General features: G+C 42.9%; 4 protein-coding genes across 7 annotated transcripts; all 4 read right to left on the bottom strand.

Moving 5' to 3' along the window:
* Nucleotides 1-7,963: 7,963 nt before the first annotated feature.
* LOC118796206 (serine/threonine-protein kinase pim-3-like) lies at nt 7,964-11,242 on the bottom strand. Its single transcript, XM_036555016.1, has 6 exons — nt 11,224-11,242; nt 9,774-9,868; nt 9,451-9,501; nt 8,902-9,280; nt 8,320-8,496; nt 7,964-8,058 (listed from the first exon to the last, which is right to left on the bottom strand). Exons 1-6 carry the CDS (start codon nt 11,240-11,242, stop codon nt 7,964-7,966), a joined length of 816 nt encoding a protein of 271 aa, XP_036410909.1.
* A 5,796-nt stretch (nt 11,243-17,038) lies between these two features.
* On the bottom strand, nt 17,039-20,947 carry LOC118796164 (glycogen synthase kinase 1-like). Its single transcript, XM_036555013.1, has 6 exons — nt 20,909-20,947; nt 19,637-20,015; nt 18,185-18,352; nt 17,707-17,910; nt 17,484-17,548; nt 17,039-17,143 (listed from the first exon to the last, which is right to left on the bottom strand). Exons 1-6 carry the CDS (start codon nt 20,945-20,947, stop codon nt 17,039-17,041), a joined length of 960 nt encoding a protein of 319 aa, XP_036410906.1.
* Nucleotides 20,948-34,740: 13,793 nt separating this feature from the next.
* si:ch211-276f18.2 (glucose-fructose oxidoreductase domain-containing protein 1) lies at nt 34,741-70,924 on the bottom strand. Its single transcript, XM_036521307.1, has 2 exons — nt 70,167-70,924; nt 34,741-42,206 (listed from the first exon to the last, which is right to left on the bottom strand). Exons 1-2 carry the CDS (start codon nt 70,417-70,419, stop codon nt 41,287-41,289), a joined length of 1,173 nt encoding a protein of 390 aa, XP_036377200.1. The 5' UTR covers nt 70,420-70,924; the 3' UTR covers nt 34,741-41,286.
* A 6,560-nt stretch (nt 70,925-77,484) lies between these two features.
* slc12a7b (solute carrier family 12 member 7b) lies at nt 77,485-143,705 on the bottom strand. Of its 4 annotated transcripts, XM_036522790.1 has the most exons (26): nt 143,435-143,705; nt 103,728-103,822; nt 102,695-102,826; nt 101,020-101,166; nt 99,123-99,177; nt 98,568-98,698; nt 97,963-98,204; nt 97,194-97,405; nt 95,843-96,010; nt 95,306-95,404; nt 94,964-95,021; nt 94,079-94,253; nt 93,880-93,998; nt 93,248-93,346; nt 92,098-92,217; nt 91,464-91,568; nt 89,936-90,104; nt 88,156-88,351; nt 87,448-87,617; nt 86,943-87,074; nt 86,530-86,637; nt 85,695-85,811; nt 84,212-84,381; nt 83,076-83,090; nt 81,452-81,585; nt 77,485-81,242 (listed from the first exon to the last, which is right to left on the bottom strand). In XM_036522790.1, exons 1-26 carry the CDS (start codon nt 143,598-143,600, stop codon nt 81,151-81,153), a joined length of 3,426 nt encoding a protein of 1,141 aa, XP_036378683.1. In that variant the 5' UTR covers nt 143,601-143,705; the 3' UTR covers nt 77,485-81,150. The 4 variants fall into 4 exon arrangements, with proteins under 4 accessions (XP_036378683.1, XP_036378680.1, XP_036378682.1 ...); XM_036522787.1 differs by lacking the exon at nt 85,695-85,811; XM_036522789.1 differs by lacking the exons at nt 85,695-85,811; nt 143,435-143,705 and adding an exon at nt 130,882-131,092.
* Nucleotides 143,706-144,179: the final 474 nt, after the last annotated feature.

The raw sequence follows: 144,179 nt of genomic DNA, 5'->3' as shown, positions 1-144,179 counted from the left end.
ACTGAACACATGGTACATGAAAACTGCTAAGCCTTTGCAAATATAAAAGTTGTACTGACTCTAATACTGTATTTCTTTGGTTTCAAATGGTGGTTACTTTAGGTAAAGCCCCACTAGCTACAGCTTCCTTCCTGAGGCCGGGTTGTTACAGTTTAAAACAGACCTCCCATTTACAAATCTGTGAGGTACCTCAGCTCTCTAAGAAAGGCCTACTTGATAAAACAGTCAGGCAGAAACAGCATGTCGCTCTCCTGCCTTCACAATTATCCCCTTAAACAAGAGGTCAGCTTCAGCCTTCTCTCTTCATTCCAGGTTGGCAGTGATTGGCTTTGTAGTAATGTAATGTATGATGTGGTCTTCTTGGAGAATTTCACGCGTAATAAGATCCAACAGTTTGACAGACTGATTTATGAAAGAGACAGACATCAAATTACTCATGTCCATGTGGTGGAAAACAAAAAATGAAAAAATGATCATTAGGTATAAGACCAGACATTTTATTAGCAAAGATGTCTTTCATGCTTTTGAAAACATGCCATTTTCAGAAACATGAATCGTAAATTGGCATTCAAAAAAAAGTTAAGATGCAAAAATTCATGAAATAGCTGACGTGTCCATAAGTAAATTGTTTTTGTTTATTTTTATTATTTATCCATTTATTTTATTATTTATCTTGTATATTGAACTGTTTCTATTGATTGAAACTATTTTCCCTTGATAAATGTCTAAATGTATTTCATACATGTTACATACCTGATTCTTTGAATTTTGGTTTTTGTTTAATTAAAGCCAATTGATGACCAATCCTAAGATGTGGTTTTTCTACACAGTGGCTTCATTTAATTTAAACTGGTATTTACATACAGTATTATGATTTGAAGAAGTTAAAAAATGGAGTGCTTTTATGTGCTTTGAAACAAAATGAAAAAAATGAAAAAAAAAAACATTTTAATAGCCTGCTTTGTAGAAACTGTGCCTTTACAATGTAATGAGGCAAAATATGACACACAACACTTTTTAAGTTAGTACCCTCACTGACATTTTATCTTGTTTTGTTCTCATGAGTTCTCATCAAATCTCTGAAACCACTTGCACCTTCACATTGTGGCAGTGTGCCATCATTGTAGCCAATGTACACAAAAGCAATGTCCTGCTCTTCCTGGACAGCAAGCAGGTAGGTTGGTAGCTGGGCTTGTGCAGGAAAGATGTTGGAAGCAAATTTTCTAGGACCAAGCAGGGGAGCAGGTCATAATGCGATTCTCATGAGGAGGAATTGAGGACATTGCAGAAATTAGAGAAATACTTCATGCATTTTGCAACAGAATCACAAATTGATGAGCAATGGGAACTCAAAACGTCACCCTCTTACAATTTCTTCAGGAACTGGCATTGAATTGAAATCCATAAAAATGTAATTTCAGCCAGAATTAGAGCAGCTGGTGTTCATTGGTTGAATTTTGATCTTTACTTGTGTTGTGCAGTGATTTCATGACTTTATTCTGCTGTTCCATCCGTACAACCACATTTAATTACATTATCTTGACAGAGTAAGAAATTATGATGGATTGGTAATGAATTTTGCAGTTTGGGCTTAGTTCCTGATATAATGCTGTCATAATTGATGGCATGATACTCTTAGGCTAAGGGATCTAGTGTAGTTGAAATTACTGGCAGACTGTGGAAGTACCATAAATATTTCATGTGTAAAGACATTTAACGCTGATACAAAAAGCAAGCTAAAGGGTAACAAGTTAATACACAAAACTATCATGTACAGTACACATTGGTGTATATATATATATATAGTATATATTAATGTCAACAGTCAATGTGTGGCTTTGAGTGTTATTATGATGGTTTGTGGGAAAAATAGGCATTGTTTTAAAGGCAAGTCACAAGGGGGGTTTGCTTAAGCTTTGAGGCATGTGTTCCGAGACTCATTTCAAAGTGCCATTCCAATGTTAGGAACATTGAAATGGTCATGATATAACCAAAAGAGAAGTTCTAGATGACTCTTGTGAAAACCTAAACTAGTCCCATTCCCTAGAGGGGAAGAAGCTAATATAAGTTAATCTAAGAGAAATTAGTCAGGATAAGAGGGGTGGAAGGGAATGGACTACCAAACATAAGACAGAGATCTGAGAGACACAAACCACTGGCACACTGTCTGGGGCTATTCGGGTTAAATTCCAACCTGGAACACTCTGCCACTGCCATGGCAACAAAAGAAGCAAAAAACAGGAGAGCTAGGGGAATTTAATTAAAGTATTTGGGAGAAATTGCCACGAATCTGGTGGTCCATAATCAGTCTTCATTGTGATGCATCTTGATGAGTTCCGATCCCCGAAGCTCCCAGTTCAATGGAAATAAATGATCCAAATTTTTTCCCTTATCAGCTGAGCCCTTCAAAGCAGACCATGTCAGTTTCAAATAATATGCACATAAATTGAATTATTTATGTATTTATTAATATGAGGGAATTACTTTCAGCGTATACAATCAGTAAAATTATCATGTTTGAACAAGACAGTAGCTGCTAATTACAGCATGGCCAGGATGGCCTTAACAGTGTTGACATACTCTTTCCTCTGCTGATACTCATTATTTGGCTGACCAGTGTAATACAACATTTACGATTTCAGGTTTTTCCTTCATTGTGCATCTGAGGAAGATCTTTAAATCTTTTAATTAGAAGAACATTTTCCAGGGATCAGACCAAGATATCACTCATGATGCATGAAATAGGAATTGAGTTAAAACAGAACTTTAAATTGAATCAAGTATTAAGTCTGATAAGGCTCTCTCTATAACGTGAAACATATGAAGGGTAATCTCTTTCCGTTATGAAAACATGCACGGGAGTGAAACCTCCATTTACTTTGCAGCAACTACATCACCCTTCAGGGATATGAGGGGGGTTTCTTGGCCACAGGTTCCCACCAGTGGCCGGTGCATCCATTGGAGAGAGCTGCTCCACGGGGGGTTGAGGGTGGGGTCCTCACGCCTGGTGGGCGGTAGAATGTTCCAGGGAAGTGAAGAGGCACTCTGGCGTTTCCCACACTGTCTCCCAGCACACGCTGGGGCCTCGAGGGTATGAGCAGAGCCTGCACATCCGCTGTGTGGCCCACCTTCGGCTCTGACCTCTGATAAACCTCCCCCTACTGGACACATCAACAATCAATCATCCATCCCCAGGGGGTGCGCACATCTGGTTTCAAACATATGTTGCCCGGGACACGATGAGTCATGCTTTATTTCAAGTGCATTGTGGCTACCCCTCTCAGACCTTACGGGCTGACGGGAAGTTCGGTCCGAGCTTCTCTGATTGCTTACTTACTCCTCAAAGAAACTCTCTTGTTTTAATGAGGATGAAGGGAGCGAAATCCAGCGCGGAGGGATTAATATGTCTAAGCTGACTAAACAGCGGTGTGGACGTGCTGCTAACAGGGAGAGGGTGACGTTATAGGCCCTGGCTGTCTGTGCGCTGCGCAAGTCTCGGCCCCCTCGACGTTGTTCATTCTAGTTCATTCTCCAGTCTGGGCAGGAGCCCATGGGAAAGCGTACACAGATGTGGGAAAGAGTTTGTCCCTGACCAGGATTGAGGTCAGTCGGATCTTAGAGGAGACTGTTTATTTCTAATATCGCAACAATAAAGAGAAGCTTTTCGTCCTTAGCGAAAAGAGAGGCCGAGTGTAGGTAGCAGCGAATTCATTTATTAGCATGGCAAAAATTTGTTAGGTAGGTCTCACAATGAGAAAGTGCCACTGGCAGGTATTCACATTGGTAGCTTGAAAAGCATCTGAAAAATGTCAATGCGAATGCAACTAGTTTCTTTTCAGAAAAATCCAGTACTGGTGCAAATATCTGCCAACATTTGCAACTGATTGCCTCCCTGTTTTTTGACCCCAATTCTTCCCCCCCCATAATGAGCCTGATCCATGAAAAGCCTTTCTACTTCAAGACCTGACAACATTGGGCATTAAGCTTCACACCAACAGTAGCTTGCAGAAATACAACATTCATGATAGCATCTACACCAACATAGCAGCAGGCATGCAAGGGAGATCAGACTAGCCCTTCGTCCAAAAGAAAATAAATCCCTATTGTGTGGAAGGGGTGAAACCTTAAGTCTTCCACTATAAACAAATAATATTTGATTACCCTTGATCGTTTGTGTCAAAAGATCTACCATAGTTTCAGTAGCTAACAAAACAATGCTAGCAGTGAAAATGTGCCCCCTTTTTTGTCTTGTGTTTATTTTTGTCATAAATTGCTTTTTAGATGAAGGGAAATTGAAAAGCGTTTAATGTTCAGTACAAAGGAAAGAAATGTCACTGTATTGACCACAAAGAATGATGAGCCATGAGAATGCTATGTCTCTTGATTCTAAAGGGACTTAAGAGGAAAGTAAGAGTAAACATCTAGCCTAATCTCACTAAGAATGAGAGATATATAGTTGTTCTACGAGAAAATGGACGTCTGCATTCTTTAGCTTAAGATTCACCTTTAAAGTGGGCTGATAATTATTTCAGACACTCTCATTACAAAAAAAAAATCCAGGCACAGGATATAACCAAGGCTCACGCAAGTTCATTTAGACCCATAATGTTCAGGACACACCAACAATGCCACAGGGCTACAGTCTACAACCTTCGCCATTTCCTAAACTGCACTAATTCCAGTTTTATTAATGCAAAGTCCAGATGCATTCACTTATTTGTTAGACGGTTACATAAGCCACCATCAGTGAAAGGAACATTTTAGTAGCTATACAGAAGACATCCACTTATTTTAATGAGGAGGGGAAAATGCCAAACCACTCAGACCATCTCAGACAAATCTGAGATCAGAGTATAAAAACCCAGTGATAAATACAGGAGAGAGAGAGAGAAAGAGAGAGAGAGAGAGAGAGAGAGGGAGGGAGAAGGAGAGGGAGAGGGAGAGAGAGAGAGAGAGAGAGGGAGGGAGAAGGAGAGAGAGAGAGAGAGAGAAATTAACAGATATTCTGGTATTCCAGAATCACATACAAAATTTAGACTTTTGTAATGATGCAGGAATGTGTTTCAGTAGCTACACAGAATAGATCCATTTCCACTCATTGTAACAATTTTGGAAAGCATCAAATTCACTAATGGTTAGATAGAGGGACGGACGGACGGACAGACAGACAGAGCATGTGGTAGCACTCTTTGCATTGCCTGGCCTTAATAATTGTGGAAACTGTGAGCTGCAGTGATCAGTGATTCCAAACCACATGAAGAGACACTGCCAATGGAAATGAACTGAAATACCACCTCACGTGAGACATTGAGGGGCTGTCCATTTTAAAAGTGATAAAGAACTCTTATGACTCTTCTGTGTAGCTCTGCATGTTTCAGGAACAGTGGCTATGTGCCTTTGCCTTTGCAGAGAGACAACTTGCAAAAATATAGACACAGGAAATAACTAACTGAATGATTGAAAGAGTGCACAGATAGGAAGCTAAAAACTTTTGTAACCGTTCCAACAGTTAATTGAATAACCAGACCGAACACTCACAGAACCAAATATTTAAAAGCAAAGATTTATAAGGCTAACTCTTTCATCAAAGACCTCTGCTGTAGTCGACCTTGAGTAATATGACTGCATGTAGAGGCATTTTGTAACTGGATTTTTAAAGAAAAAATTTTAAGATAACCCTGTGCGCCAAGTTATGAATTTATCCAAGAACATTTTTCATTTTTTGAAAGAGGACACACGTTCCAGTACAAAAAGTCCCTCCTCACACGTCAAAGGCATCCAAACATCTACAGTTACATCACATCTTTCCACGCAAAACACCCTCTTAAGTGTACAAATTAATCTACAGCTCTTAACCTTTTTCAATGAGGACAACAGTGTGGCCTGACTCTACATCTGTAACATCAGGTGTCTGGGGAGCTGTGCAGGGGAGGGGTCCCCGGGAAAAGCCTGCAGAGGGATCCCGCTGGAGCGCCGCACCTGGACCCTCTCCGGCGTGATGAGAAAAGCCGAGCATAGACGGGGTCGTTTCAGGACGGTCCCGCTCAGGCAGCCCAAATCCGAGAAGCGCTCCTGCAGAGTCACGTTACAGAAGCGGGACCTCGCCACAGGGGCCAGAGGGGTCCCCTCTCGCCACAGCGTGTGCTACAGACATTACCCAAGCCTCAGAGCTCAGCCTGGCTCCCGGCACCGGGTCAGCAGGGGGGAAAACACGGAGCACAGCGCAAGGACGCACACACTAGTCATTATCACAGAATTACACCACAGCGGGGATAATCCCCGGGTCGACTCTGAAATACCGGCAGTGAATGGAGGAGCCATTTGAGCGTTTTGTGAGGGTAATCCATCAGCAGACTCCACACAATTTTGATTGACTGGCACGTATTACACTGAAGGTGCACATTTTACTTTGTTTCGTGTAACTCATTTGAAATAGGTTGGAGCGGTTTTATGTTTTTTTTTTGAGCAGAGTGAAAAAAATGACCAAGCAAAGCCTGAAAAGCGTATAAGAAAAACACTCATTGAATTTAAGGCACTTTATTACTAAACATAAACAATAGAATGCTGATGTGTGACTTAGACAGTACCACTAATTTCATCAGTTTATCTATGCTGAGTGTGTGCTTAATTTGAGTTAGAATGCATAATCTACCAACTAATGTTTCGCTGTAATGTAAAAAGATCATGATGATAATCCCAAACATTTCTTTGAATAAAAACTGGCTGACTCAATTAACTGGTGCCAAAAACTAGAACTCCTTCCTTCTAACCGATCAAGAGCCTCTCTGTTAGGAAAATGTAAACATGGGTGTCTGCTCCCTCTGTTGGACAATTTAGAAATGACTTTTCAGAAAAAACCTAAAAGATTCCTTTCAAATGTGGTACACAATAAAAGATTTTTTTCTTTAACTAATCTGTAACTTCTCATTCATATCCATGGTTGTGCATTCAGTGGTGACTTTCTTGAACCAAAACCCTGCTACCTGCATTGATGACCACAGTGAGGACACCACTGGACTGTCAAAATAAGCAAATGAAAATGCATACAAGTGGTCACATGTACTTTTACGTTTTTGTTTTTTTAGTAAGCATGTACATGACTGCAGATCTGTTTGCATATAATATAATTGACATATGCTAAGCTTATAGAACAATACAATATTGACAACTTAACCAGATAATAAAACTGTTGATAAGGTAGGCTAAGAACAATGATACTCTATTGATACACAAATGACTGGAATGTTTCAAAGTTACTTATATCTACAATGATATCTTATAGCTTATATCTTGCTTTTATGTGGTCCTGTTGGCTGAGTAAAGGTAGAGATGGAGAAGATATAGTAGCTTTTGAAGACCCCCTGCAATTCCTTTCAATCTGAAGCACTGTAAAAAACAAAAATCAGCACAGTTATGGACTAATACACATATATAAACTGGGACCAGAAGATGACTTCTTTCTTATCTCTCAACAGTTTCCCTATTAACAATACTGAAGCAGTCAAAGATAAGTGATGTCTCAGCCAGAATGTACAGCTATTGCAAACTAATGTCTATTGTTAACTGATATACTCCCTAGCTGGCCAACTACAGCCAGCTTGGGTCATGAGGTGAAGTATGATTGTTGTTTTAGAAATGTTTAATGTTACATGTACTTTTCATTCTGGATAAGTAGCTGTCTGTAGGCAGCTACCTACGTGTAATGGCATTGATTGATCCCACTGTAGATTCAAGCACAGTATGACAAGAGACTTAAAGCTTTAAAGTATTGAGGCTAGTCACCCTATTTGTGATTATGGGCATCTACACAGTCTAAATACATAACTTTAGAAGATAATAAATCCATTTCAGACCTGCCTGAGACATGGCGAATGAGAGTTGCTTAGGAACATTTTTAGAATATAAATTCAATTTATGAACAGTGCTCTACACACTGACCTTATTTAGTCCACTCCAACCTCCTCTATGACCTCATCCAATCGTGTTGGAGTATCTGCTCCAGGGCTGGCCGTTTGCTGGGATCCTTTTGCAGGCACCACCGGATCAGATTCCTGCAATCTGCAGCATGACATGAAACAGAAGAGGATTGAAGTCTCAGAATCAGTGCATATTTTTTTTTCTCCCAGCACATGCTCTCTTAAACACTTTACCCTTCTTCATTGTTCTCATCCACTCGTCCTAACTACCACCCTCATGTGATGACTCATTGTTCAATGAAATCAAAGCAGGGTCAGTGGAGTTGGCTACCGTAGTCCTAACCTCTAACATACACTGCAGGTAGGTCAGTTCTAGATGGCCAAATGTTTCCCAGTTACTCACCTGTGGACAGTCCTGGTTTAAATTGCAGATCTGCAGCAATGATGTCCTCCTCTCGTCTGAATGGGTGAGCACCACACACCAGAACGTACAGGAGTACCCCCAGGGACCAGATGGTAGCAGGGCGCCCGTGGTACTCCCCATCCCTCACCCACTCAGGAGGGCGGAACGGCCTCGTTCCTGAGAGAAATACAGGGGATTTACTTCTGAACAGACAGACATATAACTGTGTAAAATAACAATCATTCATTTATATTTCTTACTTTTCTGTGTAAAAAACTGAGTGAATGCAGATTTCTACACATTAATTCCTTATTTACAGAAAATGTCCCGGAAAACGTTTTGAATAGATTAATCAACTGTTCAACTGTCTTTAGATCCATAGAATGTTGGAATATGAACAAATTAATCAGAATGTACATATATAAACATGTAAAACTGTAAGAAGGTATGAGAGCTAGACCATGAAATGCTTTTAAACAACCACAGCCTGTAGATTCTTTAACATCAGCAGGTGAAGTACTCAAAGCAGGGCAAGCTGAGAACTTGTTGACAGTCCTCTCCCTTATTGATATAGGTGCTAACCTGCAAACTGCCTGTAGGGGTCTTCTTTAAGGAGATCTCCACATCCAAAATCGATGAGTTTCACGTGGAAATCATCGGTCTGGATGAGGAGGTTCTTTGACTTAATGTCCCTGTGCAGGACACCCCTCTCACGGCAGTGCAATGCCGCCTGCACCACCTGCTGCATGATGACCTGGGCCAGGCTCTCCTCCATGTAGCCCCCCAGCTGCTTGGTGAACGTGGACACGTCCAGGCAGGGGGATGGCAGCTCCAGAACCAGAATCACATACTCTGGCTCCTCAAACCAGTCCAGCAGCTGGATAACATGGGAGCAGGCAGGAGGGCGGCACACCAGCTCCATCAGGGCCACCTCCAGGGGGAGGGACTGGGACTCTCCAGGCTGTACATGACAGAGAGGGGGTTAAGATGGAGATCAATTGAGAGGGAATAAACTGGAAATAGAATACACATAGAAAAAAGGATTCTCTTGCTCCATCACGCATAACATTAATTTCCAAGTTAACTATGAAACTTCTAATCGTGTAGCAAATGTATAGGATGCATACTTACAATTGTCAGATGTCTCTTCGAAAAGCTTGAAGTCACGTATTTGATGGCCACCTATACAGAAAGAAAGATATGGTAAATCACAGAATTATATAATTATTACCTTCTGAGTTAAACTGGAAATTGTTTTGTTCTGTTCTCCTATGCATGGGAATATATTGTGAATTCTTTTCTCAGACAAATTCAATCAATTTTACAATCAGTGGAATAGAATGTTAATTGTAACTTTGGCATAATGGAATTGTTATTAACCACCAGAGCAGTGTTGGGTGGAAAGTTAGCTAGCAGTGAGAGAAATATGGGCAGGAGATACTGAGGAAGCTCACCTGTTTCCCATCAGCTTTGCGGGTCCCTGCGTATACGGAACCACACCCTCCTTCTCCCAGCAACTTTCCCACAGTATAAAGGGAGGTGAAGCTGGCTGCAATACACAAGCTTGGGTTAGAATGTCTTCATCTCCCACTGAACCGTTCCCAAGGGTGAGTGAAGGAACAACAGCAATGTATAATTAAGAGTACAAACAAATTCAACCCTGAAAAATCCTTTGTCCTTTTCAATTTTCTATCTTGTAGACTAAACCAAAGTTAAACACAAATGAATAATTATGTCCTGCTTAAATTCATAAGAAAGATGAGTTGCAATGTTTTAACAAAGCATTTGCTGCTAAACCTCCTATGGAATTAAATAACTTTGGAGTATGTTTATGACTGTTAGCTAACCTCATAAGAAGATAAAATTCAAAGTAATATTGATTTACATCAATAATCTCATTGCCTCACCATTGTTATGTATATGTATATACAGAGTCCAGTTATGACAGTTATGACTGAGTGATTGTTATGATGAGTGATTTCTGACCTTTGCAGTGGGCAGAGGAGTGGGAGGGGCCTGGGCCATGGTTGGCTGAAAGAGAGGTGCCCTGCTTCTTCCTCTCCGCTGTATCCTCCTCCTCCTCACCACTCCTCCTGCGCTTGAGAGAGGGCTTTCCCCTCTCCGAGTTGATAATTCCGCCCTCTCCGTGTGACCGAAGGGATCTCTTCCTGCCTTGCTTCTGAGGGCTCTGCAGTTGTCCTTTCTCATTTTCCTCGGTCTTAACGGGCTGTTCAGCTTGCTGCCCTGCCTGTCCAGTTCTGCCTGATGTTCTTTCCTCCCTGGCAGTACTCTTTATTTCTCTCTGTCCTAAGATGTGAGAAATGTATTTACAGATTTCAAAAGCTACGGTTAAGCCCAAACTTCAAGTAAATGAATAGTTCATTACAGGCAGAAAACCCTTTACCTGATGTTCAATTCACTACAAATGTTTGTAATATTGCACTAGATTTCATATGATTGATTAGTCTGCATGTGTGGCATGCAGAGTATTTTTATTTGGTGGATCTCTGACCTCTGCTGGGGATCCTGCTGCTTTGGGCAGAGGGAGTGGAAAGGCCTTCGACAGGGTTGGCCAAACGGGAGGAGACCTGCCTCTTCCTCTCTACATCATCCTCCTCATCACAACTTCTCCTACACCTTACACTTGGCCTTTCCCTCTCTTCCTCAGTACCACTCCCTGCCTCTCCATATGACTCTCTCGCTCTCTTCCTTCCTCTCCTCTGAGAGCTCTGCTGTTGTCTTTCCCTGTCTTCCTCCACCTTACTGGGTCGTTTTCCACACCCGGTCTGACTGATTCTGCTAAATGATTTTTCTTTCCTTGAAGTGTTCTCCATTTTCTCTTACCTGAGATGCCAGAAATGTATAAATGGTCCCACTAAGGGGTTAAGGACAAGGGTTTCTAACCCTTGTCCTTAACATCCATGACTGCACATTAATGTCTCTGTGGTGAAGGGTTGGGCAGCTAGCTGTCCAAATCCCTGCTCACCAATTCTGCTAGCTACCCTGCTAGATAATTCTGTGTTCTGCCACTTCACTCAAAGTTAAACTATTGGCTAGGTAGCTAACCGCTTCTTTTGTTTTCAGCCTTGCTTTGCTTGTTGGCCATTCTTGTGGGTTTCAATCTAACTCACTGGCTAGGTTGTTAAATCAATAGCTAACCAATTAGCAATCTAGTTCCCCAGTTAGTTTGAGTGCTTTCTCACCAGAAAAGCAAGATATCTTGGAGTAATAAACTATAATTGTTGTTAGTATTATTACTGTGATTATTATTTTACAATAACCATATCAATCTTAACCTTATTGCTATTATCACTATCATATCATATTATTTCTTTTTTTTCCCCATATATGCAGGAAAACATTTTCTTGTTAATATTAATATTTCTTTCAATACTTCTGTCATTGTAAGAATAATAATCAATAGTACACATAATTCATAATCTATACAGTGAGTACTGAATCAGAGTGATAATACTGAAATTATATCTTACCAGAAGTTGATGTCTGACCAGATGATGATTGTCAGAAAGCATACAAATTCTGCTCAGATCTTTGGAGAACTCACTTAGAATAAGTCGTTTTCGCAAATGAATATGATAGCTTTAATCACAAATAAAAGGCCTTTATATATGAAAAAATAATTTAAAAAAAACAACTGCGTCACAATAATAAAGTGTAACATTATGATTTCGCGATTTTTCTGACGTCACAGGAGGTCACCTGCACTACCTTACTGGAATGCTTTGATTTTCATTTCTGAAAAAGGCCACGTGTTGAAAACATAGCTTTACATTACATGATATGGATTAACATTGATTTCATTTACATTCATGTATGCAAAGAACAAACGCCTGCACTGTTATATTCACAGCATACATTTTTAATACTTTTGCATTATTAATAGCTGCTTAGTGCAGGCACGGAGCGACTGCACTTGCTAGCCAATAGGTCTTGTATACTTGATCTGATCATGTTTAAAGGTAGATAAAAATTCGCAATGTTCTGGCTGGCTATAAAGGAACTTGGGCAGTAAGCAAGTTTTCTGGGAAGCGTCGGCAATCCAGAACCAACTCATTAATAATCAACGGAGCCATCTTTCTGTGACGTTGTATACCTTATGATTGCAATTCTCAGTTATCGGCAGTAGGCGAGTACCGGCCGTCTCAACATCGCAGGTGCGCCGTAGGCTACATTACTGTGGTTGTTATAGCTTAGATTTAAATGGGGCCTGTTAATAACGCACAGAGTGTAATTTTGAATAACTGCTGTTTTTATTAACACTTAACATTGAACGAAAATACAAAAGTGACAGAACAATCGTTTGCATATACAACGATCCTCACCAAAACCTTATAAAAAATATACCAAATTGTTTAAATTTGTTGTTTCGTGTTTGTTCCATTTCATTTCCAGTGTTTTAAATTGAAGATCTGGCCAAAACCCACCCACACACTGTGATAGGTTTTAACGATAGCCGCAGGCATGCTTAGCTCACGGAAGCAGGCGAGAGTATATCAGTGAATCCTGTGCGACATGGTCGGGTACCTCGCCCGGTATTAAAGATCATAGTTTAGACATCGCAGATGTGACAAATTAAGCTAGGTCAATTACTGTTTCAAACCATTTTATGCCCTTGCAAGTTACACGTGATTCCTTTGCGCTACATTTAAAGCTGACGCCGCAGCGGTGCAGCAGGTCACTAAGGCCAGGTTCACACTAAATGACTTTCAAAGTGGTCAGATCGCTGTACTGTTCACACTACACAACTTGCTGTCTTGTAATCGGGAATTTTGAAATCGTTGTGGTTTGCACAGTCAGTCATGTAGTATGCAAACCACAACGACTTCAGGATTCCCGATTACAAGACAGCAAATTGTGTAGTGTGAACAGTACAGCGATCTGACGACTTTGAAAGTCATGTAGTGTGAACCTGGCCTAAGATAACGGCTGTTAAACAAATCGATTGATGATATTATGACAATGAGACTTTACACTGAGATTTTTGTCGTTAAGGTTCTTAAATTGTACAACATGTAGGTAATACTGTGACAGTTTTGTGACCACGTAAAAATTGTTTGAACCTCAGGGACGTTGTATTGAATTTTGGAGTAGGTCCTGTAATTCATTTTCAGAATGTCAGTGGGCTATTACGTTGCCGTTTAACTGTTCATAAACAAATAGTCCATGATTCTTTAATCCCTGCGATATCAAGTAAGACTCATAATGACACTGACACTGTGATAAAATCCTACAAGTAGGATACATGCTATGCATAGGCCTACATCTCAGGAGCAGATTTTGCATCAGAGATGATAACATGGTGCCAACTTTAGGACATGGCACAATATGTAGGTTTTGACAGGACCAGGACCTCTGGACTCACCTCCATCCTACTCATTTTTTCAGAAACATTAGTTGCCTGAGGTGATTTTTATTTATTTTTTTCAAACTTTGTGTAACGGTTGTGGAATAGGTCTGTCTGGGAGTGAATTTCAAAACAAGGACATGCACAGGGTTAGCTTAAAGGTGCTTGCTTTTTTTTTGGTTGTAAAAGTTGGTTCTCCAAAGAATGTTCTTTGAAATTGTTTAGAACATATAAACGTACATTGTTGCTATGTGCATATGGTGGCTAGTCCTTGCCATGAAACAGTGCATCTCTTTTGGCCTTTTGGTGGTCTCCCTGATGAGTTTCCTCCTTGGATGGACAACCATCTTGGAGGGATGGCCTGATCTACGTAAGGTCCTGGTGGTGCCATATTCAATCCATTTCTCAATTATAGCTTTTACTGTGTTCCACGATTACATTTAAGGCCCTAGATATCTTTTTATAACCCTCTCCTGATCTGTACCTTTCAACAATTCGATCACGGAGATGTTTTGGTAGCTCCTTGTTGCCCATTGCTTACACTGGCATTCACTAAGAAACAAAGAATCCCGCTATGAAAACCTGCTGGTGCAGCTGATTTTATCATTAACTAAACAGAATTACTTCGTTTGGTCCCAGGTGAAGTAAATTAGCTTTGGGCGTGTTTTGGGTGGTGAATTGCTAGACCTGAGCACAATTACAAGTGCCATTATAAAATGATGGTAAACTTATGCAACCAAGGTGTTTTTAGTTTTTCTATTTTAAATTAAATATTCAGGAATGGGTTGCCTTTTCTTTGATGTTGTGGGGTAACTGTGTTTAAATGAAAATGTAATAAATAAATAAATAATGAAAAAATAAATTAAAAAAATCTTAATCTTAAATCTTTCATGTCAGGCCTCAAGGCAATAAAAATAAGCAATTTTTAAACGATGTGTAGTAGATCCTAGGTATACCGACGAATGATAGAACCTGTAAAGTGGGAATTAATCTTAAATTACAATTATTATTATTAATTTTATTAATAATAATAATATTATTATTATTATTATGGGTAACTAGCTAGGTAGTCATGCACCATGAAAAGCCATTTATTTAATAGCGAAGTAGCCAGCCAGTTATTTACACAAGTCGGAAAATAAATTTAATTTTCGATGTCCTATATGAAATTTGTTCCAATAAATGTACTCATCCACTTTAATTGTTCGGTTAGGTATTTTTTAGCTAACTAGCCTAACGTACATCCATATCAACTATATCATTTGATTCAGAGATTAGCAAAATGGAATTTCTTTCATGCACAATTAATGGAAATGTCTAAATAATCATAAATAATTCATTTTAATTAGCCAGCTTTATACTGTTGGAGTAACGTTGCCGTAACCTGAGTTCACCCGTGACGTGGCCAACGATAGCTAGCCATCTTTAACCGTCGCTGTGTTTAAATGCAAACGAACATTTCCATCACAACATCGTTATCAGTGTCAAGAGAGATGGCAGTTTAAAACAGTTTATTAATCTTATAAAGTTGCCTCGAAGTAGTAAACGTATTGCTCTTCTAAGTTCGTTTGAAAAACCAAGCTTGGCGTTCTTCGTGTTATTTGAATTATCTTGAATATTATTAACATAATGTAAAATTCAAAAATGTATAAAACATTCAACATTCTCATCTCAACAGGAGTTCGTGATGAAGATTAAGGAAGTTGGGGACGAAACCGTGACACATTTTTATTATTTATTTATTGATTGACATCATTGCCTTTTATACATTAAAATGTTTTACAATGAAGAATTATCTACTTAACCTTTTAAAACGCCTGTCTGCTATTTGTCCTATATAAAGTTTGATACCTCGCATACCCATAACAAAGTTAAAATCAGGCTCCCTTTTAATAGTTGAGAATCAAAGTTCTGCTCCAAATGCCTGAGGAAACCTGTGGAAGAAAATGGTTGCGGTGAGATTAGAAACATAATAATTTAACGTAGTCTCACTTAATAACCAACAACTCGTGAAGTTATCCCGATATGACAAGTTGCCTAGGGAGATTCGGCAACCAGTGGGCCTACACTGCGCACCATACAAGAAATTTTCATTAAATAATTGTAATTTTTTTTGAACAGTCACATACTATTATAATGTTAATAACATTAGTCTTGGTATGCTAACTAGCCAAAAGTTCAGTCTCAAATGTGATACGAGTGTGTCCTGTTCTGTATAGCCTAGCCGGCTGGCATGCTGTTTAGTTTGCTAGGAAGCCCACATAGACTGTCATACACATTTCTACTGTTAAATTTACAATATTGTAGAACAAGTACGATGATAAATTACAGCAACACACGCTCGCCATGCGTTGGAGCTGGGCTGGAGCTTCTATACACTCTAGCATGCTAATCTAATTATGACCAAGGAAAGCAGCAGTGTCAATACATGTAGCTAAGGTCTCCCTTACTAGCTAGCGGGTAAACAGCCCACGTACGCTACTTCAACTCAATTAGAAACCATAACATTATCTCTGTCCTTTTATCGTTTAGCTAAATAACCTAATTTAAGACAAACAGTTTAGTTCGCTGAACAGTGTTAACAAGGTTTTCCTAATCTGCCAGAGATTGGATTCCATGAGTTTGTTGCTATTGACGTTAATTACTCGGTTGTATGGCACACCGCTGGTTTCTACTCTCATTTGTGCGAGCTTGAATCAGACCCTGAATGAGAATTGTTATGAACACTAACTAGGTGGTAACTAGTTATGACACAGAAACACTACAACCAAAGCTTCACATTGAAGGAATGGTTTAACCAGTTAACGTTAGGTGGTGTAACTACTCTCATAAGCTAGCACGACTGTAGATACCATCTCCTGTTGCTACCCAGACACAAACTGGGATTCTCTTGCACAGTTACTATTCTCTCCTCACCGCTCCATTTTACCATTTTAACGCTAGCCAGCGATGAATTCCAGTCACTCATTCCATTCATTCATGCCAAGGCCAAATGACGTGCAAGATCTACAGTACCGTTATGCCTTAGAAATAGATTTCTGAATAAAGTATAGCTTCATTAAGATGGTGAATACTTGACATTAGCTGCTTAGTAATCCATGCTGTTGCTCTAAAACAACTTAGGTTAGTTATGAAGCACACAAAGATAGATGGCAAAACTGTCAGAAGGATTTATATGTGTATATATGAGTATTTCATACACTAAAAGAAAGTAATAATGGGATTCAAACTAAAATCTAATCAAATGAACAATGTAATGCTTCAAAAGGGAGAGATGCTGTTAGATCAAAGAGCAATTCACAAGTGATGACTTTATATAGAAACAGGGTAAGCGTGTTTAAAAGCTTACATCTGTTATGCTTCCACCACCTCTATTAAACTCATACAATCGTGCTGGAGTATCTTCTCCAGGACTGGTCTCTTGCTAGGATCCCTCTGCAAGCACCAGCAAATCAGGTTCTTACAACATACACCATGACAGGATTGGACAAGAGAGGACCGAAGGCTCAGAATCTGAGCCTTTTTTTTTTTTCTTTTAACACATGCTGTCTTCAACACTTCACCCTTCAACACTTTTTCCATTCTATTCTTCTTCATTCATCCTAACACCCACCCTCATGTGATAACCACTCCTTGGTTGTCAATGCTAATAGGATCAATAGAGTTGGCTGTCATAGTCTTAACCTCTAAACCACACTGTAGTGGTTGCACTGTGGACAGCCCTGCTTTGAATTGCAGATCAGCTGCAGTGATGTCCTCCTCTCTTTGGAATGGGGGAGTACCATGTACTAGGACATACAGCAGTACCCCTACGGACCACATGGTCACGGGACGACCCATAGTACTCCCCATCCTTCACCCACTCTGGGGTAGAATGGCCTCATGTCTGAGACAAAGACAGTGGATTTACATTTACAACTACTCATGATCTGCTACATTCAGTTACTGATTATTTTATTTTTAGTGAATTAAAATTCTAATGGAAAAAGGGCTTATGTGAACAGTGCATTGATGGCCCTAACCTGCACACTGCCTGTAGGCAGCTTCCTTGAGGAGATCTCCGCATCCAAAATCACTGAGTTTCACGTGGAAATCATCGGTCAGGATGAGGAGGTTCTTTGATGATTTAATGTCCCTGTGCAGGACACCCCTCTCGCGTGCCCTGTAGACCAGCAGCTTCTCCGTCTCCAGCCGATGGTATGGGCATCCTGGTGGTGCTCGCGGTCCTCCTCAGGAAGTTATGTAGGACACAGGTAGCCTTCACACAGGCATCCACGGTGGCAGGGCTGATCCCAGTGACTCCTCTGTACATACGCCACTGAGCTGTGAGAATACCAAAGGTATTTTCAACAATCAGCCTTGCCTGTGACAGCCTGTAGTTGAAAACTCTCTGCCTGCAAGAGAGGTTGGGTCCTGGAAAAGGCTGCATGAGGTCTCGACGGAGCGGAAATGCCTCATCTGCCACAAACACGTGTGGCTGTGGTCCCAAATGCTCTGCACCTGGCAGCAGAGCATCCTGTGGCAGGCCAAGGGTCCCATCTCGGAGTGCCTGGCCGAAGGTGGAGTTAGCCAGTGCACCACCAGTGCTTGTTCTCCCGTAGCTGCCCACATCTACCACTGCCAGGAGCACAACCGAGAAAGTCCCCTTGCAGTTGTAGAACAGGGACCCTGGGTTGTCAGGGGCCCTGTTCACCACGTTTCCCATCGATGGACCCAAGACAGTTGGGGAAGTTCCACCGATGGAGAAAGTCAGTGGTGGGGACTGGCATGAACTCAGACACCAAGGTGTCCCATATGACCCTGGCGACCTCACCAACAATTCCTGCCACGGTGCTAACTCCCACACGGTAGCTGAAAGTTATGGTACGGTAAGAATCACCAGTGGTCAAGAATCTGCAAAAAAAAAAAAAATTATAGTTAGGCAAAATGAACGAGCAAAAAACACAGCATTAAGCTATATTACCAAGTAAATAGCCATTAAACAAAGTAAATAGCCATTAAACACTTAAATAAATTTCCAGACCATTGAAAACACAAAACAAAATTTAAAGACCATTTAAAACACAGCAAAAAAAAAAAAAAAAATCATAAACTCACTAGACAAATTGCGAGGCACTCAGCCAGACAAACCGCGCCAATAGTTGGTATCCAACTATCTGGGCCCCACTTTTGACAGCGGGCTGTGAAACTGGCCCCTGTCCAGCCTGAAGTATGCCTGAAACTTGCCGTCATCCAGCGGCAACCCCTGCACCAGCCAGTGATATTCCCCGAGCTGTTGACGGGCCTGAAGAATCCGGTGAACCCACTGTGATGTCCGACGTCTTCGCCGCAGGTAAATCAATGCTGCACCAAATGCAACTAGGGTCCATAAGAAATTGGGCCCTACCTCCAACCGAGTGCAGTGAGTCGCAGGCCAGATGTGCAAACATCTAAGAGGATAGCAATTGCACTGTAGAAGTTGGGCAGCTGCTGTACATCCATTTCATTAAGTAAACTTAAAAAGAAACAGGTCTCCTCTCTTGACCAATGTTGCTGATTTAAACTGGCCATTATATGTCTAGCTGGGTTTGCGGTTTTTGTCTTCACAAAATTTTGACTTATATCGCTTCAAGGTTTTTCCATCATATAAAGTCGAATCAACCTCCCCCTTAATCCACCTCTAGTGAATGAATTAATTTAACGTGACGTTCGTTCTACATCGCTTTAATTCGTTTTCCACCAGCCTTGTCACAGTAACTTTGTGATGCGCATCAATTTCTAGCGAATTAAAATTCTAATGGAAAAAGGGCTTATATGAACAGTGCATTGATGGCCCTAAATGAGTGCTTTTAAACAGCCACAGCCTGTGGATTCTTTAACATTCTAGAGCAAGCAGATGAAGTACTCAAAGCATCGGAAGCTGAGAACTTGTTGACAGTCCTCACTCTCCCCCTTACTGATATAGATGCTAACCTGCAAACTGCCTGTAGGGGTCTTCTTTGAGGAGATCTCCACATCCAAAATCGATGAGTTTCACATGGAAATCATCGGTCTGGATGAGGAGGTTCTTTGATTTAATGTCCCGGTGCAGGACACCCCTCTCACGGCAGTGCAACGCCGCCTGCACCACCTGCCGCATGATGACCTGGGCCAGGCTCTCCTCCATGTAGCCCCCCAGCTGCTTGGTGAACTTGGACACGTCCAGGCAGGGGGATGGCAGCTCCAGAACCAGAATCACATACTCTGGCTCCTCAAACCAGTCCAGCAGCTGGATAACATGGGAGCAGGCAGGAGGGCGGCACACCAGCTCCATCAGGGCCACCTCCAGGGGGAGGGACTGGGACTCTCCAGGCTGTACATGACAGAGAGGGGGTTAAGATGGAGATCAGCTGAGAGGGAGTAAGCACAAAACTGAACTAAGAAAACAGGGTTTCCTTGCTCTATCATATAAAATCTTAATGTCTACAATAATTTGCAAGCTGATGATGAATCTTCCAATTCTATAGCAAATTTACAATATGTGTACTTACAATTGTCAGATGTCTTAGAACAGCTGGAGGTGACATAATTAAAGGCAGAAAGACACAAGGTAGAATTATGCAATAATTACCTGCAGAGAATATATCAGTTAATTGGTTCTAAAATAGAATCTCTGAACTTTAATAGAAATTCTTTTGTTCTTTCTATTTTCCTATATGTGGAAAGTTAGCCTGTAGTGTGTGAGAGGTACAGACAGGAGAGACGAAGCTCACCTTTTTCCCATCAGCTTTGCAGATTCCTGCATATACTGACCTACACCCTCCTTTTCCCAGCAAGCTTCCCACCGTATAAAGAGAGGCGAAGCTGGCTGCAGTACATAACTCAGGATTAAAAAGTCCTCTTCTTCTAAGGAACTGCTCCCAAAGGAGGGTCAAGGAACAACAAGTTCACATAAATTAACCTGAGGCCTGTTATTTTCAGTTACCAGTTTTCTGCAATCGATGAAGTTATTTTATTATACTGTGTATTAAACGTGTGATATATTCAGAACACATCAAAGAAATACGTTCTTGTTAAATTCAGAAAACGAGAAGTTGAGTTCAGAGTGATATTTTAACAAAAATATTATTCTTAAAATTTCTACCGAAATAACGACTGTCAAATTTAGCATTTTTCATATTACCAATAATCCCATTGACCCCTCAAGGAAATTCCATTGTTCTGTATTATATTGTATTTCCAACTATGACTGCAGTGATTTCTGACCTTTGCAGTGGGCAGAGGAGTGGGAGGGGCCTGGGCCATGGTTGGCTGAAAGAGAGGTGCCCTGCTTCTTCCTCTTCGCTGTATCCTCCTCCTCCTCACCACTCCTCCTGTGTTTGAGAGAGGGCTTTTCCCTCTCCGAGTTGATATTATTTACTCCCTCTCCGTGTGACCGAAGGGATCTCTTCCTGCCTTGCTTCTGAGGGCTCTGCAGTTGTCCTTTGCTATTTTCCTCAGTCTTAACGGGCTGTTCAGCTTGCTGCCCTGCCTGTCCAGTTCTGCCTGATGTTCTTTCCTCCCTGGCAGTACTCTTTATTTCTCTCTGTCCTAAGATGTGAGAAATGTATTTACAGGTTTCAAAAGCTACAGTTAAGCCCAAACTTCAAGTAAATGAATAGCTCATTACAGGCAGAAAACCCTTTTACTGATGTTCAATTCACTACAAAAGTTTGTAATATGGCACTAGATTTCATATGATTGATTAGTCTGCATGTGTGGCATGCAGAGTATTTTTATTTGGTGGATCTCTGACCTCTGCTGGGGATCCTGCTGCTTTGGGCAGAGGGAGTGGAAGGGCCTTCGACAGGGTTGGCCAAATGGGAGGAGACCTGCCTCTTCCTCTCTACATCATCCTCCTCATCACAACTTCTCCTACACCTTACACTTGGCCTTTCCCTCTCTTCCTCAGTACCACTCCCTGCCTCTCCATATGACTCTCTCGCTCTCTTCCTTCCTCTCCTCTGAGAGCTCTGCTGTTGTCTTTCCCTGTCTTTCTCCATCTTACTGGGTTGTTTTCCACACCCGGTCTGACTGATTCTGCTAAATGATTTTTCTTTCCTTTAAGTGTTCTCCATTTTCTCTTAATAAATAGTCCCACTCCGTTTCTAACCCTTGTCCTTAACATCCACAACTGCACATTATTGTCTCTATGGTGAAGGGTTGGGCAGCTAGCTGTCCAAATCCCTGCTCACCAATTCTGCTAGCTACCCTGCTAGATAATTCTGTGTTCTGCCAGTTCACTCAAAGGTAAACTGATGATTAGAGGTAGAAGTGAAATTCACTTAACCTGGAGTTCTTCAATGTAGCAGACTGTGTGGTCTACTAGGGTTACTTCACTAGAATTCTTTAACATACTATGAATAGCCAGTGTCTCTACCTTAGAACTGCAGCTCAATTTCTTTCTCACACACACTGTACTGTACTCGCATACAGGGGAGACTAGGGTCACTCTGTTATCATGAATATATAATCTGGGTCTATAAGTATTGAACATCCAAAGTATTTTCAGATAATAAAGCTCAATCGCCAAGGATATAAGATAGCATTTGTGTGTGAGATAATTTGCATAGTTTATTTATGGAAGTAAATTTGCAAAAAAAAAACACTGAAATTTGACATACCAGCCTCAGGTAGGGAGCTGCTCTGGGGTCCGGTGGTGATGCAAGGCTGTTTTCACCTGATCTGCCTGTTTGTTCTTTTTAAAAAAAAAAAAAAAAAAAGCCTGATATTTCTCCCTTTCTTATCATGATTGTTTTAATTGACCCTATGCAAAAATAAGACAGTCTATGGTTACATCTAAGCATCCAGTTACCCACATTTTAGTCCAATCTCAATCTTAATTACAAATCCCCATTATCACAACTGTGCCTTAACCAACTACCAGCCTAAGTTAGTTAGATCATGGCTAGCCCTACTCTGTAGTAAGTAGCTATAATTTCTTACACCTTTACGATAGCAAACAGGCTATCTGCAAATCTTTTGAGTAACGTTAAGACTGATAATAACAATTGTTCGTTTTCACTTCAAGTATGAAAATCTAACTGAGTTAATGGATTTCAAATTACTAAATGTTAACTTGCTCAACACTGACAGCTGTACTAGTTACCCCACATTAGCTAAACACTCGTATACTGTAATTTATAACTTGCCACCTGTCCCGGTTTTCCCGGGATTATCCTCTTTTTTGAGAGACTGTCCCGGAAAATTAATATTCTTTTCCGGGACACGAACTGTCCCGGTTTTTGTGAAAATGTACTTCTAATATACAATGTCATAGTTTCAAATAAAACCTCATTTGGTTTCCATCTACTGCTATTCTGTTTTTTCCTGGTTATGTTTATACATCCAATCCTGTGTCCGTAAACGGGTAAACCACAGCGACGATTGGCCATGTCTATACTTTTCTTTGATTGGTAGCAGAAATACGAAATCTTACCTTATTGCCTAGCAACTGCCCGGGCTGTCGGTCTGCCGCGCGCATCCACATCCACGACCCCACAGTGAGTTCAGTTGCTAGCTGGAGGTAACGTTAGTTTTTTTTTTTTTTACTTTTTATTTTGTCGGTTTTGTAAAATGGGGGGAAGAGACGGACGAGGAGGACGACAAAACAAAATCGGACGAGCCACCAGCGTCAAAAAAAAAAAACGATTTATACAACGTACAACTCAGACTGGGCGAAAAGAGAAAACTTTTCTGAATGGGTAAGGCCCACCCAAGGGGACCACCTGTGTTTTGAGTCCAGCCAAAGTTTCAGGTGAAAATAAAGGGAAAAATCGCTGGAAAATCATGCAAAAACAAAGAAGCACCAGGGTTTTGTATTAAGCAAACGCAAAAAAAAATCCAGTCATTGCAACTTTTATGACAAAAAAATGTTCACCAGAGGAAGACAGGAGCTTAGCACTGTATACCACGGAGTGCTTCACGGCCTCAGCTACTTATCTACGGATTGTGGCAATAAAGTAAGTGCGGAAAAGGTGAGAAATATCACTGTTAGGTTGCCCAAATTCATTAAGCTAAATAGTTGTTTATAGCCTATTATAATACATGTATTCATGCATTCATTGCTAAAGGGAGTATACCTTTTGACATATGATTAGATTTTATAGTAGATTATAATTAGACAGTATATGTTTACACGTAAGTAAAAAATCTGTATTTAATGTAGAAAGGGACAGCAGCAGACAAAGGAGTCCAAAGTGAGTGCGTCTGCGTCAGGACAAAATATAGGCAAGAGCGGCAATAGGCAGTATGGTTTAATCCCCTGTCTGCCAAATGTTTCATCAATATCCTGACTGGGACCTACCTGTGTTTGAGACACTTTCTTTAAAATGGCAACCTTCTCAATTTCAAGATCATCAGATCCCCTGTCTTTTGACTTTTGTTTGGCGTTATGTGCCCTGCCAGGTTTATTAGCTGCCACCGGACTAGGAGAGGATGATGCACTTTCAGGTGAGCTCCACTAAGTTGATGGTCTAGATCACATATGTCAAATTCAAGGCCCGCGGTGGAATTATATTTGGCCCGCAAGATAATATCTAATGTCTATCAGAGCTGGCCCGCCGGTATATCGCACGCACCACTAATACTGCAAATCCCACAATGCACTGCCAGTGCGTTGGCACGTCAATCGAGGCCCGCAATTGCGAGCACTCGTCCCAATATCTGTTAACACTCATCAGCAGCCTCATGCAGTTAGTCACCTGAGGTCAAATTTTATCTATCCCTCTCCCCAAAAAATGGCCGAAATGAAAGGTGGACTTTGAAAACAGGGGTTTTCAAAGCAGGTGGGAGGCAGAGTATACGTTCACAGATATAAAGGGCAAACCTGTTTGTCTTGTGTGCGGAGCTGATGTGGCTGTAATGAAAGAATATAACATAAGACGACACTATGAAACGAAACACCACGACAAGTACGAGCATCTGGACATGAAACAGAGGCTCCAGAAGGTAGAAGAGTGTAAAAGAAGTCTGGTGTCACAGCAGACTATGCTCACAAAAGCCAAATCGCAAAGTGAGGCTGCTGTAAATGCTAGTTTTATTGTGGCAGCAGAGATCACTAAATCGGTCCGGCCCTTTACCGAGGGAGAATTTGTGAAAAACTGCATGATAAAAGTTTTCGACGTCGTGTGCCCAGATAAAAGGCAAGCATTTTTTAAATGTGAGCCTGAGCGGAAACACCGTTGCTGATCGTGTATGTGAGCTTGCCACCAATCTACAACAGCAGCTGGTGGGAAAGTGAAAAGATTTCATTGCATACTCCCTTGCTGTAGATGAGAGCAGCGACACTTCTGATACTGCCCAGCTGTCAATCTTCATCTGTGGAGTGGGCTCAAGTCTGAACGTTACAGAGGAACTTTTGGGATTAAAATCAATGCATGGCACAACTACGGGAAATGATCTCTTTGAAGACGTATCCAGATGTGTAAATGAAATGGGGCTGCCTTGGGATAAACTTTTGGGACTGACGAGAGATGGAGCGCCCGCGATGTGTGGTCAAAAGAGTGGATTGGCGGGCAGGATTTGGGAGAAGACGCGGGAGGAAAACGGCGCAGGTGAGCTGACAGTTTATCAGGAAAGTATGTCCATGACTAGATAGTGGGAGAAATGGCATTGTTTGCCTGCAATCTGTTGCTTGAACCTAGGCACGAAAGGTGTGCCCACATGAAATTAGGAATAGTAACAGTATATTATTGTTAAATGTCGGTAATATTGTACTGTGGTTACACATAAAGTGTTACAGTAACTGTCAGTTGCATGGTGTTACGGTAATAACAGTAATCAGTATTATTATTATCATATTTGTTAAACTTACAACTACATTTACACTAGTTGTAGAAATCGTGTACTAGAGACAATGAGACACATTAAGAAAATGTTAAAAAGTATGTAGACAACATTTCCACTCTTCCCTTTGAGTACATTTACCTGATATGTCCGTTAACTGCTACTGTAGATACCTATGCTGAAGCGAGGCAGTACTTGTCCAGGGCAGAGCACTCGGGCCTCTAATCAGACATAGAGGAAGGGGGCAAGAGGAAGCGACGGTAGACTCATATTATATTTCAGTTATTTTATTGTATACATGTTATGTATGAACAAACATATTTTCCCCCAAAATCAATGACTATTAACTGTCTCAACTAAAGGGCAAAGCTGCATCATGAGGACGCACTACAGCACTACAATGGGAATGTTGTTCCACACAGTATGGAGTGCCAGACCTAATCCTTTTTTAATAAAGCATATTAAAGTATTGTAAAGTATTCTAGTGAAAATGAAATGAAAGAATTCTAATGAAAATGAAATGAAAATATTCCCATCTCCAGCTTTCAAGACTGTACTTCAATGTGTAGAGGAGGTCAAAGGCCAAATTGCTGACCTTCACAGAAAGGTAGACCTGCTCCTCCTCCAAAACAGCCCTACCAATCACGAGGAGCATGAAGTGCAGCCTCCAATTTGGACCATGGAGGAGCTAATTATCATAGAGGAAAAGCTGCAGGATGACACATTCAAAAAATTTCTGGTAAGTTATATTAATGTATCCTTATGTTTACATAAGCAAGTCTCACTTTGTGGCAATAACCCTAAGTTCAAAAAAAAAAAAAACTAACTACCATTGTGCATTTTTATTTATTTTTTACAGCCAGCTTTCAAAATGATCTTTTTTCAGTGACAATGATTTTATTTTGACCCTTCTTTATATCAAACCTGATTACAGTTTCACCCATTGGACTTTTTGTGTGCATGGTTTCTAATTTGGGCAGAATAGATCATCATTATAAAATACTATACACTCACACACTCCATTTCACTGTGTGAATTATATTTTAATTCTGGCACTCAACCTTATAGACTCTAGAGAAACAGTGGTCTAATTTTTGATAGGGTCTTAAATTCATCTCATCTCTACTTCAGTGTAGGAAGCGATCCCTAATCGGCTGCCACAAACAGCTGGATCGAGTACAGCTCAGACCACCAGGTCTCTGGGAGACCAGAGAAGGAGAGGCTGCAGTATTTTGACTTCAAGCTGCTGCTGGCTGAAGAAATGATTTCTCAGGCACAAGGTGGTCGAGGTCAACAGGTTGACAAGGTGGCCAGTGATGATGATGAGATGAGCACTGATGATGAAGAGTAAAAATTCTAAATATCAAAACATTTTTTCTGGGTCTTGGGAGATTAAACAAATCGATTAATATGACATAACATTATGACAACAAGACTTTACACTGAGATTTTTGTCGTTAAGGTCCTTAAATTGGACAACATGTGATACCATGACAGTTTTGCGACCACGTAAAAATAGTCTGATCCTCAGGAACCGTTGTATTGAATTATTGAACCTATTGAGTAGGTCCAGTGAATTGATTGATTTTCAGATTGTCAGTATTACGTTGCCGTTTAACTATTCCTAAACAAATAGCCCTTAATCCCCGCGAAGTCCAGTAAGACTCATAATGACACTGGCCCTGTGCTAAAATCCTACAAGTTCGCTATGCATAGGCCTACATGTCAGGAGTAGATTTTGCATCAAATTATAAATGTCTTACACAAAGCCATTATCCACCTGTTTTACTTCAACATCAAGCATTTGTGTTAAAAACGAGATGGTGATATGTAGGTTTTGACAGGACCAGGACCTCTGGGCTCACCTCCATCCTACTCATTTTTTCAGAGACATTAGGGTGGAATAGGTCTGTCTGCCGAGTGAGTTTCTAAACAAGCACATTGTGTTGTTCTCTGTATGTATTTAGTTATCCATGTTAGAGTTCTTTTTCCCCGCGAATACAATTGTTGCCATTGGTAACAATTCAAGAAAACTCAGTCACTTTCATCTAATTCGTTCGAAACATCGGTTAATTCGCCCACATTCAAGCTTAATACGAGCATCGTTGGTAATACATAATTACATAATTTATATTTTACATAAGTATATTTTCGGTTATTTTATGTATAACATAATATTCGAGTTAAGTTACAGTTCGTTTGTATAACTGAAAGTCAGGCACAGACGCACTGGTTGCTAATGTTATTTACTGAGGTGTGTTAATAGTCATTATGGCTGTGTTTGTGTGTTTAGTTTCACCCTGTCTGCGATCGTCATTAAAGGAAGACGAAGCCAGTCCAGTGTCTTCTGCGTGATGATTGTAGAGGGAGTTACACTGCCCGGCAATTTACATAAAGGGTTGTAGAGAGGACGGAACAGACATTCACAGGGTAGTGAGCTTAAAAGTGCTTGCTTTTTTGGTTGTAAAAGTTGGTTCTCCAAAAAATGTTCTAAAATAAATTTTGTTCTTCAAAATTGTTCAGAACATATAAAATTGTTGCTATGTGCATATGGTGGCTAGTCCTTGCCATGAAACCGTCCATCTCTTAATGTTGGTGCCATAGTAAATCCATTTTTCAATTATGGCTTTTACTGTGTTTCGTGATATATTTAAGCCCTTTGATGTGTTTTTATAACCCTCCCCTGATCTGTACCTTTCAACAGTTCGATCATGGAGATGTTTTGGTAGCTCCTTGTTGCCCATTGCTTACACTGGCATTCACTAAGAAACAAAGAATCCCGCTATGAAAACCTGCTGGTGCAGCTGATTTTATCATTAACTAAACAGAATTACTTCGTTTGGTCCCAGGTGAAGTAAATTAGCTTTGGGCGTGTTTTGGGTGGTGAATTGCTAGACCTGAGCACAATTACAAGTGCCATTATAAAAGGTGTTTAAACTTATGCAACCAAGGTGTTTTTAGTTTTTCTATTTTAAATTAATATTCAAGAATGTGTTGATGTTTGATGTTGTGGGATAAACCTGTTTAAATGAAGGAAATAAAACTTAAGGGGTTTTCATTTCAGGCCTCAAAGCAATAAAAATAAGCATTTTTTAAAGGATGTGTAGTCTTTCCTCGGTATACCGACAAATGATAGAACCTGTAAAGTGGGAATTTTAAATTACAATTATTATATGTTAGAAGATTGAGCTTTTTAGTTAGTAGATTAACTTTTCCCGCCCTTGCCATCATTAGATCGGAGCTAGTGAGGGCTACAGTTAAAAACTATCAGAAGGGAAGGGAATCGTTTAATATAATCAATAAGATTTAAAGTCAGTGAATATGGATTTACACATTTGAAGTACCCGCCCCATTATGAGAGATTGTAAATACAATAAGTGTAAAATACACAATATAGGCTACAGTTGTTCGATGGAGCCTCTGTTTTGTTTATAGTAGCCTATGTACCCTAGGAATTTAATTCAGTCAAAACTTGGGATAAACGGTTCTAACGATTCTACTGAACCAAAAAAAGGGACACCGTTGAAATTGGAAAGTAAATGTTGCCACTAGGAAAAATGCAACTGATTAACTAGCTAGTTAGTACGTAGTCATGCGCCATGAAAAAGCCAATGACATGTATTTAATAGCGAAGTGGCCAGCTAGTTTACACAAGTCAGAAAATAAATTTAAATTTCGATGCCCTATGAAATTTGTCCCAATAAATGTACTCATCCACTTTGATTGTTCGGTTAGATACTGTAATAAATGTTAGCGAGCCAGCTAAACCGCTGCCACCACCTTTGATAACCCGGTCTGGTCCGGAGCTAGAGGCTTCGAGCAATCACAAATATTGTACAATAAAAACAATCTTTATTTGTACATCATAATTCATGCATAGGCAAAACAGTTGGCATCTTAGTAGTAGTTAGTACCAGATCACAATAATTAGCCCGTCGTGCGAGTAACCTAGAAGCGGTGTAGTTGCCCGAAACAATTTGTAGAGAGGTGACCGTCCCTATCTAGCTAAAGGAGGCAATCTCCCCCCCCCCCCCCCCCCCCCCCCCCCCCCCCCCCCCACTGGAACGTCTGCCCCCTGCTATCTAGCTTCATCGCCGGTAGCTCTAACAGCTACGAACGACCGATCCCGACGACAACGCAGCCACCGTCTCACCGCAGGCAAAAAGAGACCCACCAAACACACAGCTCTCATTTTTACCTTCCCAGGCTGCGCGCATCACACGCTAATCACCTGCACCTGATCAATCCATCAATCCCAGGTACAACCATTAACCCACTCCCAAAGAGGCAGGTTAACCTGCCGCCACAGTATTATTAACTAACTAGTTAAGCTAACGTACATCCATATCAACTATATCATTTAATTCAGAGAGGAGCAAAATTGAATTTCTTTCATGCACAATTAATAGACATGTCTAAATAATCATAAATAAATAACGTAGCCATCAGCCAGGTTTATATTGTTGGAGTAACGTTGCCGTAACCTGAGCTCATCCGTGACGTGGCAACGTTAACTAGCTAGCTTTAACCGTCGCCGTGTTTAAATACAAACAAACATTTCCATCACATTTTAAGTGTCAAGAGAGATGACAATGTAAAACAGCTTATTAATCTTATAAAGTTGCCTCGAAGAAGTAAACATTTTGCTCTTCTAAGTTCGTTTGAAAAACAAATCTTAGCGTTCTTCGTGGTATTTAAATTATCTTGAATATTATTAAAATATGTAAAATTCAAAAATGTATATAACATTCAACACTTTCCTCTCAGAACAGTTCGCGATGAAGATTAAGGAAGTTGAGGACGAAATCATGACATTTTTATTATTTATTTATTGATTGACATCATTGCATTTTATACATTAAAATGTTTTACAATGAAGAATTATCTACTTAACCTTTTAAAACGCCTGTCTGCTATTTGTCCTATATAAAGTTTGATACCTCGCATACCCATAAAAAAGTTAAAATCAGGCTCCCTTTTAATAGTTGAGAATCAAAGTCCCTGATTTGTCAGGGTACCAATTTTGTATATCAGTATTTTGCAGTATATATATATATATATATATATATATATATATATATATATTAGTATTTTGTGTTTCAGCCAAGTATTTTAAGGAACTCACACCTGAGTTTGTAAGTACAATTTCAATTTAGTCATTTAGCAGACACTGATACTGAGCAACTTGCAGAGTACCCTAAAGTTAGCCCCATTGCATGTTAATGCTGAAAAGTACCACAATCAAATTCAAACAGTCCAGGGCACTGCTAGAGTTTTGCTACAAATGGCTGAAACCTGTGGAATAAAATGGTTACGGTGAGATTAGAAACATCATCACTGAACATCAAGTATCACTTAATAAACCAACAACTTGTGACGTTTTCCCGATATGATAAGTTGGCTGGGGAGATTCAACAATCAGTGGGCCTACACTGCGCACCATACAAGAAATTTTCATGAAAGAACTGTAATTTTTCAGACAGTCACCTACTAGTGAATTCCTTGTCAGACCATGGAAATTGGTTGTTGGTGGGGTAACTGGAAGAGGAGGTAGTACAGGAGCACTAGGAACACTGTCACTTTTTTTGTTGATGTTCTTCACTTTCTTCGTCTGTGCCCTCAAACTCGTGCAGTCTGTTGAAAAAGAAAGGTATTTATACTTGCGAGGTTTTGGACCCCAATCTGAAAACTACATAGTGAATAGCCTGGGGGGCTAGTTGAAAATGAAAGGTGTGTTTATCTGTCCTTCACATAACCATATGCTATCAAAAATTAATTTTAGGATTTTATAAAAACTAGTTACCTACAAAAACATACCTCCAAAATGGTAAAAACCTGCATAATGTGTCTTTAAGCTGCATTGATGACAAAAGTTATCATTAATCAGTGTCAAAACTACTATTTCACTCTTGATCAGGTATGTAAGACTTTTTTGCCTCTTCCTTTTTTTTAAAAAAAAGGAAGAGGCAGTTAGGTATTTGCATATAAAAGTCAAAAGGGATCTCCACTTGCAAAGTTGAAACTTTACCATTCTTATATTAATGTTAATAAATAATATTTATCCTATTTCAATATCATAATTGATAGTACACAGTTTTATGCTACACAGTATTCTGTACAGCAAATTATATATTACCAGAAGATGATGTCTCACTGGATGATAGTCAGAATGGCAATATCCAAATTCTGTTGAAAATATGTCTATAACTCACTTAAATTCTTTTTGCAAATGCATATGCTTGCCTGTGATCACAAGTCACACTTATATACAAAAGACTAACGGCCTTAGATGGAAATTTGTTGTTTTTCATAGATGTTATCCATGATAACAGGTGCTTTTATCTCTGCTCCATCATAGATTCCCGATAGAGCATTCCATCATGGTTCGGTGATGCTGTACCTAGTGACTGCATCACTGTAGTGTTAATAATTACAATGAAGCACACCCTCTGGTGTATTATTTAAAAAGGCATGTAGTCAAAAACACTGCTATATATGATGTGCTAGCTATCTAATAGGTTTAGCAGCAATTAAACAGATTTGTTCATTTCAAAAGGTGGACACCAATGCACAATGTCCTGGCTGGCTAGGATCTTATTCCTGAGATTTATTAATCTGGCTCTTAAGTCTCAGGAATGAACTTTTTTGTGATGAATGTGTCCATTATGATTTTATTTACTTCTTTAGATGTTTTTCATTTTTTAAATTTACTTTTTCATTATGCACCGTTTAAGACTGTGTCCAAAATCTGCTTGTAAAAATGAGGGTAAATGGTACAGAAGAAAATATTTGTCAGATATCAGAATCATTGTGGTTATTTCTGCTAATGGTAAAACTCTCAATGCTGTCTAGGTAGGACTTCCATAAACCTAGAGATGAGCAGATGGCATACTTGCTCTATCAATAACAGACTGCTGCATGTGACAGTGCTTAATGTAAAAATTTCAGATAAAAACCCTCTCTGGTATAAATCCAACTCATATCTATAAGTTATCACAGTCTGATGAGTTGTGGAATAGTACAAGCATCTTGACACGGATGACATTATCATTGTTCAGCAGTAGGCCTGTGGAGGGTGTCATCTCTCATGGAAATATCTCTTCTCTTCAAGACTGTGCAGAAAAGTCATATTTCAAGCAGGTGTGAGACGCTTGGAAGCAACCTCAGTAAAATGGTGTAGCATAGCACAACTAAAGGCAAATAGTATCTGCCTTTTCTCTCTCTCCTGCACCTCTCAAAATGTTTCATGACAGCATGAAACCAGGTTAATCTCAAAATGTCATCTCACGAGAGGATTGGTGTGAGATAATACAGGGGTGACATTTTGTGAGCGAGAGAGGGAGAGAGAGGATCAGAAGTAACACTCACAGACAGCAGTACTGCAATATACCCTAGCCTCTATACTTTTTCTCTTTTGTTAGGGTTCAGTAAAGAATTTCATTCATACTGTATGGAGGTTAACCATTCAGTTCATAAAATTCAACATATCTGTACTGGGAAAAATCTTAATTTGATCTAAATGAGTGTCTGTTCAATCTGTGAGCTCGGCAGTAACTCCTGTGCAGGAATGATTAATGCACAGTGCCCTCCTGCACTTGTGGAAACGGTGCCATTTTGTACGTAAGAGCTGTATTCAGTGGCCCCATGGAGATGAAAGAGAAGAGCATCTCTCCACACCGCAGTGGAAAATGAGCCAGGGAGGCGGCAGATCTCTCAGGGAGATGAAGGACTCTGATTAACAGTCATCTCTTCATCAAGCCGATTAGCAGCCTCGGTGTCTTTGAAGAACTGGAGCTTTGACATTCAGCCGAGCGTGCATAATATACAGCTCATTAGAAAAAAAGGTGTAAAATAGTATTGTGTCAAAACAAAGGGGAGAATCAGATATGCCTCTGTATGAAAGGATGACTGTTTTTGTGAACATGGATATTGTCACTGCAACAATACTACGAGTGCAAGGTTGTTAAATGATGAATACTTAAGCTTTTGTATCCACCACTAGGTGGCGGCAGACACCTTTTATCTATTGGCCGAATGGAGTGGAATACCAGGTATTTAAATGTCAGTCAGTACCACAACAACATAAACAATACGAAACAACTGTAAATGTGTCAATTTCTGTTCAGGGTGTCTCATGACGTTTGGTCAAGGTTTTCTTTGCGTCACTGCTTAAAGTAACCACTGATCACATCATGCCAGTGTCATGCTGTTTGGAGCAACCCGACAGAGCATGCCTAATGAATCAAAAGACCTACATACCCATTCCTATTTTAGAAATATGGTGCAAAATTAAACATGTAGCTGTTATCCTGTGCTTGGTCAGGAATTGTTGGAGATGGAGCTGATGTGACATGTAAACCTACATATACATGTATTTCTATAGTAGTATCTATACTGTATGCACTTTTGTAAGTCGCTTTGGATAAAAGCGTCTGCTAAATAAATAAATGTAAATGTACATTAACAGTAGTATAAAATAGCTTAGTAGTACTTAACTATAGCTTTTAGTCTAGCCCTGCGTACATATAAACTGCTAATAGTTAGTGTTTTAATGAGGTTTAATTGAGCTTTTTGCTTTTGAATTTAAAATATTGTTGACATTATTTTCTATTACGAATGCAATCAAAATTTTTTGCACACCAATGTCCCTGCAATTCCCTGTAAACCCTCCAAGGGGGGCATGCCTGACAGTTTGAATGCCACAGCCACACTTTACCCATCAGTCCTTTCAGTTGAAATGGTTTTACAATGTAGTTTATTCAGTGAAAATAATGTCCTCATAGCCAAAATGTCCAACAGACATGTTGCAAAACTGTCCCCCTGGGAGACATGGGAACTTGGAAAAATGGGACGAACGACAAGTAATATTTAGCATATTTTTTATTCCATTGTAACTGAAGCATTGGACAAGTAATCGTAAACCACATGGTGGGCTTCATATACACCAGGATGATCAGGTCAGGCGAAGCACATTCCCCAAGCAATACACAGCAGCGATGCAGAGCACTGGAGCAGAGAGGGCATACAGTAGATAACTGACACAAGTTCATGGAACCAGCCTGTACAACAGAGCTCTATCACAGACACACTCATGTATCATGCCTTTTCGTCTATAGCAAACAACCAAACAAGGGACACAGTTTTCATTGGAACACCCCCCCTCCCGCCCCACTACGATCCATACCGCAACTATCACTTTTATATAAAATATAGACTTTATATTCCTACAGTACATTCTCTAGTTAAGGTTTGATAAATATTTGTTTGTTGATTCAAAATATATATACATAGGCCCATGCGTCCACAATATACATAAAATACAATAAATATAGTCAACATCAATACAGCATCAAAATGACATTTCCTTCAGTGTGAACAGTTCAGCTGTACAGTAACTGTAAAAGGCAGCATTCACAAATGTGGCTGGGGGGATGACACTGTATACCAGACTCGCACAGGGTTTTCAACCATACCCAGTCGCCATGGCCACAGTAAGAGGGTCTTACAAAACATGAAAAATACAATGGAGACAAAGGAGACGAGGGCTACGGAACTGAGGAGAGATTTGCCAGGGGGATCTTTTTAAGCCTGGAGTCACGTTCAACAGGATTGTAGGTTCAATCCTATACCGAAGACTTTTACAGTGGTGTTATTCACCTCTCCCAGAGGTGGGCTGTCCAGGGGACCAGTGTACCTCAGAAAGCTTGATACCACAGATATTGCAGCGCCAACGCTCTGAGCCATCTAGGTTTCCAAACCAGAAGTGCAGATGGTGCTGGAGAAGTCTCGTTGGTATTCAAAACATGAGACGCCCTACCTCTCCCACTTGGCATTGTGCGAGTCGCTACACACCCACTCCACGCTTCCCTCACTTTGAGCCTGAACGGGAAAGCACATCCAAGATGGACTGGGTTTGGCACTGTGGCAGTGCAGGCCGGTTGCTAGGATACAGTTCTGTGGGAGCACAAAAAAAGCACCTCTTTAAGGTTGTTTCTCCCACAATGAGCGGCGTGACCTCAGGCGCTACGGTGCGAAGCGGGACGTGTCAGATGGCCAGCTTAGTGCCCCACATATCAGCTCAGATTCCCGTCCTTAACTGACACACTTCTTCAAGTGTGAGCACTGTCCCTAAGCCATTAGCAACTACTGACAAGATGGAAAAAATAATAAAATCATTATAAAATTATTATTGTGATGCTTACTATTATTATTATTATTACCAGCTGAGCCACTCTGCTATCAATTACGTTAGAGCTGAAAACCATATGTGTAGCCTTCCAGTGGGGGAGGTCCAATGCACAGATAAGAGACAGAACAGATTATATCTCACAGCAGGGGTTTGGCAGATTTGAGTGACAGATTTGGAGTTCTCTGGGTGAAAGCACTGCAATTTAATAATGCTTCAAGAACAACAGGCTTTCAAATCAAAATGTCGCAGCAGAACTATAGGCGAAAGGTTGGAGCCTGCCTATAGACGTTCCAAACTGTTTCCAGGGCAGATTCCTTGTGGATCACCCATCCTCCACCGTACCCCTCAACGCGTACCCCCCAACAGTTTGTAAATGCTGCCCACGGAAGGAGATACATGAATTCACATTTCGGCAAACAAAGCAAAACACGCACGCACTAACAGTTGAGTTGTAACATCTTTCCATTTTTTCAAGTTTTCAGCAGAGAACCAGACACGCCTAAGAAGCCACAGGCAAATTGAGTAAAGACATACAGTAATTGAACAGTCTGTTCTTGGCAACACAACTTTCTTTTTGTATCATGTACACTTGGACAGGAAGTGCCTCATGGACTTTGCTTACAAACACACACTGATAGTATGTTACGGGCAATACCTGCTAAACAAAACAGATAATACATTTTCCAGTTGCTCAGGTAATAATTCAAAGATAATGTTAATGTCACAATTGAATTAATCAAACAGAAATCAATAGGACTAAAATGCTGATGACCTGAAGAGCACATTGTATTTTAGTTATCACGGATAAAAATGACACTGGACATTAATTGGTGTGCATATAGCGAGGGAATATTAAAAAATCCACATTTGTGAAATATTTATCATGTATTTGTTACTTTAAATATCAAAATAAAAAAAACTCCTCATTTGGTCATGAATTCATTAAGGGCCTGAAAGAAAACCCCTCAAAAACAGAGACTGCTTAAAATACGTCTTTGCTGCCAATCTACCTCTGAGAGCAAATCATTCTGTGAGCTCATGACTGAGTCTCTGTATTGCAACCACAGCATTTCATCACAGGCCTACTGGAATACAGTATGAGGTGACTGGCACCATCTGATTTTACAATGTACATTTTAACCATGTCTCTGTGGAAGCAGGAGGTGTCTCTGCTGTATGCCAGTACCGCAATGTCATTAGAGCACAGAGCAAGATGTTGTGCTCTAAAGAGAAACCCTGTGCATGAAAACTGGATTAGCCTTTGGGTTCAGCATTTCTGGCATCAGAAACATGGGTGCTGGAAAAGAAATTATTTCTGTGATTAAAAGCATTTTTCAAAGAGCTCTCAGCCTGTGCGGGAGGGGGCAAAGATGACTTGTGGTACATCAAGAGCCCTCCAATTCAAAAAGACCCATCAATCAGGTGTCCAAATCCTGCAACTATGAGAGAGGATGGGGGGAGGAGGGGGGCTGTTAACACCAATTTAACGCAGATCTATTCCTGGCAGGTAAATCACACAAGCCCGCGTTCAATTGAGAATGGTGTTCTATTTGAAAAAGGATAAAATGAGATCCTTTGTTGGCTGGATTGACCCATGTTCAATCTTCTCTTTTATGACACTACTGTTAAGTTCAGTGCTAATGGGTGTTCCCCATTAGAATGTCACGGAAGAGAGACTTGGTATTTTCTCTAATTGCCTGGAAAAATGTGGAGAGACTGAAGGAGGTAAAGACCTCATACGCCGGTTGAGATGCTAGACTGGGCAGAACTATCGTGTTTTCTTGAAAGGGGGTGAACGTGATGCAATTTCACTTTCCCACTTCCCAACTGAGAACCGCTGGCTTGAGGACATTATGTACAGTAATTCTTAGCTTTAATGAAAGTGATGCAGTAATTCATAACGGATACTAAATATAACATTGCTGCCAGCAATGTTTTGCATCTTTATTCCTCTGCATGGCAGACAGCACCATAAATACAAAACATTTACATAATCTTTCATTAAGTTCCACTTTGCAAATTCTTCTTACCTACATTCCCCTCAGGTGCAATGCCATAAAGGCAACTGATTAAGAGGAGGCTTCCAATGTCACTGCCTTACTGCAGCTACAATTAAACATCACCTTGTCTGCTAACAGCTTATTCAGTACATGGTGCTAATATCAGTTTAGTTTCTTTCTGCACTTGTAATGCTAAAAAGCACTACAACAATACTTTAATTGCAATTAGTACAGGGTTGCTAATTTTCAAAAAATAATTTGGTGATTCAAATGTTTGATTACATCTGTCCCTTAATCAGATTCAATTTACAGACCACTCGGTTTTATTGAGGGGGGGATTGTGCAAAGCCATTGGACACTACACAGATGACCCCACAGTAGCAGGGTGTGGTCAGAACAGGCATTGTCCAATCACACACCTCCACAAGGCACGGCTCACCCCGGCCGCCACGCGTAATGGCGGACAGACTCTGGAAGACCCAGGATTAAGCTGACCTCCATGCTACAGGTCATTTTTCCGTTTAAGGCCTCAGAGAACACCGCTTGGATTGCGCATCGTTCACTCTTCCTTGACCCCCACCCGAGTTACATCAACCAAGCATAATACACATCCACAGCTTTTCTTTACCATTTGCTTGGCTCAGAGGGCACATGAGAAAAAAAAAGTCAAGTCATTAACAGTGGGGGTGCTGAGCACAGAACACTTCACACTCTATGCAGGAAGCGTAACCTTGGATTTCACACACTTATTCCCTCAGAGTCATCAATCACACACCACCTCTTCCTGGGATTAAACCGACAGGCCCACAGTGAGATGGGTTTTCATTATGAGATTATCAAATCATGAGGCTAAGTAATATGGAAGCCCCCAACTCCCTGAGGTTTATTGTGCAATAAGGTGCCCCTTATCTGGTAAAACCCTGAAAACAAAGAACTCTGAACATTGAGTGAAAATGGGAAAACCCGGGCGATGTCCTGGCCAGGAGAAACATGAACGCTAAGTGATCAGGTGTCATACCTAATAATATCACATTCTGTTGTCTTTTTTTTAATGTTTCTCCCAATTTTTAGACACCTGAAATGATAATACATTTTTAAGAATCTTCATAGTTTTCTAGCTTCCACCCATATAAGGCACACTTTATGACAAAAATCCTCAGTGATTAAAGGGGAGACTCTACAGCTTCAACAAAGAATGACAGTGAAAGTCAATTCCTGAACAAAAATTCCTAACGAACATGAGATCTCGTTTACATGATCCTCTCTGGCATAGACCTGCATGTTTCACATTGTCTGACAGCTGGACATTTTCATGAGTCTACAACTGGGCATCCAGGTCTTTCTCATTTTTGAAGAGTCACAGACCACTTAAACCCAAAAGCAAGAAAAAGGAACATGAATGAAAATCATATTTTTGGATTGCTTTGGCCCTTGTGAATATTGAGCGGGGAAACTGTTTAATCTCAAACATGCTTGTGTAAATCACCAAGCAACCATAATGGAACTCTTGTCAGACAAGAACAAAAAACAGTTAAGAGAACCATAAGGAATGCATCATAAAAAACAAACTTTGACTGAATCATTAGCAGAGCCTGGATCAAAACATCTGTAAACGACAATTTACAAAGCCAGTGCATGGACATCAGGCAGGATCAGAGACTGTGTAAGCGAGATGGGTCAAACTGCCACGCGACATACTTTCAGGAGCCTGGAGAGCATGTGCTCACACCTCCCCAGTCACAGCAGTCTTACAGGCCAAGAGATGCCCAACTTAAACCCTGTGGTTTAATTAGCCAAAGCAGATCAATGAAACATGACAGGACAGTGTTGCTGCTGATTCACACCGCCCGCCCATCAGTCCGTTTCTGTGTGACTGTGTCACAAACGTAGTGACTAAAGCCCCTGAAACGCTCCATTAGGCTCCTGAAATAAGGTCACAGTGCCCTCTGTCCCTTCCTGCTCCTACAATGTCTCTTCAGTAGGACCAGGAGAGGGTCACATTTAAAGGCCCTTGTCATCACAGTGGAAAAACATATTGAGGAAGTCCTTACCAAAAGGCTTCTCTTCCATTAATCTCACTAGACACTCGAAAACATTTCAACAAAAATAAATACTATAATGAACTGAGTGGGTATCAGATCATATTTCAGTTATATACAGCAGAGTTCTCAAAGACAGTTTAAAACAAATATAATGCAAACATGTAGATTTTAACAAAAGTTCACACATTTATTTTCTATGTAGGCCTATATATTCCAAGGACTGTGGGCTACAGCATGGAGACCCTGAAATGGCCTGCTTAATACCACCAGCTGAACACTGAAAAAATAAAAATCAATCTTTTGGCTTGTAGGTCAATGTGTGCTCTGATTCAGAAAGATAAATCATAAGCTACATGTCTAGTTCTTTGTGTGAAAGAGGAGGCATTGATTTCTCTGCTTTCACATATCCAATTTTATCATAATTGGAAACATCCTGACCATATTAGTACACCGAGTTGACAGTTTTTTTTATCTTGTGCCCACTTTGTACATTGCTACCAATTCTGTCCTTACGGCAAATGACGCCAAGGGCACGTCTTTGACAGTTAGCTTCCTGTCCGAGGCTCCTTTGAGCAGGGCCACGAGTGGAGACCACGGCTTGAAAAGTGGGTATGGCCTGGTCCAGCTTCATGCATGCTACCTTCCACGGCCCCGCCTAGCAGTTATCCTGGAGAGCTGCGTCTGAGGCCATTTCTGATTGTTATACTCAAAGTCTTTGCTGACAGACAACAGGCTTTTTTTAGGCATGCAAATACAACAGGCATAGTTTGCATCTGAATAGCAAGCTTGGGGAATTTCATGGAGCGATCGGAACAAACACACCCCCTAACAGGCATGACGTGCTTTTATTACGACCCCGCAGCACAGCAATGGGTTTCATTCATGTCGATGAATAGTTACGTGTATTGCATCCGAACATACATCATCTTCTAGTGGTGGAACAGGCAGCGGGCATTCCCTTGTTTCAGGCATGACGATGTAACCTCAGGAAATCCAGGCGTATTTATTGCATACATAACGGGAGAGCCCTACTAGCCAAACTATTGATTTTTAGTTGTTTTGATTTTTTTCGGGTCCACACAGAGTTACAGACACAGGACGCTCAGTCCAACAGTGTACCACAATTACCTACAAGGAGGTACAAACACGCGCACACACAAACTTCAGCACTATCGTTGTTCCTGGCGTTGTGTGGCGTTTGAAAAAGCATGAGTTAGTCTTTCCCTCTCACACAGACAGTATGAGATGGAGTTTGTAACTGGCTGTAAAGAGGGGAGGAGGTGGCGGGAGGAAGATTGTATTGCTGTTTCCGTGTGGATTCTGAAGAAGCCCCAGACCTCCGTGTTGGTCAGCATAGCTGGCAAACAGCTGATGGAGACTCAGGGAGGAGGTACTTCTCGGCCGTATCTCCGCTGCCAGCCAGCACAGACGAGCCTCCGACACACTCCTCCTCCTTCAAGTGATGGGTGGAATCTGTGGAAGGCTACCTTCCCCACTTCCTACACTGCCCGCCCACCACTTCCTGTGATGTCGGCTGGCTGTCCCACCTCCGCCCCTCCCCCGCCCGCGGTCGGCCGGCCCGCTGCGCTAGCAGTACAGGGACATCCTGCTCCGCCGCATGGCCTCGCTGATCAGGTAGGCGGGGCTCACCTCCGGCTCCTCTGTCATCACCACGATGTTCTGCCACTCCCCGCACTGGTTGGACTTCTTGATGGTGTCCACCACGCAGAGGGCGTAGAGGCAGTCCTCGAAGGTGGCGGCCATGGTGAGCGGCCGGCCGTCCCAGGTGCGCCGGTCGTCCTGGCCCTGGAAGGCCTGCCGCACGGCCTGCACCATGCAGATGGTCCCGGTGAGGTAGGGCGAGGGGATGTCGCTGAAGGCCTTCTCTGGAAGTGCCGCGTTCCCCAGAGGCGTGCTGTCCTTCAGCAGCAGCTCCCTGTCGGGCGCGCTGTTCTTCTGCCCGTACAGGTCGGTCCCGCTGACCGTCAGCCGGCCCACCGTGCCCACCACCACCACCTCCTGCCGGAACTCGCCCGGCACGTTGAAGTTGAGCGTCACCGTGCAGCAGGCGCCCCGCTCCAGCACCATCTGGAAGGTGCAGAAGTCATCGCTGGTGATCTGCCGGATGCCCCGGATGTGGTCTGTCTGCTTGACGAAGGTCTTGAGGAAGCCGTGCACCTTGGCCGCCTTCTGGCCCGTGAGGAAGGTGAGCAGGTCGATGATGTAGCTGCCCACCGAGTGCAGCCCACCGCCGCCCATCAGGTCATCGCAGCTCCAGTTGTACTTCTTCCCCAGCAGGCTCCCGCTGTGCACCTGCGCCTCGCACACCAGCAGCTCTCCCACGTAGCCCTCCTCCACCAGCTCCTTCATCTTGACGAACGCCGGCAGGAAGCGCAGCACGTTCCCCATGATGCTCAGCAGCTTGGGGTAATACTGAGCCGCTGACATCATGCGGAAAGCGTCCAGCGGGGTGGCAGTTCGGTCACAGATAACATTCTTGCCAATACCTTCAGAAAGAGACAGAGACCACCAGTGACTTCACTGAACTGCCAATTCATACTGACAACACACTGCATTTAAACTCACTACTACACCAAACTCACTAATGCATTTTTAACTGAGAGGAAAAGTAAAGCAACCAGCTTACGTTTCAGGTTTTCTGCAACTTTTTTTCAAGTTTGTTGAAACTATTAAGTTTAGATATGCCTTTCATTTTCTTCTTTTCTTAAATGACACATTTTAGCAAACTAGCTATAATCTTATAACACAATAAAAAAGACTTACTACTAATAACCACTACCACTAGTAAAAGTTATAAGTACTTATAATACTTATCATTACTACTACTAATAATAATCACAATAACCATAACATTATTATCGTTATCACAGCATTACAGTTTTTACTGAGGAAATGCCCTTGTATATTTGCTTAATAGTAGACTGTACACACATGTGAGTCTCAGACCAAATACAGAAATGGTCAAAGGACATCACAGAAGACTCAGTTGATTATGTTAAGTCCTTTCCTATATTAATATTAAATGCTCAAGAAACAGCATCTTGCAAATTCCCATAATAAATACAATCTTAAAGGACATTGTTTATTTGTGGGTAAGGGAATGTTGGGCATATCATACAAAACTAGCAGCAGGATTGAATATCTAGGCAAATCCAGAAACTGTGCAACAGGAATGACTCAAAAAATCAGTACAAAACCAAATATTTAATAGCTGAAGCCAATTATGTTCAAGGACACATTAAAAGTGCAATTATGCTCTTCATAACACTTTGCGGGAGCTTTTCAACATAATGGATGGTCAAAGAAACAAAACCACAGGGACAGCCAACAGTCAGAGAAATTTACTGCAAGACCAGACAGACTCTTAACATCTTCCTTACGCACGTCACTGTATGTAGGCTAATTATGACATCTGTGTGCAAAATACATCATCAGCCTGCCCATTAACAACGTGAAGAGGCCCTACAAACTACACACTGATGACCAGAGCGATGACAGCCAGGGATCAAGAATATTTCCATGCCAACCCCCCTACAGAGTGATTCACCAAGCCCTTCCAAGAGAGACTTGTTTGACAAACACGTCATGTCAGCTTTCGGATGCTTTGAAAGAAAACTTCCCAATAATCGCCTACGAGCTCCAAATGGCAGATTCAGGCCAAAAGTAAAATCCCGTTGACCCACTTCTGCCACTGACAGAACCTCATGGGGAGAAAAAAAGCAGACGCTTGCAGTAGCGTGATATCAGGGAGGCCTTTCCTGGGATCTGACGGGGTCAAAGGTTCAGTGGAACGCATCCTTAATGCAGGACGGTCCCTGAGGGAGGCCCTGCCAACACTGCCACTGTGGCTCACAATAGAGGATCACTTCCACACAAACACAAACACAAACACACACACACACACACACACTCTCACAAACACACACACACACACACACACACACACACACTCACAAACACACATACACACACAATGCATGCATGCACACACATACACAAAGATTGCTGCATGGGCAAACATATTAAAAGGTTAAAAAAAAAAAGTCATGCATACATGCATACAAATTCACATGCCCACATAGACACATACATTCAAATGGGAAATTTGTCAGGAATATTGACAGGTACCAAAATTTCAGGTGTACACACACTTGTACCCACAATTACACTCACAGACACACATATTCAAATAGAAAAATACTCTATAGTCACCAATATGTTCAAACACAGTAACTCATACTCACAGATACACAAGCACACTCACACATACAGAATAATCCCACCATGCCTTTTCCCCATTTCTCTGCACTGACACTTTATACAGCCTTGTAGGCTGCAGCTATATCACCATGCAACTCTCCCGTTTGATATGTGAAGCTAAGCAGGGCTGGGCTTGGTTAGTCCTTGGAGAGGGGGGATTCTGGGGAAAAAATAGGCTACTGCTATACGTGGCATCCAAGATCCAGTAGGGAGCAGTCTTGCCTCTGAAAAAGCAATGGTCTGACATAATGATAGGGACACTGTACTAGTAGGAGATATTGTCTTTTGGATGAAACCTTAACCAAGTTCCTGACTCACTATGTTCATTAAAGGACCCAGAGCACCAAAAGAGTATGGGTAATGACACTCAAATTTTCAAACTGGCTTCATAAACATCTCACCACTGCTGATTGGCTACACAGCCGCAATCAACAAAACCCCATTTTTTTGCCAGTCTTGTTTCCCCAAGTCAACACAAATGAATACAGAGTAGAATAAGCTGGTAAGAAATTGGTAAATGACATAAAATTACCACTTCATGTAGCTCAGGGTAGATTTTTTCTTTTTAAATGTTCTCACAGCTGGAAATTCAGCACCAGTATCAAAGTGATAAAGGAAACATTTTCTGCTAATTTTCTCAGTATGTATAATATAATATCGCTCCACTATTTTATTACTATTCCCACAAATTATACTATTTTAGCAGAATGTATTGGCACACGCTGTGCATTTCTTCATTTTATGATACACAGCATTACCAATCCATGGAATGAATGCTTTCTAAATCTAAACAACTACAGGGCCTCAGACTGCACTGTGCACTGGACTATGGGAAGGCGGAGGACACATCCTTTGTTGTCGTTCACAGGCAGATGGTCTTTAGGGCTCAGTCAACAGGAAAGCGCTTTGGCGCAGGAATTATATTAAGTCAAAAAATTAAATCAAAAACAAAGGACAAAGAGGCTAAAAAGGAAAAGGCCTGCCCACCCAGATTTACAGGGACTGCAGAGTCTGGGCAGTCATGCAGACAGCCAGGAAGGCTTTCTACTGGCGTATCTAACACACTGGCTATGGACCACAGGGAAACCGGAAACCGGGACCAAACAGCAAACACGACGAGGCCGTTTACCCCGACACACACACACACACACTGTGCGAGACTAAAGCTCGGACACAAGGAGCGGAGAGCGCGTGCAGCTGCCCACCGTGGGAGAGCAGGGGGGCTCCTGGGAGCAGAGAGGGAGGCTCATTAGCGCTCACAGCCCGCAGGCCCTGTGCATTCTCCCGGGACCGGCGGATCAGAGCGGCCAGCGCCAGCGACGAGACCGCAGCACTGCAGCTGAGAGACGCGTGCAGCTGCTTCAGTGAATCCCCGCGCTCACCCCGTCTCCCCACCGCAGCCTCTGCTGTCCACAGCCACTGCACATCCCCATTTACTTTAAGTTTTACTGCATTTGCATGTCTTTCCATGAACAAGGTAATGAAGCAAAGCGTAAGCGTGGGTGTGGCTGGGAGCCAAACCGCTGTCAGATGTACCAATGGGAGTTCCTTGCCCTCCCAGCACAAAACCAGCTGGGAGGTGCCAACACGCCACGGCACGTCAGCTGACAGGCACAGCAGAGGCCCCCGGCAGCACCCTGGGGAACATGCTTAGCTGTCTTTGACACACCGCTGATAGAGTGCCTCAGGCTAGCAGTGGATCACCGCCTTGCAGAATAGCCCTGGACAGTGTCCTCCAAAAACAGCACCAGAGATTTGCATCTAAAAAAAAAAACAAAACAGCAAGCCTCCATGTGCAGTGACTGTCTACCACACACCGAAAATAAATTCCCTCACCACTAAACGCAAACTTGGAAAAGTTCCTGACTCCAGCGGCGGTTTCAGTCTCTCATATGTGATATATTACATTACTGTTATGCATACTCTTACAGTCAGACCCTACCTTCCAGTGTGTCTGCATTATTCAGCCGGTAAGGGTCCCACTGGATTAGCAAAGGCAAGGCTTGTATCGGAGAGGGGATGGGGAGAGGACTCAGAAGTGCCTGTCTTGCAGGTCTGTCCAAACCTCAAGGCGCCCCCATAATGGAGCAGAGGCAGCCCCTAGCGGCTGACTCCATCATCAATAATGTATCCGCAGTGTGGCCTTCGTGCTTCAGAAGCGCTCGGCTGCTTCACCTGAGAGCAGGAACGTCCTGAAGCCCCAGGTATTACATCAGAGAGCAGCTCTGAAAGGAACCCTCTGTCACTGCCTCGGTTCTTTCAGCAAAAGATGCAGCAAAAGTGATTCAGAAAAGCAGACATCAATAAGATCCAGAAGGATCCATACTCTATATTGGCTGCCTGCCGTTGTATTTGATATGAAATCATTATCATTGTCAATATCATTAGCATCCTGCTGAGTTCGCCATAGTGGTCAGGCCATATTCTGCTGCAGACTACTTCAGATTGCACTTTGACCCTAGTTGTTGATAGTTTTGATTATTATCCTGTAGTTAGTATGGTGATGCTTAGTACAGCAATGTATGATAGACTGAAACTCATTCTTATGTGGTCTGACATGTGGTCTGTACTGTTATTCACATGCCTTTATTATATTACATACCTTTGTGCCTTTGTTTTGTAAGTTGCTCTGGGTAAGGACATCTGGCAAATGATATCTAAATGTAAATGTGGGACACATTGTTATTTCTCATCCTAGCATCTCTCGTGTAAGCCTTCCATGAAAAAAAAACACTCATGCATTTGGTGATTTGAGGCTGGAGGACTGAGACAAAGCACGTCAATATTCTTGACCCACGCCACATACAGAACATGTTCTATAACAGAGTATCCAAAATGCATTTTAGTTCATGCGTAACATAATTACTTCAATTATGGTGCCCCACTTTGTCTGGTTTATTGCCATCCAGACAGCATGATTGCCTTCCAGCAACTAGCACCTGGCAACAGCCAGAGACGGTAAATTGAGACATATTCATCTCCTGGTTTCAACACACAGGCTAGCCACAGTGTTTGAGTCAATGGGTCACCTGTGCAACTTCTCCTGGCTTGAAACAAGAGATCAGCACCTGTGGAGCGGTGCCTCTCTCACCTGGCAGCTCTCCAAGCCCAACATCACCTGCCCTGCACAGGACCGTGTCTAGACATCAACCCTATAGCTTCACATTCCTTCCTGACCCCAGACACTCTTCATCAATGCATCATCACAATCAGGGGAGTGGGTCTGAATCAACATCCAAATAAGAGAGACATGATCCAAACTGACATCTCACTCCAGACGAAATATATATTTCTCATGGTTTTCCCCACCTTCTTCCCCCTGAAAGAGGTTTGGAATTGCAAATTATGCACATTAAGCACACCTAACCACAACATCCTCTGCGCTCACACAAGAGCATTAAAACACAACGAATCTGATACACTTGCATGCAGCCGATACAAGCCCCACTGTACATCACAGGAGGGAGAACAGCAAATGAAGGAGAGAAGCATCCTTCACTGACATCACCTGAGCACACAGACATGCCTGACAAGTTGATAGAAGATGCTCACGAGCAGTGTGACGTGGGGACCCTGGCTAATGTAATCCACCCTACCCTCATGGAATGCAGCCAATTATAAGCCACCGCTGCTGACTCCCGGTCCCCGTCGGTTAATAGCACAGCACGCACCCAAACCTGCAATGTCTGGGGCTGTAGGGCTCTGTCTGCATTTTCAACAAGTGCATTTTCAACTGTCTGAGTGACTCAGGAGCCTCAGAAATACAACTATATGATAGATAATTGACATTGAAAGTGATGATTAATAAAGATGATAAAGAAAAAGATTTGTGCATCATGGTATATAATGAAAAATGAAGGCCTCACCCTTCCCTTCCGCTGTTATCTTCCAAAGCAGCTCATCACAGATCAAACATCTTTGCAAACATTTTCCTACCTCAGATAACCAAGGAATAAACTTCTAATAGTCATTATGAAAAACAATGAGGACTTCCTACTTCCCCCACGGAATTTTCCTATGCTTCCTTTCAGACATGACCTTGAGAACAAGATCTACCCGTTGACCACAGGCCTGGCCTAATGCCTGTTCTGACTCACTGAAACAAGACTGTGAACATACTGTTGTAATCTTAGTGGTTGTGAGGTTAATGGCATCTGGCAAGAGATTTCACAATCACTGGCAATTAAATAATTACCACCACTTGGAGGCGTTAGCCCTAATTAGAGATGTAAAGGGGAAAATGGTGGGAAAGGAGAAAAAAAACCCCACTCAGCTCAGTTCCATTGCTGGTCGAAGCAAAGCACTTAAAAACAGCAGAGGGAGCACATGTATAAAACAAACATGGCTTGTTCTAAAAATCACTACAAACCGAGCAGGAACTGGCCTCAGCAAAGACACAACTGACGCTAACTGCTCAGATAGCTGCTATAGCAGCCAAACACCTGTTAACACAGGTGAGACAGGAGAGACCCATTCCATAGCTAGGCTTCTCACACACATGTACCTCACATGAACAAACAACTAACCACAATGAAACAACACTAATGGAACTCCTTGGTTAGATGTTATAAGGAAGTTAATGACCACAGGACCTTCAACATTTACAAACATACTTAGCTTGTGCTTTTGTATGCTGTTTGTATTTATTTTTTAAAGGCAGGTCATTTCAGTTTAGGTGTTGGCAGTTTTTCCACACAGCTCTGGGTCCTGTGCTTTCTGTACATTTTAGCTGTAAGGACCACTGCCTACGTACACATACCTGATGCCCTATACAGCACAATGACACAGCAAACAACTGGAGATGTATCTGTGCTAACTTATGGGCAGTGTTTGCTTTTAATGAATGAATGAATCTCACATAAAAAGAAGCGTGTGACATCCAGAATTCACTGCAGTCCGACGTCAGGGAATAACGGACAAGAATCCTGCAGAGGTCCAGTGAGCAGGGAAATAATGGAACAATTCTGCTAGGAAAATAATCCATTCCGTGGAAGCTTTTAGTCAGCTAAAACCACCTCTGTTACTGTATGCCAGCCAGGCAGTGGACACTATCCAGCCCCTATGTAATGCCCCCCGTCATGTGTGTGCACGTTTGTGTTGGTGTTTGGCAGATTTATCTGTAATGTGTCAGTCTAGGGTGGACTTGAATGGGATTATAGGGAAATCCTAGGAGAACCCTGCATATTATACATTTTGCAAATATATTGTACTTTATACTATGATGGAACACTTCATTAGATTACAAATGGAATTTTCAATAATGTACACTAAAATGTGCAATATATGTGCTCACATGTGATGGTATCCATACATTCCAGCATATTCTACCATTACACTACACATACAGTACATTCAAAGATAAATTCATCCAATTCCTTGTAATTATTAGTAGTGTATGGTACAAATTTTGACATTCTATATATACTGCTTACACCTTAACTTTATATTTCAAATTTTAACATACGTTATTTTTTCTTCAAGAACTCCACGAGTATACTGTTTTAATGCTACTGACCTGACACTATTCACGTACCTACGGTGTATTGTCCCTTTCACATATTACAAGACACACAAGTATTTCTTGGAAAAGGATTCTGAGAATGGCTGAATCTGGCCTTTATATGTGACAATGAACTCCTTTCCTGCTCATGTTTCACTGCCAAAAGCTGGTCCTCAAGCCACTCAAACCTTGACTTGGATGCCATACTTTTCCCAGGGCTCCCTGGGCTGAAAGGAGTTTCCCTCTGGTATGCAGGAACAGTGAACAATGGAGTTGCATTGCAGACGTGGCCAGAGAAGAGAGCCACACAGCCTTATTGTATGAGGTAGTGACGTGGGCGGGAGGAATCTTTTCTCAAAAAAAAGAGACAGCAAGAAATCACCTGACCTAAATACCACTGGTCTTAAAATAAACACCTGAATATAATTTACATTCTCAAGAAGGGACAGAGCTGGCTGAGCAGGTTCTGCCGGACTCTTCCAAGTGTCACTTGAGGTGCATACACAGTGAATTTCTCATCATAGTATTTCTCTCGGCTTACAACTCAGCACAATCTGATTAGGCGAGAGGGAATACCAAGGTCAAGGTGAATTATCTGCATGCCAAGCCCAGTGTGATTTCACTGCATCATTATGACAAAGACCCTGCCTTTCCCCTGTAGCTCTGTGCTCGGTGCAACGCCACATAAATCATTTCAGGCTACTGCTTGGCCACACAATATTCTAATAGGCCGTGTTCACAGGACCAGATACGCATCAAGAGATGCTGGAATCGTGGCAGAGGTCACTGTGCACTGTGATGAATGTTTATGGATGTTAATGCGCGCGCACGGAGTAACGAACATGCACGTAAAACAAAAAAGACACACACACACACCAGGTGCACAGGCACATCCATGCATACACATATTAACGCATGCACAAACACACACACACACACACATGCACTATCTCCGACTCAGAGAGGAGAGAGGGAGGGCGGACAGAGAGCGGGTAGGCCTTCTCTGGGATTGAATTACAGCTCCCCCAGGCCATGCATCCAAACCCTCACTGCTGACTGCTATTGACCTACACCCAGCCACAGCTACACAGAGACCCTGACAGTAATACTCGCTCCAGAGCAGGAAGCAGGAACACAGTTTCACAGTGCCCGAATCCAGGAGGTCTTGTGCGTCGCGTGCTTGGGACTCCGTTTTACATTTTCACTAGTCGTTTTCACTAGTCTCAGCGGCAGTCCTTCGTCTTATAATGATTACACTGTATCAACCAATTAGCACGCGGTTACACTGCGGCTGGGGAGGGCAGCTGAGGAGGATGAATGGAGGGGACAGGTCAGCTAGGATCTGTGTGCTATCGGCCTCCTTCATCAAAAAAAAAAAAAAAAAATAGCCACACAAAGTACTGCCACAAATATGCGGCTCATTCTGTGTGGCGGGGTCAAAGGACACTGGCTGTTCGGCAGTCTTGATAAAAGAGAGCGAAGACAAAGCTTTCTGACACAGTAGATGATTTTTGCGTTCCGTTTATTCTGCCACTGAAATTGCATCCTGCTGTGAAAAGCTCTCAGCCCAACGTGTCATTCATATGCAGTCTTAAGAAACAGCAAGCATTGTTTCTTATCTCAGACGAGACACGTGTGCAAAGCAAGCAAACCTACCAGGATAACAGTGAACAGGCTGAGTGACTGTGATTCTACAGAGGAGATTAAAGGGAGTCAACTGACAACTCCGCTGAAAAGTAATTATCATTTCCATTGAACCAGAAGAACTAAGGCTATTCTCCTGTTTATTGATAGTCCCAGTAACGCAGGATACAGAACAGAAAGCTCAAAAACGCAATATCTAATTAGACAGAGCATGTGCAAAATAAACGGCCAGGCAAGATAGGGGCCACTCCCACAGAAATGGATGGATCTGAAACAGCCAACACTCATGATTTATGCTTTGATCTGCTGGCAAATGCAAAACTTGACCTTGACTTGGCTAACACAAAGAAATGATGTACTGGAAGGGTTAGTGGTTTGCAAACATTGAGGTACATAGGTTATTTATATACATATAAGTCTGTGTAAGTGGAGGTAACCCTCTAGCTGCAGGTAATATAAGCAGACTAACCATGTCGCTGAACACCATACAGCAGACTATTTAGCAAAACTGAGTCTCGGAAGACAAATTTTTAAGACCCTTTGCGCCCTGGTGCATGAATTACCTGTAGAATACAGCAACCAATTGACTCACACAGTGGATATTTCCTTTCATAAAGCAATAGAAGCACTTTTGTTGTTTTTTTTTTTTGTTTTTCCTCTCTTGGACTCCATTTCACTTGGGGAGCATCATCTGGAGATTTGCCAGTGTTTTTGTTTTTATTTGATTTCATTTTCCAACCTAAAACTAAACCAAACAGGCACAGGAGCGGGTCATTCCAAGCTGGAGCTGGTCCATAGATGGAGGACCCCAGGCTGTATGTATGAAAATAATCCAGTCTGCTGGTGAGTCCTGTTTGTTACCAATTCTCATGCCTATTGGGTTGACTGCTGCCTAGTCAGAGTGCCTCGTTTGTGTTGAGTTTTATTCAAGTAACTTATGCACCAATGGGTTACACACGACTCACAGTCTGCATTGCAGTACATGCGATAGTGAGCCAGGAATGTGGTGCTAACAAAAGATCAGTTACCCCCTTTCCAGTGGGAGCATTTCGCAACACAAATGTTATCTTTTCACATAAAATGCATTCAATGCAATGCAGCCTAAAACGATGGCTCCCACAGGCTAACAAAGACCCTGCCAGTAATTTACATTCCAACTTAATGATACAAGGGTGTGGTGAGACAGTTACGCCATCCCTTTAACCCAAGGCGTACATATCCTCATAGGATAAGTGAGGAATTCTACTCAAACCTGCAGCATCCTTTTAAAGGACCGGGAAGGGCATCATTGACAACAGGAAAAACACCATTCCATGTACATTCACAGACACCAAACTTCAGAGGAACAAAAAATATATTTTCATCAGTTCCAGCCCGACCACCCTCGCGTCCACAAACAAAACAGCATTTTGCTGACTAATTCTTCTAAATTGTTCTCCCTGCTAACTCCTTCTCACAGGCAGCCATTAGCATCTGAATACGTTCGTGCTTCTTGTGATGGATGTGTCCATCTCCAGGGGGAAAAACAGTGTTTGTTTAAGTGCCACCGAAACAATGAGACAAAGGTATCTCTAATGGCATTGAGGGATGCTGGCAGTGCCAATTCTACACACATACACAAACAGAGCGCCTTTCCCCAGCCTGAGATTTTCATTCCTGAATTTATTGCAGTGGGAAACTCCATTCCAGTGATATAGCCAGATTAACAATATACAAGGTTATTGTCCTCCATTTGAATGTGCATGGATTGTGTTTGTAAGTAACTGCTGACTCTTGGATTTGACAAACCTGATCCTAATTCAGTAAAATACTAGAAAAAAAAAATCCAATCATATCCAAGCCAAACTCAATCTAAGGACTGGTGGAAATAGCTATTAAACAGTCCATAACCACTCAAGGTAAGTGACTGGGTCTTTCAAAAAGTTCAAAAACCATTTTTCCAGTCATTATATTCACAGATTTTTTTTTTTTTAGATTTTCCTCTGACATTAAATCAAAAAGCTATCAAAAAGCAATGTCAAATTCACAAGTTGCCAGTTTGATCCATAATATGATGTATGCAATCTCATTAAAAGGACCACTCATTAATAGCAAGCAAAGAAAAGGATGCAAATGGACAAGGAAACACATATGCCGGGCTGGTTGAACACTGCCTCACAAAGAGAAAGACACAAATGGACAAGGAAACACATATGCCGGTCTGGTTGAACACTGCCTCACAAAGAGAAAGACACAAATGGACAAGGAAACACATATGCCGGTCTGGTTGAACACTGCCTCACAAAGAGAAGGAAACAAATGGTGCTTGGGCTAGTGGCTTTCCAGCCATGCAAAACACAGAACACTGCAGAGCAGCCGAAACTGAACACATAAAAGCTGCTAAAGGGAGTCTGTAGACCAGTTTGACCTTTGCCTGTAGCTCCTGGAAGCCAGCAGACAGTGTCCCCACGTCCAGGAACTCGTGAGAGCCGCGTCAGGAGCCAGGGTCCGCTGCTCTGTTTCTCAGGCAGAGTGCTGTGGAGCACCCTGGGACTTGGCTGGGTGTGCCGTGACAAAGTTAGAAAATCTGCATTTTAAGCATTGATTTCAGTGCTGAATATATTGCTAGTTTCCCCTCATGGTCATGCCAGCGTTCATCAGATTTCAGTATTTCAGCCAATGCAAATGTCAGATTTTCCTGGGAGACAGTAAAACCACCACTGAGATCGGTACTCTTGTCATATTTTTCCAGTCACGTTCATACAAAATAGGCCGGGGGCCTCGATGTATCTGGATATGAAAGAGCGCTCCTCGTTATGATCATAAATGCTCAGGTGTCCATCCACAGACAGGCTTAAAACAAGCACTTGTATCTCCCATTAGTGTGTTTGTAAATGGGCTTGCGTGCAAGGACTTCCATTAGCGTAGTTCTCTAAGTCTGGATGATGGAGGGCATTAGCATCACTTCAAAGCTTTACTCTTGCTAATGCCCAAGGCTCACTTGCAGAGTGCCTAGAGATTATTGGGCTTTAGAGTTCTGCTACTAAACAACATATCACAGGGAATGCCCAGGCTTTCATATTTGACCTAGAGCATGATGACATGAGGATCTACATACCCCATGATCCGATGCTTCTATGGTATGCATTTGATGCATACAGGTCTAAGTGACTATGGGTAGGACTGTCTGAACTGATAAGTGAATGAATGAATGTAGATTTGAGTCAATGGGCCCAATTCTATTCATGTACTTTTGTCTACCTACTTATTCATGTAAAAATCATATGCACTGTAAGTCAGCTTAGATAAGAGACTTCGATGTAAGCGGTCATAATAATGATAATTAATTTGGTAATAAAGCCAGAGAGGTGGGGAGGATGGGCAGATTTGAGGCAGGGGTTTAACAATTGATAAGTGTAGGGCAGCCCCTGGAATACAGGGGTGCTGCTATGCTACAGCAGCTGAACTGCTATGCTTTATACTTTAAAGACCACATAGCTAATATCATCACAGTGTGCTCAGACTGAAATTGTATATTCAACAGAAGCAAGGTCAGCATCCATGAAGTATCACTCAGACCTCTGACCTCAGCTTGTTTGAAAGCACAGCCTGATCGCACACACTCATCCCCGTCAGCTGGGACCAATTAGCCACTCCACCACTTTAGCCTCATTAAGGGAATTCTTTTTATGATAAATCCACACTGGTAATTCATGTTCGGCTGAATGAAAAAAAATCCTGACAGTTTTTCTATGGTCTATTTTCCCTAAAGGACAGCTCTGTTCCACCCATTTTTCATGCAAACCGAAGGACAGGTGGCTTGCATTACGCTAATTACCTACAAGACTGGCAATAATCCATCTCGCCTTAATGTACAGGTGTGAAAAATGTCACAGCAATGACAATATTATTACAGTACCTTCACGAGATGTCAATCACATTAGGGAACTCGAGTCTCATTTTTTGCCTGTTTTTGTCATGCTGAACATTTGTTTTGGCCTAACTTCTTTTGAATGCGTCTCCTAAATACATGTGTTTAGATCTTTTGGTGTCTCCTACCCCCGGAACTGACAAAATTGTGACTCGAAAGTACTCATGCCAGCCTGACATCCTGATGAATTCCTTGCAATTATTCGCTGTTGGGAAGTCAGCATGTTTTTTGCTCGATTATTGCTGCTTTTCCCCCAAGCACCTGTCACTGACAACAAAACCCACAAGACACCAGCTGAGGGCAGGCTTAAATGAGGAGGTGGCCCTTTCACAGGTTCTTCAGGGTTAATGCTACTGACCAGCAGCAGAACAGAGCAGCCTTGTGCTCACATCCTTTTTTTCAGGACAATGTTGCTCTGTGATGGGACTCACTTAACCTTGTTTAGAATTTCCATGTAGGAGACATTTACAAGTCAGCCTTTAATTTTTCCATTCTTAAACATTTTCAGGTAGAAGATCTGCATAGTGATTTCTCCACCCACTGTTACATTTCTCTTGACAGGCTGGGGCTTCACGGACCTGTCAGGGAAGTCTGGATTCAGTTGCTGAGGAGAAACCCCGGGGTTGCGCCTGTCATTTGGGCAGGCCTGCCTTACCCTCCCCTGGAGACACAAACAGGATCAGCACATGCTGCAGAGCTCCAAACATGTGACTGTTATTCACTTCAATCCTAATCTCATTTTCACATTATGATGACGCTGCAGGGCTGCGGCAGCCAGACAGCAGCCAAAGCAGTAAGACAACAGAGTGGGCCCTGGTCCTGACAGGACCCATCCAAGACCCAGTGCTGTTTTAAAACAAAAACACTGATGGCTTTTTATGCGCTACCTGGATTAAGAGTTCAGAAAAAGTGTACGAACTCGCAACCAAACCCCACTGAAAGTGCTCTTTGGATAGAGGGTAATTAGCATGGAGAGAAGAAAATGAAAAAGGCTTTATTTAGACAGAATAACCATTTTGGGATGAACGAGTTTAATCTAATTTCAGACCACAAGACCATTTTATACAAAAACCATTTTTTCCCCTCTTCTATCTATTATTTATGCACTGCCTGCTTTCTGAATGAAAGGATTTGCACATTTTAAGCACACTGAAAAATATCTAATAGCAGTCAGCAAACAGTCATTTACAATAATCAATGTCCTCTTCGTTTCTGCAGGCAAGTGAAAAACGCTGAATGGTAGGAAACAGAATAGCGAGAGGTCTGACTAATGAAGAGAGACATCTCTATTGACTCACGCGGGCTGCAGGCAAAGTCAAAAACAGCTCAGGGCAAATATGGCCATGGTACGGAGAGAGGCTTGTCAGCCTGTCTTTAAAGAAGGCAACAAATGAAGTTTTTTTTTTCAGAGAGGAGGAGGAATAAAAAAAAAAAACAACATTAACGGTTGGCTGGCTCCCCTGAAAGAGAGGAGCCCGGACGGGCCTCACGCTACGGCTGTGACCCGCCCCGGGCCAGAGAGCCAGCGCTGTCGGCATGGCGATCCCCCCCCCCGATCTCACACCCACACGGGGTCACGGAGGAGAGACGACAGAGGCCGTCCCTTCACGCGGTCACAGGGATGTCACACACAGCGCAGGCCAAAAAAAAAAAAGAGATGAGATCTGTGGACGCACTGAGAATGAGCATCGGTGCATCCAGGCGGGAGAACGAGTGGTAGGCTGGCTCCAAATGAACTTCCAAGAAGAACAGAAAGGTAGTATGGTAGGCACAGAACATTTGCAGAAAAGACATGAAAAGCGAGACATTCCAGACTCAAAATCCTCATTCTCTGCAGGCTTCATTAATACCATGCTTTGAAATGCATGTCAGTGAAAAATTAGGAATTGTGAGTATACTATTAAACAGAATCAGTGCCGAAATAATGAAAATAGAAGACTGATTTTTCACAGATACAGATATTTCTACAATACTTTTTTCCCCCCATTAGGTGAAAAACCAATCCATGTTTCCAACCAAAAATACTGATATTTCCAAAGACAGGAACACTTTTAAATTCCATTTATTATCACAAAGAGTGTTTGTTACATCAATTAAATTAAGCTTATCTTCCTTTAATTGGTTTGGTGGAGCTAATCCTATCTGGTTCATTTGAACCTTTGATTAAGCCAAGAACTTGGTTTGACAAAATGAGCTGCACGCTGTTGCCAAAAAATATTGCCGGCTGTAAGAAGAAATAGTTTGAGTTTGGTTCAGTTTGGTGACAATCCAGTACCATTAAAATACACAGGGGCTTAGCTTTGGCACCCAGTGCCACTGCAGAACAACGTATGAGCTACAACATGTTGAACCTTTACGATAAGGAATGAATGCTGCCAAATGTGCACAGGACTCCAGGGGAAAAGCTAAGTGAAGTGCATTAATGCATGCTGATGGTCAGACATACTTATTTGTAATGTGCATGGGGTCGTCCCCCCTCAGATATTCCATGCTTTTTTCCCTTCACAGATGTTCAGAGGCTGCTTTTAATCTTAACAGTATTAAACTCCTTGAATATTAATCATATTTAAATTTCAACATGGAATATGATTACTATGCTATCTTTTGATCATTCTAACACAGGACATATCATTTGTGGTGTATTTTAATGCAACATAAACCCACTTCATTGACATTGTATTTATCGTAATCTCACACATTATAATTCTCCTTAGCGTGGGGCATCTTCTAATGTACAGAATAATAATAATGATGATTACAATGAGGATAATGTTTATTATCATCACAATGATGATGACAGCTACTACTGTTATTATTACAATAGCAATTCTAAGAGAGGAAAAGCATCATTTCTCCTATTTGAAGTGCAACCCTTCTGCTTGGAAATTCTTGAACAGTCCAGTTCTCGACAGAAAGAAGCCTCTGAGCTCCCACTCGTTCCCTGCCTCCTGTCTGCATATCCCTGCCCACGGCAGCCTTATCTGTGCCTGCCCGGCTCAGCTGCGACGGCACAGCGCAGCTCCTCTAACCGCTGCATTCGCTGTCACGCTGGAGCTCAGTGAGCAGAGAGGGGGGCATCACACTCCAAGGTTTTTCTCAGGACAACCTAGCTCAACCCCCTCAACGAGAGCCTTCGACTGTAACATCGTTTGCCCTCTTTCGCGGTGGCCGTCAACCCCCAAAACGCGCCGAAAAAGGAATGGACCAAGATAATCGTGTTAACAGACAGCTTTTAAAATGAACACCAAAAAAATGTACCGAGTTGTAGTTGCATCCCCAGCTTCACTCTAGCAAACCATGTGTTGATAATCACTTACATTTTCAGTTACAGTTCTCAGTTCCAGTTTGAACACAATGAAAAGCATGAATTTTCTAAACCACAAAGTCCTTTTTCCCCATGAAGCTGCTTTGTCCTAAAGTGTGTATTGGGCTGTTGTTTGCAAGAGCAGTTAAAAATTGAGAGGGGTTCGATACACATGATTTACAACCTTATACTCGGATAGAAACAACTGAATTCAACCGGCCTAAATACCAATCCTCCTCCAGTAACTAAAGAAAGACAGTTTCTGTTCTGTATAAAATGCAAATCTGCCATGCAGTTTATCAGCCAAATTACATGGAGCAGGGCATTTGCATCCAGGATCAGGAGTACATCAACACTGACCACTGAATAGAAAATTACTCTCAGCCTTGTTGTGCGACACAGCAGGGAGATGACACATATGGACTGTTCAAAGAATTGACATTAGCCACTACATGAAAGAGATGAAAAAGGCACATCAGCATCAAAGGCAGAGACGCATTCCGCAAAAGTCTGTGAGCGTCTGCTAATTCTGTACAGTGGGCTCATTCTCACAAATCTAACCTGGAGGCAGCAGGAGAGGAACATTCGGGTCCGTTTGGAGCATTGAATTAACCAGTGTACGGCCTTCCAAGCACCATACTGAATGCAGGCAAACTGTACAGACCTGCAATGCACACATTGATAGGACAAAGTTGCAAGCTACAGCGTCAATCAAATTGCTCTTGAATATTTTGCAGAACTTGTTTTGAATGTAAAGCATATGACAGAGATGTACAGATGTCTGTAAGTCACCCAGCCCCCCCCCGGACGTTCCAGTGGCATGTCTCAAAGGTTGCCAAGCTGCAGCTGGTGCATGCTGGGAGAGCAGCCCCATCTGCACTGGGGAGATACAGCTTTCGGAATGCTGTGTCTCTGAACCCCAGGTGACTGAGACTGCTGCTGTCTGTCACAGGCATAACATAAAGGGATTAATACTCCCCATTCACACAAGACTCCGTAACAAAGGAGACCAACAACAAGCCACCTTCACATGTGAGCAGCCTTGCCCTTCAGACCTCTCTCGCTGCAGGTCGATTCGACCTCTGAGCACGTGAGGAAAGGAGAAGACAGGAGAGGGGATTATGAAGGGCGAGATGAGGAGAGGGGAGGAAGGAGAGGTCAAATTAGTGTGTACATGAGGGAATATGTTTGCAGACTTGCAGGTAGGTCGGTATGTCAAGTTTCACAAACAAGGACCATTCAAGCCCTTTATTCCCTGCTCCACTCTTCTCAGACTGATGTTCCTTGATTGGATGTACTATCCTGCAATAAGGGTCAGAAATCTTTTTTTCCCGTCAGGAAAGAGAGCTCTTGGACAGGTTAGGCTATATTTGACAAACCTGCTGGACTGATTAGGGCTGCCATTCTTACATTTAGCAAAAGGTTAAATAAAAAAATGAAACTGTCCACTTGCTTGGTCAGAAAACAGCATGATGTGTGATTAAACAGAGTCTGTTTGCAGTTTAATATTCATAACATTCATATGCATATTCATATGCATTTTCTAATCATAAAAACACCTGTCTCAAATATCTGTCATTCATGGTCACATGGCTTGGTGCATGCGCCTTTGAATATTTGTATTTAAAACTTCTGAAGGCAAAGTTTACAAGATTAACACTGAGGTGGTGTTATCAACATCTGCAGTAATGCCCTCCTTGAGTGTACCAAAACTCCCCCTGCAGCAGCCGACCACTGCAGCTCACCCCTCCAGCGAACACAGAGGGTGAGGCGCACCAGGCTCTGTTCACTTTACAGCCCGCGCCTCAGCGTTAGAATCACAGTTGCAGTTTTGGAGGAGCTGATGGCGTCTTCCCAGAACAGATGCTACCACCAGCCGCTCGTCTGCCGAGCGAGGTCTGGAGCCTGACAGCTCAGGGACCCCGCGCTCCCCTCGTCACTGTCACTGTCACTGTCACCGATGATGCATGCTTCGGAGAGACCGCCTGCATATGTGCCGGACGCAGTCACCAACAGCTTTAATTAGCGATAACTTCCTCCCACGGCTTCCTGTGACCTCAGCTGAGCGTGTAGTGAGACAGCAGTATGACAGCAGAGCACCCAGAGCACCCAGAACACCCACCCACCCACACACACACACACACACACACACACACACACACACACACACACACACACACACACACACACAAACGTATGCACGTATGCTTACGTATGCTTACACTTAAGGCTTTCCTTAAAAACAGCCTTCTGAGAAAGCAAATACACAATGATAACACAGATTGCATTGAACACTATTCAGCTCCTATGGGGACCACAAAATATTTACACTGTAATTTAATTCTAACGAGTTGTTTACTGCATTTCCTCGTTACGGTTGACACAATTAACTAGCTCGCCCAATTTGTGAGCAATTTCCAACGGATCTTTCATTTTCCTGGGGTAACTTGCACTGACAACCCACAAATTCTTCCACTGTTCCAGTGAAAAATTCCAGGATTCAGAGAATACTATTAATAAACTTTATTAAAAAGACTACATAAAATATGCTGAAAAGAGACAATCTAATACTAAAAAAGGGCAGAAATCATGAACCTTGTCACACGTGACTCCAGTATGGGTTAAATAATGCTCTCTCTCTCTCTCTCCTCACGGGACTACTTAATGTGGGCCCTGCTTTCTGCCTCCACTCCCTGAGGTCTAATTAGGAAATGGCTGCTGCGCACTGCTTCAGCTTTAGATCAAGAGAGAGTTTTCTGTGCCTCATAAAAAGAGGATGAGGATGGAGGACCACGTCTCAAACAACAGAACACACACTTACTTGGAAATGAAATCTGGTCTGAAAGTGAGCATCAAACACCTTTTTAGGATCATCAATTGGCCACTTAAAATTCCAGATTGTTTTAGAAAGGCCTTATGATTGCATGAGCAATCCCACTCATACAGGCTGTAAAGCAGCTCACCTTTTGCCACTTGTGTATAATGATTATTCAATAATACCAATGGCTAAATATACTTTCGGATGATCATTTGAAGACACATATGAATGAATTTTGTTATTAATCTAGGTCATCTTAATCAGACCTAAATTAAGATGGACTTCTGTAGACTAGCATTCATTCATGGCCAACCAATTCACAGTAGTCCTTATGGTTTGACCTTAGCAACCAGAGGAATAACAAAATCATTATTCACTGCCCAGAAAGCTCACCAAGGCCAAAAACACAAGTAATTACTGTAATATATTGCAGGATCTTCTAGATAGTGAGCAAGTGAATAGGGCCATTTATCCCCAGATGCAGCTCTCAAAACTCAATAAACAGAGCTCAAACCATGCCCGATATTCAGTGGCCCAGAAAAGATGGAAAATGTCAGCGGTTTTCACACTGCCACACCTTTTAGGCTGGGCCTCGTGAAAACAGGCCCTACCCGATGCCACCTGAAAGACAAGGTTTGGGAAAAATCTCTGCTGCTCCTTTGAAGAGGCAAGGGGATGACAGATGCGTAATGCAATTGTGTGACGTGAATATTATCGTGATGAAGTGCACTGAATAACCTTTTTGATAACGAAAAAAAAAAATGTTGTGAAAGCACCTTACTGTTTGCATGTGGTACAGTCAGTATTTATTAATTATTAAATTTATTATTATTAAAAATATAAAACACCTAAACAGTCTAGCATTTAAAAAAAAAATCTTCACCTAAATGACAAATAAAGCACAATTCACCTTTATGAAGTAGGGAAATTTCATTCTTCCAAATGAATGAGACACATCAATGAAGTCCCTCTTTCCGGAATGCTCACTTTACAGGACTTTACAGAAGGTGAAGTGAATGCGCCCTGTTCTGCAATTCATTCCTGGAACAAAAGCAATTTCACAGAACTTTAAGATTGTGCCCCCTCCCCCTTTTTTTAGCTGAAATTAGCATGTAAATGCTTGTCTGAAAGCTTAACATGAAGGGCCTGGAAACTGAGAACAGCAGCCGCATTCAGGAAAAGCATGGGAATCACACCATAACTCCCTCTCTCTGGAAATCCCTTGGAAGTCTTGCCCGTACCGAACATGAATGGACACGGCCAAAACTTGAGAGGTTTCAGCTGTGAACACAGGCTTTTAGTTAAAAAAGGAAGAGGAACTGAATAAAACATGTTTCACACCAAGACAAGATATGAAGAACCTGCTAGGGGTTGCAGCAATCCCACGTCTTTCGAAACCCACTGTACGTGACCTGCAAGGCTAAACCTCATCACCAGCATTGCTGCGTAGAGTCTGCATCATCACGGCCTTGCCCCGCAGGTTCCCTTCCATGTTTACTCATTGACCTTGGAGCCAGACTTATCACCTAAAAAATGACTCATCCACCCTCTGTCAATAAGACTGACCCGCCTTTCTTCCTTCCCCCTTGAATGAAACAAAAAGGAACAAGCTGTCCGCAAAACCACCCTATTCATTTTTTCCATGGTTGTAGGACGACGGTGAGGCACTGTGACTCAAGGCTTTGAGGGCTATGTACACGAAAGGGGCAGCCTGCCCACTGTTTGAGCTTCAGTATTCCATCCACGGCTCAACCAAGCGCACGCCTGAGGTCCCACAAGTAAATTCTAGCGCCTGAGGCTTAGAGGGAAAAGGAGTAAGCACATCCCCTCTGTAGCTGCAATCATTTCAGAAATAAAAGCCCCACCATATTTAAAATGTATGTTTACAGGAAATCAGCTTGCCCATTTTTGGAAAGAGTATAATTAGTCTACAACACCTGCAGCAGTTCTTATAATTACTATCCTTAGTGTTCTCCCATCTTGTGAGGAGAAACCGTCGGTGTCCTTACACAGCAGTGGAAACAGGCTGGTTATTTGATCACCCGATGAATTAGAGCATGAATGGCCGATGGAGGCACACTGCAAAGGTCAACTGCATTAAATGAGGCAAATTAGAAAACTAGAGCAGCTGACAAAGGCGTTGTGATTGACTCCACGCCTCCATCTTGGACCAGACAGATGCTCCTATCAGGTGTCATGGAGGATCTGTGCCATTACACTCAGTTCATGGCCTGTTTTGTCTGGAGTGGCTGGCCTCAGGGAGATGGCCAGGCCAGGCCGACTTTGCCCATTCTTGATAAGATGCCACAAATCATTCTGAAAGAACATCCTCCAGTCAGCAACAAAACACTTAGCAGGTCTGTGTACACCACTTATCTGGCCCTGTCTCATTTACTTTTTTGTTACAGAATCATTGACTTAAATACACTTTTTCAGTTAGAGCCATATTACATGCTATTGCTGCCTTCATGTATCCCGGATTTCTACTATCAGAGCTGGAAATCCCAGGAACTTGGGTTCATGACCCACCAAGTCATTTGTAGGGTTTAGTCTTGCCACACTCCACAACTGAGGTTCAAAGTCCTTTGCCGTGCTCATGCCCGAGCCAAGACGGGACACCAAGACTAAGGTTCAGGATATCAACAGCATAATACTTTTTTAGCAGCCCATTTTCAAAAATGGGGAAGTGCAGTCACCACTTCTTTCAGGTGACAGCAAGCTACCTACCTAGCCAGTAAAGCTTTGAGAATCAGCTGTGTATACTAGCTAACCTTACCAAATGCAAAGAAGCAAACACAAACACATGGCTAAATGCCAATTCGCCATGTAAATGAAATAGTAAAAAAAGAAATTCATCTTATTAAACATGCATGCATGACAGATGTTTGACAGATCATATACTTAGCTACCTAGTTCTGGCAGTAAATATCTGTTCTATAATTTTATGAACTTTTTTCTTCTTATGGAAGAGAACAAGAAGAGTTACAGATAAAAATTCATTACTGTGATATGGTTTTTGCTACCAAGCTAGCTAGTTATACTGACTGTTGCTTGTCTGTCCAAACTAGCTACTGTAGCTAGCAGCAATTTATCCTCACCAGCATCATTACCTAAATACTCTCACCCTTTCTGTTCCATATGACTAGCTAGTTACCAAGGACAAGTTTACTCAATTAGCTAGCTAATTTCTCGTCTTTCATTTTTTCAGTTTGGGTGTCAGCCATACTCAAAATGTCATGTTTGCCATAAAATACATTCACAACCAGTTGAAAACAAGTTAAAGACAACCATTTTGGTGGAACACCGAAATAATTCAACCCCTGTTTCATCCTGTCGCTACATAATGCATTCCTTGTGCTCAGTTGAGCGTGGGTATGTTGTCACTATAGTAGTCTCTAAGCTTGTTCTGAGTCTTCTTGAGCAGGATCACGAGTAACAATCACGAGCTCACGTTTCAGAAAGACAGTGCAGAAGGCCTGGGGCTTACACCATTCATGCTTAAGTTCCTGGGCAAGCCATTGCCGCCAGTACCTGCAGGTTCCAGTTCTGACAATGGGAAAGCGTTTATGGCTGACAATGGCTATGACGAGCCTGAAAGAATGGGGAACTAAACAAAAAATGGTAACAATTTTCCTATTGTTTCAACTGTCAAGCATCTGATAAAATAAAAATGTTGGGAATTTGTGCCTGAATTTATCAGGTTTGCGTAAGCGGTGATACTCCCACATATTTCTGCAAGCTACGTGAAAGTATACATACATGCATATATTCAGCTTCCTCATTCAACCTAAAAAAATGTTAAAACTGATATTACATGAAATATGCTAAGTGCTCATTACTATACAATAACTACCGTCACTGACTTTTCACTCTAGGCACCAAGTTTGTGTTTTCACGTTTGAAATGAGCACCTTCTGACCTACCTTACGGACATGGGATTTCAAAGATGTATTTAACAGGAGTAATTAAAAACTAAACTAATGGAACATTTACTATGCTTAACTGAAAATGTGTAGAGAACTAATGCTAAACAAATAAGCACTATGAACAGCTTATACAGCTGACTACCAAAACAAAAAGGCAGTGTCATTCTACCCCTTGGAAATGGATCAACTCTAGTAAGGCCCCAATTCAATGGAACTACAACACTCTTTTTCCCTGAATTTGAGCAGCAAATTTGTGCAAGTGTAATTACACTGCTTCATTTTTTTGCCCACATAGCACTTTGTTAATTTTAGCAACAGAAATAATAATACGGCATAAACAACGACAGCTTAAATCTGTCACTCAAACTTTAAGAAAAGGATGCGTGATGCATTTACGCAAGACTCTGCTTCTCTTTTGCAGCGTGTGGTTCAGTGGTTGTGTGTAAGCCACACACCTGCACTGTAAGGAGGCATGCAGCGAAAGGAAGTTAGTGAAAAAAAAGCTTATTTCACTGAATGCAGCACTGAGCCGGGCTGCATCCTCTCTATCCCCCTAAACCCCTCCCTTTGCCAGCTGAGGTACGGAAGGAAATGCTGTGAGCCAGAATGCATTCTAAATGCTAATGTATTCAAGGAAAGCTGTGAGTGAGAGAGAAAGAGACAGAGAGAGAGAGAGAGAGAGAGAGAGAGATTTGGTTCCTCGGTCTTAGGCAATGCATTAGATTCACTTTCATGAGCCGAGATCCAAGAAATGCGAGGTGCTGACATGGGTTGTCACTGTGCAAATGCGCAGAACTGGAAATATAACGCGGGTCTGTTTGAACTCGCTCGGCGGAGCGCCCGTTCAGGCAGCATATCTCTGTGACATAAGACGCCTCTAGAACACTGGAAAGAGAAATTCCCGTTAGTCTGATGGTATTAATATCAACTGGCTGGAAAGACTGGCTCACAGCAATGAGACGAAGGTTTGTCACGGGTGCCGAGCTCTGACACCTGCTGTTTTAGAGATTTCCACTGTGGGTGTAAACCTCATATTTTCTCCACTCATGGTGGCTTTTTTAGACACACTTCCTCATTTTATTTCACATCACTCACCGCTGCTGTCTTTTGGCCGGTTCATACCAGCAGACGCCATGGAAAGAAACATCCCATGATAGCTTGATGAATCGTGATGAATCTAATCTCTACTACTACACACTCAAAACAAGCCCGTGTAATGTGGACCATTCAAAACTTTACATGAGGATGTGGGCCAGTAGATTTACATTCCAAAGCTGCTCTTTAGAGTGAATCAAGCCACGGTGTATTACTGAGGCATCAGGGTCCTACTTTCCTGTGAATCTCAGGCATAAGTAAACACTCTCCTCCTTTGACTCAGATTGTAGGCTCAGATGTGAGAGTGGCGTGGAACGGAGGAGAGAAACAGGATAGGTTGACAACATACAGCTCGCTAAAGAGATGGATCAAGCCGAGGGAGGGAGCAATTTAACAAACACATAATACATCTACAAACAGATCACATTAGGTCAAGCATATCAACCTAGCTATCCAGCACAAAGAAAAACAATTTCATAAAATGCCTGCAGAGTATAAGTATATACTACTAATATTGTTTATTTTGCTTTTGAATGCAATGGAATTTTTAGACTTTAAGCCATAGTGTGCATTTGTTTTAATTGCTATCTGAAGATTTTATCACTCACTGAAATGCCCAAACAGCTGACGTGAGAAATGATCAATGGCTCTACATAGCAGTAAAACTACTGCATTGACACCTTTATTTACATAACGTTACACAACTGCTCCAGAGTAAAGTCCATTCTGTGTGTAAATCACCACACTGCACACCCTGTGTCCAGAAGAATGATGTGAAGTTACATGCAGACACTAATGAATGGAAGAGTCTTTAGGAGCAGAGGATGAATCAGTGGTGAATCGTGGCACAAACAACTGCAGTACATGTGTAAAATGTGATATAAATTGCATGGATTCATATGCAGTATTTACTGACCCTGCCAACCCCAAACTGTTGAGGGTGTAACTCCCTTAAAGAGTGATGTGGCATTTTTGCACCTCTTCAGCCTTAAGACAGTAATGATACAGTTGTGGGGCGAAAGAAGCCATCCCACAATTGCTGGCTGTAAACACTTGATCCCGAGTAACCATGGCACCAGGGAGCTCTGGTTCACACAGACTACACACTCGCCTGGTTCATCATGATCTTCTGCACTACTTTGAAACACAAGGTAGATAAAGAGTAGTGTAGAAGGCAACTGGCTGGCACGTCATCTTCAGTCAGATTCTAAATCCTGACTCATGAACGCCCATGATACCTTTTGGGAGTTAAACTTCATTTTTAAAGCTGAGCGTAAACCTGCCTCCCCACCACAGGTCCGGTGAGGTCTGGGATACTCTACTCCTTTCTTCACGTCTCCTGGAACAATGCCAGCCCAGACAGGGTCCTGGGCTTTGTGCGGTAAGAAAGTGCAGATAGAGTTTCAAAAACACTCAGAGCGTGAGCTGACAAATATCTGGCCTGGCCGTTCCCAGCTCTGCCCCAGTTCACACACGTTTTGTAGTGAGATTATCTCCGCAGATTGACAATCGCCACCCCACTGCTTTGTACAGCTCGTACCGCTGGGCTCTGTGTCTGTAGCCCCCCGTCCCAGGGGATTTCTGTGGAGCCTTCCAAACACGCTGCAGATTCCACACATCATGTGCCCTTCACTATGGAGTCAGAGGGGGGGACCAGCAACGCGGCACAAAGCACAGCTTAGCCATCCAGACAAACCTCTGTGGCTGTCCTTTTAAACTGTGATTCAACACATGATTAAGTGCATTATTTAGTTTTAAGAAAAAAAAGAACAACATAACCATGAAGCACTGTATGCCTGAATTCTGTCTGAATTATCCATCACACTGCACAAAAATAATGTGGATTTGTTTAGTGAAAATGCATGCCAATAAGATGACATAAATATAACATATTAGATATAAATAATATTGACACTATGCTTTTAATGCAAATATATATCAAAGCAAAAAACACAACTACACTTCACCTCAATATTGGCTGAATACTAAAAAAAGAAGTACTTTTGTCTCAACAGTCATCAACAAGTATAACCTCAAGCATATCCTGAAGCTCTGTTGCTCTGTTTGCATCTTTTTGTACTAAAAACTAGATGATCCTGTTAAGGTAACACATACAGAAACATAAGATGTCCAAAGCAGCATCACATTGCCTCTCACTGCACATTTGCTTTATGGTTTCTTCTTTGCATAAGAACGCTGCTCTGAGTTCAATTCATAGTCACATGGTGCAACCCTTAAACCAGACATGGATAGATACTGATCCACACTGCAAGTCTGTGAAAACTACCACCCGTCTATGCATAAATATTCTTTCTCAGAGTACATCACAGGACCTTACATAGATGTTTACATCTGAAAGTCAGCAAAGCATTGGATGGGCAAATGAAGTTTGTTGTGCACACAGAGCAGAGCGCGGATCAGTTTCTGTGCTCCCAGCTGCCACACATCAGCTCATATGGCCACCACTCCCACTCTACGGGTGCAGCTGGCCCACTGTAATGAGGCAACACACTACTTCCACACACCACTGCAGGACACACACAGTCAGCCATAGTTGCCAGCTTGGTGCCCCCATGCATTTTCCAACTGCTGATTGGCACAGGGTATTTTTGGTCTCTGACATGAGCCCCCCTCAGGAAACGCAAGGAGCTGATGCCCTGGTTATTTTCTGCTGTCACCAGACACCTGTCCACGTCGGTCTGTCCCCTTATCTAACCCAAACACAACAAGCCGAGGTCACTGAGAGGAGAACATCCTTCCAATTAAGACTCTGGGCACCACAACCATACACTGAATCACATGTCAGCTCCTGCAAGTACATACAGCTTTCACTTTCTTGCAAATGGGGGGGGGGGGGGTGGAGACCGTGGTAGAAGAGGGTTGTATGATGGTGTCAAAAAAAAAAAAAAAAAAAAAAAAAAAAAACCCCACTGAGTTTTACATTCTGACTGTACAACCGCTGCATCTTACCTTTTCCTGCCTGGCCAAAACAAATTAGAAAACCAATGTTCACGACCTTCAAATCGTGAAACAACTCATGTTTCATGTTGAATTCAAAGAGCTAAAATTCTGCCTAGGACATGCATGACACTGTTGAATCTTAGTGTTTGCCATATTCTGAATTGGCTGATGGGAGTGTGTTTGCTTCATCTTTACTTAAAAAACACTTTTGAATTTTCACTATACAACAAAAGGCTAACTGTTGACTTTGAGCACTGTGCTGATACCCCTATATCAAAAATGCATAGAAAATATCTAACCACTGTGCGAGAAGAGGTCCCTACAGAACGAAGTAAAAATACATTGAAAACATGATCTGAAAGGGCAGATATCTCCCTCTAGGCTACACGTGAACAATATGAAACAATAGACAGAAGACACTGGTTGGATACCATCTAATTTATGCTATTGTATTAAAGCTATCAAAATCCTCTGAATGTCATACCAATGCAATTGTATAAACTTTCCAGTCTACATCTGTTCAGTCGTTTCCTTTCAGTTTTATACAATGATATTTTAATGCACACCGCCACACCTGCTTTGTGGAAATACTGACACGAGATCTAATTCACCGTTTGCCCTGACCCAATGAAATGAATCCATGATAAGACTGATCACGGTGACGCATACAACGATGGTCACTGTGAACCAGCTACTACTGTGCCGGATATTCAGCAACCAGCAGCCAACAAGCTTGCTAACGAACTACAGTCGTCACCCACTCTTCCATCGATACAGTGTAGGGTTTATGCTTAATCATATTCGTTGACCTACTGTGCCTAGTTACCCCAGCTAGATAACAGATAACGCAAATTGTATTAACGCTGGCTGTCTGAACGGTGAATGAAAAACCCATCATAATCTGACTGATGCACCGTGCATTACACGTGGTACCTTAATGATTTCAAGGAAGTGGTTTTAAAACGAGCAGCTTCTTTGCTGTCTACGACCAAAGCCTTTGCACCACTGGAAACAAGTGCAAAACTCACCCAGCGTTTTGACAGCAATCTGTCTCGTTAGAGGGGGAGGTAGGTTAATGCACACCAAATCCACATCTTGATGCAACAAGACATCGTCGATCCTATTGGTATAAAACGGCACGTTCATTTCCTTAGCCAGCTCCTCCGCCTCTTCTTGAGTGCGTCCCCAAAGAGCCTTCACTGCAAACCCCTCGTTCTTCAAAAGGGGGATGATAACCCTTGCGGTCAAGCTGGTGCCAAACACCCCGACCCCGGGAAGCATGACTCGCGTCGCCGTTTTCTACTGCTGGCTACCGGGCTTCTTCGACACCATCGTAGACTCACAGCACAGCAACGCGGCAGGAGCGGGGAGAAAAGGAATTGATAACATCAGGTTAGCCATCCACCTGCACAAATTCACCCGAGACCTCGCATTTTCACATCAATTCATCTCCCCGTCGTGGTTTTTAATGATATTCCTCACATCTAATTCAGTATCCTCCCAAACAAGTCAAGCTGCAGAAGCATTCCCAATCGCTCATGCCTGTCTTCTAACGTGCACTCGTCTTTCTGATGAAGGACATGTCACCTTCTGTTTTTCCTGCAACGCCCTCTTTTTGAGATACTGAAAAAAAGCGGGTTCAGTTTTTCCCTTTAGCAGCAGAGGGTTGACGGAAAATTACGATTGTGCAGTTGCTTTTGGTCGGCCTGAAAAGACTACTGGTTAAAAAGTGTGCAGGGCGAACGTTCCATTATTATAATGCCGCTTGTTATTGATGTTGCAACCCAGTCCTGCACTGAGCTGGATACGTCAGTCTCCCCGCGTGCGCCCTCCCCGTTTAACCCTGTAGGCGCGGGGCGGAATTAAACTCTCCAACTGGTATTGATGACATGGTTTGGCGAGATTAGCTAAACCAGATTGTTGTAGTCTACTTAAGTCTTACCTTGGTGAAGGCGACGTATAAACCTTATGGCTTTAGCTCACACCTGTACATATATTCGCAAGAAATCTTTCAACTCACATATATCATCTGAAATTATAATATAAATTATGCCATAAACAACCCACTTAAACTATATATCTTATTCATTGAATTAAAAATATTAAGTCTATTTGGTGACTTATTGCGTGATTTATTCCATGTACCAATACCACATTTTTATTTGGCAGGACATTTTCGATATAATAACACAAGTAAAAAATATTAGATCCTGGTACTGTATTGAATGTTGAATGTTAGAGGGTTCGAAAAATAGTCCGAATTAACCACAGTGTAAACTCTTAAACGTGGTTTAACTCCAAGCACAAAATATTACAAATATATAGCTTGTCTCATTTTCTGATAGTTGCCCTTTTACTCAATTGAAAAAAGTCCTGGTATGCCACATTAACAGGCATGCTCTTATAGCACCGAAACCCTGCCAGGGTAGATTACCAAGCCTGCAGTACCAACTGGGCCAATTTCACACTTTTGTTTGTGTAGTTCACTTTACAGTTTAATGAGGCTTGCGCAGGGACCGCTGAGCCCTACAACTGCTCTACACTGATCGATGGAATAAAGCTGAGAGCGCTGACTGCAGCTCCCCCACTCAGGGAAAACACCGTGCCCCACTCTTTGTGTTACTGATAATTGCTTATTACAGCGCATGTTGCTTATTTTCGTAAATATCCACCATGAGCAAGATGTTAATGTATGAAACCGTATAAGCGTGAAATCACAGATCTTTGCCGAAGCCCTGTTTTTACATAGTATACAGTGGAACATTCATAGTGTAACGGGACACAATATCCCATGGTACTGAATAAACAACCGCCGAACATGGGCCATTAGAGCTTATGTTATCTGCTTGATTTGGAGTACGCGGAATTCTGCTTGAGAACAATCCCGGAAGCAGAGTTCAGTTGAATTCCGACGAGTAGAATGCCGCATGAGATCAAATCTCTGCATACTTCACAGCAGGGGTGATCGAAAATTGTGTCATCTCTTAAATTCTCCCATTAAATGGCGATACGGTCCCTTTTCTATTGCGCGGACCATGGGTACTTCTAAATGTACTGTAACAGTGTAAGTCAGGCACCTAATACATTTGAATTTATCTTTCTTTCCCGATGAAACATTTCCATATATGCTTCGCTGAAAATATGTCAGGACGAGATAAGATGTGGAATGTCAACATGTGTCTCAACTGCTGTGTCGAGCACATACACTTCTCTTTTCATTATTTTCCTGTAACATGAGCCAAACATGAAGCACAAATCATAGGTCTTTTGGACTAGTGATGAATTTTCCTGGCGTCAAGAGACTGGTTACAGATAAGAATGCCATATCTGAGGGTGGTTGTTTGAGTTTATTTCCTCTAGTAAAGAAACTTCATCAACAGTTACATCAGGGTGATAATCCTTACACGATTTACAACAGTATAAACCACATTATACGCCTAAAATAACAGTCTGCCATAAGAACAATTAATGTTTAACTATTTAGAAAAACATCCCATCAGCCTTAAAAAATCAATGCAATGCATACCAGTGAAAACAGTACAGAAACAGTACTTTGTCCTGAGGCAGCTGATATCACACTCTCTCACTCCTAAATCAATACAGCTGGGTCAAAGGTCAGCTTAATGACAGCAGACACCAGAGGGTGGGACCATGGCCAGGCATATTTCTTTGTTCACAGTCTGCAGGATGTGAGAGGTGACAGCATATGACTTGTGCCATGCTCTCAACTTCCACCTGGTGACAGTGCAAACTAGCACCACCGTGCAGAGAACCCATTAGATCGCAGGCCAAACTCTGATGTGATAAAACATACAGGTAGATATATTTTTTTTCATACTTTGAGTGATAGATTCAGGGTAGGTCAATATCTGAGGTAATGTATGGGTCTAGCAGATTCCTTTTGCCTGGGGTGACTTACAATCTTTACAGCTCTGTAACCCATTCATGCATATCGGTTTGTACAGGCCCAAGGCCTGTGTTTTGCTCAAACAGTGCACCAGCAGTGTTCCACACCTGTAATTCAAGTCCCCTGAAACACTCAGGTGCACTGCTGAATTCAGTGCATCACACAATTCCCGGGTAGAGAGAAGAGGAGCAGACGTGCGCACTTATGTCTGTGTGTTCAAACTGAAGCAAGCAGTGCAGTCATATGTCTCCCTAGACTGCCACCATCACTGCTGCTGTGGCAGCAGATCAGCTGGAAAGCTTTTTTAACGTTCCCCTCATATGACTCCCGAGGATGGAAAAACCAGACTTTGAAGTCTGTTGCTCTCCGTGAAGAGCTTGTCGGACTTGTAATTAGATCAGATGCTCATATCGTTTATTCTTGTCCTGCGAGTTGTGTCCTGCTCAGAGACATGTGACGGGCATGGGGCTGGGGAGCCTGGGACGGAATGTTGGCTAAGAGGAACAGAGGTCATTCCTTGTTGTTATGACCGGCTGTTGGTGAATTCCTTGCACCTCCTTTTGTAACTGTGGTAGTAGACGGTGTGCCTGGAGCTGATAACAGAAACTGTTCTGCTAGGACCCATAAGATAATGTGGATTACATCATGCATTTATTTAGGTAGCAGCTTCTTAGACACCATCAATACATACAGCTGGACCAACTGACACCAAGTACCCTGCGCCAAGAAATAAAAAGTCTCTCACCAAATATTTGAACCTACAGTTTTATGTTTTTTTTTTTATGCCCTTCACATTTGCATATTGAGCGGTCAACAGCAAGTATTTAGCATATGGCTGTCTGAGACTCCCAAGTCCTGTCAGAAAGGCTTGGAACACATATTATGTTTTGGCCAAAATGTGCATGTGGACTCTTGAAATGCTTGGCAGGACTTACATCACCCAGTGCTTCCTTCGCCATTTGAATTTGAGCGTTTGTTTACTTCCTCATCGCAGAGTGAAACAGAAACAGCGACGCTGCTGAGGTTCCCCTGGTCTGATTCAGCCGGAGCTGTTCTGCTGTCTCCCGCAACCCAATCAACACGCAGCCGGAACCAGGAATCCAGTTTCATACTCCACTCTTGGAACCAAGTTCGGTCTCACTCCAGCCTATTTCAGCCACCGGCAGACACCCTTATCTGTAGCGATTAATATGCTGCAGCTCACTTTTTTACATATTGTGTCAGATACTCACCTGAAGAAACTCCGGTACAACAGCAGTGCCTTACATGAGAACTGGACCCACAACTTTTTGGGGTAGGTCAGCTCCTTAAACATTATACCATGTGTCCAAGATATAAAATACTGATTCTCACATTGTTCACAAAAAGATTATGTGATTTTTCTGTATAGAAAGATATAGTATATAGGAGTCACTGTTGCAGTAGGCCCCACTGTGGGTTAATTCTATTTTTAAGCAAAGCTGTCCGACTCTCAATGGGCTGTGTGTATCCTTTTCGCGAGTACCAACAGATACATTGACTTCAGGTCAAGTGAACGCTCACCCTTACTGATGCCACAACACTCCACGGCGTGCGGGCTGAAAGATTACATGTGAAACATTCAGCTTTCTCCTAAATAAAAACCATCGGCAGGGTGAGAAGGTCAGTAAAATGGCTGTGACTGATGAAACAAGGGTCTCTCCTGTAAAGCCTCCATCTTGTTGTGAAAGGCAGCGGTTACAGATCTGAGACTGCTTCCTGCGCTGTCTGAGACTCTGTGTGACTCTGCCACTGTGCAGCCTGAACATCAATGAGCATCAATGACGTAAACTTCTACTCGGATGAGAGGAGCAGACCAAAGCAGAGACAGGGAGGCAGGCCAGTCATCAGTAATCCACAGCTCCACTTTCCACCACCTTTTTGACCATTCCTGTGAATATCGTGGCTGTCAAAAAAAGTGTCAGCCTATTTCAGGTTTTAGTGACAATTGAATCAAACCCTCCTGTCTTGACTATGTGATTCAGAAATGTGCAATATAATACACAATCCCTCATGCTGTGTGCGTGACTAAATACTTTAAACTACCTCTACTAAAGCCCAGAGCACTTGCAATTGTCAGGTCTCCCCCTCATACAGTGTTGAGCTCTGCTTCCCAGGACAATAACTGTGCTTGTGCCTAAAGCACAGCCCCGAGAAGAACAAACACAGTAACCTCTCTACATTCCTGTCCTGTTGAAGTGTTTACCCAGCATGCCCACATAGCCGCCTCCCAATCCAAGTCAACAAATAATGTGGAAGTGAGGGAGTCCTTACTTGCTAACATAAGGGAAAGGTGTTATTTTGGAGGACAATACAACACATAAGGGTTCCTCCCACTCATGGGCACCTGCTTTTGAGCAGTCAGCTCTTGCAGCCTTTCACATTGCCTCCTTGCACTAACTAATGGGCACATGCATATGTTGTCCACAGTGAAACACAAATCTCCCAATACTGTACTGTTGGGGTCCATTCTCATCTGTCACAATATTCTGACTACCTCTCTCTGGTCCACTGCTTCCTATAGCCATCATAAAACATCTGCAATCACACTCCATCACAAACGAGAAAGGTCATTACATTCCCTGGGTGGAAGTATAAATTAGAATCGACATGCAATGTGCATTTCTTACTTCGAGGCAATGTATCAAGAACTGTTTGGTGTATGTGCAAGGAAGCTGGAGGTAATTGTTTATACAAAAATAATGGACTTGCCACGCCCCCTTATGAATAACAGACTCATTTAAGCCGGCAGGGGGTGGGGATGGTTTACAGAAAGATGTGGACGTGCAACATGCCTCCTATTTCAGTTCCCTTTATCGGGTTTCCATTTCGATACTAGCACAGTGTGACACAGCAGTGCTGTCTCTAATTCCTTTGCCCTCTCCAGCTACAAGTCGACTTGTGTGTTTTGTCTGCCTCGCAGGAACACCCAGAAATCCTAGGCTTGGGCTGGGGATCCACACGCAGCTCTGCACCCTTACCTTTTGCGGTTCCTGGCATTGAGAAAAAGAGGTCACCTGGAACTGAAATCAATGGAAGGAGTGCCATAAAGCACAGACACAGTCAATATATTGACTGTCAGGAGCGCAATAAAAGCACAGTTTCACGTGCTGTCTTGCTTTGACTCAGACGAGCTGATGGAGCCCTGTGTGCAGGAGAATCTAGTTATGCAGTGCGCACGCAGTGCAATTTCAGCTCAAACAAATCGATTTAACAGTGACTTGGTTTTTGAGTATGACGTAATGTTAATTTAATTAATTATTCCAATTTATTTATCACTCATTGAAAATTCCTGTATCAATTACCCTGTCATGTCGATGTCACAAATCAATGATACTTCCATATCATGTCATAACATTTATTTTCCACCCTTGTGTCACATATTAAGAGATGTATGTCTTTCCCAAGCTGTCACATGCCCCCTAATGGACAAAGAGAAAAATAGAAAAATTCTGAAAAAAACAGACAAAATCTACCTGCTGCTTACTTACGGTATACTGTATATTTATAACTCTTTCACTGGAGGCCCAGTATAATATCCACTACCTAATTTTTTGTAAAATTAAATGTATTACAGACTAAATAGGTATGATCAACACAATTTAAAAAAATTAAGATTAAAAAAGATTAAAATTTTACTAACATTAAATACAAACCTCAAAGGTTCACAGACTAATCAAAGGTTTCTTCAGAATTATTCAGAGCCATTTTTGTAATAAGCAAATTTCAGGTATGCATTAAGTAGATGTAGAATGTAGTCAGCATGAGTACATTCATGTCAAGTGCCCACATTTTGAATACGACAGTGCATAACATATCACTCAAAAAAATGTTTTCAGTATAACCTTATTAATATCACACAGTCTGTAATGACAGCAATTACTTTTCTGTGATGAGTTCAGAACCTCAGACAAGGTCCAGTAACTACTGCATAGGTAGGAAGAGCCACAGTATGAAGCTGTGTGTACAGGACAGTGAAGTCCATAAGTAGATGCTGTGATGTGCACACCATTAGCTGTGTCATACTTTTACAATGACCCAAGTCCACAACCAGCATACACCATTCAAGAATCAAGTCAATACCTTGTGTCAAAGGGACTGCGTAGTGTGAATGGCGTGTATGTGTGTTTGTGTATAAGATAGAGAGAAAAAAAAGATAGATGGGTAAAACCAAATCTCAAGTATGTATCTGGCGTCCCCTCGCTATTGATTAAGTTGTTTTGTTCTTGCAGTTATTGATTAATGTTAGTCCTCATTAACTGAGTCTTTTAACAAAATGCAATCACAGACAGAGAGGCTGCTTAACAAGGAAAATGTGTTCCTGTAAGCATCATGAAAAAAACAGGCACAAACAATAAATTTGATATAATTCAGCACTTTATTAATTACTCAGAGGCACAAATTTAAGTTAAAGGGCTACCCTCCGCTACGCGTGCACCCACAAGTAACATCCTAAAAGTATGTGAGATCTGTCCATGAGCTAAACAGCAGAAGATGCATATCCTACAGATTAAAAAAAAGGACTCAATGTGCTCCATCCCCACTCCACAGACATCAAAATGATACAAGACCTGTTTACCAGAAGAGGAGCCACAGGTCAGCAATATACACCAGCATGCTCGATTAACCATGGAGCCTTGCTCCTCTATCAGTACATAAAAAAAAAGATTATAAACAAAGCAGACTGATGGTACAGGTCTTGACCTCCATTCAACTTCATTCCTTGCCACCATGAGGTAGATAATGCCATTTTGTCTCTTACAATGAGTGTGAGATACAGTCGAGACTTTCAGTGAGCACTGCAGGAAAGTAGAAACGTATTTATTCACATATCTACTGCTATTTAGTTCAAATAACTAAGCTCCAGTTGTATTTTTTCCTTCTGGAACTATCATTTTTATGTCACAGACCCCACCAAATATCTTTGGTGGCTAAAACCTCAAATATACATTGCAAAGAATTTAAAATGATTCCAGCAACATTTTTCCCCCTCTTCCCTTTGCACACCTGTCCTCTGAGTTCTTCCTGTCATGACTTTGTCAGAGGAGAACCAGCACACAACAAAAGCTTGCCCTTGTTGCGCTCCTGATGGGATAAGAAAACTACACATCTGCATATAACTCTTAACATGTAACACTCCCCCCTTTACATCACATTACCCCCATTCCCCAAAAAGTAACACTTAAGAGTAACAGAAAGTCAAGTAAAATATTACTCTTGAAGTACAGACACTATGACCACAAACGACAGACAACATTGAGATAATCACAAAATGCTGACATGGATATCTATCATCTTTGTCTACACTAAAACAAGAACAGTCACACCTTCCTCTCAAGGTACTGTAGAAAAATACAATGTTGTGGTTACAAAATACTGCAAAGCTAAGAAATGATAAAAGAATCTGAAAACATGAAGTATCTGAGGATCTTCACTTTTTTGCCACAAACAGGGTGTTTAAAACATGTGGCCAGATTATGGACCAGACCATCCTGGTCTAATGTTTCTACACCTGCGACATGTCTGAGAAAGACCTGACCCTTTAAAATAAAATGCAACTATACTCTCCTCACTGCTGATATGGCTGACACCTCATAATTCTTTATTTAACATTTAGCCAACTAGCAATATTAACTTAACATGGATATTTACATGCGCTTCAGTCAAAAATAGGTCTGTACTGGAATAAAAGGTTTTCAGTTATGCCTCCTATGTGTATTACCGCCACTGTTTTAAGTACATGGATTTCCATGAATCACATGTATGTGCTGGACCCCATAAAATGGAAAAGATAAAGCAGTAAATTTCATGGGCCTGCTGATTTCAGACAAGCTTGTAACTTCACAGTTCCTTTTCACTCTTTTTGGCACATTCCATCCTATATAAGGTCAAGCTATTTATGAAGATGTTTAAAAACCTACAGCCTTGAAAAGAACATTACGTATAACATGTAATTAAAAGAGTGAAGTTTTCTTTCTTGACAAGATACGGGATATTCCTTTTTACAAAACTCCTAACAGAATACACACTCTCATACATCATGTGTCTGTATCATGGACTGAGTCAAGTCAAAGGTGCTAATGATCCAATCAGTAGGTAATCTAAACTCAATCATAATATCTTACAGTTCAGTAGAACTACTGTACCTTATACTCACTGTAGAAGGGGGTCGGAGCTTAGATTCAGCCCTGACCAACTGGACATGACTTGCAGACACACAGTGTTGTCTTATATTACATAAAATGTTTCAAAGAATATAAATTAGAGCATGAATGTCAGTGCACAGTTATGTCTAGGCGTAACTGAAATGACATCCACTCCAACTGTTTGTGCTGCAACTTAAGAGACAGAGGAGCTGCTCCTATCAGAAGATAAGACCGCTGGTGTACAGAGCAGTACGGCCTACTTCTGAGGTGAGTCACAGCCAAGCCTGAACAACAGCCAGTATGACTGCTTTTCACCTTGAGCCTGGGGAGTCAACACAGCCAAAATTTATTTGTGCCCCAAGTGTTTTACCTGTCCTATGTAACTACTCCTCAAATGTCCTGCAAGTTGTAGTATTGCAAAAACTACAAACCAATGTATAACTGCAGGGTAAAACTTTCAGCCAAAAAATGTGTATACAATGCCAAGATTTATTCAGCTACTGGCTTTATTTGAAAATGAAAAAACGAATATCCACTGTCATCCTGTAAAAAAAGTACTGATCTCTCTTCCATCCTCACACCCATATCTAATTTGCCCTGATCAAAAAGCTTGATGTTGCTCAAATTTAATCGAGCTCAACATTTACTATGGCTATTGTCCTACTGTTATGTCTGTCTGTGGTGCCTTTAGTTAACCGTAACCACAGTATTGGGCTAACAGCTCTCTCATGTTTGAGAGATCCAGCCAGGAGGCATATTGCATGACCACATCCCTCAATAAACAATCCCCACCTCAAAGGTGTCACCCTGCACGCTATGACAACACACAAGGAGTCATGGACACAAATAACGAATCCCTTTAACATGATATACTCGTACACTGTTGTTTTCCCCTGTCTCTGATATGTACGGAGGAGCATGATCTGAGCAGCCACTTCGTTGTAAAGGCTAAAATGACCTCCTCTCTTGACATAAATGCTATATAACTGTTTTTAAACTTTTACTGCAGGATTACAAGGGAGCGTTCCTTTTATCAGCTGAATGCATCATTCTTTGGTTGTAGGAGAAATTAACAAATTTAAATTCAAATGAATAACCAACCACATGAGCACCCTCTTCCCTGGAAGACAGCCATGTCCTTGTCCTACAATATGTAACAGAGGGTCCCTCCAGCAGATACAAAACTTCAATACACAGCAGCTGTTTATCCTTTAGGACAGCCCTTACAGTCACTTTTTTTTGCCTTGCACCTATAACAGAACAATTACATGTGGTCTGCAGGCCAAATTTTCATTTCAGTGCAAGCATCCATAAAAAAATATGTACAGGTAGGCTATTCAGTGAAAACACACATAATGTCTTGCATTCCTTTTCTTCCCCTTATAACAGCTTTTTTTTAAAACAGACATTAGAAAAACAGCAGCATTCACCAGTTTAAATGAATCAAACGGAGGAAGGTGAAGGGGTACGCATCAGCCTCTTGAACCGAGGCAGCTAATCTGGGAGAGAGCTTGTTGATTGTATTTCATGACCAATCTCCAAGTATGACCAAAAACCAAAAACAAAACAGAAAAGAGGCCGTGTCCATGTTTGAGCTGGTGTCCTCTGCTGAATTTCCACTGAACAATGCCAGATGTTTAAAAGATTCAAAAACAGAACACAGAAGAAAAAAAACAAACAAAAAAAACCCCACAAATTAACACAAGAAGAGAAGGAGCAGAAAACATGTACACATGGAAATTAAAGTGACAGCATGCTATATCCTCCAGTCAGCACGACAGAGTGCGCTTGGGCGGCTGTACTCTCGACATGCCGGGGCCGACCCCGGCTGGCACTTGCATGGCTGGGCGCCCGCAGTCCCGAAAAGCAGCCACAGTTCTAGATTACCACTCCACTTCGCACTCCCCCCCCAGGTCTCCCCTTTGCGTCGGCACAGTGGTGTTACGAGTAGATGGTGATGACCTCTCTGCCGCCGCCACGCACCAGCAAGACCCGATTCAGGCCTTCCATCAGAACCTCCAGGAACTCCATGTCTGAAAGCAGGGGTCAAGGAGGTGTCGAAACTACTGCAGCCAGCCTTGGACACTGTCCTACCGGACACGTATCAAAGCTACATATTAAGACCCAGATCTCACACTGCTGTGAATTATTGTACAGTATTACTACGCATTGCGTACTGTTCATGTTCCTGCACCACAAAAATATCAAACGTCAGACCGTATGGCACACTGGTAAAGGATACAGTTCTCGTCGCCGCCCCTGTTTTTGGGAGGGCCCGGCATGTTGAGGAGGACCAGGTGGGCTCCCTGGGACTTGTTGACCACTGCCTCATTCAGCTTGACCGCAGTGTGCATCCTCCGCACGTTGGACTGGTTCCTACAAGAGTGGCGGTGAGGCACGTGGTCAGAGGAGCCGGGTAGGACCAGTCCTGAGAGTGGAGCAAGGGCGGGGGGGCTAAGAAAAACGAGACCCAGTGTGGGGGACACGCGTGGGCTCCCTCGGGCTCCGTGCTCCTCCGGCATGTCCCTTTAAGTGACTGGGTGCCACTGTCCCCCCCCTGCCCCCACCTGGAGCGCCCCCACTCTGCAGGACTGCTCAGCTGGTCCCAAAGGAGACAGAACAGCTCTGCCACCACACAATAAGCTACAGCACAGAAAAAACTAACTAAAAAAATTACTTTGGTCTGCTATTGCAATGACAGTGGGACTTAATTTTTTTCAATATAACAATAATTATTACACGCCAGTGGAAAAAAGGCTATGTTTTGAGATAGTGCTCTCAACAATCAGGCTAGTGATGACAATTTTAAAATTTCAAGACCCCACCCCCCAGCTTTTTATGCACAGGACCCAGTTGACGTGTTATGACAGCAAGGTTCTGGGCTCAGATGCTTCCAGCTTCAAAGCACAGCCCAAGTGGACAACAAGCACAGCAGCAAATGTTATTGTTACACAGCATCACTGTTATTCAAGTTAATGCATCAGTCAAGCGCCATTCTCTGTAAAAGCTGCTACGCAATTATAATGAGAAGGGAGCTTTTGTTTGGCAAGACACAGGCAGAGCTTGAGCAAGTCCGAACAAGGATGCTTGTCTGTCACTACATTATAAATCTGTCTATTATTTGTCTACCATGTGTAAGTGGAGATGTGAAACAATGTATAGCACTTCGGCTGAAACCTAGCAGTTTAGCTAGATAACATCATACTGTGTCAACCATTCAAGTTTCAAATACAATTTCAAACATGATATTTTGCTGATACTAAATTGCATGAGAAGTAAATCAAGAATCCTGAGTTTGGAGAGTAAGATCTTGTTATGCACATGTACTTTGCAGAGTTAGAACATATAAAACCACAGAGCTTATTAAAACTTGCGCTTTCCATCCACGTCTGGTATTCTGACGTACTTCCTGGCTGAAAATATGAATGAACTTTAAGCCTTATATAAATAAGTGACAAGCACTGTTGTCCACTTGTGCAATGTACATATATCATATGAAGATCCCTGACAAGACATTTTGATGCTAAACGGTCATATGGGCCGTTATCTGTGGTCCTACAATTCATGTATATCACTCACCCAGAGGAATTCTATGGAAAGCGCAAGTTAAGTGACACACGCTACATAAATGATAACGTCACATGCAGATACGATTAGGAAGCTCTTTCCAGCTCATGGGACATGCTGTGTGGGACACAGGAGAGGATTCGGGGCATCCCCCTGATCCACCCTCCCTGTGCCCCTACCCCCCCCCCCCCCCCCCCCCCGTCCCAGCGAGCTGAAAGGTCGTATGGTGATGAAACGGGACAGGACTCTACCATCACACACACACACGCACAGCCTAGGCAAAGAGAAATGTGACTTACAGGCTCTCCCACTCTCTAGAAGGAGGAAAACAGAACAAAACAGAACAACAAAAACAGGCTTAGATGCTTTCTCAAAACTGCCAAGCTTTCTGTCTACACATGCGAACCGCTCCACAGTTACCCACATCGTTTCCTTCATCTCTCTAGGCCTAAGCTCTTATTTCTACTTTGCAATGGGCACAGTATTCCTGCCAGGAATATGGTGCCAGCATACAATTTACGTTCATTGTTTTCCTCCAGCTTCTATACCTTTATATTTAAACACTTTAACGTTATACTGCTTGCAATCTCAAACAATACCAGACTGTCTGCTCTGCACAGTATTCACTGTATATCAGATGGGCAGGACAGTCACACCGTAAATACAAACTAATCAGTACCAGTACCCCAGCACCATTAGTACCCACAATTAGTGCCAAATTAATTAGGCGGGTTAAATTGTTTCTCCTCTGTAAGGTCACGCAGTAAAATTTAGATGTGGAATCGGCAGACAGACTCTGACCAGGGAATGTTGAAATGATTAGAGAAGACAACACTGATGTCTCCACAGCTAGCCATGCATTGTGATTGCACAGCGGAACCTGCCCACATCTAGATGTTAAATGCAGCTTCAAACACCACAGCAGCCATGTACATCGCAGATCAACAGGCTCGTGCTTGGCTCTGTGCATGCCACCCCTTAGACACATTTGCACCGTTCAGAGGAACTTTGCTATGTCCCACTCCCAGCTAAAACTTGAAGGTGTCATGACCTGGAACACGAATAACGATACTATGATGACGCCGAAATTTGTCGTGGCGTTACGTGTTAGCTGGGTCTGGTTTGTGTTCCCGTGAAACTCTCGTCACTGTTCTTACTCCCAGAATTCACAGGAAGTAACAGGTCTGGCATGTTTCATGTATCTTTGGTTCCTACAAAACAGTGCAAATATTCATGGCAAGGCCCATGCAATTCCATACATGCGCACCAAACAAATGCCCATTTCCACTGCTTGTTCTGTCATCACATACACTGGGGATGAGAAGCTGTGAAAGACTCTACGGTCTCTTGGTGATCTATTACGGCTGCTCCTGCAGTCTGAGGTCTTTGGCCCAGACTTGGGCGGGGTGGCGGGGGGTGGATATGGTGAACTTACGGCTTCATGTTGAAGAGGTCGCGCACGCCCACGTTCACCTCCCGGTTGCGGTTCCTCTCTGTGAATAACTTCTCCTTGGTCCAGGTCATGTGGACCCGGTCCGGGGCGGCGTCTCCCTTGTCATTGAGGGCGGCGTGAGATGCCGTGTTCCTGTCATGGATCAGCTGGGGCTGGGGAACGATGGAGGAAACAACAGTCAGAAGGCAGGAATGAACGCAAATGCCACGGGTGGCAGTGTGGGGTGGTGCACGCTCTTCAATCTACAGGACAGAGGAAGGGCACAGCACCAGAGCTCCTTATCCCTCCAGAGACGTGGAATCATCTTCAATACAGGGACATAGTTAAAGCTGTCCCCTCTTCACCATTCCAAAATGACAGGCTCAATAATAGATATCAAATGTAGGATGTGACAGAGGTATACTTTCAGCTGCACCCAGGTGAAAATGAGCCCTGACAACCTGGGATATGACAGATTTATGTCACATAGTGCATGAGACAGGGAGGAATCACATTGTACACAAACATCACACAATAATAATCACCAACAGGGTATCTCAGGGAAAAAAACACTGCACAATGATGTGTAAAACACACACACATAATACACGATGTACACAACACCAGAAATACTGCTATGTTATTACAAATAGTATAACTTACGCAAAAATGGCAAATGTGATCTTCTACATACTACAAGAAGTACCATAATGTACTCCCTACTCTGAATACTACCGGAAACCTTTCTCTGTCCTGTACAGAAGTTGGACTTTCGGTGGGGACACCAACACAATACCAAACATACAAAATGAGACATTCAAAACTTCATTCAAATTTTCAAATGAAATGCACGATGTTCTCAAGTTGTGTAACATGCAAAACAAACCATTTGAAACGTTTACAGGAGTGTTTATGGAAATGAATGAGTTTTGAAACAGAAACGCATAAAACACAAAGTACTATTTGATGCAAATAAACAGAGAAAGGCGAGATGAGTTTCAGGCCTGCTCTGATGAATGTACCAACTGAGGCCGTCACGAGACGAGGACACATTCCAAAAACCAGGGTGACGACGTCACTGTGCAGTCTACCGATGACACGTGCAGAGTGAGGTGTCAGTGCTAGAGGAGTGGGGAAGCGTGACAATTGCAGGGCCACAGCAGTCAAAAACAGGGAGAGGCCAGACCGACGAGTCTGACCACTTTAAACAACGAGCCAGACCGATTCAGTTCAGTTTAATCAGGCTACAGCCAGGCCACATTCATCTCTTAGCTGTAAATAATTACCTCACACAGGAGGATTGACTTCAGTCTTTGAGTGGAATGTGAAGATAATCTATTTTCAAGAGGGGGGCTGATTTCGTTTTGAGTTTCATCCACGCAGGTGCGGACGGCTGTGGCTCTGTAAGTGTGACGCGCCGGGGGTGGGGTGGGGGACCGGTGACGGTGGTGGTCTTGGGCGGCAGTCACAGGGGGCGGCAGGCTACCTCGTCGAGCTTGCCGTCGTCCAGCGGGCCGCCCTGCTGGCTGTTGCCCGCGGCGTTGGCTCCGGGCTGGTTCTTCCGCCTGATGGAGCTGCGGGACTCGTCGGTGATGCTCTGAATCTGAGCCCCGCAGTCGGCAGCGAGACAGGAGAGGCCAACACGTCACACACGCGTAAGCCCTCGTCACGCCCGTATGCGCTGGCGCACGCCGCCCTTGACTGGAGTGTAACGTGTCGCGTACACGTATGATCGTACGCGGATACGTGTGCGGGTCTAATCATTTCTATGGACATCGCACCGATCCATTCCAGCTGCCTTTACAAGACGCGCTAATGAATGCGGGTGAAGTGTTCTGCACGCGGGCAATGTCAAGCCAAAAAACACAGACGAACACCCAGAGGACCTGTTTGCACTCAACAGCTCTGCTGTTGAGTTTCACGCTACGGTTCATTAAGCATTTCTAAAATGAGTGTTCAGGGCCTGGAATTATTCCTCAGAATAGCTAACAGAAGGGCTGGGTGCTCACTCAATTCCGACCCCAAACATTTCCATCACTGCACGTAATTCAGCAAGTCAGGCATGCACAGGGCGAGTAAAACAGCAACACATCCACATTAGTGCATTTGTAACAACGTATTTGAACATTTTTTTGCGGTATTTGGTAAAACCCATAATGTGAGGAGAATATATTGCTTGGCAGGGCTATGATGATCGGCAGTGTGACTGCCTTCACAAAGCAGCTGTGATATGACACAGTCCCATCCCATCCCATCCCATCCCAGCTAAAAGCCCTTCTCAAGCTCAGCAGACGGGGGAGAAGTGTACTGCTGTGCATTACCTCTCTTTCCCGCTCTGTTCTGGACAGCTGCATCTGCTTCAGCATCTGAGAGCGCTGCTCCATCAGCAGGGTCTTCTCATAGGTAAAGGCAGAGATGTCGCTGTCGTGCTAGTGGTAGAAGTACACATAAAGAATGGTTACCACAAGGGTGCAACGGACAAAAAACACCAGGACCAAAACACAACTATGATCTGCCATTACATTTGTTAAAGAAAATGATGTTGTCTTTATTACATGACTGGGCTTGTAATGTGATGGTGATGGATTCAAGTCCCAGCTGAGGCAGTACTCCTGTACCCTTGAGCAAGGTACTTCAGTAAACATCGAAGATAAAAATGCCATTCTCTATGCTCAAAATAGCAGTGAAACATGGTTTAACCAGAAGCTGTTAGACCTCCAGGGAGGCTCTTTACCATTTCCACCACCTCCACTTCAGCGTCAAGCCGGAGGTGATAGAGGAACATCTGCAGGTCCTTCTTCATCTGGATGCTGTTGTCGTCCAGCTGAGCCACGGTGAAGATGCGCATCTTACACTTTCTCCACACCTGGGAGAGGGGAAGAAGAGAGGAAGAGAGTAGGAGAGAGAAGGGAAGAGGAGAAGAAGAGGGTGGGGAAGTAGAGAAGGGGAGAGGGAGAAGGGACAGCAAGAATTGGGGAGAGAGAAAGAGGGAAAGTGGAGAGGGAGAAGGGGGAGTGAGGGAGATAGACAGTGAGAGAGGAGTGCAAAAGAAATTGAGAAATGAGGACGGGAAGAGGGGTGGAAAGAAAGAGAAATATTTTAAATTTCTCAGAGAAGTGCCACACGGCACCATCACACAGCTTGTTACAGGAACAGCACACACTGGGCCACGCCCTCAGCGCTCCCGCCCACAGCCCCCTCCCGCCCGCGTGCGGCAGGGACTCGGCCGCGGCGCGTACCTTGTGCTGGCGGAGCAGGAAGGGCAGCAGCATCAGCATGCCTCCGTCGTGCACGATCCACCACACGTCTATGGTGCCCTCTTTCAGCCGCTCCTGGTTGGTGGGGAATGAGTCGATGTTCTTGGCCACAAGCAGCGCATGATGGGCTGCCGTGGTCTCCCTCACGGTCTCTGTGGGACGAGGGGACGCTGGTTACCGAAACCCCACCCCCTTCACACTCCATGCTCTCTCACGATTACACTTCTCTATAACCTTATCTATCTATAACCTTATCATAGCTATGTAACTCATAGAAACACATAGACTCTTCTTCATTAGCTTCTTAAGAGATAACATGAGACCCAGAGAAGCTGTAGGTTTCTAAGTAGCCAAACGTCACCACACATCAGCCTTGTAAGGACATTCAATGCAGTGACTCATTTCACTCTTCCTACGCTTCCTCTGTGATTTCTTTTTTAATAGATTCACTGACCTTCTCCACAAAACATTATTTCAAAATCCAATAAAAAATATGTGTCAAAGGACACAAGTGAGGAGAACTACCGATCACGCTAAGTGGACTTTATGAACAGAGTCTAAATGACCTTCCTTACGGGTGCAACATCTAACCTTAATCAATATCCATCAAGCACATCTTTACAGACAGCCGTAAGAGGGGCACTGAGAACCGGCGCCCCCCTGGTGGAGGCTTAGCCCTCCCGCACTGACCGATGAAGTTCCTCCAGGTGAGGGAGTCGTCCGACTGCTTCCAGCTGCAGGGCCAGGCCATCAGGACGGTGTTGTGCTTCATGCCCCCGAGCCCCGCGGACTGTATGAGGTGCGACGACCCGTCGCGCAGGTTCGAGGACACCACCACGTGGCAGAACCCCTTGGTCCTCTCTGCGGTCATGGCGGCTTTAACGTTCTGCACGCACAAGCGGGGGAAGCGGGAGAGAGGGGGAGGGAAAAACCCAGTCACGCTTACTGCGGGACCAGTGGCATCGTTGCGCAATCCGTTACGACGGTTTGTCATGAGTCACTGCACATTGCAGGGAGACGTACAGCGCAGCCGCTAAATCCTAACAAGTTGCTACTAATCACTGTAATTAACTGCCCCCGCGCAAGACTTGAATGGCTTTCCCGGTGCATAAAAACTCAATTACAACTTTGAAGGTCACAGCTGACCTACAATCACAGACGAATCACCAATAAAACAATATGGAAAGTTGTAATTAAAGTCAAAACCAGGTCTAGAAGGAACCACAGAGTTGCATTATTTGCTACAGAGCTTTCTGTCTATTGCTTATTTATATATTAAAAAAAACAAATGAATGCGTTCAACATAGTAAATGCCAATGCAGTTCAGTTCATGCACTTTAGAACCTCCGGCAGTCTAGGTCACAGAAGTGACGGAACCTGTTTAGGAGATGTCTGCCTTCACGAACACATGTAACTGCATGACCAGGCCTTGCTTCAGGGAAGGGTTACAGCTTACACAACCACTCTCATATAAAACCAAATCACAAGACCTGGTTTCATTTCATGTATTATAAGAAGAGACCCGCTGGGGAAAATGCTGCTGGAATGGTGTTATTTCAGGGCTCTGCTTGGTGGCCCATGCTTGGCCACTATCGTGTCCTGCACTGAGGTGGAGGTGTCCTTGAAAAACCCTGGGGGAGGGAGGGCCACACCTTCCTCTGCCAGGGAGGCTTTACTCAGTGTGATCAGGTCTGATCTGATCTCAGGAGAGTCAACGTGTGATTCCACATAACTTGTTACGAACAACAGCAATGGATTCCACAGTACTGGGTTAGTATGGGACAGTATTAAAAGTTGAGAGAACTCAGTGGGGGAAGAGCTAAGTCACAGCTGAGAATTTAAGTCAATGTCTTGAAAGATATGGCACACAGATAGCACATGGCTACATCTAATATTTATCTAAATGAAATACACTTGTGTTTGTATGCGTTACACTTTTAACTTGTTTTAAAATGTCTCCTTATTTCCTTCCTTGAGTGATTGAGGTGTTCCTTGTGGGCGGCAGTATAGCATAGTGGTTAAGGAGCAGGACTCAGAACCGGTTCAATTCCCCACTGGGGCACTGCTGCTGTACCTCTGTGCAAGGTACTTAACCCACAGTTGCCTCAGTAAATATCCAGCTGTACAAATGGATAACATTGTAAAAAAAAAACTCTGAAACTGATGTAAGTCACTCTGGATGAGAGCGTCTGCTGAATGCCACTAATGTAATGTAATGTGATGTTCCACTAGACGGCCAGTAGGTGGCACTGTTTTCTCACATTTCTGTCCCTCTGCAGAGTGCTGAGCACATCAGGCTTACGTAACAAACTGCCCTGCATGAGCAAAGTCAGCCAAGCACTGAACTAATCAATTTACTATCGAGTGGTTGCCTCAATGGGAAAAAAGCTTCAGCATTCATGGAGCCAAAAGGATCAGTCTAGACCTTGTGTCAGCAGCTGTGGTTAAACACCCACATGCCATAGCTTACCTGCTCGGCTTTCTTGGCCTCGGACTCTTTGGTCATATAGGTACCCTCTAGCACAGAGCCCACAATGGTCAGGCCCTTACCGGCCTTTAGCTGGGTGGTGAAGGACAGCAGACGAGGGTGCTTAACTCCCAGCTCCGAGTCCAGTTTGAGCAGCACCAACAGCTGTGGCCTGCAGGGGGAGACAAACACCTCAGAACAGCACAGAGAGTAGGTGCTCTCAGTAACTGCTGGCCCCAACAAACAAAGATCATCTTACTCACTAATCACCGAAACCTCATTCATACTGTACCTCAAGGGAACATACTGATCTGCCATTAGTGCTTGCTGCAGAATATATTTACATTGAGCAAGGAGAGCACCAGGAGAGTAGATCCACGGCATGTGGACAGGGTGAGGCACTGGCCAAATTTAGCTGGGGTCTCCCTTGGGTAAAATACATATTTCCAGATGAGATTACTTTGTGTGGGGCGCTGCAGAAATAGACCAAAGGCTTAAACCCTGAAAGCTAGACACATCTGCTGTCTGCTTGCGCCACATGGAAAACTAAGCTTTGGCCAATGGCTGTTCCACATAGATGTGCGTCTCAAAGGTTCCAGGACAGTGACAAACAAAAACACCAAACACCAATGACACACTCGGTTGAGGCATCGGTTGCCTCAAATTAATCAAAGAGCATGCTGGGTCAAATTTTTAAACAAATGCATTGGTAAATAAGCTACACCCACTCGGAGGGTGAAAATTTAATCCGACCCAGACAGCTATATCAAACAGGCTGGCTGAACTTGAGGTGAACTGTCTGTTTAAGAAGCTTAGGACACATTGAGAATGTAATGTGAATGACGAGTAAGAGGCGGATTTGTTGCCGCGGACCACAGATGGCACAGAAATATTGATTTCAATAAGAGAGGTTTGCCTTAGGATCGGGACTGTGGGAAAGGAGAGATCAGACTTTTATTTGGATGGGTCTGCGTGGTCACCAGCTACAGTGCATTAGGATTTATATATTCATCACTGAGATTTCATGGGCTTTCACTGAGATTTTAGGGTCCAAACAAGGGATTATTCTGATGACAAGCGATAAAAAAAAAAAATACGTAGCTCTTCTTGGGAATCTGGAGAGGAACGTTACGTAATGCTATTCGGAACAAAAAACGCTCACAAACTTGATGAGCTGCACCCTTAATCAACACGACACCTTTTTACTGCATCAGTGGAAAGACAGAAGGAAATTGTATGAATGCAACGTGCAGCCAAGTCCCAAAGGAACACTCTGCCCCAGCAGGAACAACAAGTGCGCTTGTTGCAAAACACCGCTTTTACGATCCAAAAGCACCACGAGCGCAAATCGAGAGGGACAGGTTTTGAATCGCGGGCGCTCCAAGTAAACAAAGCGCAGCCTGAAACCTGCGTGTGCGTTCGTGTTCGAGCGCGCCCGGGGAAAGGGGGGGCGGGGTTTCCAGCACGGTACGGTGCGCCGGGGACGGGGGACGGGGGGGCTGTGGCGTGCGGTACTTTTCCACATCCTCACCTCCAGTTCTTGGTGTGGGGCGGGGCCTCCTCCAGTCGGATGAGGGCGTAGCGCGCCGCGTTGAGGGACAAGCCGCGGATTCCGTCGCCCCACTCCTTCTCCGCCCTGGAGAGGGGAGAGAGCAGGAGCTGAGTCTCCAGGGACACATAACAGAGGAGAAGAACGAGCACAGGAGGGCGGACCTCACATTCAGGTACAGGCATAAGAGGGCAAGTCAAAAAAGCACCAAAGACAAGGAGAATTACACTCTCTACAGGTTTATGCGCTTAAATGCCAAATTGCATCACAATTTGGAGAGTTTCCTAATCTTAATACGTCTGAAGAGATGGAAATGGATGCAAATTTGATTTATATCCAAAACCAGGAGGTAGTGTGGGAAAGACCTGCCTCCTATTTGGAAGCAGTTTGTATCAGTGTAAACTGATATCCGTCCAAAATATATTTAAACATCACATGTCGTAGTGTATATGCAAATATATGCAGTGTTCTTTTGTCAGCTTGTATTGTATGTATTGGTGGCCAGGGAATAAGAAAACTTTATTTGTACAGCACACGTCACAATTTTGTTTGTATAACACATTTGCAAATTGCAGCCAAAAGAGCTTCACTAGCTAATACATTCAGTAGTTCTTACCCTCTGTATTCGATGTACTTGTAGATGCATCCAGCGATTAACATGGCCACCAGAGCGTAGTACCAGGAACAGATGAACATCAAGGAGAGACACAGACTCATCCCCAGGAATGACAGAGCCCTGAGGGAACAAGAGGAGACAGGGTGACCAGAGTTAGCCGGCACTAAAGATCACTGGGAGACAACTCACGCAGCGCTAAAACATCACAGTAAAACCAGGCCCACACAGTACACAGTGCCACAGATATTCTACACATTGACCAGATAGTCAGGTCAATGCTTCATATTGAAAGTTCTGTCTCTGCTGTTGTGGAAATAATAATTGTTCTCATTTGCAGGCTCATTATGAAGTATTCTTGCGGGGACATGGCCCCTAAAACAGGTCATAACTGAAAGCGCAATGCAGGCAGCACCAGAACCTCCTGTTACCAACGGGACCCCCTGGGATATTGGACAGATGGAACCCCAGAGCTGAATATCTGCTCATAATATAGAATATCTTTGGTCTTACAGTACATTGTGAAAAGACACTCTCATGGTCCTCCAGAGCACTTAGTAAAACAGAGACCCTTAGTATTTCAGAGACAAACAAGGAAGCTGGTTCTGCACAGAGCAGCCAACGTGACTCAGTTTCGTAATCTCCAGGGTGCCTATGCAGCGGTACCCTGATCAGGCAGAGCAAATAACCAACCTCCAGCACTCCTTCAAATCTAACGCAGATCCCTTTAAAACAGGCTGGGTCTCCTCGAATGGCAATGTGCCGTGTGAGAGCAGCAGCCGCGGCCCTGCGTGGCACAGGGAAGCGGAGCTTTCCTGGGTTTGCCTGGCAGGGGAGAGGGCCTGCCCTCCCCAGAGCCCAGCGGGGGCCCGGCTACCTGCTGCGCCAGAGCTGCAGCTCATTAAACACCCACAGCACAGAGTACCAGTTACGCCACGCCCCGGGGGGGCTCCGGGGGAGAGCGTTTTGCCAGGGTGTGGGCAGCGTACCCCGAGGGCGAGACTGACGTGCTGTGCCGAGGCGCTGATTACAGCGGATTACAGCCGTTACAATGGGTGCTGATTGCGGTGGACTAAGTCACCTGGCGTGACTGTGTTGCTATGGGCGATTTCAGATATTGAAGAACAACAGGTTGCAATGGGGCAGGGCTCACCAGTGGTAGAACTTGAAGCGGGGCCTCCAGTTGGGAGTACGAAGCAGGGTTTGGAGAGCACAGGCTAGGTTGACGAACAGGTAGCACATCAAGAAGAACCTGGGGGAAAGAGAACACAGCTCACACCATCAGCCGAGACTTGGACAACCCTTACAAAAACAGAAAGGGAGGGAATGTATATGACTGAGACAGTAAGAGTAATATTGAGAAAGAGTGTTACAGAGGAGGGGATAGTTAGCCCTGCATGCAATGTGCAATGAGAGAGACTCAAACAACATAGAAGAGAGAAAGGGAAACAGAAGGACAGGGATGGAAAGAAGTTACTCACTCTATCATTATTAATGATTCTATAACAAGCTTACCCATTACATGTTCACCAATTCAGATTTGCAGCCATTATCTGTTCATTATTTGTTCCTTTGTTCTTTCTTTGTTTTCATGTATTGCATGTTTGTACTTATGTATATGTACCTATTATATGTTTTGGTAATATTTACAAAATGTATTTCATGCCAAAAACATGAATCTGAATCTCAGTTTGAAAGAGTGAAAGTGATGCAGAGAGAGACAGAGTTATACACTGTAATCCACTGAGGACAGTGTAAGTTAATGGGAGAGAGGCTTCCGCTCACATGGACAGGATGGGGGCCACGGCGTCCAGGGAGGCGATGACAATCCCGATCTCGCAGATCCCGGCCGTCAGCAGCAGGGCCCAGGTGGGCTCGCCATTGGCTTTGCCGTGACCAAACGGCTGCGGGGAGAGATCAGCCGGTGACGGGTATGTCCTTCAAAAGCAACACCCCGCGGCGTGTTTGCGAGAGGGGGACCCACCTGCAGGAAGGGCACGATGCCGTCCCGCGCGATGGCCTGCAGCAGCCGGGGGGCGCCGGTGAGGCTCTGCAGCCCCGCCCCGCAGCAGGAGAAGAAGGAGCCGATGACGATGACCCAGGGGGAGGGCCAGGACAGCGTGCCGATCACCAGGTTCCCTTTCACCGAGTCTCCAAACCTGCAACACAGACGTGCGTACGCACCACGCACGCACACGTACACAGACACACACACACACACACACACACACAGAGACACACAGAGACACACACACACACACACACAGAGACACACACACACACACACACAGAGACACACACACACACTGTGAACCATGGCCTCAAGCCCACGGTGCTCCCCTAATCCAGCGCATGTCGCCGCCGCCACCTTTTGACATGACGAGGTGAACGCCCTCTTCTCACGCTGCGTTCTTTTATTAGCACTCTGGCCTGACAGTGCTGTTGTCCCAGCATTCCTACATCACAAGGGAGCGATCATGCGCACGGGACAAACAGCTCTTTGGAAAGAGATTACGGGACAGGGTGACTCTCATCACAGTTACAGACAGGACAGCACCTTATCCGAGTGGTGTTCTGGAATAAAGTGAAGATTTTTTTCTGTAAATATTAATCGAATCCTTTGCAGAGTGGTTCAAACATTACCAGTAATGTTTGATATGGTAAGTTAAAAACTGAACTAGAACTCAATATATAAACTGTATGTAAGGGAACTATTTTATAAACTAAAAGAACAGATATGACTCAAAGCATTCATATAGCACCTCAGGTCTGCTGTGCTAAAAATCTATCTTTCAGATTTTTCTTAAATTTCATCCACACACCCATAAGCGGCAGCACCTTCACAACAAATGTGGAAAACAACACTTACTTGTCTCTCAACACCACACCTTCAATACAGGCGCCAAACAGCACTACACAGGAAATGTCTGTATGATGTAATTAAGCAAAATATCCCCCCGGGTCAAACAAGGTGAAAAACACATCCACGTACGTATTGGACAGTTCAGACTCTTAAAGGTACAGGTTGATGCTTTCACACAGAATGGCAATATAAATCTTATAAGTAACAAGTTATAACTTAAAATATTTAAGAAGATGCCAGTTGCTGTAATCCTTCCTACTGTCCACACTGTGCATGTGCACACGGACACAAAGAGCCATCCTGTGACAGAGGGCCCCGTTGCTATCACGGGGACCGGGCGGAGGATACAAATGAAGGATGTGGTTGCTATAGCCAGGATGGTTCCGATGGGAATAGACCTCTGGGCGTCGCGCAAGTCCCCAGACCTGTTGGATCCAGCCATGATCCCTGAGGCAAAAAGGAAGGGAGGAGAAGCAGTCAAGATGGCGGTTAGCAGAGGAGAAACCACGGACTGCACTGGACATGCAGCCCATCACTTCAGGGCCTTCCAATGGAGTGTACAGTATACTTACAGCAGGACATGTGAAGACATCTTCTGACAGAAAATAATGTCTTCTTGCTATTGCTCCCAGATGAAGCCATACTCCTTCTTTCAGCCATTATACAAAATGATTCACTCGTATTAAGGCTACTTTGAAATGATACCCGAAAATGAAAACACGCTTCCACTGTAGGGCATACTGGATTGAAAATGCGAAACCCAGCCAGCTGATCGAACAATGTGTCAAAACATCGACATGAGTTTCTGGTTTATGCGTGCGCAGGCTGAGGTGAGCACAGCACGGCTGGAAAGGACCAGAGCGCACAGGTGCAGCGAGTTCTCACCAGTCACAGACGGAAAGTAGATGCCAACCAACAGCGTGAAGTAGGTGGTGATGTCGTTGACCACATATGGCATGTAGATGTCGTTGGAACTGTCAGCAGAAGGCACCGACGGTTGCCTTTTCTTCTCCACCAGCATGTCAATGGGTCCATAATCACCCCACATGTTATCTGCAAAGGAGGAGGCGGGGGGAAAAAAAATCACTGGATGTTCCCATGAAATAATCAGGAAGCACACTCGTGACACACTGCGGTAAACAGTGTGATCTCCTCTGACTGTATTTCATATCATTTTTCATTCCAAAACAGGAATAATCCATAATAATAATCCAATAATTCCAGGAATAATCTGCCAAGGTTCACCAACAGGGATCGGTGTTGCTTTTGAAATGCAAAATTGACTGCACAGAAGGGGGTTGTTACAAACACAGACAGAATGCTAGCTTCTAATTAGCATGTGGCCTCTCCAAGCATGTGGAATCCAGTACAAGCCAGTGAGTCCAGCCCTTCCTCTTATCACACACTGCGTTCAGTTCACTTGCATCAAATTAGCTGCGTTTCCTAATCAGATCTGTGAGGCTGCTCACGTCACTGGCTAGCAACGCATTTGGAGGCATCATATTTAGAACAGCGTTGTCACGGTGTCAGGAGCAGAGACAAGCAAAGCCACGGCCAAGTTAACAGCGCCATTATTTTGCTGATCCAGTAACCAGGTGTGATGTGGATCAGGTCCAAAGGAACTTTGATCTACCTGGGAAATACAAACACTCCCAAAGAATGGAGCTCATTGTCCGTTTTATTCCTCAACTCCGTTCTTCTGGTGAGCAATGCTACAGTATTTAATATCAACCTGAAACCATTTGTAGAGTAAGCTATCAATATATTTGCAAGGAAAAGACGGGGTTATTTATGCACGGACGGAATTAGATTAGTAGTGAACTCAGCTTTAATTTGGTTAATCGAATACTTAACTGTTATCTATATCCCTCGTTGACATAAGATACCACACTAATGATCACTAAAGGCAGCCCCACCCATTATTAGGCTCGCGAGGCCTCAGTCTCCCAATGCTAATTTTAACTGATGGGGAGACGCAGTAAATATCCTGATAACCTACGTATGACCTCAGGAAACATGAAATCACCTTTCTGTTGTGTACAACACAGAACTGCGCACTTAAGCAAATGCTTTCCTGGTGTTGGCAATTAAAAGCTGCTAAGATGGAAGCAAATGAAGCAAATGATGTATTGATCTACCCCATCTCACAAAAAACGGACCAAATGTTCACCGAATGACTTCCAGTTTAATCCGGCGACTGCTGTTGGAAGACCGGGTGCCTTGCAACCTGCCTCACCTGAGATGACTCCGCTCATCAGACCCGGGATGCCCTGGATCTCGGTCACGTTGTTGTGGACGAAGTACTCATTGCAGGTGGCGTTGAGCTCGGGCCCGTCGCAGAAGAGCCTCCACAGCTTGGTGGTGACGGTGACGTTGTTGATCTCCTCCGTCTTGAGGCATTTGTCAAAGTTGTGGTTCTGCAAGGTCCGGTTTCCCAGAAGGCAGATCCTGTGGATAGGCACAGCGTGGCATTTCAGTGCCATTGCAAGTAACTCAGTGTCATGTAAGCACATTCAGTATTGCACACCTTGATGGACAATTGGGAAGATGGGGCAGAAAGTGCCATCATTACCCTTTCATCTCATCCATTAATCACTGATTTCTCTTGGTTCTCTTGGAATGGTTTAAACACCATTCACATAGTTAATATTTCTGTTGAAGATCAGTGTGTCATTGGCCAGAGTACCACACACTTAAAACATGCCCTAATTAATTTGTGTACATTCCTGGACAAAAGTACAACTAATGAACTAACTAAATCTAAAAAAAATCCTTTCACCATATTTATCAATTAATTGAATTGAAACATATATTCACCAACTCTCATTTAATCCAGTCTAATTCAAAAATTTTTGGGTTTTAATGAACTTGAGAACCTGATAGAAAAGATGAACGACTGTAAAACATTAACATTCTGTCTTGCTCCATTGCTAAGAAGCATGTGTCGAAGTATGTGTTCGCGTGTGTCTCTATGCACCTGCATGTGCGACACTTATCGGACTTACGGGAAGTCAGGCGGGTCGAAGGTGGTCTTGATGACCCCGGCGTAGATGGCCAGGATGGACAGCACCACGCAGGCCAGGAAGACCAGCGCCAGCTTGTTGACGTACTTGACCCCCACGAAGACCACTATGGCCATGAGGATGAGGCAGCAGGTGCCGTACACCCGCATGTTGTTCAGCAGGGCCTCCGCCTCCTGCTCCTTGCCCTCCGCTTTAAAGATGGCCGCACTCGGCACAATGTATGTCTGCAGAACGCAGTGGATACAGGGAGGAAGGGCCGCAGGTTTGTGGCGTGTGGAACATTTTACTTGGGCTCGAAGACTGATTAATATTATCAAAACCATTTTGTCACGGTTTGGGTACATGTAGTTGACTGAGCTGTTATCATTAAACAAATCTGTGTTTTCAGGTAGAGAGGAAAGTAATTCAAAGCCCCAGTATCTCAAATGCATTTTGCAAACTTTGAAGAATGCTACACGGGTAGAAACACAGCACAGTACCACATTCTAGGCTTCCTCTAAGCCAGGCTTCCACCTCTATACCTTTAGCTTTAAACACACTGCACACTCCACCCACAAAGCGAGAGATAACAGTGAAATATGACTCACCAACAGGATTTCTATGGTGCCCAGAATATACATGGATCCTGCAAACGTGGTGCCCAGATAAAAACACAAGCCCACAGCTCCACCAAACTCTGGACCCAAAGACCTGGAGATCATGTAGTAGGAGCCACCAGCTGTGAAACAAAGGGCAATGTCAGTCATACAGGGTCACACAAAATACCACTCAGTTTGGGGGGGGGTTGATCCTTGACAGGGCCTCAAATTTCCACTCATAGCCCAATCAGTCTCTTTCTAGAATATTAAAAATTTCAAAGTGCAGTCCTGGTACAAAGTTTTCTATCAAAGATACACTATCACAACAAAAAGAGAGCCATCTCCTTGAAAGCATTTTTGCAGGACAATCAATATTTCAAAAATAACCAAAGCAATCAAAAATGATCTCTTCTAGTGTTGTGTTTGGCAGTCCTGCATTGGAGAAAATCGATACACACATGCACTTTTGGCCCAAAATACGAGACCAGGTCTATATTTTTAGGAGTCAGAAGACAATGAAAATTGAAAAGAAAACAAACAAAATAAATTAAAATGAAAGCCTACCTGGAACAACACCATTTGTGGCAATGGCACTCATTGATATCGCTGTCAGCATTGTCTATGAGGCAGAAAGAGGGATATTATTCATACGTTCAATTTCTCATTATGCTTCAATGACACCTTACGGCAGGCTAAAAATTACATAAATATACATAAATAAACAAGTACAAATAAACAAAAAACAAAGGCTTCTCACAATGGGCAAAATATTTAGCACTGTCTCACCAATCACAGAGAATTATAGGGCTTTAGGGAGAGGCTTTGGACAGTGATGTTTGCTCCATCACATGAAAATGGAATCCACACACCGCACATTAATCAAAGGTCAGAGGAAAAAAAAAACGATTTCAGGGAAACTGCCATCAGTCACTTGCATAATATGTGGATAATAAGTTTATATGGACTTGAGCCAGCACACTCTCAAATACTAAAATACAATCTGTCTCCTGTGCTTCCTGTCTGTTCCTGGACCATCCTTTGAGCAGGATAAGGAAAATCTGGACTAAAGCCAATTAGTTTAATGCTAATGAGAGCTTAGTAATTCTATGAAGGCCCTTAAGATGGAGAGGGCTGTACATCACTCTTCTCTAGTTTGTAATGGATATATGGGGAATCATGCACATTTGTCCTGAACTGCAGATATATTCACCTTTTCTAAGTAGTGACATAAGCCATCTACTGTAGCAAACCCTTTCTCCCAGCGACATAATATAAAAATGAAACCATTCATACAGCAGCACCATTAACAGGACAAAATGCACGCTCTTTATACATCCTGAACCGTGACGCACTTAAAATTCTGTACAGTGCATCCACTGACACCTCGTAAAAGTAAAATGTAAAATATTCCTCATGATGATGTCATGTCATGATGCTTGACCTTCACTTGTCTGGTCTGAACATGTAGGACAGAGGATGGACGCATGTGAGCAAGACCTCAGATGCCCCAGGCCTTTCTGCTGAAAGCGGTGCATTGTATTATAGTGATTAGGTAAGTCAGTAGTCATGCTACTATGATGCGCATGTTAAGTGCTTTCTGCCCGTTAATGTCGTTGACTTGCCACAAAGATCTGGCTACGGCAGGAAGAGCTCGAGTGGCATGTCCACAATACAGGTTGGCTATGTCTGCACTCGTGTTGTGAGGTTATAAATAAGGCCTTGGGTCAAAGGCTCTTGAGCTCTTGCAGATTACGCGCATCAAGCTGCCAAGTGCAATCAAATGCGTGCGCACCATCTAAGTAGCATTCTAAGTCTACATTTAGAGCTGGGGATTAGCAACTGAGTAACTTTCACCACTTCCGCATGTGCATGTACACGCGCAGACAACCTCAGACACACGCAGACACACGCAGAGTCAGGCTGGGTTCAGCTTCAATCCAGTCAGTTCTGTGAATGTGCTGAAATTCAATTAATGAACTTCAAATTGCCCATCATTTTCTGTGAAGATTTTTGAACGAATTAATTGAATTTCAATTAATTTCCTGAAATGAGTGGAATGAAATTGAATTGAGCCCGACTCTGCAGAGTACACAGCAGATCTGTGGCAACAGAAGAGTCGGCCATTAAACGGATACTGTGATGATGAAAAGAGCTGGCCGTTGTGGTCAAGGCTGTGATAGGGAAAACAAACACAACCAAAGGATGGAACAGGACCTCTCAATACTGCTGAGCTGGATAGGGTACACAGAGAACGTACCAGAACATTACAGACCCTGCGCTGAGCACATCATGGTCATGGCCATGATGGGGAAAGCAAACATGATCCAAGGGTGGAACAAGACCTCTCGATATTGTTGAGATTGATAGGGTACACAGAGAACGTACTAGAACGTTGCAAAATAAATAAATCCTCCCTTCCTCCCCCCCATGGGAGCCAGCGCCCAGGCTGATTGGGACTTACGCAGGTGCAGCACATGAATACGATGGCAAACGACTCCATGATGCCGGCGGTGCCGACGATCCAGGTGAGGCGCAGGAAGAGAATGACTCCCAGGATGTTCTGCAGGCAGGGCAGGTACACGCCGATGAACGTGCCCATCTGAGGACTCTGAGGGGCAGAAACAAACGTGTCCCACTGTCATACACGGTCTGTAGCAGAAATGAGCTCAAATGCAAACACGTAATCCATTTCTGGATTTCAACCTCTAAAATGCTTCATGTTTTGTGGATGACATACTATACATGCCATCTTAGGGGTTTAGAAAGTTCATTCTGAAAGTTCATTTTAAAGCCGTGGTACAAGTTTTGTTACCGGTCTATGTGTTCTGATTATCCCCCCAAAATTACAATAATAATGAAATTGTGGTACTGTTAACACACAAAAGTGTGCATCCGGTACAACCGGTCCATACATCCACTAACCATTCCATGTACTGTCTTTTCCAGCCCATATACAAGCTCAGGGGTGAAATAATCACCATCACCTCTAAAACAGCCAGCAACAGCATATAGTATCCTTGCTAACAATGTTACTAATGATGACATCATAAGTGAACCTCTTATTACACATGATATTAGGCTTTTTGTTCCGAACCCCTCTCAGACAGAAGCAGACAGAGACCCTCTGTACTCCAAATGGCAGGCAGTTCCACAAAGCTCTTGATACGTTATCAAATAACACATCTTATTAATCTTCTTATTAATCTTCTTAACCTTCAGACAGCATGTATAGAATCTTCCCTTTCACTCTGCACAGAGAACCACCTTTAGCCTATCAGAACGCTGCCTACATCATCTTCATACCTTCCACACACACAATACTGTGGCGCAACTGCTGTCAATTGCTGAATTGGTGGCAGCCGTCTTTACAATACTTGGCAGCAGTGGGGGAATTTTTTTTTAATTGCTAGCAACAACTAGGAAGAACAGCAATTAAAAATGAAGTCACTCTCCAGACATACAGCTAGGGACAAAAGCAGCCCACGAAGGAGAGTTTTGTGGCAGTCTGTTGTTACAAAACTGCTACTCTCTCACAGACACGTTACATTCAGGACAGAAAAAAACAGCGGAAATGTTTCGACGCATACTATACACCTTCAGTGGCCACAGAATCTCTGAAGTTGTCTGAAAAGGTGGTCTATCTGTTGTGCAACTTTCTGATTACATTACAGAGCCACACTTAATTTCCCCAACATCCTTTGCTATGAAAACGCCGTCCCGAAGAAGTCCGTCCGTACAGGGAGGAGCTGAATGTGGTTTTCATTTCTTCACTCTGGGGTAAGGGCGTGTGGACTTCACGGAAGGTGAAAACTGCCGAGCAGCTGCACAGCAGTGCACAGGCAAAGCGGAGCGGGCTTGTAGGTCCTTCAGAGAACATATGACATGCAAATGTGTGTCCTTGTCAAAAATGCAGCCACTGCGATTTTGAATTAAACTTGCCTTCGGCACTTCAATTTGCACTGCATTGTGCGGTTGCTTTCGCAGATGTCGGTACCGTTTGGGAGATTTTATCCCGCAGTTTGGTACCATCATGGGTAATGATCTGGCCCTATTCCTCTTGCACAGCTCAAGTGAAATGTGTTTGGAGACTGCTGAAGTGAGCCGGGCGTCCTTGAGCTCTGAGTTGCGAGGCCTACCTTGACGGCCTTCCTCTTTGGCCCTTCCTCATCGTCAGCCTCCTCATGTTCAATAACCCCCTGGGTGAGGTTCGTGTAATTGGCCAGTTTGTTGAGCAGTGATGACACCATGGGGTTGCTGTCCATCTCTTCCTGTGAACGGAACAGTTCGAAAACAGCATTACCACTCACAGTCAAGTGACGGACCGTCCACCGTCAAATACCACTGCTTGGTTTCCATCGCATGCAAGCGCGTGGGATGGACACATGGACACGGATTCGGAGCTGAGCAGTTTTTCAAATGGCCAAGGCAATTTGGAACCTAAAAATATGCCGATGGGTAAAGACACTACCCTAACGCATTTCATTTTCAATTCATGAAGTAGAAATAGATTTCAAACTCTGTAATTTACTTTATTCATACACTTTAATATGAAGTACAGCATTTATGTGGAAAAAGGGCGAGAGTAAGAAAGCCAAAAGCCATGGCATACTCCAAGAATGGCACATTCCCTCTCCACCGCTGAAAATAACAAACAAAGAGACACGTCTTAAAAATGTCAGAGCCTGGCTTTGAAAGACTGGTCATCACTCAGCCTTTATCAGTTCTGATTAAGGATTAGAGACCTGCCTTCTTGGTATGATTCTCCATCACCCTTTTGAATCAACTGTGCCAAGCCTGGCATCCTCAAATATACTCCAAGTATACTCAATCCTAAAATATACTCACTCCCATTCAAATCTATTTCTTTGGTTTCCCATTAGATACGAGAAATTGTAAGAGCTGTGAAAACATCTTATTGCTGTCATTATACATGTTACACTAGGCAGCGATCAATCATCTCATTCCAATAAATAACCAAACCAACAAGGCAAATATGTCTTTTTAAAATAATCATTGTGACATGGTGACATGGATACATGGTAACTAGCTTCCAGACTGAACATGCAGTGCATGGGCGTGAATGCCAAGATGCAGTTAAAAAAAAAAAAAGCCACAACCTATGATGAATGAGAGCTAAGCTTGAGAGCTGAATGAGAATGAGAGCTGTACCTCAAAGAGGGCCATGTTCTTCCCATCGTAGAGGGTTCCTTTGTCATTGTCAGTGTTGTTGATGAATGGGCTGCTCTCCTTTGGATTCCCATCTCCTGTGAACCGACAGAGAGAGACACAGTTGATGTGTGCACATACTAAAACTGGAATGCACGATTATCTCAGTTTACGACACACAGCATCAGCGGGAAGAGGTTCAACATGAGAATCATGTTAACGGACCAGATGCAAAAGGTCATCTTTCAGACAACTGGAAAACATCAGGCAGAGTACTCACTTGACTCAGGTTATGTGTTACTGCCAACACAGCATGGCCCAAGTGGTCAGTTAGAAAACTGAAGTGGGAAGAATACCAGCAACAGCATTATTTTCCCCCTCTCCAATACCGATTGTGTCACCCAGTATAAGTGTGTGTGTTTGTTCTTATTGACAGTGTTGTGGGTAAACAATCCCTAAGACTCCGTTACCCGAATACAAAGAAGACGGCTGGGTGCCCTCCCGGTTGCAGGTATACTTATCCTAATTGCCCTTAAGGAAATAGATGACCTCTAGGAGTCAAGGGTCCAATGCATTGCTGGGCAGATTCTAAATTCAGTTCAGAATCAGTCATTAATGCTCTTCCCTATACAGAGGTTTCATTGATTATATATGGTTAATAGTTAATGGACAGGTTTAGCTAATGGTTAACCAGCAGGAGAAAACAACACGCTCAATGAAAGACCAGCTTTGTCAAATGAAGGGGCCCAGCTTGCGGCAGTAACCCCAGCCAGGGTTATTTCTGGAAGTCCACACATAGTGCCACATTTATCTTTGCCTGTTGTAGCATAGTTACAGCAGCCTTACAGACAGCATCACTATGGAGAAAAACTTGCATTAGAATTTAACCAATGGGAAGAGCAACTGCTCTGGTCATTTGTGCCTTTGGTTTATAAGTGCTACAAAGAAACTCAACTCTGCTTAACATGGAACAGGCATAAAAGAAATGTCAAACTTAAAGTACCTAGTGATATGTGTTTATTTAAAAATAATAAACACTTTGATTGATGTGCTATTTAACGCAATATTCCTCTTCACTTTGGTTTCAAAAAGGTTAATAAAATTAGGGATTTATCCATAAGGAAGTTCTGGGCCAATACAAATATCTAATGTTCTCCCAAGTGAAGTGGCTGATTCCAAATGCAAATGGTGGTAAAACTGAAATGAAAGCAGCAACTCAGCCACTAACAGCAGGTGACGGAATACATGCAGGAAACATATTATGAAGTGTATAATCTGACTTAAATTAAAACAATTGACATGTACTTTCAGTTATTTCTAAACCAGTCCATTAAAGCCATCTGGCACAACATGCAAATCAATATTAAACGCATGGAAAATAATCCTAACCGAATATGATGCAAAACAGAGAGAGCCAAAATGAATAATTCTGACGAAATTAACTTGTACTCCAAAAATCCATTTCATATTTATTCATTTCTGTAAAAAAAAATTTAAAAAACAAACATTTAGCAATTTAATACTTAAAGGCGTTGTTCAATTTAATGATATAAAGCTTATGCTGGACACCAATTCCAACACTTGTGATTGTCTGTGCTCTAAAATACGTGAAATGTGCCTAAGATGAACCCACTGTATGTAGGCCACTGAACTTCTGGCCATGTACAGCCACTCCCTTCTGTGATTTGAAATCTGCATCAATCAACTGAGTGATTAAACACAACATGGATATGAGGCATGTCTGAGCACCAAATGCCTTTTCTAAAGCTCATCCCTGAAATGACATTTAGAAGCGAGTGGATGTGTGCAGATGTGGTGTAGGCAGCACTGTGATCTGAAACTGCTCTCTGTACAGTGTAGTCTGCTTTGCTGTCATCAACGGGATGATGGGAACTCAAACAATCAGATTGAAAATGGATGATTACAGTACAAAAATTCCACTGGTTTGCATTATGTCAAATTATTTCTTTAGCCCTTGTACTGTCGCAACGTGACTTCTAAGAACAACGGACTGATTGCTTCTGGCTATTCTGTGGCTGAACAGGTAATGGCTTTCTTCATTTTAACAAATGGAAGATACACAGTGGAGTGACGTGCCTTCAATTGGTTAATCAGATTTGTTGTATTAAATTTCCTTGAGCTCCTTCCTTGAGAGTTTAGCAGAGCATTACCTTGCTAGTACTAGTATCTAAATCTGGTATCTATAGATACAGTACATGTTGTACAGCTAAGTTTGCGTCACAGGTCACGTTCAGTGTTCAATGACTACGTTATATGGCAGCTACATTTCAGCTACGCTTTATACACCACAAAACCAAAAAAATGCCATAGACTGGTAGGCAGTAGCATATTTTAACCCATCATTAGGGGTACTGTTCCCTCACACAATGGTATACATCTATAAACATTAAAATGAGTAAAACCTTTAACTTCAATGTACAACACTTCTGCACAGTGCATTTTGAAACACACACAGATGGACCTGTGCCTTATACATGTAGAATAAAAACACCTGGCAACCCATCAATGAGTCAGTTTTGATCACCCATTCATAAATTTACAGCATAATTACATGTTGACAAAGTGGTGCCTATCTACCAACACTAATCCATTTAGTACTTTGATATGCTTGCCATTTTTTTTACTGTCCATCTTTCACCTTTATGACAATGATTAATTGTAATTGTAATTTCGTTGTCCTGAACTATAACAATAAAGCTCTCTCATAATGTCAAGTAAAATGTTATTTGACTGATTTAACTTATCCTTACCTCTCTATTCAAAAAGAAAAAAATACACCACCCAACACCCCACACTCTTATTTCCAAATATTCGGGCATCTCCCCATCTACCCTCAGAGCTTCAGGTGGCTAACGTGGAAAAGGTCCATTTTTTTTTTTTTTGAGTGCCATGCCACATTGCCCTTTCAGATTATAGTGCAGTAACACCTAAGGTGGCACTGCAGATTTCTCTGGGCTGGAATGCCAGGGGTGCTTTTCATGTTCCTAGCAGCCGTTGACACTGACATTTTGCTGGCCTGCACCTGAACTGATCTGCAGGATATATATGCTGGCACCAAACTGCGATCTGAGCGAGGACCTTCCACCACTCCAAACTGGTTCCTGTTGATCTCAGAAAGTAAATGTTTTCATAGAGCGGCCTGTCGCTGACACTCAACTGCTGACATCGTATGATGAAGCCTCCCTAAGCCGTATAACCAAGCAGTAAATGTCTGAGTCACTATTATATAATGCATATAAGCTTAGCAAATGCAGGTGGCTTGCTGCTTGCTAAGTGAACTCTGGCTTAGGGAGCTTTCATCTGTAACTTTTACTGCTCTGTCCAGCTGGGTGGAATAAGAGGCTTCCCGCCTAAGCTCTGCGGTAATCATACAGAAAGTCAGAACGTCCTTGTCTGGTGCACTTTAAAAACAGTTATCTGTGAAAGCTCACAATTAACAAATGGGAGGAATCAAATGAAGTAAAGTATAGCAACAGTCATATTAGATCATCTCTGATATGATGCCCGGCACAACAAAAACCCTGATGGGGAAGGCTATCAGTCCTGCCAAATGTTTCAGGTAGTCAGTGCCTTTAATTATGGCAAATCCAAACGTCGTTAAATCCTCTTTGAAAGGGGGGTTAATTCCATGATGCATGCTGACTCCTTCATCTAATTCTGGCTCAGGGGGCCTTTATGATTTGCATGGACCAGGAAAGGCAAGACTACTGAATGCGGACTTCTGTCCGGACGGCCTTTAAGTAGAGTAAACTCAAGTCTTGGGAAATGTGGATTTCTCAGTGACGTTTGAGAACTGACATCTATTGTGAGGCACACACCATATTTGTAAGTGTTGTCTGTTTTGGGTTTTCTGTCAGGGCCAGGGCAATAACCTTTAGCTAATGCAAAATTAAAGTTTGCTTAGTCATTTTCCCCCCAGGCCCTGCATGTATTTTCAAAATTCCAGGGGAAATCAACTATTGGTAGCTGAAGTGGGAGATGGCCAGACCTGTGCATCCACCGTACTACAGTAACAAAGCTTATTTGATCAGACAAAAAAATATACATCCAAAGAAGGATACATGGGGTCAAATGCAGCTTGCCAAAAATTGATGTATCAACCGTCTTAGCAATCAATGACCTCTATTGCTCCAATTCAAGTGGTATTTACACTGTACTTAATGGATTATTTTTCTTGTACTTAAGCGTGTACATAATACATTCTAACATTCTTACTGATGGAAGGGTTTTTTTTGGCACACAACAAATCTGCATTCAAATCTTGACTGCAGTCTGTGAAACTATTTAGGAACTCTTTTCAGATGAATCACTTGTATGCGTAATTTTTAATATTATGTATCACAACACATATCCTGGTATAAATGGCATGTGAATATTAACATTTTTACCTTTTCTCCAAATGGATTTAATTTTCGTTACATACACTTACAGGACATCCTAAAATGTCACAGCTGGATTTACTTTACACTGTCAGTAGTTTGAGGAATAAGATTATATGGAATGTCAATAATTCTTACGCCTGTTAGTTAGATACCCGCCTTGCACCAATATGCTTAGCCAGATACACAGGTCAAGAAGCAATGGAACCATCTTAATAAACCGTACCATTTATCTGTAAGGACCAGTCCTGTGATGCATTTTCAGCCTAAGGAACTTATTCAGGATGTGCCACCGAAATGTATAGCTATAGAATGAATAGAGTGTGCTACACAATAGTGACTGGCGAAGCTTCCGTACCTGTGAGACGTCAGTAAAAAGAGTAAAACTGAGACTTGATACTGCCTGACTCTCGTTCTTCCTTCATTTCTACTGACCTGCTGCAGAGCTGACACACACGTGCTTTCACTCGGCTTCCTGGTATATACACTCGGGCTGAAAAAGTCAGCCGTAGCAGTGAAACCGTTGGGGGCGGGGGATGGGGGGGGGGGGGGGGGTGCAGGAGGACGATGAAAGCAGGAGGTTGTGTGGCAAATTCCCATGAGATACAATCTAGTTTAATATACAAGGGATAGGACTGTGACCTAGTTTACGCGCATGCCGGCATCATCATTAGTGGCATGTACGTCTATTGGGCCATTTCCAAGGTGTCTAGCACAGACAAGAGGCTGCGTCTCACCCATTGAGGAAATTATAGCAGATAGCGGGAGGAGAGAAAAAACATGTACACAGATGGATTCGGAAAAGAAGGAGAGTGTCCTTTGGGTCAGGACAGACTGCCAGCAGGATCCTTTGCGTGGCTTAAGTCTGTTTTTCTATCCAATGATATGCGCGCGTCTCTGCATCAGGTTTACGAAGCCAGCTGTTCAGGAAGAGTACCCGGGATTCTGCACATTCTTCTACCAATCCATGTGCGGCAAACACCCAGCCACAGGGCTTGCTTTATAGGTAAAAACACATATGCAAACGCTCATATATAAGATTAGAGTTAAAACCACCACCATGCTCATTCAATCCACAGTACAGCACTTGTTTCTCACAGGGGTAAAGTAACTTTTTCCGACACCAAAAGTAATCATTCTTTGTTATGTATTGCTCAATCCACCTGTGTTCCATGTTGTAAATGTTTGTCCATAAAAGGCCTCAAATTTCCCCATAAGGGATGACAAAGTTGAACGTGATCTAAACAGCTGAACTGAAACAGAAACAAGTACACTCACAGCTGCGTAATCTTGATAATGTCATTCAGAAGCATCTAAACAGCACAGTTCCTTTGGTCCCATGGTCCCATGGTCCAGCATGGTCCCAAGCATAACAAATGAGACCTCAGAGGGATTTATATATATTATATTACTCTTACCTATTTAACTCATTCTATCTGTGATGTCCAATTATTTTGTACCTTACTGCATTGCTTGAATCGTGCAAGTTTTGGTTTTGTGTAACTTGTCTGTTAAATTGCTTTTTAATGCGGTCTCTGTCAGAAATCATATTTAATTGTCACAATCCTTTTGCGATCCTTTTCCTCATTCCCTGCTCTCTGTCATTCTCATTCGCACCCATCAACAGTAATATCTGTTAGCCTACTAAGATGACAATTTAGTGCAATTGTAAGTAGTATAATTATGTTCACTTCTCTGTGTTACTGTACTGGTGTTCAAGTTTGTGTAAGGTTCATGTAACCACGTACAACAAGTCTTGCTTGTAGTGTGATGGTGAATATGCTAATTTGATAAAAACCTCCTAAAAATGTAATGGTTTGAGGAATTCAACTTGCGGCATCAAGCAATCTATAGGTCTACATTTTTGTCTGTGAAAAAGAAACATCCACCCTAATTAGGGATTTGTCAATAGAATGGGACATTTAGAACAGTTAAGTGGCTAATTGTCACTACACCCTTAACGCCTCGGTTCCTTTTGCAACACTGACCTTTCGGTGGACATCCCCAGTGGATACTGGCCTTTTTTAAAAATGAATTGTGTTTCCTGATGTTACATTGAGGTGTAATTAGCTATGGTCAGACATTTGCTATCTTACATCTTTTCCACCCCAGCTGTTTCACCCTGGCAATGAATCAGCAACCAGCTCAACAGCTGGCTAGCTAGCTAGCTACACAAAACTCACCGGTTACTTACTAGCAGATAGCTAACCAGCTAGACGGAATAAAGGTCCAATTTAACAGATTTCGGTCTCCTCCTGCACTGCCTGGTCTGTAATTTAAGAAAATTGTTACTTCTCTTTCCCCGTGTTTTGTGATTTTTGAATCTCTTCTTGCAAGTAAGCAAGAATTAAAGAACGCAACACCCTGCTGTGAACAAACACTCAAGTTCCATTTGCAGGAGATGGCAGTATTTAGTTGCCATTGTGCCAGGCTACTTTCTCTGTTGTTGGCTCCCAAAACACACAGAATCCTCCTAAACTTAGTGTGTCCTGGCCACATGAAGTAGTAGGCAGCCCACTCTACCTGGAGGGACCACCTACTGACTATATCTCATCTGCATCGGGCTATAAATGAAAACAGCCTTTTCAATGTGCTTTTAAGTGCACCTGCACAGGAGTGGAAACTAGGAAAACCTGCACAGAGGAAAAGTACAGACAGTGCCCGTTTCGCAATGACCCAGTTTGCAATGATCCGCTTACGACAGTTATCATCAGTCCTCAACATTCATAAAAATGCCACTGTTGTTTTTAAATGCATTGTTACACCATGGAATTTAATTCAAACACGACACCGTGCCAGCACTGGGTGACAAAATGACAATACAAAACGAAAAAGCAAAGAGAAACAAAGAGAGAGTTTCAATCAATTTTAAAACTATACAGTTTTAAGAATAAAAAAAAAATTCTCTCTCAGCAGTTCTCTCTCACAAGTATCCTCTCACAGCTAGCGATTTTGGACATTTCCAAAATCAGTAATGGCTTTCACGATGCAAAACAGCTGCAGAGTACTTGTTCTAGCAGAAATTGCACAGAGCGGTACAGGATGCCTGTCCTACCTCTGTTGATGAATGAGAGTAGCTGCAGGGAGCTTTCTCTGAAAATATACTGTGCCATGCTCAGGGTAGAGTCCTTGAGTGCTGCATCAGTTGCCCTCCAGTGTCCGGTATTACAATAGCCTGTGAATAAAGTCTGCGTGCGGAGGCAGCTTTCCCCCCTAAAATAATTAGAGTGCTGAGGTCACAGGAAACAAAGACTGTCTCCCCTGCCATTCCACAAACCTAGCAGTGCCACCTGGAGACAGATTCAATCTAACTGCAATGCACCTTAATGTGCCCAATCTTGATTAAGAAATGTAAGCGGCTTTTATGATGCATGCACTAATTTTTTTTATTACTTATACCAACCACCAAACTCATGATGTCGTGTACCAAAAAAAAAAAAAAAATTCACTTGTGTAAATTCTTTACTCTGGGTCCTCCCACCTCACAGTAAAGCAATCAATGAATTTTTTGTGGTATTAATGTGAGAGGAAGTAGGATTGTGAAATAGTTTGCATTCTGTTAAAGGCTGACTCTGCTCATTATCTGTAATTTGAGCTTCACGCAATTCTGATTTATCAAATATATATTAAAAGATTAGCTTCCTCAATTTCATTATTTTTCTTACATACAACTGATTTAGATCATGGATTATGAATTATAAGAAAACAGAAATAGCAATACAGATTTAAATATAATGAGAATGTCATTCTGCAAACATATTTACTTCAAAGTAAATTTCAAAGTATGTAACCAGGGCTGCATGTCAATTAAAATTGATTATATACTCAAGTAAACTGATGTTTAAGGTTTATACATGACAAGGTTTTCTTCCTCTCAAAATTAGAATACCAGGCAGTAACACAACATTACATTGTCACCATTATAATCTATTTGCTAATATGCTGACATGTAGGTAAATGTTTAAATTACATATATAAAGTAAGTTTCCTGTTTGTCATACTTTGTCACACTAAAGCACTTTTAAAGGAAGTACCCGCGGTGAATCTAACATCTTGAAAAAAAATCACTTAACACACTTCAGCAAAGATTTTTAAGGTTCTGGTCCCTAATAAAGATGACAAAATTACTCCAAAAGAGTTGATGTGCAACATATTTGCCTTCACTCTTTTTTGACAAATAAGCCAGCATAGATTTTGGGAGAACTTCAACTGTTTAGAAATAGTTTGTTCAGTGTGCCATTTTCAGCCCACAATCCCAAATTAGCCTGAAAATGTCTCTCTTTCAAGTCACATTACACACAAGCCTGTGGTCTACAGGACACTGGCAAATACACCTCCAGCCCCACAGAAAACTCTGAGCAAAAGCTCTCTCACTCAGCAAAACTAATATCTGCCATGGAATAGCTATAAGCTGCACGCCACCACTCACATGTCAAACATCAAAACAAAGAACCAACCGTCTTAAACACAACAAGAGGGGAAAAAAAATCACTGCACCTGCAAGCTACCTCAAAGCATCAGGTAACATGCTAACGAAGAGGCCAAGCGTCTCGGTCTCTATGGCAATAAATGGCCGCGCACGCTATTTATAACCCATAAGCTCCCGCAGTTGCGGATCTGTAAGCTGCCTAGTGCACCTATGTTTGGCCGATTCTCACAGCGCTAGGGAGCTGTCACTCCAATCCCCTTATCTAACACTGCTCCCAGTCAGCCAGGGGACTGACCATGCGGTTGAACGCGTAATAAATGTAGCATCACCAGCGCCGGCGCCGAAACGCATCGGCAGAACCACAGGAGAGCCCGGGACGTCGCTCGCTGTCTGCGCCCCCGTGTCAACGCGGCCCAGCCGGGACGGAGCAGAAAAGTTTCCCGCGGGTTGTGTAGAAAGCGGCAGCCTGCTCACCCCGTCGCAAGCCTTGCCCTTGCTCCATAGTGCGGAGGGGGGCCCGGGTGTCCTGCGCTGCGGAGTCCGGGGGGGCCGGCCAGTGAGGGTGTCCCAGGTGCGGTGAGGGAGCGCTCTGCCTGCTCTGCGCTGTGCTCTGAGGATCAGCTGCTGTGACACTGAGCGAGACGCCAGCGCAGCATCAGCCCCTGAGCTCCTGATCCCTGATCAACGCAAACGCCGGCAGGAGGAGGAGGAGGAGGAGGAGGAGGGTCTACAGCACAGGCACAATCGCCGCAGCTCACCTTCAGCACACCCTGCTCCACTACACACAAACACACGTCCACACACACACACACAGACACGCTCTCACACACGTAAACTCACACAAATATGCATATACAGACTCTCACACACAATCTCACACACAATCTCTCGCACACACACTGACACACACACACCATGCTGCACTTGCTCCCGAAAAATACACCGCACCACCCTGATTCTGAGAACATTCAAAGTGCCCCCTCTCCCTTCCACTACCTCCTCCCTCTGCTCTCTTCTCAGGACAGCGTTAGCAAACGCTAACATGCCTCAGAACAAAACTGAAAGCCAAACTATGGAAAATACGGCATTGAAAAAAATTTGTTTCATAATTGCACTTCGTCCAGATGATGATGTGCAATTTTTGTTGCCACATTCTATAGATGGTCCAGGGCTGAACACAAAGGAATGACTTAAATTAATGATGCAAAATAGATGACAACAGCCTGAAAATAACAGTCTGAAAACCTTTGGAGAGAAACCAACAGTCCTCTTGATATCTGCAGTGAACTGCAATGATGTAGACTAGAGATGACTATTGCACAAACCTTACTGCACAAACTTTTCCACAAAGAGATGAACCCTAGAGGATATGGCAGTGGTGATTAGGAAGATAAAAAATAGCATTCAAGGTACAAGCATGATTTAAGTACAGGATAAAGTAACAGTACTTTACTATTTTTTTTCTTTTTTTATTAAAAACTCAGGGTTACAGCATAGGCTTTCTATGGCATCCATGTGACTTCTGAATCAAGTCTATCCCAGTGAGCCTAATGCGTCAAGCTGCAGTGATTTCTCTCCTAGTAAACACCAACTTGAATAAGGTTCAGCAGGATACAGGCTCAAATGGTGCCAATTGTTGACAAATTTCTGGTCTTGGGAATGGCCAAGTTTGTCCCACAAAGATTCAGGGAATGTGATAACACCTAAAACTTGAGTGGATACTCCCAGGGTGTGGAGGTACGCACTGCAACGAAAACTGTACCGCAAAAACTCATGCAAAAACAATGAGGGAAATCAGGAAACCAGACAAAACAGTGCGTAGACACCGCAGGACTACAATAGAGCATTCCAGAGAGAATCAAATCTCTCAGATCCAACACTGTGCCTCACACAAACCTCCCAGGACTTCCTACACACAATACACTACAGCACCAAGCTAGATAAGCTGAACACCATCATCATCACTCTTTCTCTCACTGTAGTATAATCACATATTTAGAATACAATTAGTCCCCTTTTTGGTGTGTGGCTCTGAATCCAAGGTGGTGTCGCCTGATGTTTGTAGAAAAAAAAAATGCGAGAGGCATTTTTTCCAGTCTCCATTTTTGTTGTCTTATACATTGCACATTACAGAATGCAGTTTTTAAATGCATACACCTGCACGGATGCACACACACACACACACACACACACACACACACACACACACACACACAGAGAGAGAACAGAACACGACCCATTAAGGTGTAGGACAGGGCTATTTGCATTCAAGGTGTCCCCGTCTCTTGTTCAAACAGGCACGCTGGTGTCCCCTGCTACCTGGGCCGGGACGGAAGCATCTGTCACAGGCCGGCGGCTGCTCTCCCCACAGCCAGAGCACCTTCAGGTGAAACCACTGCAGTGTTCAGAGCTGCAGGTTAAGCAGCTGCGCTTGTACAGCTTCGGGCACCAGACCTCTCTCTCGTTTCAGAACAATGAACAGGAGAGAATGTCGCCGCAGGTGTAAAGTCTGCCGTCAAGCGCCACCGTATGATACACGGCACGCAGTGGTACACGTAAGTATTACCCTTACAGGTTTAATAATAGGTTACTGAGTGGAATTCAGAGCACCAAGCGATACTAGCAAAAGGTCTGGTTTCAACACCATTTGAATCAATCCATACAAGTCATAATTACATTGCGTTATTTCGTCCAATTAGCCTTTGCTAGAGCAACGGGCAGTGTTTACTTTCCTTATCTTCAATACACTTGTACAGCAGTTGTTTTTTAATGGAGCCACAGGAGATAAAGGACCTCACAATACCGAGCACACAATGTAGAGAAACCTGAACAACTGAAAACCATACCACTAGGGACCCTTACCACAAAGGGACCTTTACCACAGAGCTGGAAACTAAGTAAGAGACTTTCATCACTGCCAAGCCAAATTTCACATTCACTGCTTAATTTATAATCACCAGACCAGTCACGCTGTGTGTACCAGTATCGAGCGGCTCAAGTTATTTTGAGTGAGGGCCTGCAGATTGTACCATGACTGCCAAACGGGGTACTTCAGCAGAAATCACCTAGTGACACAAAAGTAATGACACCTAGCTCAGCAGTTGCATAAAAGGGAGACAGGTGACAGCATGGGTAGTGTGGATGACACTACCGACTACAATGGAATTAGTTTGTTTTTTTAAGAAAAACAAAGGCTTGAGAGGGTCAAGTAACAGCAGGTATAAACCAGAGAAAACAGTCCATACACAGTCAAAATAACACCACAATTACTGGGAAGGAAAGTTGTCTGGACAGCTTTCATGAGAATGACTTCCCCTGAATCTCAGGAGAAATTCCATTGTAGAGATTTCCTCCCCCCGTCTGGTGCATTTTACCACAATCAGGGCTGTACAGAAGCCAAGATACACAGCAGAGAGGGCCAAACAGAATGGCTAGCATAGCTAAAGCTCTGTTCACCAATCACCACTATCGCACCATGTGAACAGGGCTGTAATCACATAACCAGATTAGTCAAATCCTGTCCTTTTTATAAAGCACACAGAAAGTGGAGATATCAGGTGGGGACGGCAGAGGGCTTTCACTGCTAAACCCAACCTGGGTATGGAAGCACGAGGCTTTCGGTTCAGATCCAGGCAAATCACACCCTCACTCCATTCTAACCCATGAAAACCTGCTCAGAGCTGTCTTACTGAATAATCACAGGCGAGGTACCTGACAAACCTGTGCTGTAATAAAAACAATACCATCCAGCTCGAAACCATTCTAAATGCTACCAGGAGGCATTAAAGGCTTACAGGAGAGGATTCACAGAGACAGATACACTCAGAGAATGAAAAGTGATCCAAATGCCAAATGCAAGTAACTCAGCGGGCCCAAATCCTCCCAAACTGACCACACACCTTACTTACGCATGCACTACATTACCCCCCTGAGGCAAGTCCCAGCGCTTCCATTGTTGGGTGTGTGTGTGTGTAATCTATTTGCTCACAAATCTTGAAGCTACTGATCCTCTGCCTCTTTTCCCCTGCGCAATCATTAAGGCTCAGATGAGACTTAGCTTATTTGAGGGTCCCGCTCATTTGAATGGATAAAAGGATAATATGTATAAATGCCCTGAGGGAATCTGATGAGTGACTAAATAGTAATAATAAATACTTATAGTATTGATAATAGTTTTGATATTTATTGATAATTACTGATATACACTATATGGACAAAAGTATTTGGCCACACCTGTTAATTATTGAATTCAGGTGTTTCAATCAGACCCATTGCCACAGGTGTATAAAATCAAGCACCTAGCCATGCGGTCTCCATTTGCAAACATTTGTGAGTCAAAATGGGTCGTTCTGAAGAGCTCAGTGACTTCAAGCGTGGTACTGTGATAGGATGCCACCACTGCAATAAGACGGTTCGTGAAATTTCATCCCTACTGGATATTCCACCGTCCCAACTGTAAGTGATATTATTAGAAAGTGGAAGCATTTAGGAACAACAGCAACTCAGCCACAAAGCGGAAGACCACGTAAAATCACAGAGCAGGGTCAACGACTGCTAAGGCGCATGGTGTGTAAAAGTCGCCAACGCTCTGATTCCACAGCTGAAGAGTTCCGAACTTCCACTGGCATTAATGTAAGCACAAAAACTGTGCAGCGGGAGCTTCATGGAATGGGTTTCCATGGCCAAGCAGCTGCATGCAAGCCTCACATCACCAAGTCCAACGCCAAGCCTCAGATGGACTGGTGTAAAGCACACCGACACTGAACTGTGGAGCAGTGGAAATATGTTCTGTGGAGTGACAAATCATGCTTTTCTGTTTGGCAGTCAGATGGGCGAGTCTGGGTTTGGTGGATGCCGGGAGAACGTTACCTGCCTGACTGCATTGTGCCAACTGTGAAGTTTGTTGGAGGAGGGATAATGGTATGGGGCTGTTTTTCAGGGTTTGGGCTAGGCCCCTTATCTCCAGTGAAGGGCAATCTTAATGCTTCAGCATACCAAGACATTTTGGACAATGCTATACTTCCAACTTTGTGGCAACAGTTTGGGGAAGGCCCTTTTCTATTCCAACATGACTGTGCCCCAGTGCACAAAGCAAGGACTATAAAGACATGGTTTGATGAGTTTGGTGTGGAAGAACCTGACTGGCCCGCACAGAGCCCTGACCTCAACCCCATCGAGCACCTTTGGGATGAACTGGAACGGAGATTGCGAGCCAGGCCTTTTCGTCCAACATCAGTGCCTGACCTCATAAACGCTCTACAGAATGAATGGACACAAATTCCCACAGAAACACTCCAAAATCGTGTGGAAAGCCTTCCAAGAAGAGTGGAAGCTGTTATAGCTGCAAAAGGGGGACCAACTCCATATTAAAGTATATGCAGGCAGGCAGACAGACACACAAAAAAATACAAGCACACAAAGACAGAAAAAGTGATGAAAAAAAATGTGCTTTTCACTTATTTAAAACTGGCTTTTGATAGGGACACAGACACTGGGCAGGTTCAGCACCTTTGCAAATATTTGATTGGTCTGTTTGTTCACTAGTTCTTTTCACACCAACCCAATGGAAATAACAAATGGGATGCCCTCCTTATGTGGACTAAAAGGAGCTGTTGAACACAACATGAAAAAACAATTACCAACAATTACCAATTACCATACCATTACCAATTAAATTTCTGCATCCTATTCAGCTTTGTCCTTTCTATTCAGCTTGTCTCTTTTCGTAATTTTTTTTTCTACCTGTACACAGTACTGATGCAAAATAGAAAATCTAATTTCTGCAGCCTGAGATCAGACGTAGAGGAGCATTCTTTCTTATAACAGCTTTTGTTCACCATATTATGCGCAATGTTGCTATGGCCACTATCCAGTACATTAATAATTACACTGGAGGACTCCATGCAAATACAAAGCTTTATAAGTTACAAGTTTTATTCACTCATAGAGAAATATTACTGAGAAACAGACAAAAGAAATATACATACTTTCAATATACCTACACTTGAAATTAGTCCATTTTGTAGAAGAAAGTACTACCATACCCTTTGTGTCTTATTAAATTCATCTGGTCTGATTCACACACCTAATACAAATGCGTAAAACAGGAATTGTCCAGATGCAAGTGCTTTCAATTCAAAACATTTGGGCTCTCAAGTGGTTCAGTCAGCAAGATGCTAGGCATAAATACAGGCAGAGCCCTATAGCCTGCATTTGAACCTGGCTATGTCATCTGCCCACAATGACCGGGCACCCACACAAATGAAACTAGCTGACTTTGTTCCTCCTGTGAGAGAGCTGGGTAGGTCCACCAGCCTCTTCAACCCACTAGTTTCGGATACTGTGAAACAGGACAGGTGCCTGCAAGTTGCTGAGATGGCAGTAGTGTCTATCCTCCAATTAGTGCCCACTTCTCCGTGGTGGACTGTGTGACTTCTAGTGTGAGAAATGCCTATTGACTGTGTCTGAGTGTATCAGAGTATTGCCCTCCTCTCACTTCAGCACTCTTGTGTGGGTGCAGAGATTTCCAGAAGGTATTGAGCTAAATGTACAACGGATGATTCCAAACAAGGTTGCATAAAGGGTTAAAAAAATTCTACATATTTAATCTGAATATTTATTCACACAGAGAACACTGAACTAGGTTTTTAAGTTTGGTAATACTTTAACTAGATGTACTTGACCTGCAACAGCTGAATACCCTGCCAGTTACAAGCATGCTAATTTTTGCAAATCGCTTATATGTTTGCCCAGATAATCACCTTGACTTTATATAATACTGACCCAATAACTTTAAACATGAGCTCCAAAATTCAGACTTCTGCCACGAATATAGAAATCTACAGTTGTTTCAAATACATGACAAAGCTAAATTCAACAGAGCCATTGCTCCAGCCTTCATCTTTCAAGTAAACAACCGATGTCCTGCACTTCAGTGAGCCTCACGGCCTTTAAAATGTAAACACGGCGGTCAATACGCATGCAAGGACTGCTGAAAGAAGGGGAAAAAAAAATCACGTTTCGGTAACGTTTGCCATTTCACGCCTGGGAAACGGGTTCTGCAGTCAGTTGCGTAACACGCGTGATTCCTGCTGGGTCACGGCTGCCCCGTGACAGTGACATGGCCTTGACTCAAGTGTGACAGCGGGCGGCCTCACTTCTGCTTCAGCATTCCATTCGCACTCGCTTCCTCTGAGAGAGAAGGGCAGAGCTAAAAACTGCTGCAAAGGGGAAAGATGCGGAGGTACCTCTCAATGTATTCTGTCATGTGGCGTGACAGAGGTTAAAAAGGCACGCAGACAACTACTGTACACGCTCCACAAATAGGACAGGTCTTTGCCTTAAGGGATACAGTGACTCCGTTTTTCTGTCTACTGTAAAACACAGAGTGCTGTCTATTTTAACATAAAAGCGTTACTATTTCCCACCATGCTGTGTTTCACATTGTATTTAACCAATTTGAGGATAATAAAAAAAATAACAGGATGTCAATAAATCACCCAAGTCAAATTCAGGTCATGGGGTTTTTTTTTTTTTTTACAATTACAGCAAAGAATTGTCAGTCACACAAAATATTCAGTCACAGTTTCTAGGAAACGCAGAAACAATGCTCACAGCTTACTGAAAATTGCAGTGGGAAGAACAGCAAGACGACAGGGAAGATAACCAGTCTTACTGTAGAGAGGAGGTTAGTACCACTTCAACCAGAAGGTGTCACTGTCAAACAGTAACGCTCACACCACCACCTGATCTACACTATGGAGAGAACTAGACCTTCTCTCTCCAAGAGGGGGAGAGTCTGATGGTAACCAACACACGTGCATTCAGCCCGGATACGGGGTGTACAGTTGAGAAGTATGGATTATTACACTGCACATACAGTGAAGGTCTCTATGGTGGCTGCATTCCAGCCACTGTCCACTCCTCTCAGTAACTCACATGTCTGATCACTGCTCAGCAAGCAAGTGACTCATGATGCCATGCGTCAGCCCAATTCCAAAGTCTTCAGCAGGGATGTAGTCAACCTTTACATTCGAAATACATTTTATTTTTAATTAGGAAGATACTGTAAAATAATGAAATCAATTGATAAGAAATGTTTTTTTAGTGAGTGGACACATTTTACTGATGTAAAGGTAGGTCTGTTATTCAACGTGTTTACTATTTGGTACAAACAGACTTGACAAACAGAAAAAAAGGCATAGTCTTGATAAAGGGAAAGGACTTCAGCTACTTTGACAATGCCTGAGTCACAGTGCGTAATGGTAATTACAGTGAATGTATAACTATAATGGGTGTTACCTGCACACTTAAGTGAGTCAAATAGCTCTAAAGCATTCTGTGTAAATCAATTACAGAGCACTTTCGGCTGGTGATAGCAAAATGAAAACAAAATGTTCCAGCATTAGAAATATTGTTCCTTCCCATTTACATTTTGACACAGTCCTGCCCACACAGTGGAGGATGTGGCAGAGCATGTTGCAATTATGAACGCAGCTTGAGATTTTTTTCAACTTTTTTATAGTCTTGAAAAATTCACGCCTTCCTAATCACGCGTAGCTTAGTCCAGTAATGTGTCTCGGTCTAGTAATGGTTCAGGTAATTTGCATCTGATAATGCCATAATGCCATAGTCTAGCAATGCATCTTAAATGCAAAGAGCATGATGCAATGGTGCAAGTGCAATGGTGTCATAAATGCTCCCTCTTATGTACAGTAGCTGCAAAAAAGCCTCAGTCAATAACTCAGGGAGTTCACTGACCAAAAAGTTGTCAAGAATTCTCCTAAAACAAGAATGTCCAGGTATGAACCAGTTGTATCGTAGTCTTGCACTGTAATCCTTGCCATTGCCATAGGGAGCACCACGGCCTTACTCCAGCTCAGGGGTTTGGCACTCCAACTGACGTTTCCCAAAAATAGGCACATGCTGCCGAAAACTTACACAAAGAGTTGAAATAGCAGCAGCTACACCCATAATGTGGGGAAGGGAAATAAACTCTAGCGTGTTCTCAGAGTGCGGGTTCCTCTCCTGCCAGCCAGCGGCTGTGCACACACGTAACCCAGTTGCTTGGTTTCAGCCGGGTGTGCGATGCTGAGAAAGAACATGGCGGCCCACGCCATTCGAGGTCATGATTCTGAGCCGTGTTCTTAGACAGCTCAGCACGTGTTGTAGTTATCACACAGCCTTTGAGTGAATTTGCATGGGACAGATGACAAGCGCAATTTTGTTCCAATGAAACGGTTTGGAGGAGGAAGTCACAGGGTATGCTGGACTTGGCTGTATAGTCACTACCTTGCTGGAGATTCAAATGGAAAAATGCCATGATAAGCATATGATGAATATTGGGCTGAGCCATTGGACACCAGCTGCTATATCCAAGCAGAACTACAAAGGAGAAGGTTTGTAAAAAGTAAAAAAAACACACAAAAAAACAAAAAAAAAAAAGCACAGGTTTGCTCTGTGCGTGCGTGTGCGTGTGCGTGTGCGTGTGTGTGTGTGTGTGTGTGTGAGGAAAGCACAGGCGGGGGGGGGGGGGGGGGGGGGCTGATCATGTGCTCCATGCTGAAGGATTGCAGGGGGGCAGAGGGGGCAGACGGGGGGGGGTTACAAGCCAGGAAACAGGATGTGATCTGTGAGAACACCGCTTTATACTCACTTTCAGCCAAAAACCTTGTCCAGTAATGCTAAACTTTAAAAAATGAGCCATGGTCCTGTCAAAGGGGTTACCTCATGTTGGATTACGGTCACAAATAAGTCTTTTTTAAGCCCTACCTTTAATCTTGCTATACATTTTTGCACATTCTCAGTTGCATTATCACACACACTTCATACCTCCTTGCCTTTGTATGATTTTTTAAAAATTTCCAACACGTTTGAAAAGTACTTAAGGTTCATCGTTCCACCTTCATGGATAACGCTTGTACTCCTGTGGAACACCTAAAGAACTCTCTATTACTGATAAATAAAACAATGAACAGCACAAAGATCTTTCAGCAGGAAAGCTTTGATAAATACCAGAAATCAGACTGTTTACTGTGGTCATTATTTTCTTTATTATTATTTTTATGATTATTTTTTCTGCGCAGGAGTTGACATTTTCTTCGCGTTGCTCAGCAAACATTCTTGTGCACATCACTGAGCTCCTGGTAACCAGTTCAAAGCTCAAAATGTAAAATAATGAAATTATGGTGTCATTTAAGTAATTTTCACACATATCTCACCTCAGCCTGTTATTTGCTTTGGAGATTGAACAGGACAGAATAAACAGTGATTTACTTTTAAGTCAGCAAGATGAAAATTAACATCCATCACATGCATTCAGGAGAACATGAGGTATAGGCAGGGTAGGTTATACTTTAAAGCAGCATTTAAGGCCATGTTGCTTTCTGTTATTATTGCCTGCATTTTGTCATTGAACTAGTTACAGAAAGGACAGAATGCCTGACCTTTTTATCACTTTGGCGGCGTTTTCCAAATTACAAAGTTCAAATGTCTGCACTGACCCAGACAGGCTGGAAAATGGAAATGGAACCAGTCTGAACCGGTCCATTGCAACGGCAAAGCCCAAATATTGGAACTGCACATTTGGGAAGCTCCCGATGAAGCGACATTTAACCTAAAAACCCCACCCGCTGCAAAGCAGTTGCAAAACAGGAGGGAAGAGATTACAGACTGCCCCACATCTGGAGGCCGTCTGAGTGGCCCGTGGGGAAAACGAACCCTCAACAAACGTTCATACCTTCAAGGCTGGACATGGGGCCACTGCAATGAACAGGTGCTCACAGGCCATAAGGCTACATCATGACACAGGATTTTTTAAAATGATCAATTCAAATAGTCTAACATGTTTCCGATGCTGTGACATGTCACTGACATTAAAACAAACAAACACGGGTCCTGGCGGCAGCCATTAACACAACCCAAACATTTCCCATTTTTCCCATCTGGAGTTTATTATAGAAGTCTATCCGCCTTCAGATATGAAGCACACATCTCTGCAAATGTACTACAGAGGATGCCTTCAGAGCAAGGATTACCACTAGCAATCTGCATAAATATGCTTATAAACCTCACTTCCACTCTTTTGAGTACTATGAGAGAAATGTTAATATGGTTTAATGAGGTCATTAGTTTCACGCTTTTTCATTATTTAATTATACATGTCACAACTGGTTACAAAGAACACAATACTTACAATCTACACACTAAGGGATTTTCAGATAATTATGTATGTCACAACTGCTGAAGCCAAATTACCTAAAATGTACCAGGTGGCTGTCTTTCACATGACTGTCTCCTGTCATATCTCATTTTAATAGGGAAAATTGTAAATTAACATTTACAAATGACATTTTTAGAAAAATATTTGTCTGTTCGATTTGGCATAATATCAAATGCATGACAGAATACATTGAGTCTTATTTTTTGGAAATAGCGTATCTTTTATTGTATGTTATAAGGTTTTGAGAAGGTGGTCAGTTATCTATATGAATACATGATTATAGGATAAAATAGGTCAATATTGGGACACCAAAATCGAAAGCTCTCAAAAAAGGGGAACATGTTTAAACACTCCACTGAAGCCCAAATGTCCAAAAAGACCAAAACATCTGTCAACACCAAACTGCATCCATACGTTTTAGGCAAAAAATAATAACATAATTAAATTTAAAAAAAAAATTAATGTGATGCTCTAATCAAGTAACAGCATTTAACAAAATGCTTCCACACTCAGGTGCGATGGGTGCTTTCACACATCACATTAAGTTCATGCTGAGGAGCGAAAGACAGTTTAGTTTGAGCGACCTGGCATACATAAAACCAAAGCTGCAACCAAAGCTGCAGCCGAGAGTGACATATCTTGGAGCAGTCAGGCTAAGCAGCCCAGAGTATCAGCTGAGCTGGCTCATGTAATTTGACACTGGGCGGGAAGTCCTCTCATCCTGTGATCTCACACAAGTGATACACTTGTTTTTGAGGATAAACCGTTTCCCCTGCTAATTCTTCCCTTTACAGGCACTGTTAAACATCTGGGCTGTCAATGTTAAGTGATAATGACATTTAAGGTGGAGACAGAGATCATGTAGATCATATACATTAAGGTACAACGGATGGCACAAGGGGAAAGGACAGACACAACAACTATCAATTTTTTATGCACAGAGTCAGCACTGCTGTGATTGTAATCAAATTTCTGCTAGTTCAACTCGCACTAGCACTGAGGGGCAAAGAAATGGACTTGTGTTTTGAATACAGGCAACAGCTGCAGAAGAATCCCGTAGTTCTATATGTGGACAATTCAGCGTTCCACCTTAATTATCCTCTCAGCACAGTCGGAACTCAGCTGGGGATTACAGGAGATGATCTCTTTCACCAGTACAAGAAGAAGAGTCATTTTTTTGCATGGTATATAGGTGGAGGAAAAAACGCGAAGACCTGGTAGTCAGCAGAGGAGTGACAAGGAGGAAACATGCCTTCGGTCTACTTAGAGAGATGAGAGAGTAAATGGGCAACTGGCAGCTATGCACACTAACGCTGCGATTGTGGGAAGGATCAGTGAACAATCTCAGCCCAGTGGTTTCGAAAGAGGCGCTCAGGGGTGCAGGGCAAGAGAATGTAGAGCAATGGTCTGCACAAATGCAGCATATGCCCTTCAGGATTACATCAGCTCCCCTGATGTGGAAGGAACTCGCGTCGTGGATCACACGGCCTGCACCACAGCCCAGGCACGGTCAGATGTCCCACTCTGGAAGCAAGCCGCCCCAATTCGCCACCCCTGAAATCAACCTCTGGTGCCGTTCCACGTAAGTGATCACAGCGTTAGCGTTAGCGCCTACAAAGCCCACGTTTCCTTACGAAACGCATCCTCCGGCACCACTTACCTAATCATCCTCTTCCACGCCGCTGGGTTGCATAATATGAGCCGGAGCATGCACACAAGCCCAGATCTCCCTGTGGTATTTCGGCATATATCATCACGGGGGCCGTTCACAGGGAGGTGTCAGCTGTGGGCCGTGCTGAGACTCTCCCGCACCTATCATTTCACCCTATTGTACTGCTGGGGCACAAAGGGATTCCCGTTTCTTCAGAGGGGCTGCAGACAGTTTCCACTGGCAAACGTCTTCCAAGAGCCATGATCGAGATGGAACCGCTTTTGTTTTAACTCCAACACTGCCCCCCCCCCCTCCCCCCAACCCCTGCAGCCACATTCACACAGTGTAAACATTCCTGATGTAGCAACATTCCTGATGTACACATTACACAATCTCTGTCTGCCATGAAAGCCCCGAGGTGTACCGTTATTTTAATAAAGACACAAAAAGACAAAAACAAGAACACCCATTTAGAGGCGGATGGCGTGCTGCAGAATTCCTTAATGAGAATGGAACGATTTGGGATCTTGAGGCCACATACCATCTGATTTAAACCACATCATTCCAGAAATTTATGGCAGAAAGGCACCCTGACTGCATCCTAGACAGCACACAAAATGAACTACTTCCTTTGTGGTGATTTGGCCTGTAATAGTGGCATGTGGCATGTGATATCCAGCCTAGCTAACTCCATTATGTACACTGACATTGCATGAGCTATGAGAGGCACCAGGCTGGTTAACTGTGCCACAGAGCCACTTGTTAAGATGAAGACAATAAGAGGCTGATAGTGTAGTCTTTTGGAATGCTGTCATTTTTACAAGTCGATATCTTTGAGGAAGGAATAGACCTTAGTCAGGCCTGGAATGGTACCTGTAATATACCTTTAGAAACCTATCTAACTAGTTGAGCAGGGTCTTAAAAATGCAAAGAGGCCAACCTCATTAACAACAAAAAACAAAAACAGCCCAACTCTGTGTGCTTTCTGTGGAATGACTCAGGGACTAAAACATCATGTTAGACTCACAGTGAACCCAAACATTTACAATCTCTGGAAACAGAGACGGTGAAACCCAAATGTAGCCTCTGGGAGAAGTGGATCTGTTTCCTATCTCCACAGCTGAGTGTTCTGTCAGACAAACAATGTCATGACAGCATTACTATTATTGCCACAAGTTACAAACCATAAGGATAATGAGTTACTGTTATTATTAGTCATGACACTAAATAGGTAAGTATGTGCTATTGAAGAAATTACATCAGCATTCATTTTCATATGTAAGCAGTGGCACTGAGGGTAGTCAAGTTAGTTTACAGTGCTGACTGGAGATGATATGCCTTGCACACACATATTTCACACACACACATATTTCACATACACACACACACACACACACACACAAACACACAAACACACACACACACACACACACAAACACACACAGCTGCATTTCATTTTAATCAATGGTAGCTCACACACAGTCCCTGGACTTTCACACAGGAATTTCTCCTTCCTGTTTGGTTGCCGAGCTTTGTTTGATTTCTGACGCATCGCTTAGCGATTTTTATCCTTTCAGGGTAGGAACAGAATTGTTTTGCAAATCAGCCAATGGCCCTGCCCATGTGTGTCACATTACTGCTAAACTCACCATGTAATAAACATGCTCATTGTAAAGTTACATTTGTACACATGATTAAAAAAACTGTTGAAAGTTGAAAAGAATTATCCCTTTGCTAAGGGTGTGCTAATGAATTTGTTGGTATTGGCCCATTCTATCATTTACTCCTTGATAACCATCAATGTTACCATGTGATCAGAGGAACTCGTTGCTACAGTATACAATACTGAACAATGAATGCTGTGAAATAGAAACTTTAACTTCGGCACTCCTCATGTACTGAACAATTTAAGATAGCTGCAAAAACGACAACCAAAATCAATGTCTTCTCTATAAAACTCTCAGACAGATCTCTTCAGGACCCTTTCAGATCTGATTGGCTACCTTAAGGTGCATTAGCCAACACATTGAAGACGTTACCGCACTAAGTGATCTGCCATTTTGTTATTTTTTTCTGACATCTTATGAAATCCCTTGGTCTCAGGGGGCTGCTTGAATATCACACTACCTGAACTGCACAGCAATGTCTCTCTGTACATCTATTCACTCATAGCTGACATTACATCTGTGAGCTTTACAAAGACCTTGAGCTCAAATTTATCTTATATATACTCATTTAGTTAACCTGACAATGGTTTGGTGCAGGCTAGGACAAAAGGCAGTCAGTTCAAAATGGCTAGGACAAAAGGCAGTTTAAAATGGACAGGAGTTCCACAACTCGCACGCTGCACCCACCTAACCTAGCCAACTGATTAATGTATTCTGTAACTAACTTGTTCTGCAAATGCATAAAACAAACAAATGAGGGGGTCTCGAGCGGCTCAGTCACCAAGCCGTTCTCTTTAGGCAAAGTCCGTCCCTACAGCCTGGGCTTGAAACTTGCTTAGTCATTGACCAGCAACAGCCACGATGCCACAGCGGAGAAACAAACTAATTTTGCTCCATCTGTGAGAAGGATGAGTAGGTCGGCCTCATCGCTCTCAGGCGTGCTGAGAATCACGAGGCGAATGCGACTTACTCAGATTGTGTCGGCAAAGTAGCATCTATCCTCCAGGCTGGTGTCCACTTCCCTATGATGCAGTGTGTGACTTGTAGTCCTAACTGCCTGCTGACTGTGTGTGAACGTATCAGACAGACTGCGATCGTCTCGTGTGATAATGTCACTATGAATGCAGAGGCAGTGACAGTGGGACATGCCTTGTACACAAATGACAATTCCAGGGTTGCATAAAAGTGGCAGACAGCATTTAAAAAATAACAAACGGAATATTGCATTATTGTTATTATTATTATTAGAATTTATTAATTTAGTCAACTTTTTTATTTCCGTTTTGTTGGTAATATTCCTTATCAGCATTGGTTGCATTTGTATTGTGCCAGTATCTAGGACTGGTTGTGAAATCATTTGGAAGCAGGGAGTACATGTTTTTACCACTGTTTTCATATGAGCTTAATCAAAGCTGTATTTCATAATATCCTCCTTACACTGTTCATGACCCTCACATAGATGTCTGCCTTGCCAGGGGGAACATGAGGCACAGCTCCATCTCAGGGAATGTAAATTTCTACTGCGCTTGCGTAAGAAACAAACTTCGGAATAGGCAATGCAAACTTCGGAAAAACTGGTATCAACCAAGAAAACACCTGTCAGCACATCCCTAACATCTACCATCACATGTTTATGTTCTTTCACATCTCTTAACCTCACACATTTTGCCAAGCAACTTCATGATTTGGTTCCAATGAGTTTTAATCTGATACAAATTATGCAGGTCATGTAATGGATATGGAAATCATGTTTAAGACCAGCGGGTTCACTCGGTCAGAACATACCCTATTTTCCGTCACCTGAAACAGCATGAATATACTAGTGTCCTCCCTGGAGAGCTGCTCTCCATCACAGGGTCATTGCCCCAATCCATCCATCTAATGCTTTTCAAGCAGCAGTACAGAGAAATTATCAGAGAACTGGATACATGATCAGAAGGCCAGAGGACCTAATTATTTCATTTTTATTTAAGTTATAGCGTACATTAGGGGGGCAACTGCTGCTGCACATTTCAGTAAATTCAGTTACCCAGCTGTGTAAACGGGTAATACCATCAAATGGAAGTCGGAGGGAACTGCTAAGCAAATAAATAAACAACGCAAATCAAACAAAGCCTTTCCCAGAGCACAAATATCACAATGCTTCAATCTAGCAAACTACTGAAATTTATCAATTTTTTATCAATGGTATCAAACTAATGCATGTGAGTTCAGGTTAGAGCATATTAAGTAGGCTACGCCTTCTGAACACAAAGAGAGTAGTTGTGATATATGCAGTCAAGACTGGAGGAGCAGGGGCGTGGCAGGAACTCTCAATTAGAGCAGAAATGTTTCTGGGGGGTCTAAAGATGCGAAGGAAGGTCCATGTGGGAGTGAAAAACTGTGATCCCGTGCTCTTGGCTCACACCTGCACACTGCCCCGGTGTAGCAAAGCAAGGCATCCTGCTCTTTGTATGCGTGCTCTATATTGCCATGACGGTCTTGTCCCTCTGGAAAAGCATCTCCGTGTAAATAAATAATAAAGGTGGAGACCCACCCCATCCATCAAAAGGGCTTAATGGTCATGTCCCCTGGTCTTTATGCCTGCCGTCAGTAACAACTTACGACTTTCAAATGTCAACGCTTCCTTTGGGAGCCCATTTCCAAGCCACAGGAATACAGCTACGAACTCCAACTGCTTAGCTTGGCAGGCTGGACCGAGGTGCTCGAATCACGGCGGCCTGGCTTAATATAACCCTCGGAGTGGAACGCTTAAACGCTAGCTACATATGAAACAGTTTTACGGGTGCCCTGTTATTCGGTGCATTTTCGTCTCAAAAGTAAATTCGACACAGATGTGGGGTTCCACCCTCCAGTGCTGTTTTATGCACTCCTGAAAGTAGTTCCCAGTGTCTGGGAACAGCCCAGAGCAGCGCACTGCGAGAGCATGTCAGAGCCCACTAGCTGCACAGCCAAGGGCTGGGAGCCGGCCTCCCTCTTGCAGTAAACGCAACCAGGCCAATCAATATCATCGACAGCCATCTGACTTCAGTCTGGGTGGGTGGGTGGGGGGGGGGGTGGGTGACAGAACAAAACAGACGAACAGCCAAGCCTCTGTGAGCTTATATAACTCTGTGCTGAATGGATGCTACTCTTTTACCAAGTCTGTAAAACTTCACACAGAAGTCCGCAGTAATTGCATACTGTGGCGAAAATTAGGAGGAAGGAAAAAATGGGCCGTGGTTCATGAAACAGCAGACAAACAGAAAGAGCCACAGGAAGGGAGGACAGGCATGGGCAATTTTATTCCTCCAAAATTCAACAAAGGACCTCAGGCACTCTCACTTAACATAACCAACTCTAGCTCACACCACATAAAGCAGTAACTCTTCTACCAATTGACAGCAAAAACAGTATTTAACTACAGACTGACAGCTGGATGTGGATCTCTGTAGGAGGGTAAGGATTCCTGGGATTAAATTCACTCTCGATTTGAATGTGTAAAAGAGAAAGCAAGAAAGAGAGGGAAACAGAAAGAAACTGCTTAATTACACTGACAAGAAACCATGACGCTCACAGAATGCGAGTACCACACAAACCTGTCACGCCTTCAAAAGCACTCGCTTCACATACGGGTGGCAAAGTGTTAGGGAAGGCACGTCACTATTAAAAGCAAGTCATTTCCTTTCCACAGAAGGAGAGAAAAACAGCCCTCTAAGTCTGCCGGAATAGCCTCGCCTCACATGCTGCCCTGTTTCTTATAGCCTGTGGCTGTGACAGAGGAGGGGTGCGACTCCGAACCTCGCTCACCTGAGAAGGGATCGGGGGACTCTGTCCCGTCCTCATCCTCCTCCCTCAGGACGTTCTCGTCACGATCCTGGGACGAGCTCTTGCCGTCCTCCACTGGGACCACAGTGAAGTTGGTGGGCATTTTCACACCATGTGCTTTTCCGTGCGCGTGGGTCTCTCAGCCTCTCTGTCTCTCAGTCTCCTTCTTAGTTGTCTCTCCCACAGTTCGAAGTTCTCGGTTCCACCACAACTGCTTAGATACCGGCCCCAGCCCACCTCCAAATATGGAGAATTGCACAACTCCTCCCACTGGGGTAGGGCCTGCCCCCTCCAAGCGTCATATCAGCCTGGCCGCTCCCACCTCCCCCCTATCAAGGACAACACCATGCAGCCTGCTGCTGGCTCCTCATCCGGAACAAACGGCCCCCGCTAATCTAAACACTTCCACCAGGGAATAGTGCCACAGGACCCCCCCCCCCCCTCCCCTCCCCCTCTCCACTGTCATTTAACCCCTTGTGCTCTGAGGGAGCCCAGCGGGGATAACCAAGGAAACAAGCTGAACTTCCTGGTTCTTGTTGACATCCTCTCCTGCAGTGCCTGAGGACTGGAGAGGGGTGTGGTTTCTGGCTGTAATTAAGACGGTGAGGCAGCAGCCTGTGCCTGGTGCTTGAGCCCTCGTCACCCCTCAGGGGAGGAAAATGAAGAGAACAACTGCTTCATTCAAGCCCAAACTTAATGTGAGAATGCCATAACTGTCATAACAAAGACATACACATTAAGCCAAAGATGTGCAGGCAGCATTACACTAGAGAATGTCTCAGTTTTAACTTTGCAAGTGATCAGTGAAAGGGAGACTGTTTTCAACACAATATCACACCACCGCCCAAATTTATCTCTGTGCAGACCCAAATTCCGTAATCATCTAAGAGGTTAACTTATTTCATCCTTACCTGTTCCTCCAGTAATTACAGAATAAGGCTCTAAAACAAATTTTGAAGTAGGACTTGCCGTGCACCTGTGTAGGTGCAATGCTTGAGTGGGAGGAATAGGTGTTCATCACAAAGGTGGCAACAACACCTGGATGTGATGATCATTTCATTTTAAAATCCCAAGATTCCTCTGTGCACCAATCTGGCATCCCACACCGAGCCAGGACTGACGGGGGATAATTATCATTACAGCACAAAATGCACCAGCCTCTGCAGTCCTACCTACAGAAAGACAATAGCAAAACAGTCGTCATTACAGTAATTCAACAGGCTGGTCCACAACAAATTCAACCCCTGGCTATGCCTGGCAAGCTTTGTCCATTTATGTGTATATAGACTTTTGCCAGTAACATCACATATTTTCACCCTCTTTCCACCTTAACTTTCATACACCTAGAGCGGTACTAAAGAAGGTCTGTATAATGCACCTTGTTTATTTAAATTAACTGACTACCTTATGTACAAATAAAAAAAATCATCCTTTTAATGCTGGTCTTAGGGCGTCAGGGTCTTTTATTGTGCTTCATCTCAAAAAAAATGTTCATGCGAAGTTGGGGCGCTATTATAAAAATGTTGATGTGACATGGTACATGAGATGGGAAGGGGGCGGGGGGGGGGGGGTGCTGGGGCACTCAGGCTGCTGCCGAAGAGAATAACCAGCATGCCTCTGGTGGACCACAGAGGCGATTAATAAGTGATAGCGCGGAAACTGCTGGATCCGCTCGGCGCTCGTGTTTATTTCCCCAAGGGAATTTCAACACCGTGCCCTTTCGCAGGGCTGGGAGGAGCTCAAACCTTATCAGAAAGAGAAAACCACACACGGTCTCCTGTGCAGTGTCACCTCAGATGAGAACAGACGGAAGGCAGAATGTAAACACAGGGTAGACCTATGCGATCCCCTGACGACAGCAGGAAATCCATACGCGTAGGCTACGTTATCGCTTTGCGGGGCTTTCAAACTAGCGTCAGCCTGAGAGGATTACAGTTAGGCTGATTATAACAGAAATCGAGATGTGTGAAAATGCTGTCAGCATGTACCAGTTATGCTATTTGCATACCATTTATATTTGCTTTCATATATGTGTAAAAAAACTAAGTTAATGGGTCACAGTAGTCACTCAGTCAATTTAACTGAACAATACGAAAACCGCATGAGTTTCAATAAAGCAAGAATTGAAAAATGATTAATTATGTACGTAGAAACTGGAGAGGCTTATGCATACACAATAACAAACAAACAGGAATAAGCAGAACTTCCACAATAAAACCAGATCAGTTTTTGAACATCTTTTACTAGCAATGACACTTGCAAGGTCAAAGGGGACAGGCATTAACAGAAACCATGAGCCACACGCATTTTTTAAATATGTCTTCACAAATATAACCACTGGTGATGATGCTACATAGCAGAAAGAAGGACTTTGTGTTATATTAATATTAATAACAAAAATATACTTCATTTTATATGAATCAGTTTGCGGCTGATTACATCATCCGACTGTGTTACCATGAAAAGCTACAGCATTGTGTAAAATAATCATATTTGGCTGAGCGTCAGTTCAGAAACTGTCAGTATTTAAATTTGAATGAAATGCTTTAAAAAAACAGAGTGGGTAACATGTTGGTTTGCTGTTATTCTTTTCACAGGAATTCATATGACATAATGTGTGTATGATGTTGATTCAAAAGACGGAGCCTATTACACAATACATGGTAATTGGTGGTGGTGTCCTTTTCTTAACAGTGTTCATTATGGTGAAGGCCATTAGTTCCAGTCTTATGACCCCATTGATTAAAGGATAAAGGAGGACAGTTACAGATTGGAGTATTAACCACTGAAGGGGAGTGTGACACACTTGTATGAATGGAACCACACATGCTGCTAAAAACAAGGCAGTTGAATATTACCACTGGGTCAATAATTTTGCTGTTAAACTCAATTCCAACAAACCAAGCTTATATGTCCACAAAAGGACAGGGAACACATGCACTGAAAAAGTTCACCAATGCAATGGTACATGAAGCACTTACTTTGGCCTCCTGAGCTGCTGCTAGCCCATGTTTAAACAAGCAGCGTGAGATTTTTGCAGATTTTGCAGGTTTTAAATGAATTAAGTTTTGAAACAATGGCACGGATAGTTTTTTTTTTTTTTTTTAAGTTAAAGGTCATGTTGTCCATAAAGGATCAAGTGGGTGGTCTTCATCAGTAATATTTCCCCAGCTTCTGCACAGCAAAACGCTGCCAGGAATAAATGAACAACAGACCAATGGGAACATGGACAGCACAGGCCCAACACTGGGAATGACCCAGGCCATGGGAACAAAGAGGGACGCTTCAGCCCTCTCCTTCCCCCTCAGCCACCTGCAGCCCGTGAGAACGGCTTAATCAGGCTTTAAGGCAAAAGCCCACCGTCTGCAAAGCGCAACAGAGGTGGGAGTCCTCCTTTCTCCTCTCCCACGTACTTTATTAATGCCGAGGGTTCATGTTCTCACGACGGACACACTGAATGCCGTGTAGAGCCACTGCCACACGATTTGGGTCTGGTCACCACATTAAAAAAAAAAACAAAACAAAACAACAGCAACAAAAAAAGATCCTGAGGACCATGAATGGCTAAGCTTTCCTCCAGTCTGCACACAGTCCTCCCTTTTTTGTCTTGGACAATGTCGCTTTTACAAAGAGTGAGCGAGAGAACTGCCGTGAACTCTTTATTTTGGATTAATTAACACGGTCGGCGTGGCCTACAGTCAAAATTTTCCGTTCACGGAGGACTCACTCACACGCTAGACAGTTATGAGCAGGACACATTCTGGGCTCGGGTACCTGAGAAATAGATGGTGTGAGTTCAGCCTTGTTGTTCTTTTTTTTTGGTTATTGCTTAGTCAGTGAATCCCAGGGGGTGAGAATGCCAACAGAGAAAAGCAAAAGGCCTGAGCTCCGAAACAAAAGCTTTTTAGCTGCACAATGACGAGATCCAAGGCCTGCATCCTTGCTGCAGGCCCATATTATTCTTTAGGATAGCTATGCTTCCCAATGCATAGCCCTGCCTCTGGAATACAGCAGTCCTGAGGAGTGTGTGCATCAAATATGAGTGAGCCGATTAAGCAGATTTTCACTGGCCAGTGCAGCATTGCTGGTTCCTTCAGCAGAGGGCGAAAAGCTCAAGACCTTTAGGTCTGCCAACTGCCAATGGAACACAGCCCGAGGCAACCAGAAACCAAAGCTGCCACATCTTTTTGAAATACAGCAGGAATTTCTAATCATTTACGACTTAAGTTGCTTAAAGATATGCCTGCTTGTCCTGAAGCTGCAGAATAATGTCAGGATTTAAGAGCAATTGAGGCAACATCGTGCTCTCCAACTTCACATGTCTGGGAGGTCTGGCCAAGCTAGGTGCTGAGGGAGGGTGCAAAATTTAAAAGTAAACCTATGGAACCAAATTCATGACCATATTTTATGCCCCTCAGATAATAGAGGCTTTCCTCCTCCTCAATGGGGTGTCCCATCAGGTGAACCAGCTCCCAAAACACCCCATTAGATTGTTCTCCATTTTGTTGTAGGCAACAAAAGCCCAGCCCTCCTCTGTGTCACCACACCACCTTCACATTCCTCGCTATCATGATTTTAGTGCATCTCTAACCAGACTGAGACAGGAATTTCATTATAATGTGGGGAAGTGAGGACATGTTGTACTTTGAGAGGATGAGATAGCGGCTTTGTAAATAGAAAGGCGGAGGGAAAACAAATGGTATCAGATGTCTACAAGTGTAGAGTCTACCAGTGTATCGGGGCACCATCCAAGAACGGATAACTCAGTTCACAGGAAAAGTCAGTGAAATCGAGAAATGGCTTTCCCATGAATACTTCTCCTCTTACACTTAACCGCATATGCGAAAGGTCCACGGGAACTGCATCTGTGCATGCATGGTTGCTCCCCGTTTGTTAAGAACGCTCGTTAAGCCACCCAAATTCTTCTTAGTAAGTGGCCCGCTCCACCAGAGGCTCGGTTTTCTAAGCAAACAGGAACAAGTCCCTACGCTACAGCCTGACACGCAGTCCGACTACCTACAGAGAACGAGGCAAACCTGCAAATCCGCACATGCAGTCTTAGCGCTTTGTCCGAGACAGCGTGATGCTGCTGCAACTCAAGACCACTGCCTGTGCTGCTATCAGTGCGGCTCTGCCAAAGGTCATCCTCTCAATTCAGCAGCAGACTTTGGCGGTTGCCGTGCACCAGCTCTCCTTATCTCTTCCTTTCATTGATGGATAGTGCAAAGACAGGGCGATCAGCGGCAGGACAGTTCAGGGCTCAGTCTATTCCGGCCGAGACACGAGAGCGTGCGATGATGATGATACTCAACGTTAGCATTGGTGCACGATCTCTTCCATTGCGAGAGTTTACAAGTAAGGATAACATACTGACAGAGCTACTCTGTGGTCTCAGCAGCAGAAATCACCACCATTGTGGCTTGAAGTTACTATGAGAACACTACCAGTAAGGGGTAAATGATTCACAAGAATCCACATTCACTAAATTATAAACCAGAAATTATCTTCCAGTACTGTCAAATCACCTCTGGTTTGCCACTACAGACAGAGGATTTAAAATCCCAGTTTCCCCCACCTATCTCCTTGCCTGGCAGCCTGCCTTTGTTTTTTTTTTTAAACCCCTGGCAAAATGACCAAAAATGCCATCTAGATCATTATATTTGGTCATTAGTTAAAGTTTAAGATTTATTTTTATTTTTGATACAGTGTCTCTTCAGCATGACCATTTGGTCAGACTGTATGTGCAAAAGGAGGTTGAGCCAAACATCCAATGGCAGATCTTTGCTGTTGACAGCTTTGCCCCTACTTCCAGTATGTTAGGCAGTCCAGGCGAGGGGAGGAGAATACGCAAAGAATGAATCCCTAGCTTTTCAGCTACTGTAGCGACTACGGTTTTGGATAAGTCTAGTTGTCTACCTGTTGACTGAACTGAAATGCATTTATGTGGCACCATAGAAACAAATGAGAGTTTTCAGGCACTTCATGTATTGTGATTTTGTTTCACACCCTATATTTCTGGTGCTGTTCCTCTGACTATTTTTCATTGCCTTTCTATTTAAGATTTTTTTACTTCTATATGTAGGTATTCCAGTATGTTGCAAAACTTTAATAATCTACCTTCATTTTGGGGTATGAGCTTTTCTGTAAGGTGTTTCCACAGTGCAACCCATTCTTTCTCTGCTAAATATCGTAACACAATGCTATACCAAAGCCTTACTAAATTAGCTATGAATATCACTCAGATTACAACATGAACAACTGTGATACTGATGTGAGCTCTAGGGAACTCCTTCACATGTAGAATCTCACTATGACCCCTGAACCTCTGAGGTGTTAGCAAAAAATAAGAGGCAGAGGGAAGCTCTTTACAACTCTTTATTGTCATTACTATTAAATATTACTGTACATTATATATATGCCAAAATATAGTTAACCATGTAAGCATTCTAAAAACCTTATACATACACATGTATTGTGTTCCAAGTGTTGATTTGTACAGTGCTTAACTCGGTGGCAGCTTCCTTGCTATATTAGAACACAGCAGCAACGATATAACAGTGAGCTCTCTGCTGTGCTGAGGGGCAAAGCACAGGATTGAAAATTTTAACAACCTGCTGCCATCTACTGGGCATTTCACACATGACAGTGAGTGACTGACCAGACAGATATCATTAGCTCTTATTTGAGAGGGTTCATGCTGCACAAATTCAGCACAGATGCACTTATCTTTACGCTGCTGTGGTTCAGTAAATGATGCAGGCAGTGAATGGGATGTGCAATCCAGGCAAGTCCAAGATGAAAATGCACCAAAAATGACATGAAACATGACCTGAGTAATACGTACATAAACACACACACGCACGCACACATATAGAGACTGAAGAGGAATGCAGAACTCTAAAGCATTAGAATTGAAAAATAATTAAATACTAAAGTCAATGAAACAAGTACAACAAAACACAAAAAAAATAAAATATATATATTTTGAATTGTCTGAATGGTCTAAGAAATGTGTAAAAAAAAAAAAACATTTAGCCAGAAAAACAAATTAATATGGGCACATTGGCTAATTTATAACATTTTCCAGACCTTCTGAAATGAAAAACAAAAGCGCTACGGTCACTTCAGTAACAACATTTCCATGGCATATTTTTACAGTCTCTTAAATAGATGACCAAGGAAAAACAGGCCGGAAAAACAAGCCATTAAGTGGCCACTAAAAAGAGCAAACCAGCAGCAACTGTCTAAAAACACATTTTTATTGTTTTATTTTCTGCAAGTATGGCTCTGCCTTCCAAAATCAGGTGAACAAATATATATCCTGTGTAGCAAGCGGGAACTGCTCTCTGAGAAACCCATGCCATTCAAATCAATTGCTGTTTGATCACTCAACAAGTGCCATCACAGACGACAGACCCTTGTCCTGGCAATTCAGCCTCCGTACTAAAAGGCTTTGACCCAGTGCTGTTAATACATGCAGACATATCCAATCGGCCCCCATACCCTTGGGGTAAGGGTATGTATGCATAATCTGCATATCAGGACCAATTATAATTCCAGTTTCTTACAATGCAACGCTGCATGTGAACTATATGTGAAAGTTTCTTCTACATTACATTACATTATTTAGCAGATACGACTTACATAGGTTACAGTTCTTTACAATGTTACCCATTTATACAGCTGGATATTTACTGAGGCAACTGTGGGTTAAGTACCTTGCCCAAGGGTACAACAGCAGTGCCCAAGCGGGGATGGAACCGGCAACCTTTCGGTTACGAGTCCTGCTCCTTAACCACGATGCTACACTGCCACCTAGAACTTGTCTTTAACTGCATGCATCGGCTTGAGCTTCAGATCGTCTGTTGACCATTCAGGCCCTGACCTTCTCAGATGTCACATCACATTTCTGCCACTCATTCAGCTGTCTAAAGATGACCATTTAACACTGGGGGGGGGGTACTGGGTGACATTTTTCCCCTCAGCAGCAAAAGCCACATAACTTGAATTACGTGAATTCATAACGTGAATTCTGTGTTATTATAGTTGGAATGTTGGCACTCATTCTATGGGAGAGGTAAAATGGAAGGACGGAGAAGTTGCTAGAATGTCGAGGCTGGAAATCTGTGAGTATGCTCAACCTCCAGGAATACCCCTCCACATCTGTGTGACTGGGTACCTTCCACTGCCACCCAGTCGAATTAACAATACTCGGTCTAGTGCCTGTACCCACAAGGCATTTACAAGATGGATTCGGTTTCCATACTTTGCTCAATGACTACATACACACGCGAGCACGCATTCTCCCTTGTTAGGAACATTCCAGTACTGACTACCAATAAAAATGGATTCCGTGTAAAAAGGAACTCAGGCTACGATCTACACGTATTACCGAATAAGTAACGGAAAATGCCTCTGCCTTCCAGTGGATTATTCATAGAAAATGCCGTAATAGAAACAGCTTATTGGGAACAGTCTGTATCTCCACACGGTATGTGACACGGCTACAACAGCAACGGCAGATATGAGAAGAAACCTGACAGGTGAGAATTTACTGGAAGCGGAGCAGCAAAGAGGAAGCAGGAGGTGGGATTGGATGAAGGATATGCCCAGCATCTTATATCCATTACAGTGTGCTGCTCATCTTCTCATGTGTAAGCAGACCTAATGAACACTGCAGCTTCTTTCCATTATGGGCAAAATCTGTGTCACATACATACCCAGATTAGCAGCATTCTTGTTTGCGTGTGACGCGAGGAAAACAGGTCTAACCGATTTATGCGTTCAATGTCCCGTGATTAAACTGTCTGTTGTGCTCTCATGACTCCACCACCCCCTCGTGTTACGCCGACAAAAGCTCCTCCTTATGTTGAGAGTCGTCATTCCCTTACACGGCGAGTCCTTGCTTTAAAACAGCACGCGCCGAGCATTCTGGACAGGCAGTAGTGGCAAATGTGGATGGTGAGAACAGGCATGTGGAGGCCAGTTGTTCATGTAGTCCGAATTGTGGTCCAAATAAAGACACGCTGCAACACATGATACACGGGGGTAGGGCATCAGTCACATGCCCCTCCGACCCCAAGGGGTGCACAGTGAGTGATACTTTCCTTTCCACCAAAGACGCTGAGGAGACTTGTCAGGACCAGAACAGACAGCTCCCCATGACTCTAGCCACCAAAACACACAGCTGTCATGTCTGAAGCCATTCACATTTAGTCAGATCGGAAGTGTTACTGATTCGCACGGTAAACCATTCATTAGCTTTTTGCAAATTTTTGCCTGTTTAACATCAGCATCTAATTTGTGAGCATAGCAGCTATTCAGGGTAAATATTATCATTTCACAACATCAGAGTAGTCCCTTTGATGGCCGCCAACCTTTGGACTTTGATCCAAGTCTGCTCTTAATTACTAAATTGGGCCCTTTAATTGAATGGAACTTGTGTTTAGTGCCCAGTGCAGGTTTCCTGTGATTTTCAGCTTTTCAGTTCCCTTTGAATGTCCAGTGTCCCAGACTTCCTGAAAATCAGCTCCATCCACAGTCCCACAATCCCATCCTGCAATATTTAATATAGAAGTAAAAGCAAATACACACAATCTAAGAGATAACAGCTGCTGTCGCCATTTCGCAGAGGGAGAATTAAACGGACCTTCCCCTGAAAGCGCTTCACCGGTGTGAGTCTCATAATTAAGCACTGCTCTCGTCCAAACTGGATTCAGGGAGGACATATGGGAACCCTTTACCGAGCAGAATAATTATGAGATGGAGCTTGCGTTCAGCCCTTGCTCAGATTAAAAACTGATACCAGTGTGCTTATTCAAAAGCACAGACTGATTGCCTTTAATTTGAAGACAATGACTTCTTCATTTTACAGGCTGCTACAAATAAAGGAGACCTTGGGAAGCCTGACATAAGTGGTGAGCAATACAAAAAAGATACTGGCAAAATAGGACAGCCTGCCACACTGAGCTATGTCTTATCAATGGACTGCACTGGGTAATTAAATTCTCCCTAATCCCTGTATGTCTGTGGAGCATCCCTGCATATCTATGAAAACTACCTATTCTGGAGTCATCAAATCAGTACTGGTTTTCCTTGTTGGAAATAAGCATCATATTTTTCATCATAAATTTGAATGTAAATGCTAGAACGCTTGCTTTGTGACTGGAAGATGCTTTATGTAATTGGCCATACAGCACTGGCCACTTGTCCCACATGTGTGCCAAAGTCATCTTCCACACCACAGTGTCAGCAATGACCAATATTCCTTACCTTTGTGATTAACAGTGAATCATGCAATAATGGATTGTGGCTCTAAAGGGTGAAATCTTACAGCGCTGGGCAAGCAGTTGACATTTGATCTCTTGGTAACTGATGGCTACTATTCATGATCATGAACTTAAGGTGGGTATACCATATGAACATAATGTTCTTCAAATCTCAGAAAATAAGTTAAAGAAATCAATGACCTTTCCAGCAATGCTTTCAGTTCAGCGCAATACAAGATGTGTCACGTCTACGTAATCATGACAGAATTAAACCATTTCTGTGTCATCACTATCCTGGTCTGCTCATTACCGTCTTAGCTGCAAGTAAATTTTTTAAATTGCAACAGGAAGTGAGTAAATTCATGAATTTGTTGTTCTCATATCAAATACCACATTAACAACCAAACTGACGTCCTTCCAATTAGCGTTTGGCTACAAAAAAAACAGAATAATTAAGCAGAACATTAGGTAGTGTAAAAGAAACGATGCTGTTGGGGCGCACGTCCAGATAACACAAGGGAATTTATTTTTGATGGAGGCAAATCTCAACATCACGAATCGAATTCGGACTAATGATAAAACGATAGAAGTCTCTGAACAGAATGCATCACCTTGTTCTTTCCACAAAAAGAACAAAGTACGCGTAATCGTTGTTTCTTACAGTCTGACTGCTGTGGACAATAAATGAATACATCCATGCATGTGGCGTAAACTGCTTGATTAAGTCGTTGCATGCAAAAGCAGACCAAGTAATACATTCATTTTCTCCAGACGCACCCACTTCCTGCTCTTTGCCGCTTTGAAATACCGGTATTACGCACATCCAAAATGCCTTCAGCAATCTTCCAAAACTGAAGGATACATGGTTTAACACTTGATCAGAAGCGGAAAAGTTACATTTTGCCAAACTGGAAACAGTAGCCCCCTTTAGGCTGGCATTCGGTCTCATTATGTTAAGTATGAGCTAACAAATTACTGTAAAAAATAACCACATGTACCAATTTGCCTTCACAATTATAGGTCTGACGAGAATGTTTCCATGCTGTAGTGATTTTGAACAAGTCTTCGGCGCTGTCTGCGTGCACTCAGGGAAGCTAATTAAAATAACCAGCTCATTGCTTTTGATACTAATTTCAGAAACAGCAGGGACAACTTTCCGTTGTGTGTTTCTGAATGTGCGTAGGTGACTAGTAATTGCATACCTTCCCAAAATAAAATTGACTACGCTGTTTGTTAGAGGGATTGCTCAAAAGCTATTTTGCATACATGAGATGATAAAGTACACAATTGAACGGGCTAATATGAGCACACTCTCATGTGTCAGATCATGTATGAACAGAATATGTGTAACACCATTGGTACGCAGCTGTTCATAGATCCATGAATTCATCTGCCACTAGAGAAAAGTACCGTGGTGAAGGTGACTGGGAAGTGGCAAGTATTTTATTTGAATTCTTTATTCACTATCTTACTCGTAAAGGACAAGTATAAATACACTGATATAAATATAAATTCAGCATCTGACGTGGTGTACAAGTGTTTATAGCCGAAGCTAATTTTCAGCACTAGTCAGTATGAAAGTGAACGTGTAATATTGACGCAAATAAACTGCCGCCTGACAAAATACAACTTTGTTTATGATATCAAACGATACAAATGTCAAAACAATATGTACAATCCAGATGTGATTTAGATGTCAATCCACCTGACTTGCCAGTTAGCTTGTTTGGCATTGCTAGCCACACTGCCGAGGTAAAGTCATACAATACAGTACTTGCACCCACAGTTGCCATGCAACTCGTTAATTAGCCAATTTGACGACGCACCAGCTAGCTTGCTTGTTTTATGTGGGGAAAATATAAACCCGTACAAAGACTTTCAGTAGGATCCGTATAGTTTAGTGCGAATTGAACAACCAGCATTTTAACATTATATGAAAGTGTCCTTCACAAAAGATCGCTTTTAATTCGCAAGCTAACCAGGTTCATCGAGCGTGCTAGATTTCAAAACGGACTGGCAAGCATACGTCGATAGAAAGTTAGACACCTAGCTAGCTATGGGAACTAAATATTGAAACAGCACGAGAACAATTTTCTGGAATAAAATTACGAGTAAACTAGCTATCTACCGAACATGGTTTTAGCGGAAATTGTTAGAAAATGATTGCTTGGAGTAATAAAAACTGATCCTGGAATAATGGATTACAGACCTAAGTGCTAGCGAGCTAGCTCGGTACCTGGCTAAGTAGTCGAGCTTGCCTGTCTTACCGTATTTATTTGGCTCCCTACTGTACTCCAGGATGGGAACTGCGTCTGTGATCTGCTGGTTTGCACTGCTGCCCTCAGCAGCTCCTCCGTCTCCAGGTAGGTCATTGTCCACCACGAGCTCTTCATCATCCTGCCCAACAGGGACAACTACAAATCTCTCGCTCATGACACTCCTGCGTTTCTGCCCTCCGGGGGCTTCGCGGTCCAGCAAAACTTCAGGGCTCGGAACAGTTTGCGCTGTGATTCCGAACTCTGTTGTCCGCCCCGGTGCAGCGGGCGCAGAAGACAATATACGAGACACGCGCTGATCCCCAGATTGATTACACAAAAGGCGTGCCCGTCCGAAGCGCGCTCTTATTGGCTGCTGCCGCTCATGAGCTGCGTCAGTCCGCGCCAAATACAAATCAGTAGTTTCTGAGTTTAAACCCGTCTTCGTTTGATTTATTACGTGCTGTGCTTAGAACACACGCAATGTGTGAATGTTTTTCTAACAAGTAGTGTTGCGTCAGACGTAAAAAAAACACTATCACAACATTAACAAAACATCATGATATTGCAGCATTTTACATAGAAGTGTCGTTTATATCCGTACAAATCTTATTGAAGAATGAATAAATTGCTGTTCTAGGATTTTACATAGCATCGGATGGCTGATCAGCTGTTGCAGGTTCAATTTGTACTTTACCTCTAAATAGATCTAAAAGATTGCTGGCGTTGAATTTAAATGAAATTAATGAAAAAATGC

The sequence above is a fragment of the Megalops cyprinoides genome, chromosome 2 (assembly GCF_013368585.1).
Source record: "Megalops cyprinoides isolate fMegCyp1 chromosome 2, fMegCyp1.pri, whole genome shotgun sequence".
Taxonomy (NCBI): Eukaryota; Metazoa; Chordata; class Actinopteri; order Elopiformes; family Megalopidae; genus Megalops; species Megalops cyprinoides.
The sequence above is the reverse complement of the archived record's forward strand: the minus strand, read 5'-3'. Positions and strand labels throughout refer to the sequence as shown.

Bases quoted from the DNA above. Each gene is read 5' to 3' on its own strand.
- si:ch211-276f18.2 (XM_036521307.1), bottom strand. From the start codon at position 70,419: ATGCTTCCCGGGGTCGGGGTGTTTGGCACCAGCTTGACCGCAAGGGTT. The intron at 42,207-70,166 runs GTGAGTTTTGCA...CTCTTTCTGAAG, and splicing joins GATTGCTGTCAAAACGCTGG to GTATTGGCAAGAATGTTATC.
- LOC118796164 (XM_036555013.1), bottom strand. From the start codon at position 20,947: ATGGCCCAGGCCCCTCCCACTCCTCTGCCCACTGCAAAG. The intron at 20,016-20,908 runs GTCAGAAATCAC...TGTCATGTACAG, and splicing joins CTCCTCTGCCCACTGCAAAG to CCTGGAGAGTCCCAGTCCCT. The intron at 17,549-17,706 runs GTTAGGGCCATC...ATTCTACCCCAG, and splicing joins TGCCTACAGGCAGTGTGCAG to AGTGGGTGAAGGATGGGGAG.
- LOC118796206 (XM_036555016.1), bottom strand. The intron at 8,497-8,901 runs GTTAGCACCTAT...TATTTCTCTCAG, and splicing joins CCCCTACAGGCAGTTTGCAG to GAACGAGGCCGTTCCGCCCT. The intron at 8,059-8,319 runs GTGAGTAACTGG...GTCATGCTGCAG, and splicing joins TAAACCAGGACTGTCCACAG to ATTGCAGGAATCTGATCCGG.
- slc12a7b (XM_036522790.1), bottom strand. From the start codon at position 143,600: ATGAGCGAGAGATTTGTAGTTGTCCCTGTTGGGCAGGATGATGAAGAG. The intron at 103,823-143,434 runs GTAAGACAGGCA...GTCGGTTCACAG, and splicing joins TAGGGAGCCAAATAAATACG to GAGATGGGAATCCAAAGGAG. The intron at 93,347-93,879 runs GTGAGCGGAAGC...TCTTTCCCCCAG, and splicing joins GTGGCCCCCATCCTGTCCAT to GTTCTTCTTGATGTGCTACC.